General features: G+C 44.0%; 4 protein-coding genes across 8 annotated transcripts; 2 read left to right on the top strand and 2 right to left on the bottom strand.

Moving 5' to 3' along the window:
* Window positions 1-22,548: 22,548 nt before the first annotated feature.
* LOC114910560 (RNA polymerase II-associated protein 3-like) lies at window positions 22,549-31,002 on the bottom strand. The gene is made up of 16 exons (XM_029252201.1): window positions 30,828-31,002; window positions 30,005-30,145; window positions 28,887-29,003; window positions 28,533-28,660; window positions 28,240-28,361; window positions 27,861-27,931; window positions 27,634-27,768; window positions 27,202-27,329; window positions 26,998-27,119; window positions 26,481-26,563; window positions 26,280-26,375; window positions 24,957-25,174; window positions 24,492-24,678; window positions 24,284-24,381; window positions 22,796-22,896; window positions 22,549-22,706 (listed from the first exon to the last, which is right to left on the bottom strand). Exons 1-16 carry the CDS (start codon window positions 30,978-30,980, stop codon window positions 22,630-22,632), a joined length of 1,977 nt encoding a protein of 658 aa, XP_029108034.1. The 5' UTR covers window positions 30,981-31,002; the 3' UTR covers window positions 22,549-22,629.
* A 1,042-nt stretch (window positions 31,003-32,044) lies between these two features.
* LOC114910591 (mitochondrial inner membrane protease ATP23 homolog) lies at window positions 32,045-35,126 on the top strand. 2 transcript variants are annotated; one of them, XM_029252366.1, is made up of 6 exons: window positions 32,045-32,100; window positions 32,504-32,549; window positions 32,834-32,915; window positions 33,215-33,352; window positions 33,638-33,721; window positions 34,138-35,126. In XM_029252366.1, the coding sequence occupies exons 2-6, from the start codon at window positions 32,533-32,535 to the stop codon at window positions 34,339-34,341; spliced, it is 525 nt and encodes a 174-aa protein (XP_029108199.1). In that variant the 5' UTR covers window positions 32,045-32,100; window positions 32,504-32,532; the 3' UTR covers window positions 34,342-35,126. The 2 variants fall into 2 exon arrangements, with proteins under 2 accessions (XP_029108199.1, XP_029108197.1); XM_029252364.1 differs by lacking the exon at window positions 32,045-32,100 and adding an exon at window positions 32,149-32,308.
* Window positions 35,127-52,922: 17,796 nt separating this feature from the next.
* Window positions 52,923-75,226, bottom strand: LOC114910580 (leucine-rich repeats and immunoglobulin-like domains protein 3). 2 transcript variants are annotated; one of them, XM_029252253.1, is made up of 19 exons: window positions 74,814-75,226; window positions 70,974-71,045; window positions 70,798-70,872; window positions 63,830-63,964; window positions 63,564-63,707; window positions 63,338-63,481; window positions 62,698-62,841; window positions 60,460-60,603; window positions 59,091-59,171; window positions 58,822-58,893; window positions 58,044-58,115; window positions 57,770-57,933; window positions 56,665-56,985; window positions 56,291-56,572; window positions 55,315-55,764; window positions 54,409-54,567; window positions 54,146-54,286; window positions 53,711-53,884; window positions 52,923-53,376 (listed from the first exon to the last, which is right to left on the bottom strand). In XM_029252253.1, the coding sequence occupies exons 1-19, from the start codon at window positions 75,005-75,007 to the stop codon at window positions 53,126-53,128; spliced, it is 3,219 nt and encodes a 1,072-aa protein (XP_029108086.1). In that variant the 5' UTR covers window positions 75,008-75,226; the 3' UTR covers window positions 52,923-53,125. The 2 variants fall into 2 exon arrangements, with proteins under 2 accessions (XP_029108086.1, XP_029108087.1); XM_029252254.1 differs by lacking the exon at window positions 54,409-54,567.
* Window positions 75,227-88,875: 13,649 nt separating this feature from the next.
* Window positions 88,876-100,558, top strand: LOC108942551 (monocarboxylate transporter 2-like). 3 transcript variants are annotated; one of them, XM_018765969.2, is made up of 6 exons: window positions 88,876-89,341; window positions 90,708-90,835; window positions 91,675-91,919; window positions 96,015-96,158; window positions 96,322-97,113; window positions 97,735-100,558. In XM_018765969.2, exons 3-6 carry the CDS (start codon window positions 91,703-91,705, stop codon window positions 97,995-97,997), a joined length of 1,416 nt encoding a protein of 471 aa, XP_018621485.2. In that variant the 5' UTR covers window positions 88,876-89,341; window positions 90,708-90,835; window positions 91,675-91,702; the 3' UTR covers window positions 97,998-100,558. The 3 variants fall into 3 exon arrangements, with proteins under 3 accessions (XP_018621485.2, XP_018621484.2, XP_018621483.2); XM_018765968.2 differs by lacking the exon at window positions 90,708-90,835; XM_018765967.2 differs by lacking the exons at window positions 88,876-89,341; window positions 90,708-90,835 and having other exon boundaries at window positions 90,843-91,919.
* Window positions 100,559-144,179: the final 43,621 nt, after the last annotated feature.

The following is a 144,179-nucleotide window of genomic DNA, read 5'->3' as shown; positions in this document are numbered from 1 at the left end:
TTAGGGTAAGTACCTTCCTCAAGGGTACTGCAGCTGGAAGTGGGATTCAAACCTGCAACCTTTGGGTCCAAGGAAGAGACAAAATATTGAGAGGCAACTTGAGGTATCTGAGGGTTTTCATGAAAAAGGGGAAAGATGGTGTGTTCTTCCCATCGGCAGGAATCCGTTACACTTCATAACGTAACGTGCGGAGCACCATGTCGCTCATGTATCAGTGCGCTGCCTGTCGCTGCTTAATACCCTTTGCTGTGACTCCAGACGAGCTGCAAATCGGTGAAGAACTCAGCACACATTACAGCACAGACCAGCTCTGTGACGGAGCTCCGTTCAGCCTTTTGTGTGGCACCTTATCATGAACATCCTCTTGCTCCGTGTCACATTAGCGTGTTTATCTGTCCTCATCCTGACGCCTTTGCAGCGCCGCAGGTGTGTGCCCATCGTCGTGTGGTTTCTGAGCTCCCGTTGCACGTTTAGTGGAAAGAAAGTTATTTATAGTTGTAGCATTATTATTTTTTATTTGCAACTATGATCTCATAGTGAGATATGTGGCATGAACCCATAACTAACAAAAACTACATTGTTTTTTTGAAAATTAGCAGCACTTAAGCACCTGAACATGTTTACACTTAGGTCTTTATTAATTCATTTCAAAGACACTTTTCACCAAATTTTGATCCAGAGTGATATACAACTCAGTGAAATGAAAAAAAATTTGTTCATATTTAATGGACACATTGGAAAAAATACAAAATATATTTAAACAGATACCAAACAATAATGCAAAACTCAAGGTATTTAAATTTATTCATTTAGCAGACGCTTTTCTCCAAAGCGACGTACAGGTCATAAAAAATACAATGTGTTCATTACATTTGCAGAAAGGAAAGACTTAGATGCAGATGTGTGATTCTAAAGTACAGTTGTCACTTTCCACCATATGAATCAATGTACATCACAAGGGTAGCTGCATATAACTGAAAATAAGTGTCCACAAACTCACACACACATTTTCGGAACCGCTTGTCCACAAACTCCTATGACCAATTCTGAACATAAACATGTATCTTCGTTAAAGCTGCAGAAAATAAAAACACCCCCTCAGACTTCTTGTGTTAACATTTTTATTAACTTTGGCCTGCACTAAAATAAATGCAAAAGGAGTGAAAATAAGGATACATTCTCTTCACAAACCACTATCCAGTGAAAACTGCCATCCAATGCAGCATCTTGCAGCGTATTTTGGCACTGATATCGAGAACACCAGACAGGAGTAATAAACATGGTAAAACTGCAGGAGCCCACAGAGTAAAAGCCACTTTAACCTCCATTGTGTTCCTGCACCTTCTGTGTACATTTTTTTACCATCTAACTGCACAAAGCAGAAATGCAGATCATTATTGCTCAGAAATTTTAGAAAAAAGTGTGCAAAATGTCAGTAAAATACATATATAAGATGGGCAACACTTGCAACCTCAAAAAATGATCATTTCAGTGTTCATAACACACAGTAGCAGTGTATTGGGCATTTCTGCATGAATGTTAAGAATTCCCATTTGTGGCCTATGCTGTTAATTGTTCAAATGTCTTAGCACTCGGTAAATTTAACAGTCTTTTACATCTTATTAACTCTGCACGAAAATCACTTTCATATTTAATGAGAACTGGATAAATTTCATTGAAGGTATATGATACAAACTTGACTATATTAATTATCTCTCTACTGTAAAATTTTTGCCGTAAAAACTTTTTGGCTTATTTAATTTTAAATTACTGTCATTAAATTCTTAGTTAAAACCTTTAAATGTGTACAAGACACTAAAAGAATGAATAGACTCAGAACTGGTCCACTGTGGCTTTAATCTCAATATATACTTTGAAATGTGAACTAAAAAAAGCACACAGGAGTAAAAATAAAATTTGCATGTATATTACTACAATAGTTTGTGAAATTTTAATTTTATGAAAATATACTTTTAGAAGAATAAAAATTAAGCATCTAAAGTTACTTTGTTACCAGCTACTTCAGAAGCATCAGATCTTAATGAGCCTGTTGTTTCGAAGCTTTTGGTAGAATGACCTTCAGACTCAGACTGGACTGTGAGTTACACAGAGATTCCTGAAGTGCAGATGATCCTCCGTCTCCCACATCATCACAGTCAGTTTGGTCAGGTTCAGGGGGTCCCTCACCAGGGGGCAGAGTGGTCAACACCTTCGCTCCTGCAGGGACACAGCAGGAGACACAGTGACACGCATTCTTGTACACACAAGACGTAGCCTAGCACTCAAGTAAAAGCACTGGAATTGAAATTACTCAATTTAAAAAAAAAAAAATCCAGTAAAAAGTACCAGATAGAAAAATTTAAAGTACTAAAGTTAAATTGATTCAAATTATGTTTTTTCATGTTCTAAATGATTAGCTATGTTAACAGCTACAATGTAATTTTAACTAGTATTTTCAGTTAATTAAAATTGTTATTAATATAAAATTACATACTGCCAATTAAACTAAAGAAATAATCATAAAACTATAAAAAACAACAGTCTGTTATTCAGCTGATGCATCAAAAGCAACTTACAATGATCGGTTTGTACACAGAGCTACTTTCTATGATGGTTGACCAACTGATGATTACTGTGAAGTATTTAGCTGACAATAGTATTAAAAATGACTAACAATATTACTCAGGATAGCGGGTGCGGTGGCGCAGTGGGTTGAACCGGGTCCTGCTCTCTGGTGGGTCTGGGGTTCGAGTCCCGCCTGGGGTGCCTTGCGACGGACTGGCGTCCCGTCCTGGGTGTGTCCCCTCCCCCTCCGGCCTTACGCCCTGAGTTGCCGGGTAGGCTCCGGTTCCCTGCAACCCCGTATGGGACAAGCGGTTCTGAAAATGTGTGTGTGTGTATTACTCAGGACACAACTTACAATCATTCATCTATCTATCTATACTCCAGAGCAATGTAGAACATACACAGACACACACTTGTAGCCAGTTTAAAGGCACAATTTATTTGAAACAAATGTCTGGACTGTGGGAGGAAACCAGAGCACCTAGAGTAAACACATGAGATCATGCAAACTCCTCTCAGACTGAACATGGATCAAATCTCATCACCCAGGAATAGTGAGGAACCCACAGTACACACACTGCATGTCAATATTTTTCACAAACTCCACAGTATTTTAACTAGAAGAACTTTATACAGTTGCGTTCAAACACTTGCTGTTTCTATGCTAGTAAAATATAAAAAGCCATTTCTGTTCCCACAGTCCAGATGTTTAAGTTAAATTATTAAAATAAAGCGACCCAAATCATTCAGGAAGAATTTTAAACAAGCTCATAAAATTTTCCCATAAGAGAAGGAAAACATTTACATTTACTCATTCAGCAGATGCTTTTCTCCAAAAGAGACTTCCAACGAACACCATGTAGTACGTAGTGTTTTGCCCACACCTTATTCACCAAGGTCACTTACACTGCTAGATACACTACTTCCAATGAGTCACTCATCCACACAGCAGTGAAACACACTTTCTCTCAGTCACTCACACACACTATGGGTCACTTTTTAGCAGTCAATAGTCCACCTGAACAGCATGTCTTTGGACTGTGGGAGGAACCTGGAGAACCCAGAGGAAACCTACTCAGACATGAGGAGAACATTGAAACTCCACACAGACTGAGTCAGATGAGAATCTACGCCTGAACACCCAGCGATGTGAGGTGGCAGTGATACCCGCTGCACCAACATGTCACCCCATTTTTAACTTTTTAAATAAGATTTTTTTTAGTTGCTTCTACCACCACTTCTGAACTTGAGTGAACTGGTTTGTCAGTGAAGGTGGGACCAAAGTAGGGAATAAACTGGCTGGTCAAGAATAAACTAAACTGAAATCCACAGAGGAGAGCTGACAGTTAGGAGAAAATACTACAGTACTGGGTTTGTGCTTCAAAAGACAAATGGTTTTGAAAAGTTAATTCAGTATATATATAAAAAAAACTTAGAGTGATAGAACTAAAGCAAATTAAAATTGTTTTTTTTTCTTCAACTGTACTTGAGAAAAGGTACAAAACACACCAAATATTGTACTTAAAAGCTCAGTTTTTCTGATAGGAAGATGGTAGTGAGAGAAACTCGCATCTCTTGTGTGTAAAGAGAAACTCACCTGGTGAAAAATGTTGACTCTGTTCTGCACACACAGCATCATTATAGTCCTCTGCTGTGTCTTCTGTCCCCATCAGTCCTGAACGTGGAACAAAGGAGCAATTGATTCTTTAAGGACATTAAATGTAACAGATTTCTAATGTGGTGAAATAATCTTCCAGGGGCCTGGATAGCTAGTTGTGGCCCAGCGATGGATTGGCGTCCACACCTGCGTGTGCCCCTCCCACCCCTTCAGCCTTGCACCCAATGTCCCCGGGATAGGCTCCGGCTCACCGCGACCCCACTCAGGACAAGCGGTTATTGAAACTGGTTGGTTGGTTGGTTGCTGGCTGGTTGGTTGGTTGGTTGGTTGGTTGGTTGAACTGGAATTTTTTTACCCTCCCAACAAATGACACCAAAGGGGGAAGTTTGCTGATGTCATCAATAAATCATATATTCTGCTAAGGACATAAAGGATCAATTCAAATGCAGTCTGTCATGAGCAAGTTTCCAATGAGATAATTAATATATTTAATAAACTGCTAAGTCACTTTTCCATAATAACATCATCATCATCTGGTGTGTATCCTGTACACAGATCCTCCATAACAGAGAGAGAAAACTTGCTTCTAAGAGCAGTTTTAGTGTGACATCCACTCAAGTCTACTAACTTTTGCTCTCAACAGAATTAAGTTGAGACTGCATTAATACTTTGTTAATATTGTAATGACCCGCGTTACTGATTTAATGTAAATAGTTGCATTATGGGAAATCTGTAAATAATGTCTGTAACCGCTGGGGCCACTTCGGGGGGAAATGGTGGGTTGACTGTGTCTGCCACTGTGTAGAGGGAGAACCTAGGGATGCTAGGTAGGCTGATTGTAAGCGCAGGTCTTGGAAGAAATGGGGTCCTCGGACCGAGAGTATTGTTTTCCTTGTGCCGGTGTCCAAATAAATTGTTCATTATGAACACTGCCTCCGCGTCCTTCTTCGCCCCATCCAAACCCACGGCGCTGTGCGCAACAATATAAAACAAAATTTTTTTAATGTATAAAATACATTGCATATACTGAAATACACACACACACACACACACACGTTTTCAGAACCGCTTAAATATTTATCTTAAAAAAATTATAATGACTAATTATGTATGCAGATTATTCACTGACATTAGTGATACCCTGGAATGACCTGCAGCCCCCAACGGAAACCCACCAGCACTCCTCTCCAGAGGAAAAGCATCACCATAGTATTCTTTCTTCTCATGTGTCCCTGAGAGTAATAAAAAAAGGAAAATTTTGTATGTCTTTAATTATAATTAAAACATTCTGAAAGAAGAAGACACAAAAAGACTACATGAAAGCAACATGAAAACATAGAACATAATAGGAAATAATGTTCCTAGGTTGACTGTCACTAACAGTCCCAGTTGAACTACAACACACACACACACACACACACACACACACACACACACACAACAAGCCCCCTACCTGAGAAGGGGTCTCCCTCACTGTCCTCCACATCTTCATACCCAGAGGGCACATCCTCAGACAGGACACTTCCTGTGAAGGAGACACACACTCAGTCCTGTCCTCAGAGAGAAGATACATGAAGTTCTCTCTGCTGATGCCTCACACACTGAGAGAAGACAGGATGTGTGAGGTTCGAGCAGCTACCGCCCACACCCAGGAACGCTAACTGACACTCTTATCACCAACATCCTCTTCCTCCCTATTGGCTGCTGTCTCTCATCTGGACCGTTTACAGCAGTGCAGCTGCGAGCTCCTCGTGTGGTTTTTCAGCTCCCATGACATGGTTAGAGATGGCAGTTTTTCATACCTGCCAGACTAATTTTTATCTGCAGGAGGTATCATCTCATTTAGAGACATTTGAAATATGCACAGGGGGTACGGTGGTGCAGTGGGTTGGACCGCAGTCCTGCTCTCCGGTGGGTCTGGGGTTCGAGTCCCGCTTGGGGTGCCTCGCGACGGACTGGTGTCCCGTCCTGGGTGTGTCCCCTCCCCCTCCGGCCTTACGCCCTGTGTTACCGGGTAGGCTCCGGTTCCCCGTGACCCTGTATGGGACAAGCGGTTCTGAAAGTGTGTGTGTGTGTGTGTGTGTGTGAAATATGCACATGTAACTGTTGGAAAATTGTGGTTTTCTGCAGTTTTTTTATGAAAATGTCAAATGTGTTACCATGACCTTATGATATGGGTATTTTTTCACCAGTATCCCTTTATATATTTTACATTTTCAGATTTATAATGGTGAACTGACAACAGCTGAATTTCTAAACAGTGAAAGATTTCCAGCTACACTGCGTCCTCAACTTACAAACAGAATTCAGTCTGTTAGTCTGCTTGTAACTCAATTTGTTTGTAACTCCAAGGTCTCTGTTATGAATCCTGGTGAAGTTCGTTCAGAACAGAACACCTGAGGTCCCCCTTCCCTGAGCGCTGCTACTGCACTGCTGACATGTGCTCTGCAATCAAGTTTCAAGTTTATTGTCATAGATACAAGCACCATGTACATGTATCATGAAAATCTTCCTGAAGGATTACAGCTCAGCATTCAACACAGTAATACCTTCAAAGCTCATCAACAAGCTTCACAATCTTGGTGTGCCACCCACCCTCTGCAACTGGGTTCTGGACTTTCTGACGGGCAGACCCCAGTCCATTAGAATTGGGAACCACACATCCAGGTCAAAAACCATAAACACAGGAAGTCCGCAGGGCTGCGTGCTGAGTCCCATGCTCTACGCACTCTTCACCCATGATTGTGTGGCTGAGCCCCATGGATTCCGGATAAAAGAGGAAGTTGACTGTAGAACCACTTTGTAAATGTTGCTCATGTGGTACTACTCAAAGTGTTCGACGGTCAGTTCTAAACAGCAAAACTGCTCCCACATCGTTATTCTTTGTTGTGTCTTTTGTCTAAAGATCTGCATGTAAAAACTGGTTGAAGTCACTTTTACCAGTAAATCAGAATCAACCAGAGCTAAATAATATGGATGTCAAAACGGTCTGTAAATAAGCTGACTAGAACAGTGCTCCTGTGAAATTCTGTCTATATATTTGCTGTTCGCCAGAATCCTAAAGATCTGCTCATGTTATGACTTACCATCTGTTCTTAGTATCAGTTTCTCCAGTATTCTAATTTTTGTTTTGTCAGGAGTTTCATCATGTCTTAATGTTGCACCAAGCTCACTGTAAATAAACTCTGCATTTATATTAATTTTTGCTTTGTGTTTATGCTATTAAGGAGTTTCACCACACAACTGGATTCAGCTGAGTTAGGATCCATGAGAAGCGTCACTGCTGCTCAGGATGCACTCCTGAGAACCTTCAATGCAAAAGTCATTGTACTTTATGAGCTCAACTGAGGAAGTATGGCAGGTTTTCAAGGAGGACTTCCTTTCTGTACCAGTCCTGTCTCCATTCCTGACTCCAACCCTACTTTGCAATGGTGGACCACCAAACAAGCGCAAGGCATTTTTATTTTTCCCTCGTCATTCAAAGAAAAAGATGGAGGTCTTAGATCATGCACAGGTTATCTGGGACCATACATCAAAGTATTTCTACTCTCTACCTTTGATATTAGCAGCACTTGAACAGATTATCAGTATCACAGTGTTTACCAAACTGAATTTAAAGATAATACACTGCACAATCTAATCAGGTGGAAAAATCAAGCAGAAAACTGATTTTAGTACATACATAAAGCATTATGAGTATGTCTTTATGCCATTTGGCTTTATCAGTTTGCAGTATGTAGCTCAGGAAGTTGTCAAATGGGTTTTAAGAAATGAATATATCATATGTGAAAACTGAACAAAGCTCACTGTAGACTTTGCACTTGGATTAACCACCACAGGCATGTCATTAAAATAATACAGAGGTCCATCAATATATCTGTGTGTAAGGTTCTATGAAAATGTTGACTATAACTTCTTCTTATGCCTTCCACCCCTCCTGGGGCATAGGCTGCCAACAAGGGCTCTCCAGGCATCCCTAAGAGCTAAGATGACATGCAGTATCCTTGTTGGCATTTCTGTAGCTGGCAAGGTTTTTGCGGTGTGGAATATAACTCTTGGATATAACTATAGTAAATAAAAATACTTAACACAAAAATACTAGCTGTAAATCCAGTGGAAGGGAGTTGAAACAAGTCAGTCCCATAGTCATATTGCATTTTATGGCCATTAACAACTGGGTGCAGAAACTTACGTATTAAAAGAAAATAAATAACATGGGAGAATGATTTAAGAATTTTTAAAGACTAAACCAACATTCCTAAGCTCTTTTACCCAGTGTATGTTTTTGTCCTTTCACAGAAATTTTGTATGGGCCACAATTAATGTAGTAATATTCTATGTGAACTTTCTATCTTAATAATGAATTAATCATTTTTAATGTACAACATTTTGCTAAATAATATTAATACTGTATAATTTCTGTTAACTGTCTTCTTTCCAAATATGAAGAGGAGAATAAGATGTTCTCGCCTTTTTGGGGGCTTCTGTACATCTTTCCCCTAGTCAGGTTTTCTGTCTCTTCATAAATGGCCTCATGCAGAGGTGTGAGACCCCCCTGGTACAGAGCTATAGGGGTGGAAACATAGAGAGTAAAATAATTTCACTTTATCAGAAGCCCTTAAAAGTTCAAATCTGTCCATATGTACTATCCTGCTTGTGTATGAAAGATCATGTAATCAGCAGTGTCCTTCTGTACCTCTCTTCAGAACCCTGTTCTGGTACAACTGTCCAGCCAGAAACACCAGCAGTAGGAAGCGCAGAGTCCCCAGCACCAGGAACACCACAACAAGGTTGGACAGGCCTGTTTGGCGTGGTGGTTTGGGTACATCTGAAGGAGTAACATACAGAGAGCTGCATAATATCATCTTGATACAGAGCACAGAAACTATGCACTGTAAAATATTTGCCCACTGTATACATATAGAAAGAGTACAAGCAGTCTCCGGTCTACGAATGTCCAACTTACGTACAACCTGAAGTTACGAACCACCTCCCCGTAAAACATATAAATTAAAAATTCAAGTTACATACAATGATTCATAATAACAAACGAGCGCTACTTTGCGACATGCATTAAAATATTGCATGTCTACAGCGATTCGTCGGCTCACAGGCACGTGAGCCTGAAGTAGGACAAAGACTTCCTTCTTTTGAGTCACACCACTGTGTTGTTAACAGTGTCTCGTCTTACTGTATTCGGCTTTGTTTTTACCCTCCCGACAAACTATACCAAAGCATAAATGTGATGCAAGTGATGGTAATACATCAAAGACAAGGACAACGATCACAACTGAAATTAAAGTGAAAATAATACAGTGATCGGAAAATGGTGAAGTGTCAACAAACATTGGAAAAGCGAACATTAAAAAGTTTCTTTAATTTTTTTTCACACGCACACACAACTATGCCCATACCTCAACCAGCAGCACCTGGCTCCGATTAAGCACGTGGCTTCAGTCGGAGCATTCGGCTATAAAAGACACTTCTCAACCTCTTCCCAGTTGCAGAATCTCACTTGAGACAACGGTCTCCTCTGCGTTCTCAAACCTACCTGACTTTGCTCTTCCAAGTCCTGTCCCTCATCGTTCCCCAGTCCCGTTCCACATCTCTTTGATAACGACCACCTGCCTTTTCCCCCGACCACGATTTCAGATACTCGCCTCTGTCAGTTTGCCGATTGACAGAGCATTCGCCTATCCCCAACGACAAGAATACATCTAGCCCTTTGATTCTGAATAAACGATCTGCATTTGGGTCTAACCTCCTCTGTGTCCTCTGTTCATCATGACAGTAATATCATTTATCATCATCTCTTTCTATGTCTCTCCCTATTATAAATACTGTAGTTACATTTATAATTATTATTATTGTTACATTGTATTATTCTTTTTACTGTATTGTTATATTAAACATTTTTTTGGGTATCCGGAAGTGTTTCTTTAATGTTTTATATGCATAGAAAGATATACAATATACTAAGACAAACATTTGACAAACTAACAATAGATAGCCACCATACCTAACTGTTCCAACTTACATCAAACTCCGACTTGAAGACAAACTGAGGACACAGAACTCATTCGTAATCATTTTTTCATAACTTTACATTATTGACAGAGAGCACAAAAAACTATTCTTCAGATTATTCATTTAGCTGATGCTTTTCTTCAACACAACTGACAACATTAAGGTACTTACAGTTTTTTTACCCATTTACAGCTGGGTAATTTTACTGGAGCAATATTAGGGTAAATACCTTTCTCAAGGGTACTGGAGCTGGAGGTGAAAATCGAACCTGCGACTTTTGGGTCCAAAGGCAGTAGCTAAAACCATTACGCTAAATAATTTCCAAAATGCAAATTTTTAACATCAATAACAATGTAATATTTAATATAATAATGTAAAAGTTATGTAATATAAAAAACAAATTGGAATTTAACTAATGTATGCAATAAATATTAGTATACTATATTTAATTCACCTTGCGAGAAAGTGTCAAATACTGACTAAACACTGGAATGAATAAATTCATATGTAATGCTTTAATTACGGGGGGCACGGTGGTGCAGTGGGTTGGACCGGGTCCTGCTCTCCGGTGGGTCTGGGGTTCGAGTCCCGCTTGGGATGCCTTGCAGCGGACTGGCGTCCCGTCCTGGGTGTGTCCCCTCCCCCTCCGGCCTTATGCCCTGTGTGTTGCCGGGTAGGCTCCGGTTCCCTGCAACCCCGTATGGGACAAGCGGTTCCTAAAATGTGTGTGTGTGTGTGCGCGCGTGTGCGCGCTTTAATTACACTGTTTTCAGACACATTTAAAAATGTTGTTGATGATTTTAAATTAAGAAAAAAGCATTTATAAAAAGGGTAACTGCATTTAAAACTGGTTCATCAGACAAAATTACTTGGATGGAAGGTATGAAAATAAAAGGATCTGAAATAATAAACTGACTTACGTTCACAAGTAATGAGGGCCACTTCGTCCTCATCATCACATTTATTCTGTCCCCAGGGAGAGGATGGACACTGCCACAGTGCGGAGTCATGTGGGCGACATTTGAAATAATCCAGCCAGTTTGGAGCTCCTTTCAGTCGAGATTCTGTATTAGAAACAGTTCCACTCTTCCCACAGTTGAGTTGCTGACATATTAAACTCACAGTGTTTGTGTCCATCTGATTGAAACACACGTTTCCCCAGGTGTCATTGTAGTAAACCTCCAACTGGCCAGAACAACCTTCAGCCAGTCTCAGGTCTTTGAATTCTAACACAAATTAAGAAAAATGTTATAATGTAAGCAACAATCACTCTCTCGGACACACTATTACCCATTGCACAACCATGTTACGGTTATCAGTAGTATACTTATATATTGATGTGCCACCATACACATTTTATAAATGTCCTTTGAAATTAACCATTAATTTAATGGCCACTTTCCATACCTGAACACACAATGCCAACATCTTTCTTATGTCCACAGTCATGCTGTCCCCACTGTGCACTGGGACAATCCCACAAAGACAATTCGTTCCCCACACAGTCCACCTCATCCAGCCAGATGACTCCAACTCCTGGACCAAAAGAGGTGGAGCGGAGAGCCGTCCCACACTGGAGCTGCCTGCACACCACCTGAGCATCATTCAGGTCCCAGGAGTCACCACACACTGTCCCCCAGGAGCCCTGGTGGAACACCTCCAGCCTCCCTGCACAGCCGCCCTCATCACCCACTAGCCTCAGGGACCTGTGTTCTGGGAGAAGGTACACAGGGAAGAAGATGTAATGTTTTTGTAAAAGAGAATTACCATTAAATAACCAGTTGAATCCATCTGTATCAAACAATTTTCATTATGAATGCGATTTAGAAGTCATATGTACTCACTAGAACATGCTATGAACACATATCGGCTAGAACTACAGCTGAGTGTGTGTGGAGCACTGCAGTTGACCAGGTGAGACTCAGTCCCAGAGCACTGATACCCTGTGAGACACACATCAGTGTCCCCTGTCCCAGACATGGAGGAGCTGTAGATCCTCACTGCAGAACCACAGCCCAGCTGTCTGCAGACCACAGAGGTCTCCCTGATGCTCCAGGAGTCCAGGAGAACTCTGCTCCAGGTGTGCTGGTAGTGAACCTCCAACTGACCCTCACAGCCACTCTCTCCAGACAGTCGGACCATCCCATCGAGGCTGGAGAGAGATGATCCTGTAGAAACATCAGCATCTCTTACAGGGTATCTTACAGCACCAGCAATTCATTCTGTGTATAGTATATTTCTTTTTATGAATTTTAGTCAACGAAGCTGATCTACTGAACATTGTTTCTATACAGACATGTGACTGTGACCCCTCTCCTATAGTACAGTGTTGAGCACAGCACTCCTTACCATTACAGATGATTCCTGAAACGTGTTCATGAGAGCATGGAGCTCGGATCCATGAAGAAATGGCACACTGGGACAGGTGTGTCTCCTCCCCCTGGCATTCAAACACATCAGCCCAGATGGGGCCGCTGCACTCTCCAAACCAGGCCTGTCCTGGCACCGCCACAGCGCTCCCACAGCCCAGCTGCTGACAGAGGACATTGGCTGCTCTCAGATCCCAGGATGCATCACACACTGTGCCCCACTCAGTGAGGTACTGTAACTCCACCCTCCCGGAGCAGGAGTCTGGACCGTCCACCAGCCTGCCATTTGTGTACCCTGGATAAAGAGCAGGGGATTAGAGAACGTAAAATAAAAGAAATATCAAAAGACAACACACTTTCTAGAAGCTGACATTTAAATATCAATGTACAGAAATATTCCAGGGCATCATATTACTGATTACTCTTAGAAGACAAATTTTCAAAATAATTGTTAATCAATATTCATAAACATTTTCCATTTACACCATTACCTCTATTTACTGTTTATACTGGGAAGTAAAAAGATGTGAAGTTGTTGCTTTCGCTTCAAAATCAAGACACTTGAAAAAGACACTTACAAAAACACTCCAGTCCCACATCAGTGTCATGAGTGCACTTTGTCTCCTTTGTGGATGATCGTAAACACTGACCAAAGTCACGTTCATCACCTCCGCACTCAACCTTGTTCTTCCACACCCGGTCGTCCCCTTTACCAAAAACTGCTGCTCCCTGCACCTGTACAGGTGTCCCACAGCCCAGCTGTCGACACACAACCTTTGCGTCCTGGAGGTCAAAGTCGGGGTCACACACTGTGTACCATGAGTCTGCAAGGAATTCCAGTCTCCCAGAACACAGGTGAGGTCCGCTTGCCAGTCGAACTGTAAAGGTTCCTAAAAAACAATTTGTAGTATTTGGTGAAGCCTGTTTTAATTTTTTTAAAATAATATGTTAAAGAAAAGTGGAGAATATGTAAAGAAAAGTGGAGACGTTGAAAGATCCCTGTTCTCATCACACTGAGCGAGTAGCTAAACATGAACTGAAGAGCTCAGTTAGTAGAGGAACCTGCACTTGAACCTAACAAACACACACACTGTTCAAACACTGCTGGGGCTGATATTAAAAATTAATATGTTCCATGTACACTTTGAGAGGCCGCTAAACTCGTCCCTCAGTAACGATTCGTCCAATTTATTCAAGAGAAAAGAGTGAAACTGGAAAGAACAAAACTGGCAAAACTTACATTCCATCCAACTGCACAAACACTCATAAATCAACATACAAGATTAGATACATACATATAACACACAGTATTACATTAATTAATTAAACTTGAACACCTATTAAGTTGTAGGAAAACATCGACGAATCGAAACAACGGAGCGACAATTAGCGAGCGAGTTATTGACCAATAATCGATAAATTATCGAGAACATAAAGCAGAGACATCTACACACCGACAGTGTTTCAGAAAACTGAGGAAAAGAAAAGGGATAAATAATTGCCAAATTACAACAGAACAGAAACACTACATTAATCATCTTCGTGACTCAATGTGTAAAACTAACTTTATTGTCCTCATCAGGAGAATTCAGAAAAGTCAGGAAATGGGCAAATTACGACAAGTAAAAATAATAAGACAGGAGGAGTGAACGGGAACAAGAATAAATGATAAACTTCAACAAGACAGAGGAAAAGTCTCCTACCTGAGCAGATGACTCCAGCGTCTTCAGCATGTGTACAATAATGTTGACCCCATCCTCTGTGTCCGCAGTCCTTCAGTGTAGATTCTGACCCACTACATGGCACAGCAGCCAACCAGATCATCCCTTTTCCTTCTCCAAAGTGTCCTAATGGCGGTGCTGCTACAGCATCTCCACAGAACATCTGTCTACACACCACTGCCGCATCATTCATATCCCACTCATCATCACACACAGTTCCCCACTGTCCTTCATGACGAACCTCCACTCTTCCCTCACAAGGACTGTTTCCATTCACCAGCCTCACATCACTGTCTGGAAGAAGAGACACAGAGACTGAGACTCCAGTGGAGTCTTTTACATGTTTCAGCTTGAGCTTCAGCTGAGTTTCCAAAAAGCTCTGATATCATCAGAGTTGCAAGGAGATTTTCGAAACACAGTTAAATGTAAGAGGTGTAACAGCGTGTGAAAGAAACACAACAGAGATCAGCGTCATTTTTATACCTGTTGGTCTTTTACTGTTATTTCTCAGTTTTACACAGAGATTCTTTCACCTGAAAATTCCAGTATTCGGGAGGTGAAATTTCAGAAGTCAAAATATAAAGTTATATTGCAGACATTTAGATGTATATTTTATACTGTATGAAATGTGATGTTTTTTTATGTTTATTTGAGCAAATTTATGTTTTATTTATGCATAACTTTATTACTGATTATTCCCAATCCTGTTTTAGCTTCCTCAAATTACATTGAAAAATGTAAAAAAAAGCTATGAAAATAAATTTTGTGAACTATTACAAGCAATAAATATATTTTCATTAAATATGTAACATTTATTTATTAATCTATGTGTACAAGTATAAGCTCATAAAGACAGAAAACCATTTGTTTTTAAATAATAAAAAAAAAGTGGGAAAAAGTGCTACTTCATTGTTCAGCTCTTATATAAAGGTTTTTTATTATTATTATTTTAATTTCATTTCTTCTATGGGTATTTGACCCATGTATCCTGTAAATGACCTACAGTAATTTGAAGGAGTTGTACAGCACAGGGTGGTGTGGTCTAAATCCAACAGCCTTCTACGTAACAAGTTCATGTCCTTAATCACCACACTGCATCTTCACACTATTACACTCATTGCAGTTCTTTATATTTTATGAGTGTAATAGTGTGAAGAGGCAGTGTGGTGATTAAGGATATATAAAGAATTGCAATAAGTAAATATAAAACAAGAATTATCAAGAGCAAGAGTGAGAAAAGTTCTCAAAATCAAAACATCTAGCTTTTTCTGCTTTTCTCCTTTTTCCCCAAATAAAAGAAATAAACTGCTGATGCAGCTGTTCATATAAAACCAAACATATAAACAGAAATGTAAGTAATTAAACTATAACTGCAAGAACTTCGAAATTTCAGTGTCTTCATACCAATATTTTACTCCCATACAGCAATTTAAATACATCAGTGTTGCAGCAGGTTGTATTTCATATTTACTGCATAAACAGCCTCTACAAACTACCTCACCTCTCAGACCATCGTCCCCTGACCCCTAAAATCCCGACATGTGAGAGGAGCCCTTGAGCAGAAGTAAACCATGGTACTTACCGGCTGTGGTGGACATGAGCAGGGATGAGAGCATGAGGATGAGCAGGCAGCTCTCCATCTCCATGAGCACAAACCAACTGTCCTCAGAGCAAAGTTCAGAACCCAACCTTGAGCTGTGAGCTCTCAGGGCGAGCGAGTGCCTTTGTACCATCCTGGACCCCCATGGAGAACACGCCCCCAGCCACCAATCACACTCAGCATTGCCTTATGAGAGGAGTACAGGAACACATGAAAAGTGTGGAAACACCAATCAGAGGAATCTCTCTGTGTTTCCTCCATATATACAGATACTGTAGCGCTGAGGTCTGACTTGACTCCTCCTTCCAGAGTTAAACTACTTAGATAAAAAGAAATGGGTTTATCATATGAATTTTAAGTCTGCTACTAAAGGAGACATACACTGAGATTCAACATTCAAGTTTAGTCTAAACCCCTTATTAACCTATTGTTGTGTAGTGCAAAGTCCTAAGGAAAAAGAGGACAGTTGTGGTTCATTACACTACACGTGTCCTTAACTGACCTTTATTAATGGAGTTACTTGTTCATCAGAAACATACATTCATCCCAGTTAAAATGTGAGCCCTTCAGTAAAGGGCCTTAAAAGAATACACCAAAATTTGATTATTATGGTCCAAACCTTAATTAAACAGTAATTACATGGCAAAAACCTTCCAGTATGACTAAATAGCAGATTGTGAAAGTGGATACAAACCAATACAGACTGCAGGCTGGAAACAGCAACATGTCACAGTAACTGTGGTTTGCAGCGAATTGTGTCTTTCTTTTCAACAGCTGTGTTTAAATGTGTTTCTTGTGCTGATAATTACCTGCAATAAATAAAATGATTTATATGTGCACAAGAACTGAATTATTTATCCATTTATACAGCAGGGTATTTTTAATGTAGTCTAAGTACATACATTGGTCTAGTTTACCATTTCATAAGACAAAAATTAGTCTTTTTTGCACAAAATAATTATTAATTACATTTCATGTACATGAAGTCACTTAATGAATTTTAAAATACAGAAATTCATTATTTGTACTTTTGTGTCACAAAAAATTTCTATCATAATATCATAAATTCCATTAAGCCAAATAAATGACTGGGTCTGAATGAGTGATATATATATATATATATATATATATATATATATATATATATATATAATATTTACATTTATTCATTTAGCTGACACTTTTTTTTCAAAACAACATACATTGTTAAGATGCTAACAATTATTTACCCATTTATACAGCTGGGGAACTTTTTTTTTTTAAACAGAAATTATTTACTATTAGAATACCAGTAATTCCATGGAGTTAAATATGTGGTTGGGCCTGAGTGAGTGAGTAGGAGGGATGAGTTGTGACCTCCGCTTGCTGCGTAGAGAAGAAATGGACAAGAAAGACCTAATTAGGGTTAGACAGAAAACATGAAAGCAAATCAGTAATTAAGACAACACTTTGCTTTGTATCATTAAATTTCTTCCTGAAGCAGAGACAAAATGTTGAGAGTTGACTTGTGAGGGTTTTCATGCGAATAATGGCATGTTTCTCCCAACAGTAGGAATCTGTTACACTTCGTAACGTAACGTGCGGAGCGCCATGTCGCTCATGTATCACTTGTGCTGCCTGTCGCTGCTTAATACCCTTTGCTGTGACTCCAGACGAGCTGCGAATCGGTGAAGAACTCAGCACACATTACAGCACAGACCAGCTCTGTGACGGAGCTCCGTTCAGCCTTTTGTGTGGCACCTTATCATGAACATCCTCTTGCTCCGTGTCACATTAGCGTGTTTATCTGTCCTCATCCTGACGCCTTTGCAGCGCCGCAGCTGCGGGCCCCTCGTCGTGTGGTTTTTGAGCTCCCGTTGCACATTTAACCAAAACTTATTTATAGCAACCAGATTATTTTCCGTTTGCAGGTATAATCTCATAGCAAGATCTATAGTAACTAGTAACAAATGAAAAGTCACAATATTTTTATGAAAATTAGCATAACTTTGAAAACATTCTGACCAGAAAATGCTTGATGCAAAGAAATTTGACAAAATGTTTTCGCTAACACCCAAACAGTAACGCTGTCATGACCACAGAGAAACAGGAGGTGTCTTATTTATGAGTGCGCAGCATAAAAGGTGAAGACTGGAGACCCAGTGCGATGAAGATGTAGAGGTTTGTGAACAAGGAGACATGGGGACTTGGTAATGTCAAGGATATAGGAAAACATGGACATGGAGACCTGGGTGGTTGCTTGACTGCCTGATAAAATCCATTACATAGGATATGCAGGATCAGGTCAGGCAACCTCACCTCTGGTAGTATCACAATTCAGAAGGAATCAACTCTATTTTTGCACAAAATGGCACAGCCGGTAATGCTGACAACAGCGGGATTGGGTCTGAACTGGGAACTGTGTGAGACCAAGTTGCATGTTTTTCTCATGTTCATGTGGGTTCCTTCCCAGTGTCATACCCAAGCACCATGCCACCAGAGGATGTCCTCTACAGGAGGGATTCTATACACCTGGAATATATCTGCTCATCAATCAAGTCTTCAAAAACAAATGGACTTGAGTCACTCTATGAAGAGTCTTGCTTCCTGGTGAGTTAGTTCTTTGCAGTTTACCTCAGTTACTTGCCTTTACAGCTCAGGGTATTTGTTTCAGGTGAATTGGTGAAGTTAAGTTGCCCTTAGTGTTCTGAATGTGTGTGACATTGCCTTGCAATAGACTTATACCCCATCCACTCTGGGCCCTACGCTTCTAGGATAGGCTCCAAACCACTGCAATCAGAACTGACTAAGCAGATACTGAGAGCACCTGGAATTAATGGGTTAATTCATGTACAAATGTCAAAATTTTTCAACAGTCATGTGAACAAGAAAGTACACCCTCTTTGAATTCTGTGGTTTTAAGTATCAGGACATTATAATAAAAAAAAAAAATAAAAAATCTGGTCCTTAGGAGGTCTTAAAATTAGGTAAATACAACCTCAGATGAACAACACATGATATATTACACTATGTCAATTTATTTAACAAAAATAAAGCCAAAATGGAGAAGCCATGTGTTAAAAACTGGGTACACCTTGTGATTCAATAGCTTGTAGAACCACCTTTAGCAGCAATAACTTAAAGTAATCATTTTCTGTATAACTTTATCAGTCTCTCACATCATTCTTCTTTACAACGTTGCGTCAGTTCATCGACGTTTGCGGGCAGTTAGTTACGCACAGTTCTCTTAAGGTCCTGCCACAGCATTTCAGTCAGGCTGAGGTCTGGACTTCGACTGGGCCGTTGCAATACCTTCATTCTTTTCTTTTTCAGCCATTCTGTTGTATATTTGCTGGTGTGCCTGGGATCATTGTCCTGTTCCATGACCCAGTTTCGGCCAAGCTTTAGCTGTCAGCCAGATGGCCTCATACTTGACTCCAGAATACTTTGGTATACAGAGGAGTTCATGGTCGACTCAGTGACTGCAAGGTGCCCAGGTCCTTGGCTGCAAAACAAGCCCAAATCATCACCCCTCCCCCACCATGCTTGACAGCTGATATGAGGTGTTTATGCCAATATGCTGCGTTTGGTTTTTGCCAAACATCTCCCCTTTGGTCTCCTCTGTCCAAAGGCCATTGTTCCAGAAGTCCTGTGGTTTGTTCAGATGCAACTTTGCAAACTTAGGCTACACTGCCATGTTCTTTTTAGAGAAAAGAAGCTTTCTCCTGGCAACCCTTCCAAACAAACTATACATGTTCAATCTTTTTCTAATTGTGCCATCATGAACTTTAACATGACAGCTGAGGCCTGTAGAGTCTGAGGTGTAACTCCTGGGTTTTTTGCAGTTTCTCTCAACATTACACAGTCTGACCTCAGGGTGAATTTGCTGAGACATCCAGTCCTGGGAAGATTGGCAATTGTCTCAAATGTTTTCCACTTGGGAATAAATTTTCCTCACTGTAGAATGATGAATTTTAAATTGTTAAATTTTATAACCCTTCCCAGACTGATGAGCAGCAACAATTGCATTGCTAAGATCATTGCTGATGTCTTTCCTCCTTGGTATTACATTACCACACACCTGAATGCTCCAGACCAGCAAACTGCTGGAACTGCTGCTTTTATAGAGGTGGTCACACTTGCTGATGATCAATTAATCAAGGGCATTTGAATAGCAGCACCTGGCTGCTACTTACCCTCTTAATTCCTATGGAAGCAGTAAGGGTGTACTTAGTTTTTCCACACATGGCTTCTCCCTTTTGGCTTTATTTTTGTTAAATAAATCATGACACGGTGTAATATGTCATGTGTTGTTGTTCATCTGAGGTTGTATTTACCTAATTTTTAAGACCTGCTAAGGACCAGATGATTTTTTATTATGTCCTGATACGTAAAACCAGAGAATTCAAAGAGAATGTAGTTTCTATTTCACATGACTGTACGTTGCCATGTTTGCCATTGTAAAACTGCAAAAACATCACAATAGCAACCTGCCCAGGACAGTTGTTTTACTCTATTAGTTTAGCGACCCTCCATCCACAGGCTTGAAAATAACTGTTATAAAAATAGCAGAGAGTAATACTTATATCTAATACTGTGCCCTCCTTTGCACACTGACTTAATAGGAAGCATTAAAGAAATTTATATTCCTCTTAATTTTTAATACATTCCAATTACTTCTGACACTGCAAAATCTTCACATCCTGCAGCTTTCCCAGTGCTCACCCAGCCTGGGGCATTGCAGGTAGACTTTCTCTCTTCACTTATAATGTTTTGGGTTTCAGGATGCAAGAACCGTTTTGAAGAAGCACTACTTTCAGCTTGTCCAATCTACCTGAAATACAACTTTGTACTACAGGAGAAACTCCACACAAACACAAGGAGAAAATGTTTGGTTTTATTCACAATACATATTTTCAAACATGAGCTAGAACAGGCATGAGTAAATATAAATCAAAATTTGCACATGTATCATATTTATGAAGTTTCTTATGAAGTATTATTCCTTTGAGACTAAAAATTAACTTTTTCCAAGAGATAGCTCAGGAGGATTAGTTTATTAGGCTAACACTTGAGCCAACGTTTCTACAGCACTCAAAGGTGTTCATTAGCATGTTGAAAATGAGAAAAAGGCAAAAACAGGTTGGTAAATAGCATTTTTATATACAGCATCAGGTGAACCCGATAGGTGGACAGTCATGATTGACTGATCAGTTTGCCATTGATGCCTTGATCTTGTCTGCTCTCGCTGAGACCACTTACCCTTCATTGGCTCATGAACAGCATCTGAATGTCCACATGCCAGCTGATGAATTCCGGTCCAGAAAATGAGGCTTCCAGAAACCCCTTGCCTTGTTCACAGTTGGATTGGACCAGAACCTTCATGCTGTCCAAAATGAAGGTTTCCTGTGGTTTCTTCCTGAGCTGAGTGACAGTGGGTCACATCTCCTCACCAGCAGTTGATGTTCACATGCCAGTGTTGAGTTCCTGCCAACCCATCCCATGTAGTTATATTCCCAGCTCCCAGTCTTTTGTAGAGGACATTCCTCAAGTTCTCTGGTGGTTTGCAAGAGTTCAGTCTGCAATGTGTTGGCATTGGAGTCACCTGCTAGTGTTAAACATAATGTTGACACTACCACACCCATTTTTGCCATTCTGCAAATGATACCACCGCAACTGGTGGTGAAACATCTGCAAAAGCAATGCTGAGCATTCATCTAATAATCAAATTAATCCTGCTGAGTTACTGCTCTTCATCAGTATCTCTAACAGCGTATGTGTCAAAAACAGTTGAGCAGCTCCACAAACCAATGAGAAAAATATCACCATAGGGTCATTTTCAACAGGTGGGACTAGGGGAAGCCATAAGGAAAGACGTAAATATTTGGAGCTAAATAGAGGCAAACACTGTATTACACTGACTTTCCATCGTAAAGGTGTAAAATTAGTATGAGGATCCATCTTTACAAAGAAAAAGTGACTTTAAAGAGGCTTGAAATTAAATGTTCCTGCATGATTTGAACCAAATCTAATCCTAACCTTAAACCTAATCTTGTGACACTACTTTAAAAGTGCCATTGAAAATGTGCCCAAATAGACAGAGAATGAAATAGTTTGATGTTAACAAGAGACATTACAGGCCTGGTACAACAGTAAACTAATAATTAGCTTGTGGGTACATTCTAATAACATATGAGCATGAGCAGTAAAAGAAATTTGTTTATAAAAAGAGGGAGACTTTATAAGGCATAGCTGAAATTAGTTTTGTTATAACAGTCCAAGATGAACTGATCTGGTAAATAAGAAAGCAATTTTGTGAATGCAAACAAGCCTGAGAAACAAAGGTGAAGCAAGTTCTGCAGGGTAGATAGTGACATTCTCTATTGCAGGCTGGAGCACAGCCATCGTTCAATCTCTTGGGTCAAACAGGGTCACACATTTCTGTGTTCCAATTACCTAACTCATTTTAATGTAATATCAACTCTGGGTCTGTACAATACACAGGGAGGAGACAATAGAATCTCAGATATGTACTAATGTCAGTGAAAACATGCTCCTGGGGGAATTAAAAAGATGGTTTTGTGTAGTTTGTCAGTTTTTGGCTTTAAAACTAAATGCCTCATTCTGTTATAAAAATTGGAGTATGACAATATATCTCCAGCAGCATGCAGTATTTAACTTCAAAAGGTTTGCTCTTGACTGGAAGGCTTATTCAGTGAATGCCACCATCTTCAATGGTCAGGAAACAGATCAGATTCCATATGTTTTCTCCAAAGCAGCATCTTGGAAACCAGCTTGATGAAGATATTCAAATATTTCCTGTACAACTAAAGAAAAAATAAAAAGAGTTACTAAGGCTAGCCCATGAATTAAACGTTCAGCCATGAAAGCTAGAAATAAAACCAGCTAGCTATACCTTTCTTCTCAGCCTCAGACATGAACATGATGGCCATGTCAAACCGCCTTACATGTGAAAGGTTCTTCAGTATGTCCAATAAGACAGATGGATCCTCATACCTAGGGGAAGGAAGGGTAAAAATGTTTAAGAATTTGCAGAAAAATTATCCAACTTTACTATAATGTTTTAAGAGTCCATTCTGTTTAACAAACAGATGAATTACAGGCTTCCCTCACATAATGAGCATAATTAATTTGTGAAGATTCAGCTGAATTTATTTTTATAAAGCACTTCATTAATTTAAATTTAAAATGTTTTTGAACTAGAAGAGTTTCACTCACTTTTTGAGCACAATTTCCTGTCTTATCTTTTAAACTACTCTGGACACCTTTAAATCCAGGCTTAAGACCCACTTGAGCAAAGTCACTTAAATATGTTTGCTGCAATTTTTTTTAAATACAATTGTGATACTGGAAATTTTCTTTTGAGTTGTCAGACCTTACATAAAGGAAATATACATAAGTTACAAGCTGTTTCTCAAGGCACTGCACAAATGATTACTGGTACATTATGTAAAAAGGCAATTCTTACAAATATGTTCACCTATAGCGCCTTGCTGTTGAACTATTTGTATTATTAATTATAAAGACGTGTCACTTAACGTCGGGGATACGTTCTGCGAAATGTGTCGTTAGACAATTTCGCCGTTGTGCAAACATCATAGAGTGTACTTATACAAATCTAGATGCAGTCAAGAGATGTGGTAAACACGAGATTTATGATGCTGCTGCCGGCATAACACAGCATACTGTTTTACAGTGAATTTTATAAGCAGAAAGAGTACACTAAAATAACAATAAAAGGTACAGTATAGTAAATACATAAACCAGTAGCAGCTTTTTATCATTATCAAGTATGTACTGTACATATGAATGTACTATACTTTTATACCACTAGTAGCGCAGTTGGTTTGTTTACAGCAGTACCACCACGAACATGTGAGTAACACGTTGCACTACGACGGCTATGATGTCACTAGTCGATAAGATTTTAATGGAGCTGAATAATTCTTATGGGACCACTGTCGTATATGCAGTCAGTCATTGCCCGAAATGTCGTTAAGGGGCGCATGACTGCATAAATATATGTTCTATCAAACCACAATAATTTTTATTACCTTTTCAAAGAATTCTATTTTAATCACTTCAAGGTTTTAAAGTGATGGGTAAGACTCTCTCTTTTCAAAATATTTTATCATGTTCTTTAAAACTTTGCTTTAGAGTGCATTACTATGACAGATGTTGGTTGGATTTGAGGGATGCACACATGGCTATAAAGTGCAAACATTGCTGCAAAACAAGTGAGGTCTGGAAGAAGCCATAACAACACACTCGCTTTGTAATGTGCTCAATGTGTTACTGTGTTGGAAATTTTACGGTAGAAATTGCATGCACTTACAACAGCGAGTTCTCAAAATGTGATTATGTGATTAACAACTGTTCTTACTTGATGTAGAAACTCTGAAATATTCTTAGAAGTTGGTTGAGAATCTCAGGTTCCAGTGAATTCTGGAAAATCTTTAGGTACAAGTTTGGTTCCATTTGCTGGTGGAATAAACATGTGTCAGACCAGCCTCAACAAGAATTGCTCACTCAAAAAGTTATCATTGTTGTGCTCTTCAGCGTCAGCATTCTTAAGAACCAGTGTGGTTTACCTTTAGGTACTTGTACATAGTATCTGGGTGGTTCTTTAGTTTCCTTAAATCTGCTTCAAGCTGAAAGCTGTTTGATGGAAGAGGAGGAACAGACACCATTTGTAGTAATGAGGATGCTTTCTGATCATCACCAGTGTTCTCCTTCTGCCTCAACAGTTCCATTTTCACATGGTCCCCTTCATGGCCTCTGCAATGAAAAGGTTTTACTCAATATACCAACACAGTGTTTGGTCTTAGTTTAGGGATGGTGGCTTTAACATGTTGTACACTATAATTTTCAAAAATGAAAAAATTTGTAAAAAAATGCTTTCTACTGCAAAGTAAGTGTACTATAAGAATACACCACATTTTCATGCAACTAAGTACAAGACTATACATAAACAGGGGAATGATACAGACTAATACAAATTTTCAATCAATGAAAGTAGAGTCATGTCAAGATACAACAGCTGAAACATTCCTTACTCTTCTGAAACCTGTGCGGGATTGTCAGCGATCTCCTCTATTTTTGGAATCTTAGCAGAAGGAGAACATGCTGAAGATGGGATCCAGTTCTTGGTGCCTCCCATGTCCACAGTGGAAGAATCTACTCCACTGAATGTAGAAGACTTCACCATTTCTGACTTTTCTGAGGTACAAAGCTGGCCTCCAACTTCCTCAATGTCCATTCTCCTCATTGGCCTCTGAAGACCAACGGAGAAAGAAAAAAGTTAAATAAAATAAAGTAAAATGTGTTATTATAATTTGTATCTCAAAAAAATACTAGGAAGGTGATTAGGAATTGACAATAAGTTTTATGCAGCTACTTGTGTGATGAACATTGGTGCATATGGTGAAGGAAACTAACTGCACTTAAGAATCACATCTGCAGCTATGTCTCTTTCTCCTAAGGTAATGCACAAATTTTCTGAGATGTACGTCGCTTTGGAGAAAAGTGTCTGCTAAACGAATAAATGTAAATGTATTTTATCAACTGCAAGATGGCTGCCACACTAGTTTGCTCTGTGTATATACACATTTATTTTTTTGTGTTTGTACTACATCTAGACCACTGGACATACCATCAGTGGACTTCTGTTGTTCTGTTCACAGTGAATGTGGTGTGGTTTGAGCAATTGGTTCTGTTGTTGTTTCACTGGATGCTCGATCCTGCCAAGAATGTGACAGCAGTACGGTTTTTATATGTACAGTGGACCAGCTGCTGATCCTGAAGAGGCTGCTAGTGCTTGCCTGGTGGAAGTTTGGCTTTGTGGATGGGCTACAGCAACATGCTAGGGCTGCACAGACATAAATGAACAGGCTTTGGACTGTGTGAGCAGATGGAGGCCACCAGCAGAGCAGTAGGAAGTGAGGTGGAAAGGCTTGCCATGCTTGCACATAGTGGGTCGTGTACCACTGGGCATTGCACGGTTACGGAGCACATCAGAAGCCCAGACACTGAGCTGATTACAGTGCATTGCCACATGGGTTTTCATGCTAGCACGGAATAAGCATGTCACGTTACCCACAGTGCAGATGTAGGACTTCAGACAAGGTACCACAGTGACACTCATTCTGGTCTCAGAAAAATTTTTTCACTAGTAGCCTAAACCAGTCGTGCTGTCAGTGTTTCTTTCCATTCATTTAAATACCCTCTTTCACAACTTTATTTAATGTTTACTGTTGTAGTCTTGTCCAATTGCCTTTGTAATCAGAAAGTTTTTAAATTTATTAAAATATTACATTGGAAATACCACTTCTTATTAATTTGTTATGTATATAATCTCCAAAAAATATTAGTTCACTTACAGTGGATCTCAAGTGTAGAGGCTTATCAATCGGCTGCACTGTTCTTCTTTGGCTCTGAGAATCCACCTTTAATGTCACCCCACTATCAACCAAGCCCTTGGAAGTGAGATCAAAAGTATTTCAGAGATATGGCATTCAAGGCATTTGTTTGCAAAATAGTACAGAGCTGCTGCTCAGTCAACTTAGTTCACTGGTAATCACCATGCTGCCTGAAGATGTGATTTTCTTCAGCTCATTCATCGCCTGCTTGTTCCCCAGATCTAGCTTCAAAACCTGCTCAAAATCTGCAACAAACAGAAAAAAATATATTCACTGACTCCTTATCTTATAAATTATCTAGTTCAAAATCTACACGCAAACATACTGCATTTAAATTTTAAACACATTCCGTCTTATTTTCAATTGTATTTTTGTAATATTTTCTAGAATTTCAGTTAGCAACAGAGTAGATGCAACCTGTTTTTACATATTCCGCCAATAGGTGTAGAAGACACCCAAACTGGATAAGAGTGTGGGATGAATTAAACACAGTATTTCCACACTGGCAATGAGCAGAGTTAAGTGTTGGTAAGCAATAAATATGGAGGAACACTTATAAAATTTATGGCCCCCCCCCAAAAAAACTGCATTGAATTCTGTACCCTACTTTTTATACTCAATGCACCAAATTCTAAGAGTTCAAGTATATTTCCAATACATTCAAATTCTGATTGCTCACCTTCTTTCGCTTCCCTGAGTTTTCCCAGCGATATTCTGGCTGTCCCTCTTCTGGCAAAGGCCTTGGAGTAGCTGCTGTCAAGAGCTATGGCCTTGCTGCAGTCCTCCTCTGCCTCCTTGTACCTGCTCATCAGACCACTGAGAGTAAACCAACTACCAAGTTCTGACTACGGGTTTCCACTGGTCAGTGAAACAAAATGCTAACCTCTCTAGCTTTAAGTAGGCCATGGCCCTGTTAGCAGGTAATAGCACATTGCTTCGGTCCGCCTCCATCCCCTTAGTGTAGCACTCTATTGCAGCCTCGTACTTTCCCTCCTTGAAGTAAGCATTTCCCTGAAATACAGTGACAGGCAACCAGTAATGCAAACAATAAGCTTGCACCCTGACATGCAAATTATCATCAGCACAGTGTCACCGCTAGGCTGTCTGGAGAAAGTACAGACTCTTTAGCTCTGAATATCCAGAATGTTACGACTAACGCATCCAGCTACCACCGTATCAAAAATGCAGAAGTGTACCGTAATTGCTGACAGCCAAGCTTTATTTAAACATTTACTTTGGCATTTTATGTCTGATTTCAAGTTAAGCACCTAAAAAAAAAAAAAATCTTTATATAAAACTTGTGAATGACACACACCAGATCTTTCTGCACAGCAGCCTGTTGCCTTCTCTGCTGTTCTTCTAGCTGTTGCTGCTCATGATCGTTCAAAAGCCGTGGCTCTTTTTTAGCCACGTCTTCTGTGTTTGTGTTCAGTGTCTGTGCAGGCATGGCCTATCAGGAGATGTATTAAACAGCATTATGTGAACACATAAATGTAGGATTAAAAAGAGAAGCACTGCAAATACATGGGAATGAAGCCATACCATGTTTATGTTCTTCACTTCATTTTGTGCTTCACAGTTGTCAGGATCCAATTTAAGAACCATTTCATAATCTGATCAATAAGAAAACAAACAAATTAACCTGGTTTTATAATTTCACATGAACAATAAATGCATACAATAACAGAACCTATGGTTTTCTGGTGATAAACATCGATATTAAAATAGAAATGTTTATTGCAACAGAGGGAAAAGTCCTATTTCAGAAATGCATTTGACATAAGTTTCAAAAATTAAATGTACATGAATTTAAGTAAAAATGTAAATCCCTAGACATTGTCTCTCTGTAATCTGGGGTGGTAGTCAGAAAATAATATTGTTCTTAGATGATACATGTTTAAAAATGTATGTAGCCACTCACCTTCAAGAGCACTCTCAAACTTTTTAAGGGCAAAACGGGCTGCTCCTCTTCTGGCGTAAGCTTTGGTGTAATTTCTGTCCAAAGCGATAGCCAGATTACAATCAGATTCCGCTACGGCATACCTACAGGAACAGAAAGGGTTGTTTGAGGTAAAACACAAACAGTAGTTGTCAGGCAATGTACGAACATGTTCACCTTGTCAATGTAAAAATATTAGTGAAGGATCTTAGAATTCTGAATTATAGTCAAATGTAATGAAAAGTAGGTTCTCTCACTGTTAAAGCTGCACTGACTTTTTGAGTTTGAAGAAACACGTGGCTCGGTTTGTTGGCAGAACTGGATTGTAAGGGTCAGCGTTCATTCCTGTTGTGTAACATTCAATGGCATCATCGTATTTTCCCTCTTTGAACAGATGGTTGCCCTAAAAATAAATTAACAGACATCTGTATATATTACTGACCTCCAACAAACACCATTACATATACATATAACAAATATTTTCAGTTAAGTTCATTTTTACACAATTCTCCACTCAACAGAAAGCTTAGGAAAGCAACCAAAAATGCCAAAAGCAAGTAGTAATACAAGTAATAACTTAACAATACACATAACTGTTGAAACAAAAAAATTCGGAATTCAAAACGCACTTTCTCCTTTTCAGCTAGGGCTCGGTCTCTGTCAACAGGGATGCCAGAGTCTTCAGAGTCTGAGTCATTGGAATCTGGTGGGCTACACTCTTTGTCCATCATTTCTAAAGCCTTATCCTGCAGTGGGAAAATTGCTGACTTAGTTTGTAACATCATACGGTTTACATTTATTCACTTAGCAGATGCTTTTCTCCAAAGCAAAATACACCTCAGAAAACAACAGTGTATTACTGCAAAACAAGCAGAGATCTAGATGCAGACATGATGTGTCTTGTGTACAGTCAGTTTGTGACACACCACCAAATAAAACAGTATGAATATGAGCAACTGCATATAGATTTTAATACAGATAACATAAGCACACATCTCTCAAGCATGTAGGTCATTTGGGCAGAAGTGAATCCAAAAGAGATGGGTTTTGAGACCCTTCCTGAATGAGGTTCAGTTGTAACCTCAGAGCTCTGCTTGACCTCATCAATGCACAGGGAAACCCTAAAGAATAATCTGAAACTTCAAGATATATTAAAAAATAAGATTAATAACAAATACTAAAGATACAAAAGATTAAATTAACAAGTCTTAATAGTAAACACAGCCACTTATTTTTAAAACTAACACATACATCTTCGCATTGTACAGGTAACAGGTGGCATAGTGGTTGGGGTCGTTGCATTGGACTCAAAGGTTGAAGGCTCAAATCCCACCATCTGCTGTTGTCCCTTTCAGTATAGAACTTTAACTTTCCATTAGATATTTACATTATATGTCTGTCATTATACTGGAATAATGAGTGTTCAATACAACACACAGAATTTTATTCAATCTACACTGTTGGCATTTGCATTCATGCTACATTTTTATTCATATTTTCAGCATATACCTTTGCCCATGGTGAAAAGCACACATTTTAGAATCATATACTCAGTTATACAACAGGGTCATTTTTACTGCACAAATTCAAGATGAGTACCTTGATTAAAGGTACTACAGCAAGACTGGGATTCAATTGAGAACCTTCTGCCTGCCAGGCTACAGCCCGAACCAGTACACCTCTTGCTACTGTATCCAAACACTGTTTTATAGAACAGCTGTAACACAGTGATGTAGGCAAACCATACCACATCAAATTTTTCCCATGACTGGTAATCATACGATTTTATTCGTGACTCTTTCTTCGGTTTGCTCTTTGCAGCAGTGGTAACGTTGCTTTTCACCTTCTTTTTTCTGTACTCCTTGTTTCTAACCGGTGGCAAATTTTGCTAAACAAAAACAAGAGAGAAACATGCTGGTTAAACAGAGGGGACAGAAACTTCCATTACAGTTTACATAAAGAAAAATAAAGCAGAAGACCTGCCCACCTAGAGAGCAGGATTGTACACCACCTGCCAAGAAGGAAAAGGGGCAAAGTGGTAGCATCATGTGTGTGAGAGAGAGAGAGAGAGAGAGAGAGAGAGAGAGAGAGGAGTAGAGGTTTTAAAGCAGTGACATGTGACCTTTTAGTAACTAATTAAAAATTAATGAATGAAAAAACTTAATTCTAGGGAAATTTATAACCAAAAGTACAAAAATTCTTGTAAATAAGTGTACACATATGATATGTTTGGCCAATTCAATTCAGGTAAACCGTTCTATTATAAACTAAACTATTATTTAGTTATCTCCCAACATTTTTGAGCTCCTGAAATATATACGTCACTCACTCAGGGATTATTTTTTTCCACTGTTAAAAATAACCTTCCATTTTACTGCCAGCGCGGTGTGAATATATTTTAAACATCCTCACGTTTTAAAAATTATGACTGAAGGAGGGGAAAGGATTTAAAAAGAGAGTGAGCCTACCTCTCGGTGGGGAACGAACGACGCACAACCACGCCGGCGCGTAATAATAACTAACACCACGTGGCTCGTAACTATCCAGAATGTGGAAGAAGATGGACCTACCGACAGATTCTGTCCATCGCCCGCCGCCCGCAGTTGCTCGTCCCTCCTCCGCATGTCGTCCTCCCAGCTCTCCAGCTCCCGCATGAAGTCGTGCAACTCCTCCGCGTTCTGGCGCATCTGCAGCTGCAGCTCGGCGGCTTTACTGACAGACATCGGCGTCACTCGACCGACTGTCACTGAGAGAACAAGCTTCACCACGCTACTCAACGCCGGGCTGTTTTACCAACTGGCTAAAACGTAATGAACAAATACAAAACTGGTACAAAAAAAAAATCTATGAATTACGTTTAAAACTGCTGTAACAGTACAACTCTCTTTCCAGCGCACAGCACTCGTTTTTAACGACCAGTGGTCGTTGCGGACGCCCGACGTCGCTTGCAAAATACGTCAAATACGCAGTGCACGGCATTATCACCCCATTGGGCCATTTCATTCGCTCCTTGCACACGTAGTAAGTTTTAGCGCCACGCTTGGCACGCGCAGTCTTCTTAAAGGCATAGCGCTTGTTGTGAGATAACACAGAGTTGAATTAATTAGAAACTAGGGTTGTGCAGTGAAAATGGGTCTCATAAATTGCTCCTATTTACATTTACTCACTCTTTTTTTTCCCTCGGGCCATCACCCTGATGAACAGCTACACTATACGTCTCCTACCGTATCCCATCACTTTTGTTTACTTGTTTTTTTTTGTAGTTATTCTATTTACTCTGTAAATATGCTATTTATTTATATTCTGTGTCAGCTGTGCTGTGTCTTGTCTGTTGTCAGTAATACTGAAAGTACCAAGCGCCAAAGTAAATTCCTGTGTGCGTCAGCACACTTTGGTAAATAAAGCTGATTCTGATTTAGCTGACGCTTTTCTCATAAGCGACTAATGTTAAGTTACAGTTATTTAACCTTTTATAAAACTGGGTAACTTTCCTGAAGCAATTAAGAGCAAGTATTACAGCCGGCATCATGGAATGCAAAAAGTTTTGACCAAAACTTACACCGGGGCCTACGCGGGTATGAAATTTTCCAGGTAGCACAAGATAAATCATAGTACTCATGTGCTCTCTAGGTTATAACAATCAAGCAGTTAAAGAACTAAGAAAAAAATAATCTACAAAGAGAAGTTTTTCTAAATATTTTTAAGATGGTTTCAGTTGCGTAAGTGTTGGATTTTTAAGGGTTAACGGAAGTCACCTTTGACCTCTTCGTCATCCCATGGTGCTGAAGCGGAACAGGAAGTAGTCGGACAGGCGTTAAAGAGGACACAGTGAGCCATCGGCCGGTATGCTCTTCAATATGCACGGGTTTATGCTTTAACCTCGCGGTGGAGATGGAGCAGAGTGGGGAACAGCAGCGGAGCGACGAGGACTACGGCTACGGGCTGTTTCCCAAGCGGAAGGAGGCGAAGTACAAGAAGGGCTCAGTTGGGGAGAGCCTCTTCACCTTCCACAACAAGTGTCAGCTCATGCTGCACTTCGCCCTAGAGACGAGTACGGTTCAGTAAAGGCCTGCGCTCACTTCCCTGCTTATCCTTGATGTGGGATAAACATTAAAACGGGGTCTTTGTGGAAGCAGCTAGTCAGCTAGTGGGAGTTCACCTTGCAAAATATTCTCCACTCCAGCTGGTGGCAGTAGTGCTTCTATATCTGAAATTAACGTGTGTATATAATCTCTGCTTTCCTTAGGTCCTTATGCAAAATTCCTGCTTGGGGTCATGAAGCAGTCTGGATGGTATGTTACTGCTGTTCAAGGTCATGTCTTACCTTTGCCTTAAAAAAGGAAAAAAAAAAATCACCTTTCTAGGTTGTTTCTGAAATTGGCAGCATTGCCTTAGAAACAAATTTTTAAACCCCTTCCCTCCATTTCTCTGTTGAGGTATATGTTTAAAACGGGACTACTTATTCCCACTATCAATTTAAATGTGTTTTTGTGGGTTGGTAATACTGGTTTTAAGGGGTGTGCCCTGCCCGGTGTGTGACTCACTGGCAGTGCGCTGTTTGTATGCCTCCCCTCAGCACCGCATACCAAGATCGCCACTTTTCTTGTGAGGACTGCGACGGCACTGTCAGCGGCGGCTTTGACGCAGCCACATCTCAGGTAAAAACGGCCACCTTTCTACTCGCCTCCTTGGTTTCACATGTTGAACTACAGTCATCTGTTGTAATGACATCAGACAGTTGTCTAATAAATGCTATAATCCAGATTACACCCTTAAGTGCAGTATTTGAACTGTTTTATTTCCAGTAATTTTAATTTTTCATGTGTTTCATTTGAATGACTGTTGAAACATGTACCAACTGAAACAGATGTATTTGATGGAACTTGAAAGTAGACATTCAACAAAGTGGGGTTTTTTTTTTTTTTTTTCCCCCCCTCTTCCCTTCTTCTTCCAACAGATTGTCTTGTGCCAGAATAATGTTCATCGACAGTCTCACATGAACAGAGTGGTCACGCATGAACTTATTCATGCCTTTGACCACTGCAGAGCACACGTTGATTGGTTCAACAATCTCAAGCATTTGGCGTGCTCCGAGGTGAGAAGTGTACCACTGTATGTCTTCTTGCTGACTGTGTCTTTAGTTATTGACTCAAAAGCAAAGTCTCAAACCAAGAATTATATATAACCTTAGTGCTATATTGTTGTATAAGGAAGATTGATACTAATTATACAGTTCTGATTTCACTGTTTGTTTTGGCACTTTACTTCTGCATGAAAATATCAAGTATGTAGCATAATGTTTCACCTTCACAGTTTTTGAAAATTAGAGCTTAATGTCTTTGACAGTCTGTGATGATTTTGTATACATCGTACATTTCAGATTCGAGCTGCCAACCTCAGTGGAGACTGCTCCTTTGGCAACGAACTCTCCAGATTCAACTTTGGCTTCAAACGGCATCATCAAGTAATGTGGAGCTAATAATGTCACGTGACAGGACTTTTCAAACATTTCTGAATGATACCATTTTAAGGGTTTAAACCTTTCATTGGCATTCCATTTATTTTTCTTTGTCAACTCTCCTCAGTTTGCTAAGTCTTAATTGGTAACGGGAGTAAGAAATATTGTTTTAAATATTTGTATTGATACAAGAATGCTTTCAATAACCAGCATTTTTTGAAGCTGTTAAGTGAGTTTAGTAGCAAGTATTTAGCTCAAAGTCTTATTTTTATCTTCAGTGAAATTATGCAGAATATGTAAAAGTGTTTTACATGTGGGACAGTCCTGCCAAACGTAGTGTATATATGTTTTCAAAGTTGCACATTGTCCTGTTCGCTTCATGCTTTAGACGTAACGGCCATCTCTCTGTAACGCTTTGTCAGGAGTGTGTGCGGGACCGTGCCCTGCGTTCCGTCTTGGCCGTCCGCAAAGTGACTCCAGAGGAGGCTAAGAAGGTGGTGGATGAAGTGTTTGACAGCTGCTTCAATGACCTTGCGCCCTTCGGCCGAATCCCACACAGCAAGAACGATGTTAAGTTCGCCTCCAGGGATTTCCAAAACCGAGACCGCTACTATGGTAACTTATAAATGTCCCACCCAGATGGGCAGCCACCCGTATTTCAAAAGGTGCTTGTGTAAAACATGACAATGTATGCAGTACACTGTGTGGGCAGCTGAAACCACCCATGTAACTTGAGTGGAAAGGGATCAAGGATGTGACAAACCTTGCCATGCAGTTCATGTAGAATATTTTAATGATGCATTTTTTTGAACATCTTTTCTTGGTTGTAACTTCTCATCATGTTTTAAAGATAGCTACGAATCATTTACTATGATGGAGTGTTGTGACTTTTCTGTAATGGAAGACAAAGCTGAAGGCCTGTTTGAAATCCATCCATTGTCAGCAACCACTCATCCCGAGCAGTGAGTCGGAGCCTTACCTGGCAGCATAAGACCGAAAGGGGAAGGGACACATCCAGGATGGGGTGCCAGTCCCTATTTGAAATGAAGAGGTTAACTGAAAGTTATCTGCCATTTGCCTTTGAATTAAAAACTGAAGATTAAAGTTTTTATGTAAAATGACTAACCTCATTGCATAATCAGCGTTTCTAATTTCCATTCAAGAAATGTGCCAATACTACAAATACAACATACTTTCCAATGACCTGATAAAGGGTTTGCCAAGAAGGTGATCTTAGAAATGGCTAAAGTCAGTTTCTGTATGTGAATGTGTCAGAGTGCGCCACTTTTCGGGTAACACAGAACCAAAGGGTAATAACTGTAATAGTTCTAGCTCGTTTGTGTTGATTTAAGTTAGTTTGTTGTTACTGCAGAAGGAACAACATGCGTGAGCTTGCCTTTTTTTTTAAAAATACATGTGACTTGGAAGGGGCACAGTGGTTTGGCCTGTGCCTACTTTCTGATGGGTCTGGGGTTCAAGTCCTGCTTGGGGTGCCTTGCGATAGATTGGAGTCCCCTCTTGGGTGTGTCCCCTCCCCTTCCAGCCTCATGCCTTGTGTTGCCAGGTTAGGCTCCGGTTCGCTGCGATCCTGCTCAGGATAAGCGGTTTCAGATAGTATACGTGACTTTACAGAGCATAAGCAGAAATACCTAGTGCAGTATTTATCTGTAGTTCTACTGTGGCTCCACAGCCCATATCATGGGTCTGACCACCACATCCTTGCCATGCTGGAGGTGCCTATGTGCACAAGGGATGCTGACATACATTATTTGAAGTCTTCAGTTCTCAGTGGGGTCCTTACTGACAAATTGGTGTTGGGGTCATGGACAATCGCTTAGACCAATGCCATGGAACCTGGCCCTTATGAAATAGTGATGTGCTGTTTTGAATACATAGAGTTAAGAGATTGTTGAAAGATTTTCCCCTTCCTGAATCTATTAATGCAGAACATTTAAAGTTATTTGCCATTTAATATTTTAAAGGGGATAAAAAGCTCACTGGCTTGTGGTGGACACACATTCAACAGCAGGTGGCGATGTCTGACTAGATTATAATCACATTTCTTCATTCCTTGCACTGTAGCACAGGGTTACTAAAATATTTTGAGCTCCAAAATGACATACTCCAGAACACAAATGAGGGCTCACACTCAAGGATTTCTAAATAAACATTTTGAGTACATTTTTTTTTCCAGTCTTAAAATGGAAAAAACATCATCTGATGTATGTCCATCTGTCTCAGGAACCACTGATCTGTATATTATCATCCAACTGTAACTGTTGAATATCTTTGGAAGTCAGTGTGCACAAAGGCATCATTGAAATAAAGGTTTAAAAGCTACTTGTGTTCTGTGAAAGTGAATTGAATATGATATTTTACATCTCCTCTGTCATGATAAAATGGTCGCATTTGGTCTTCAAGTTTGCACTCATATTGTCTGATGTCAGAAGTGATCATACTTTTATCGTACCTGAGGGCATGGGGTGGTGGATGGTGGATATCTGTGGCTCTCGCATCCAGAGCTGCTGCATGATGAGAGATGCGAGTCAGTGCAGCTGGGCAAGGACGATACCACCAGGGTTCCTGTGTGGATAAAGCCTCACAATCAGCTGGTTGCTTTTGATTTTGATCACAATTTTACAGATCTACGGTATTTAATTTTTAAAAGCAATTTAAGAGCTCTGCCAAGTTGTATTGTGGAGGTTAAATACTTCCACAAATAGCATTTTTACTTTTTGTATTTCCATAAAACAATGTCATCACAATAATTTTAAGTTTCAATGTTTTGAAATAAAACAGCAGAGAAAATTGGTTAGTGGTGAGAATAATTTATTAAGGCTCTGAAAACAGGCACTGTAATGAAAAATTGGGATTAATAACACTATAAAAGATACAATGCATCTTGTCAGGGTTTTATTATTATAGGTTTTTCAAACTTTTTAATGTTGGGTGGATTTAAATTTTAAATGAATGGCTGAGCTTTCTCTTGCTTGTAAATGTAGCTCAGGTAAAGTTGAGAATATCCCATTCGATCATATGTTCTACTGGTTCTGTGTTTGGAAGTGGTGTACCTGGAGAACTTGATCACGGTATTGCATTAAGGTACTTTTATCAAAACTGAGGTGCTTTTTTATTCTTGTAATAATGCTGATGTTATTGCATATTTTTAGTTATTCCAATAATTCCATCACATTGAATAAGATCCTACATGCATGTCTTCTGCATTTTTGTCATGCAAATTAATATTTTAATTTTTGAAAATTGACTGACCGTCCAGCAGCAATACCACTCACCACATTTCAGATAATGACAATATGTACATAGGCATGCGTATATTTTCCAGATTCCCATAGCTGAGGTTTCACTGCAAAGAGTGACAGATTACAGTAACTGGAAATTGATGTGATGCTTTGTCCTCAATAAAACTTTACACCCTTCATAACTTTTTCAGCATACTAAAATTCATAATTAATGTGTGATACATGCTTGTTCAGTTCTATAATGCTGCTTGGGTCAGTTCTGGACTACAAATCTTACCCTCATTTCATTGCTTCTGTAGAAGATCGAAAGGGATAAGAACTTATTAACATCATACAAGGCAGCATCTTTTTAGTGTTTCCTCTAAAAGGAAGTTATTTGTCACACGTTCAGTTATTTTCCTGGAAGACTTGTAGGATTAAAAAGTGATGAAATTCTGCGACTGGGTAAAAAGTCACAGAGTAGGCGTTTCACGTTTTAAAACTTTTGTATTACATGTCATTTGTGGCATTTTTTAGAATTAGTTATTCATCTGCGGGGATTAATAAAACAAAGTTAGGCTGAAAGTGGCCCAATAATAGTCATTATCACTCAAAAGGAGAATATCTTTGCTTTCGGGGGACTATCACAAAGCTACAATTTTAATGAGAAAATATGGCGGCGGGTCTCCTTTCTGCGTTAGTGTTTCATGCACATAATTCTTATTGGCAGCAGAGCACTGCGAAAGGTGATTTGGGACGAGACAACAAAAGTGGACGAGGGAAAGCGGATTACATTAATTTAGAAACGCTTAGTGGAGCTGCATCTTCACAAGCACCGGATTGCTCTTACATATTGCTTAAGAGAACTAACACAAGATATACATTCTCACAAGCCAACACAAATCATGCTTGTTCACTTCTGTGTAATGCATTGTCTTCCCTAAATTAAATATTTCACACTGTAAAGCATTGATAAAATGTTCCTCTTATTTACTTGCTCAGATGGTGCTTTCGTCCAAAATTATCTGCACGGTGTCTTAGTAACCGAGCCTCTTATTAAACACAGCCAGAGTACACTAATTCTAGCAAAGTGGTAGCATAAAAAAATAATAATAATAAAAATCAATGAGTGCAGTATTAATCCAGAGGAATGATATGTGAGAATGTTATAGACAATCACTAGAAAGATGCTTGCATTTATTATTTTGTCATGAGAAATATTTGTCTGTCTTGTTTTTCTTAACTGATGCTTGAATAATAGAGGTTTGTAAATTTGAAATACGTACTTAGCAGCCTAAATGACAGTGGTTAGTCGGCACTACAGCATACTGTGTTCCGCACTGCGACAGGACACTGCGTTTAGCGGAAATTACCCATCATTCCTCTCTTGTACAGGTACAGCATCAACGCTACACAGTGCAGTACTGAATGAAACATGGCAATGTATAGCAGTCAGCATGAAGAAGAGCTGTCTTCATTATATGTATTTATTTGCCTAATTGTTTTTACGTTTATTCATTTGGCTGACACTTTTCTCCAAAGCAACTTAGAATGTTAAGGTCATAATTATTACATGCTTATAATCATTTAGCCATTGATACAGCTGGGTGATTTTACTGGAGCAATTCTAGGGTAAGTACCTCGCTCAAGGGTAGTAGAGCCAGAGGTGGGGCTCAAGCCTGCAACCGTTGGGTCCAAAGGCCGTAGCTCTGGCCACTATGCTACCAGCTGTCCCCAGTATGTCCCCTCTTTTTATGGCAATTAAGTAAACGGTGCTGCGCACGGCACAAGTCATTTAACCCAACGATTAGATTCACAGCAGGGCGCCGCCGTAATGGACCCTCAACCGGCTGCTTCCGAGCGCATTACAGCATTACACGTATAAAGAAATGCATTTAATCCCAGGTTAAAGGTTGCCAGTGTACATTTCAAAACTGAACTTTATCTTTCAATAATATGAAAGGGCTCAAACACAGTTTAATACTTTATTTGTAGGCCTAATTTTTCTTTAAAACTTTTCTGTACTCTAACTGAATAATGTGAATTCTTTTAATCGACAGTTACCAAAGCCTGCCGTAATTAGTGAATGAAAACCCTTAAAAGTCATGCGTTTGAAATTTTAATTGCACGGTCTCTTTAATAGAAATAATGCAGTTAATTACTTAGTGCTGATCCTGCATCTCCTGCTGGTGGAGGCTGATGATGAGAGGGTGATGTGAGGAGCGGAAGCCGTGTGAAGGGCACGCGGCCCGACTGCGACAGCGGCTAATTTACACACGAGAGGAGCCACTGCCGCTCTGTGTTCTCCCTGCAATTAGTTTGCCCACATTCAAGTTGTTTGCTTCGTTTGCTGATGAGACGTGCGCTATTAATTAGACCAGCATAATGACCATTGTGTCCAGTCCCGATGTGGGGTGGAGGCTCGGCTCACCTCTTTCCTTTTTGCGCTCATTAGTAAACCATCGTCATCATCGTCTTCAGTGTCTGTGGAACGAGCTTTTTCCCCTAATATTATTTTGCAGGAAATTTTGTTATTTAATATCGAAAATAAATGACCAAAGGAGGTGGCATCCCCTTGAAATACAGTGACATATGACTATAATCTAAGAAGACAACCTTTACTGACTGTAACTGTGAAGCAAAGTGAAAATCAGTGCAGCACTGAATGTTTTATTCGGGAAAGGAATGTGGGGATGTAAGGAAACATCTGAAAGAGTATTGTCGACTGATAGGATCAGCAACCAGGGGCCCGGATGCCGATCTTACCGTCCACAGAGTATTGCTGAGCCTTACAGAGACGCCAGCCTGTTGTCCCAGACATATCCACACAGAATGTCAAGGAGAGATGGAAATCCAGTGGATTTTGGACCCCCAGAGGTATATTTTTCCCTCCTTTACAGTTGAGGAGAGGAAAACAAAAAAACTCCCATCTGCTAATTCACCTAATAATTTATTATAACTGCTGCTTTAACTTTGTTCAGCCTTGTCACCTTGGTAGAAAAAGGCATCCCTATAAAAATAAAATGAATTGCATTAAACATGTGTATTGGCCCCCAAACATGAGGGTGACAAAATTTGAGAAAACTGAATGCAAATTGTATCAAGTCACATTATGTTCCACAATAGTAACAGGTAAATATTTACAGCAATTATAAAAGATTTTACTCAGTGAAATACTGTTAGCTGCCCCTCCTACATTCACCAAACAGAAGAGCCGTAGATTTGACATCAGAAAACAACACTGAAGAACTGCTGACCATGTCCGGAACCTCTCTGCGTTTATTAATTTAGCTGACACTTTCCTCCACATCAACTTACAATATTAGGGTTACAATTACTTACCATTTATACAGCTGGGTAATTTTACTGGAACAATTTAGAATGGGTACCTTACTCAAGGGTAGTACAGCTGGAGGTGGGGACTGAACCTGTAACCTTCGGATCTAAAGGCAGTAACTGTAATCACTACACTACCAGCTGTCAATAAAGCAACTAACAGGAGTGAGAGACACCGCTGCTTAAATCTCTCCAAATGCACAGTCAGACAAGACCATTAAAGCTCTGCAACGTGAGACAGGAGCACGTTTAATCTGTTCCCAAACAATTTAACCAGAACTTTTGATCAGCAAGATATACTTTTAAATTAATCCAGCATCAATATAACACTGATTAAAAAACAAGGTGCAAAGTATGAAGACAAGCAGTTCTTATACTTATTCTTTAAAACCATTTTCCAATCCAGTGCAGTTTTCTTCACAGATCTTACAAATCCTTTCAGGCGGAAGTTTGAAACAAGAAGTTGTTCCTACCTCCCTGGGTAAATGTGGCCCTCTAATTGCGATCTGCGTCTTCATTAACCTCAGCTGCCCTCAAACCCACGGGGGGTTCATTATGCAGGAGGCGCTGGGAAGGAGGCGGGTCCGAGGGACCGTTGACTGACCATATCTGGGCCTCATTAGCCAAGCAGTAGACGGCAAAGCCCACTCCCGCTTTTATCAGCCTTCACACATTATTATTTTATTTATTTACTTCACCAGAAACTGCGAGTAATTAAAAAGCATAACCATAAAGTGGCCTCGCATAATGAATGCCTCTAAATGACGCACACACAAATGTTTGAGGCTCCATCAAAGCACTCGTGTGTTTGGGATGGAGAGAATGTGCAAGCCTGGGTTCGAGAGGACACTGCGCACAAAGGAGTCTGATTAAACAACAATGTCTGCAAAACAGCACCTTCCTCCATTTACGCACAAACTGCATGAAAGTTCATTTGTAGCACGCAGTTCAAGCTGGTTTTAGTCCGTTACTCAGTTTAAATGGGGTACAGATTCGCTGAAATGGAAAAAGTGCATTTAAAAAACAAAAAAGGCTGAAATTGTAAAATCTGAAAGAACCTGTTTAAATAATCGATGGTAAAAGTGTAATTCCAGCTGTAGATTAATTGTACAGTATTTCTGTTGTATTTTAATGTAATAAACTGCAGCGCCATTCAGGAAATTTATTCACATTACAAAAACCCATTTGCACTAAGTAGACTTTTCATCACAGCTGAAACTCAAAAGAGAAAAATATCCTACAATAGCATATTTCATTATAGCTTGTTTCTTACCTTCAGTTTTATTCTGCACATCTGAAACGCTGTAAGTTGTTAGGATTTTTGTGTTTCAGATGTACATACAATGAACATGTAAGGTGGTTTCCTCCTTACGATAAAGGTGACCCACAGTGAGGTCGTTGGAATGAAACCCTGTCACGAGTTACGAACTAATATGAATACGAACATAAATGTACAGCTGCACACAAGCTGAACAATGGGGCAGTCTGAAATATATATTTTACTCTGCCGTAAATATAGAACAGACATGACTGTTCCCTCCACTGAGAACAGTCAACGTGTGGAGGAAAAATATTTTTTTTAGGTTCCGACATTCACCCTGGGTTCATTAAACATGATCGTATGTTAGAATTACATATTAATACATGGGGAAAATTGAACACTTTTGCTCCCTCTGCTGGTGAGGTGGGGGAGTTGCAGCTCCCTGTGAACCACAAGGCAAACCTGCGCATCTCCACCTGTAAGCAGGGTGAGAAGCACTTCCAGTCCGGATAGGAAAAGCAAACCTCTGGGTTTCACTGACGCTAACAGCACTTGGCGGAACTATGAGAAGAGTTCAGAGTCACTGTCGCCGTTCTGGGGACACAAAGCAAGCAGCGCAAGTTAAGGAGCACAGGACCATTCCATCAACATGTTCACTTTGCAGCCAGCAGGGGGCACCAGTCACCTGCCTACACAGAAGCCCATGCACCTGTGCAGGTGTGGCACAGACCCCAGACTCTACCGACAGCCCACAGGTGAGACAGTGGTCCAAAGACAAATCGGCTGCAGTCGGGATTTATCGCAATGAAAATATCAAATCCGAACCCTGAACCCCCCTGAAAGGTCTCGGCAATGTCCCGTTACTGCATTGTCAACATGTTCACTGTAAACAACAGCACAGCACTAAGGCCTCCTGGGAAGCTGCACCTCAACTGTACCGTGGTTCCTGGGGGGACAGAAACACAAGCATTTAACTTGATCTTAAAACGGAACGTGCTCAACAGCTCTGAAGTGCTATTCCTCTGTGGTACTAAAGCTGGAGATTTAGCTCATTAACGGTAGTTTCGGGGCCAATAGGGGGTGTAGCGGTTGGAGCTGTGACTTTCCTCTCAAGGGCCCAGATCTGAATCTCATATCCTGCTGTAGTACCCTTGATCAAGGTACTTACCCTGAATTGATACAGTAATAATTACCCAGCTGTATAAATGGGTAAATCAGTACAAGCTGCCCTGGAGAAAAGTGTAGGATGAATGGATTCGGAACCAAACACTGAGACGTAAATGGGCTCTAATGAAGACGGTGGCTCGGTGGCTCGGTGGCTCACGCTGCCCGACCACCTGCCTGCCAGGCAATAGGAGGAAGATGTGTGTGCGCGATGATCGCCATGTGTTCTGCCCTTTCATGTTCCGATGCGTCACAAAACACTTCCAGCACTTTTTTACTGCTGCTTCATGTTCTTATGATCGGACCAAATGTTGCCGCAGCGACAAGCTATTTCAGCTCTTTTGGCTCGTAGGAAAGTGCCGATGCAGCGGAGTGGCGCACGCATTAACCCCTCACCCCACCCCCATCCCCCAAACACATAAATTGCTTCTCTCTTTATTTTTAAATGGAAACCACTTCTCATAGGAGGCACGGCAGCAGCTGGCAGGATTGTCCGGCATACACAGGACATGTCCTCCGGGGGGCGCTCTCACTCTATTTCGGCTATTAATTTACTTTGACACTGTTCTCAAAAGTGACTTACAGCACTTTACAGCGCTAAAAGTGACTTAGAGCAAGGTACAGCAGGGTCATTTTTACCATATTTGCACTGGGTGAAGACCATGGTCAAGGGTACTAGTACAAGAGGTGCGATTTTGTGCAACACTCAGTTTTCGTTGCCTCCTTATTAAATGTCTGAATCACAATGTGGGTGTCACAGCTGTCATTGTGACTGTGCGTAAGGGATGAAAATGCACATTCCGGTGTGATTGATGCCGTATGGCCTGCATGTGTGTTTTCCAGAACTGTGACACTTTGAAAGTCCGGGAATACGTGTCTGATGTGCGCCCAGGCCGACTTGAAAAGAATGACTGCTGAAGCCACACGGAGTTCAAAATCTTTGCGACTCCAGGACCTTTACTCCATTCGCACGCCATGCAACTGCAAAATCGCCCCTAGACATATTCAGGATTCCTTCTCTTCGCATTGATCTCTAACTCTCAGGAACACCAGACACGAGGCATAAACGCTGAAGCGAGTTGAATCAATTCGTTCCCCAACGCTCTTGCCCTGTTTCTGTGCGTTTTAGTGCCAACTAATGGCTGGACATGGAAACGCAGGTGACCGATTAACAACAAAAAATTCTCTAAGTGGATCAGTGAAGAATAAAAAAAATAAAGGGAAAATTCCAGAGATCTTTAAATATTCATAGCTTCAACATTCGTAGCATGGGGAGCCACCGTACTATGTCAGCCAGTCCATTTTCCCAAAAACTATGAAGGAGCTACATAACATTAAAGAGTTAATTATTTTAATGCAAAGGAACACACGGGTATGTCTTGAAGTTGTCGTTACTGCCTTTGGATCACAGCACACATAACCAGACCTACAGTGGTCTCTGTTTCTGAATTTGTTTCTTCATGATTTACTGTTACTGATATTTCCAGCTTTATGAATAGAAAAAGTTTAAAATTCTACATGCTTTTGAATTGTAAGATCTTAAGAAGACAGAGGCTGCACTATATGTTAGATTCCTGTGGCTACAATCTGTTTTTCAACTACATATTAATTCCTTTTCAGTATATTATTTCAGGAGAAAACAACACAGATTTTACGTAATTGTACACGTACAAGTGTAAACTTTTTAGTGTTTTTAGCTGTTTAAGTAAAAAGCGGTCTTCTTTTGTAGCTGAACTCTTCCACCAGAGGAGCCTGAAAATGCCTCGTGGAAGATTCACAAACAATTGTGCCCAATTTACACTAATCATATTCATGTGTCTGAAAAGGAGACGCAGCGCCAGGACATTATCTAACGCGCTGCTGGAGCCGTGCGCTTCGTCTCGCAGTCTGTTCAACACCAGACGTCTCTGTTATGACAGGACCATAACACCCACTAACACCCAAATTTACTGCAACTTTGCTTTAACTCTTCCCAGATGACCGTTACAATTATTTGCATATGTACTAGGGCACTTACTGTAATAAAACCACATACATTTGATACCATAATTTATAAGAAGTGAAACTGGTGACATGAGGGAAACATGGCAGAAAGTGCAGCACAACACATTTAGGCTGCCTTTGAAATCTTAGTGGTGCTTTGCTTTTGTGCATTTTCTCCAGTTAATTTATCTAAGATGTTCCAGTAATAAATGCACATATGTTCATTTTTCTTAACCTATATTTAGGTGTGACATCATAAAGTAAATAAGCAATACAATAAACAGTTCTGTATTGAAGAACTTGTACATCTTACCCAAGAGTATCTGGGTAGCATAAGATCATTAGCGTTAATAGAATACAATGCAATATGCATATAACAAATATACAGTTCATCAAAAGTTTGAGTTCAGGTGCTGAAAAGTTCTCCCCCCCAATTCCACCAGAAGACACCAGTAACTAAGAAACGAGTGTAACATCCACCTCACTCTTCTACAGAGGCTCCCACAGACGAAGGACATGCATGCGTTGCTTCACTTCACTCTTCTGTCCAATACATTTACATTTATGCATTTAGCAGATGCTTTTGTCCAAAGCGATGTACATCTCAACAAAAGTACAATTTATGCATTACATTAAGAGAAAGAGACATAGCTGCAGGCATGTGACTCAAGTAAACCTAGTTTGTTACCTACCACTTGCTGCACCGAGGGTCATCGTTCAAGTAGGTGCATAAAACACAGGATAGACAAATCCTGACACCCTCCTACCAATTTTTTTTTTTTTTGTCTATTATAAGACACAGAAACAAGCAAATACAGTGCCGGAGTAGTGGCTGAATAAAGGCTTTATCTGGTGATGCTCATGAAGTTACGGTGAATGAACTTTTACACCGTACATGAGTTGGAGAGATCTTGGGCGAAATGAGTTTGGTGAGTTTTCAGACCCTTCTTGAATGTAGACAGAGTTTCCGCAGTTCTGAGTGACAGGGGAAGGTCATTCCACCACAACGGAGCCAGACCGGAGAACCTCCGAGCTTTACCTTTCGTGCGCGGGACCTCCAAGCGAGCAGAAGTAAACGAGCGAAGGGGTCTAGCTGGGGTGTAGCGGTTGATCAAGTCCTGTAAATAACCGGGAGCAGTTCTATTGATGCATTTGTAGACAATAACCAGGGTCTTGAATTTGATTTGGGCAGCTATAGGAAGCCAGTGGAAAGAAATGAGAAGAGGAGATAACGTGGCAACGCTTTGGCAAATCAAACACAACTCGTGCAGCAGCATTCTGTATTGGCTGCAGAGGTTTGATGGCAGTAGCAGGAAGGCCACACAGGAGAGGGTTGCAGTAGTCCAGATGGGAGGTCACCATGGCCTGGATAAGTAGTTGGGCAGAGTTAATTGCGAGGTAGGGACAGGCGTTGCCCAGGTATAGTCACACTTTACACTGGTAATGTATAAAAAGACTTTAAATCTGGTCATCCATCTCATTATTTTCTTCACCCTCTACAATGTTAGATGGCACAAAGACAGCCATTCAAATTCTAACCCGGACAGTCATCCTAAATTTTTACTCTCCCAGTGTTTGCGAAAGAAAGACGTGTGAAGAAGAAGTTGATTGTAACCATGTGAGTAGCTGCTGTGATTGGAATTTGATGGCTCTCACCTTATTTTAACTTTCACATTCGAAATATATTAAAGTTATTTGTAGACAAAACTAAAAATACACACCTCAGAATTCTGTTAAATAGTATACTTAGTGTTAGAACAAACCACAAAAATTAAACATCCTGTCAACATGAACTTCTTTTAACAAACCAATGTATTAATGAGCTATGAAAACCAAACACTCCCAAAACACTTTGATAAGTCAATCCCAATCTCCAAAACTGTATATCAATATTCTGGGTAAATTTTCTAGTTAAGTAACAAACAATTAATGCTATGTTTTCTAAGTCTTTTAGTTTTAGAGTAAAATCTCTTTTAATCGCTCTTTAAAGTCCTTAAAGGAATTTCTTGACAAAGTAAAGGTTACCTGCTGTTTTCAGAGTATTCAGGGTAAAACCACTAAAAGTGGCACACAGAGGTAAGACTTTACTTGGTCAGATCTGTGGAGTAAATGTATTTGCCTTTGCAATCAGTCACTGAGATGACCTGGTCAGCTGTGGACAATGAGACAATGAGGGGCTCACAGTGGGGTACACTTATCTCGCTATTCAACCGTGGTATCTTCGAAAAAACAATAGGGCAGAGGGTGACTTCTAATTCCACACAGTTTTTACATACAAGTGATTTAGCCAGGTGTTAAACTTTAATTTGCTGAATTGAGTGCTTAATAGACACACATTTCATTTCAGTGCCAATGTTGATTCACAGTGCTGAGATTTACACAACTTTTTCACTTGATACAGCTTCGTCAACACAAATCCAAATAGGGAAGGATTTAATTCATGGGAAAATACGGTCTCAGTCCAGCGTCACAGTGTCAAATGAAACATTGAGAATGACATAAGATTTAGTTGCTCTCTCTAGAATTGCCCATGGACCGACAATGCTTTGTGATAAGCAGCAAACCATCAGGACAAAACCATAACCATGTTATTTCCCCGTTGGCATTTAAAAAGATAAAGTTTTTTTTTCTCTAAATACAAAATCAATCACACAATGCAATACAGTAATCTTTCAGGTTAGAGCTTGTCAAATGGAAACAAAGGAAACACTGAGTGCTGAGGGTCTTGGAATTCTTTTCGCTCGGGTGCTGTGGGCCTTACCCTCACACAGTCCAGCTGCGTTGCTTGAGCTGTTTTGTCTGCTCCGCTCAAATTACGACAGCCCTTCCTGTGTCAACACAACGGGAACATGCTGCTGCAAATCTCTCCCACACACTCTGTTCACCGCAGCAAACGCACCTTTTCAAAACACACCCCTTCAGCACGTCACCTGGCTCTGCAAAGTGACTGGCTCCTGCCGGTGCACTTGAAAGTCCAAACGGTATGAAAATAATTGAAAGTGGTGGTTCTTGTTAAACTGCAGGACAACGATGTATGAGAAAAGCATCACGTGTTTTAGGAAATTACTTCTACAGCACGGCACTTAAGTCATATGATCCTTCATTTCTGCAGATTTATCAATGAAATGTTTCCCTTTGGTGTTGAATTTAAGCCGTGACTGGGCTGAAAGCTGTAAAATACACTATAAAGGTCACAGAACTGGTAAAATGTGTAACTTCAGAATTTTCAAAGCTCCCTGTCCATCCCTCACGTTGGTCCCTGCAGCACACCGTGAGGACTGTTTACAAACCTCCGTACACACCGAGCTCCCTCTAAGGGCAGCACGTGGCTCTCGTGTCCCATGGGTCAAACATGACGTTAGTAACTCCTAGTTCGGCGGCTCTCCTGTCCGCATGAAAACAGAGCAGAGCCAATGCCTGGGGGGACAAGGCAGCGGGACCTTCTCCAGATGCACATTGCCGGAGGCAGGTCATCTTGTCCAGCAGGGAGACCCAGTTGTTGGCCATCCCCCTCCCTTCTGCAAGGTGGGGGCTGCACCACAACAAAGAGCCCTCTGGGGCATCAGCGAGGACTTTCAGGTCATCCAGAAGTTTAAAAGCTCTTCAGAGACCCTTTGTGCTTTTCAAGAGGGTTCTTCAAAAAAGGCCCTATGAAGTGTTTGTACATGGTATCAACTTTAGGTGCCCTTGAAGGATCCCTGCAGCTTGTCAGTTGTGATGGTACAGAAATTAGTTACACCATATATGTAAATAGATACAGTATGTTGTTCCCTTTACACAAATGGAACATAATAATCATTGTGGGAATTGACCACTGCCTTTAAATATTATGCAAATTAGTACTCTTACTGAAAATTCCTTTATTTGAGTGTCTACACACACACACACACACACGAAAGAGAAAGCATATTCGCACAGCCCCAAAGTAGATTCTGTATAAAGCAAGAGAATGCAAAGCTGAAATGGTAATTTTGGTGACAAAGAGCAGAAAACAGCCTGCAGGGTAAACCAAACTCACAAGGTCACCTTTACCTCCATTATTCCTGTGCTTTAAAAAGCCCCAGCAAAATTTACTGTGTTACAATACAAATCTGCACCTAACTTGAAGTTTTCCAATTTTTGTATATTTAAAAAGTCTGATATTCCCAGTATCTAGGATTCCTTTAAAAAACACCTACTGATTAATGGATTAAATATTCCAGTGTTAAGATTTTTTTTAAGGCAATTTGATAAATTAGCTTCATGTGACTTGACTTATTTTGGGCAATTTTTTTTTTTTTTTTTTTTTAAATGAAGCTTTTGAAAAGAAATGAATCAAGTCATTGCAAGCATGTGTGTTGTAAGCCTGACAGAGCCAGATTAACTCAGAACAATGGAGAGGCCCTTTTAATACCTTCTCACACCTGTCAGCATAATGTGTGTGTGATCTGAAGCAACCTCAGTGCTGCCTTTACTTAAGCCTTCAGCAAACTAGTACCACTTTTGTTTCAGAAATGTTCAAGCACTCCAGCCCATTTCAACAATTTTATTTCTACCACACTCCTGCCAGTTACCAGATTAATAATACAACGCCAGAAATGCCTACGAAAAGCTAAAACACAAAGCGTACCACTATGTCAATACTAAAATCCTGGTAGAAGTTTTATCAAGAAACATCTTCACAACTCCGATTTCCGGGTTTCTCCGACCCCCGAGGATTTCGGTGGACTGTCACACCGTGGCTGAAAACACTGATTTGTTCTTAGTGAGACAAAGGCAGAGACTAGCGTAATGGAAAAAAAGAGCATCAGGGTTCTTTGGTCAATGAAGTGCAGGGCATCTTTGAAAATAATTTTACTAAAAGTCAGAAACAAAATAAAACATTATTAAGCGACTACTATCTCGGACACAGCTCTGCGTGAAGGTCAAGCATCGGTGCAACATTTTCTCAATGTATTTATGGACACCAAGCAGGGTCTATAAGCACTGGGATGAAGGCAGTCCCACAGTCCCATAGATACTGAGCAAGGTACTAACCCTAGAAATGGCTAGAGTAAAAAACTACCCAGCTGCATAAATGGGTAAATAATTGTAAGAATCTTAACACTAAGTCGCTTTGGAGAAAAGCGTCACCTAAATGAATCAGTGTAATTCACTCTTCTTCATTCAACCTGCTGCCAGTTAATGGCTGGATGCAGAAATGCGGGTGGTTTGCACACCGGCATTTTAATCTGAAATTTTATAAACAAAGAATTGCCAAGAAAACGCGATTAAGAATATATATCATGGAAACATCTGAAAGTCAAACGTTCGTAGTAAGAAGTCAGCGTAACGCGACCCATCAGCACTACGACGTAGGGACATCGCACATTAAGGCTGCTGAACATATAATGCGTGGTTCACACGTGGAACTGAAAGGCTTCAAAATTCCTCTTATGGGATATCAAGAAAACCCAGCAAAAAGAAAAAAAAAAAAAAAAAAAAAATGGCTTGCTCCTTCTAGAAGTTTCATCCAAGCATTTTTTACAATTTAAGTCATGGCTCAGTTGTGATAAAGAGGCCAGTCTCTGCAGTTTGGTGAGGCAACGTCTTGAATTAATCCCCCGACTAGCTGGCCGTCCCAGTCACCCGTGTGACTAATTGGGGTCGTCTCCACTGTCTTGAACCTCAAGGCTTAGGCAGCGTAGCGATTTTCTCATGCAAAGTGACTCACGGCTCTGGAGAGCCAAGGCGACGAAGGGTGCGCGCGCGCGTTCGTGCGTTATTTACGGCCCCCGGCCGCCCCACCTGCGCCGACACGGCCGGGAGTTTACGGCAGTCCCCGAAAGGGTTACGCTCAGCGCCTCCGAGATTCCGCGTTTTACGGGCCTCGCGTTACTGTGGGCCGCCTGTCAGAGAGCCAGCGGCCGAGGCACGCCGGGCCCCCGTTTACTGCACCATCTGCAAGCTGGAAAACGCCTGTCTGCTTGTAACCGTCCGGCCTCTGCGGCTCGTCGGGAAGAGAGAAAAACGAGAAGCGACTTTAAAAAATAATAAATGCAGCCCAAGTTTGAACACATCTGAAAAGAATTGCAAGGTCATCACGAGTTTCCAGCAAGTGGACTCTCGGTTTTCACTGCTTCTCCGTGTGTGTGTGTGTGTGTGTGTGTGTGTGTGTGTGTGTGTGGAACTAGAACGGAGATGGAATGCTCTTTCACTTTCTCAGTTTTTAGGCTGTAAAAAAAAAACATTTAAAAGGCTCCACATAACTGGATCCCATTTACCCGACGGGAAAGCGACAAGCAGCGTGATCCGTCGCCCAGAGACTTTCCGTTCTATGTAAATTACACGCAAAGTCATGCAAAGGAGGCGGAGGCAATGGAAACGGGAACGGCGAGGATGCTGTACTCGTTTCCCTTTCAAGTCTTGCGAGCCCGGTGACCGAGGAGGGGCTGCGGCGCCCTGCATCGCGCACATCTGACTCCCGCTCCGCACATCTGGCAACAATGAGGGCAAATCAGCTCTGAAATTCACAGTATCTGGCAGCAAGATAAGGCCTCGCATGCTAAATTCATTTTCTGCGCTTAGTCACTGGTGGTCTGAGGAATGATCGGCTTCCTGTCTCGTTCTCCGGTGCCCAAATCAAAGAGGGGAAATTACACCGCAATCTGGGCCAGTTCTCCAGCCACGGGCCGGGTCGAGGCGAGAGGGCCTCCTCTCCGCGCCGTTTGATGCCGACCGATTTTCTCCCGCATCTCCTTTTCCAACAAATTGCTTCAAGACTGTAGCTGTTTGGACAAACTGGCCCAGAGCAAGAAATACACAAAATGTTCAAAAGTAAAATCACAGCCACATGCATAACTGTAAAACACAGACTTTAATGCGAAGCGACTTTTGCAGGGCCAAGTAACCTGTCCTGCAGCAGAAAATCGGAGCTGGAGAATGAAACGCCTGGGGACATTTTTTTGCATTGGTGCAACATCACTAAAAGAGGAGCAGCACTTTATACTGGAGCTACATTTACTGGAGCACTTGGGAAACCAGAGCAGGGTTTGCAAAAAACAAAACGCAGGCGACACGAATGCGAGCCGAAATATTCCGGAAGATTCCGAGGTCGTATTCGATTACGTTCGACTGCCGCCGTCTCGCTGTCGTTTACGGTACGGTTCAAAGGACAGCCCTTCTCAACCGGCTGCACGTCGCCGTGAGGTCACGCGACCACCACCCGATCGGTTGCGTAGCTTCGTCGTCTCCGCAGGGTCCTCCGCTCCGTTCGGTCTGAAGGACCTCCGCCTCGTTGGTTCACTTTTCTCTGACTGGAGGCTAAATTTATCGGTACGGACATGCAGAAGGGTGAAAATGCACAAATCACATTTATTTATGAGCAAGGGAAGCACACTTTTGGAACTGTTTTAACTGGAATACGCTGCAAATTAAGAGATACCAAAACAGGTGCGTTTGCATATTGTTACCATAACTCACAAGTTATCGAGCATTATAACGAAAATGCATTTCGCGAAACAAAACGCACAGTGCTACTTCACAGAATCATTGCTGTAAGGCATCAGTCCGGGGGAAAAAAAAAAAAAAAAAAACGATTAAGGGGGAGAGATTTTCCAGCGTCGACTTGAGTGTGCGCGCACAGCGCACGTCTCCGAACATCCAGGGAGGCCCGGGAAAATAAACGGAGAGACGAAGACGGGGGCTGGCGGGAGTGACTCATCCAGGAGGCCCGCTAGTCAGGGTCCAGGAGGTGGTGTGGGCCAGCTGAGCGCTAGTACCACCTCTTCCTCCTCCTCAGAGCAACCAGGCCCCTGTGTTTGGACTGGCAGCCACAGGACTAAAGGCCAAACCCCAGGCTGCAGGAGCTCAAGGCCCCCCGGCCCCTCCCCGCGGCGGCAACGTGGGGGGTCGCTGGCACACACACCTTGTCGTAGGTGGCCCGCTGTGTGCCTGGGCCCGCGGATGGGGGGGAACGCAGCACCTACGGCCGACGGCCGGCGGCCAGGCACTCCACAAAGACCTTTCCATGCGTGCATCCAAGAATATACAGTAATAAAAGTCACGGCAATTTCATATAAAGCAGCAGCACATGGACATGTACTTTTATTGCATTTACTTATGTGCAAAGGGTGCATAACGTATGAAAAGCTTAAGAGTGAAAACATAATTCCATTAAAATGCATATTTGGGGGAAGAAAGCAAAAAATAATAGATTCTATTTACACTATTAATTTACAAAATATACTTTTGTATAAAAATGTACATTTAGCATCTTCTTCCTCTGAATTCGCCGCCCGTCCTTACAATCGACGTCGAGAATAGTTTCACGTTCCCGGCGCTATTCCGCGTTCCTTCCGAGTCCCACGTTTCCCTTACATTCAAACGTTGCACAGCCAAGCGTGTCCAGTACTGAGGTAGTTTGCGCTCCTCTGCCGGAGGAGACTCGGCCGCAGGGCCGCAGGGCCGCTACGTGCTCACGGCGCCGCAGCGATACGCGCCTGTCCTCTCGCCGTCGAACGGCTGCTCGTATACGTCGCAGCCGAGCTCCGCCTCGGAGTCCCGCGCCAAAGAGCGGACGCCGTCGCCCTCGTGCTCCGAGTCGGCGTCCACCGCCGTGTACGGGTTCTCCAGCAGCGTCACGGCTCTGAGCGCACCGGCCGGGCCCGGAGCCGGGTAAGCGTCGGCCTGGGGCCGCCAAGCCGCTTTCCCAAAAGTCCCTGGGAAAAACGAGGAGGGAAAAGGAAAGAAAAAAACAAATGTAAAAGGCAACCGCAGGCAGTGTCCGGAACCTCTGATCTTCCTAAACATGCCGAAATGAAAGCTGTGTTTTCGCGGTCTGACCGAACAGGAGCCCGAGGGGGTCGAGCCGCAGAGAGTCAATCAAAAACAAATCTGGATAACAATAACATCCGCGGGACTCCTCCCGAGCTCTGACCTCACGCCGCGCCGGGCGCGCGAGCCGCGGCTGACGTCACGGCGAGGGCCGTGCCCGAGCCGCCGGCGAACCCTTCAATTAGGGCAGCGAGGACAGGCGTTCGCGTTCCAGCTCACCCATGAAAGCGGTCCCTGGCGGGCAGTCCGCATCCGCGGGACACCCTTCGCAGCTGCGAAGTTCCGCCGGGCCCTGCAGCGAGCTCCGCCGGGGACGGTGGCCCTCTTTCCTGGGGTGGGTCAGGCTGCCGCCGTACGAGTCGAGGCACGCGGGCCCGGGCTCCGCCACGCAGCCTGGGGGACGCGGGGAGGAACGCGGCGTGAGCGATCCGGGAGGAACTCGGCCATCGTAAATCCTGCGCGCGCATCTCGGACGGGGAAATTCGAACAAACGGGAAGAGTCGCGCAACCGCAGACAAAAGGAAGGATCCCGACGAAGAGCAACGGCGCTGCTCTCCTCCCGAGAGTCTATCTACAGAGCGGCTGGAACCTGGAGCCCATCGCGCGCCGCGTTTCCGTCGGAAGAAGCGGGAAAGGGGGCGGCGGAGCACCTACTTCGGAAGGCTTCCGACGAGTCGGCGCTGTACACGTTCCCTCTCCTCAGCAGAGACCCGAAGGCTCCTTGGTAGTGGTAGAGCAGGGGATCGATGGCGGCTTCCATGTCCACCTCGCTTCCGGTGTCCAGGTGGCACAAGCCTGCGTGCAGAAGTCACGATTAACACGCTCCGCTCTCTTCGTCCTCGCTTCCGCCGCATCGACATTCCCGCAAGCAACCGGTCGCATTTCTGCCGCTTTATTAGCGTTCGTCGAGCGCGCACCATTCATATCTTTCTGCGTCGAGTAAAACCCGCCGACGGAGGAGGCCATGAACTGGTGGCTGCTGCCGTTCTCGGAGGGAACGTATGCGTCCTGGCGCTCGGCCAGCGTCCCCTGGGAGGACAGGTAGCTCGGGATGTCCGCGGGCAGGTTCGTCTCATCTGCGGGCGCAAACGGCACGAGCGTCACGCTGGCGGCTCGTTTCCCCACACGGGACCGTCATGCCAAGTCTCACACGTAGAACAAAGCGGTCTCGTCTCTCTTATTGAAGGAAAAAACCGTGTCGATTCCGAAAAGGCAGCAATTTTTTTTTTTTTTTTTTTTTTAAAACACAAACTTCCATAAGACAACAGACTGTATTACATCAAAGTAACCGATTACTTTTAACTTTTAGCATTTCTAGCTACCTACGTAGCCGATATTCCTAATTTTCAGAAATCCTAGCTATTATTTTTGTTGACCACATTTCTAGCTATCCAGGTAACATTACTTTTAATTTTCAGCATTTCTTACTGCCTATCTAAATGAGGATTATTTTTAATTTGCACAATTTCTAGCCACCTACGCAGGTAATTGATGATGATGATGATGATGATACTTTATTATTATTATAGCATTTCTAGATAACTAGGTAAGAAAATTACTTTCCAAACTTTTCAGAATTTCTTCATAGCTAAGTAAACCTAGTTTTTACCATTTGCAGCTAGCTAGATAAGATTTTTTTTTATTGATTCCTGATAATATACTTAAAATCGATACAATAAAGGGCTCGTACTTTAAATAGACTATTAATAAAACAGGTGCTCACATTCACAGCTGTACTTACTTCTCCGTGGCCCTACTCGGAGACATGCTGAATATCACAGGCACTGTCCAGACAAGCACTCTGGTACTTTCCGGAGCCTCACCCGTGTTGGTGACGCTGCAGTCCTCGTTTCGCCGCCGTGTGTGGTAGATGATGACCACCCAGACCAGCGAGGTGCCCACCACACAGCACACCACGGCGATGATAACGATGCCAACCGTGGTCCAGCCGTCCTCCTCGACGGCTGCGCCGTTTGGCCCCGACTCGCAGTTGGGGCCTGGCAGCACGCCGAGGCGCACGTTCCCGCGCTCCGTGCCCAGCGGGTTCGACATCTCGCAGGTGTACTTCCCCGCGTCGGCCTCCGCGCTGTCCACGATGATGAGCAGCTGGTTGCCCGCAGCAAAGAAGTGCCGCTCTGTCAGCAGCAGCGGGCCGCCGTCCTTGGTCCAGTTGAGCCTGGGGGGCGGGCTGCCGCCCGCGATGCACTGCAGCACGGCCGTCTCCCCCCGAGCGACCGTCCGGTCCACCAGCGGCCGCAGGAACGACGGCGTTTCTGAGTAACGCGAAACGCACCGGTTACCGCAGGGAAACGAGCACAGCCTCCTATTTTTAAAGAGGTGCTTGTTCATCTTGATGTTTCAGCAGAGTACTGAGGTTTAATGGCAGTTTTATTAGCGTGTTCGACATGCTTAATGTCATACGATGACAGTTCGTATTTTAAAAAGAAAGGCGAATCGCTGAGATGCCGACGTGCAACGCTAGAACCAGGGGGAGGAGCCTCACGACACTTTCCTTACCCTGTGTACCACCTGCGAAAGGTCAAGCGTAAACGAGCAATTTCTCATGCATTTGCCAATTAAATCAATAACAATCTGTACCTCACAACATATTGCATTACATTATTACTTTGTGTTGTGATGTTTAACGGAAATGGTTATGGGAATATTTTACGCTGTGCATTGTCCGGCGTTTTCTCTTATTTATTATGTATGAATTAATAAAGGAGGCAACTCATCTGTACCATGTCAATACCCTACGCGGTGGAATAAAGACTATATCTCGATGCAGTCCCTCCTCACCCAGGACGGTGAGCGTGGCATTGGCCGATATGGCCCCGGCAACATTCTGGGCCGTGCAGCTGTACACGCCGATATCCTCCGGGGTCACGTCCACGATGAAGAAGACGTCGTCCTCGGGCATGACGTGCATGCGGCGCTCGCGAGCGGCCGGGAAGTCCGTGCCACCGTCCTTCTGCCAGGCGATCTGGGGGGCGGGATGCCCTGTGGCGGCGCACTCGAGCCGGGCCGTGGCGCCGGCCCGAATCGTCAGGTCCATGGGCATCTTTGTGAACGTGGGCAGCACTGGAGGATCGCACACAAAGGGTGTGAGCCATGCTTCAGACACACACTCCCGGCCCGCACACACGCACACACACGATGGCAGTAGCACTTACTGTTCACTGTGAGCTTGGCCTTGTTAGAGTAAGAGGAGCCAAAGTGGTTCGAGATCACACACTGGTACTTTCCCTCGCTGGCAAAATCGACTTGGCGCAGGTGCAGCACCGTCGTATACTCGGTGACGTCGGCACCGCGCGCACGTAGGTGCGCTTCGTTGTGGACTTCGGCATCGCTCAGCCCCTCGTTGTCCTTCTTCCAGGCGAAGGTCATTGGGGAGTCACTAGAGCTTGCCGCCGAACACACGAAGGTCACGTTGGAGCCTCTGAGGGCCGACTGGGTCTCGGGTTGCACCGTGATCTGGGGCTTCGGGAAGTCATCTGCGTGCAAACATTGAGCCAAGCACTTGGTATTTCGGCCATCAACAATCAGCCTTAAGCAAAAATGTACATATGCAGGTGGTCCCGGATTTACAATGGTTCGACTTCGTGATGGTGAGCTGGCGATAGACATTCAGTAGAAACCGTACTTTTTTTTCCTGGGAAAGCGACAAGCAGTACGATACACTCTGGTGATGCTGGGCAGCGGCAGCGATTCGCATCTCCCAGTCTACGACTTGGTCGCTAGCGTATACAACCGATACTCTACAGTGTTCTGTGTTGCCAGCATTTTTTGGATACCCTCCCAGTATGCACGTTGTGTTTTATGCATCCATCATGTCAACGAAACACCCGTCTACTGGTGGGAAGAAGGAGACACTGTCCGTGCGCAATAGTCCATTTGATTCCCTGGTAATTAAGGCATTTTTAATGTAGACTAACATATTCATCTTTCCAATATGTTTAAACAGGAAAAAAAATTCAGAGGTAATATTGGAGAGGGAAAAAAAAAAAAAAAAAAAAAAAAAAAAAAAAGTGAAAAATCTGATGGGACAGGAAGGTGTAAAGTGCACCTGTCCTGCGGGTGACACACCAAGAGAGCCATGATTTCATCCCCCAACTGATACAACATGGTCTGGGGTTGCGCAGGCTGAAGAGAACTAACTTTTTTTTGCTGTTCTGTTCCACAAATAATTTCCATACATGTATATTTAATAAAAAAAAAACACACACACACACACACACACACACACACGCCATGATGGTGTCAAGCAGGGAAACCCACCACACACAAAGTCGTCAAGGTCCACGGCGAACACGCTTCTCCCCTTGAGCACTTGCGGATGGGCACAGCTGGCATTGATGAAGGGCGCAAAGCGGCGCTCGGCCACCCATGGCGGCAGCCACTTCAGCTGGCAGTCGCACAGCAGGCTCGATGTGTTCAAATGCCTGCGCCGGTGCGGCCACGAGGGTAGGGTTTCGGGTCACGTCAGTCCACGCTTCACAGGCATAATGAGGACAAACACCACAGTATGTACCACGGGATAACTTGTACTTACAGCTCCTCCAGCTGCTTCATCTGCGAGAAGGCGTTCACCTGAATGGACATGATGGCGTTGTTGCTCAAGTCACTGCGGAACAGAGGAGGGACAATTGCCGTGGAGACGGTTAGCGCGACTTCCGAACCAAAATTCAACCGCGAACCAGTCACCAAGCAGCATTAAATAGAAATCTATGGACGGTGCATTTTCAAAAGCGCTAGAAGAAGTCTTACAGCGTATTTTATTTAGTTTGGCTATATCCGAGACTGTTACAGAACCTACCCAGGGAATGCATCGAGCTATACTTATATTACATTTTTATTGGTTGTACAGGTAGAGCAAACTGAAAGTGGCCAGATGCTGATGAATGTTGCATGTGTTTCAAGTTCATAAAAACTAGTAAAAGCAGAAGCTCTGTGATATTGTAATATAACGGTCGGACTTTCTAACAAATTGAGTTACAAACAGAATTCTGGTCTCAACTGCATTTGCAAGTTGAGGACCCAGTGCTCTTGGGTGATCAAAATAGGGCCCGAGATGCATTTCAAAGCACGACGGACGAACTTTAGATTGAAATCAAACGTTTCACCCAGAATCCCACCTCCTTCATGTTGTCGCGACTCACAGATGAGCAGTGACTAATATAGAAATATCCGCTCCAAATTCAACTCCCCGGCGGAGTCGACGAGATAAACCGTCAGCAGAAAGGCGGTTAAGAGGAATCGAAACTTTGTGGTTTCCCGATCTACGTCTGTATTCTGGTAACTCACATTTCCACCGTCAAAATGCCACTTACAGGTGCATGAGCGTGTCGAGTCCTGAGAACGACTTCTTGGTAATGGACCGGATCTGATTTCCCTGAAGAAACCTAGCATGTGAAGCACAAGTATCGGAAGAGCAAACAGAATGAAAAACAAAAAGCTACAGCGACTCGTTCAAGACGCAACAAACGATTACGTAACTCCCTGGCAGAAAAACCCAAACATTTGGCCGTCTGAAATGAAAGGAGCGTGGGGACGTCCGCAAATCACCGCCTCTGGAATACTGTACAACAGCGCAACTCACAACTGGCGAAGGTGGTCCAGCGCCGAGAAGGGCCCGTTCATGTCCTCGATGGTCCACGATATGTCGTTGTTTCTCAGATCCCTGAAGGACGCAACACAGCCGCGTTCAAACCCGCACGAGAACATTCGATAACGCTCGTCCCTAGGCTGCGCGTGCGTGTAAAGGGAGAAAGCTTGACGCGTTTGAGGCTCCCTCTCTTTACGGAGCCGCGGCCGTGCTGCTTCTACGGACCGTTATCCCACAAGTCCCGCGCAATCACAGCACGCACCGATTCGCTTAAAGAAAACACACCGGACACACTTCGTACTCGCATCGCAAAGGCTTCGGTTTCGAAATTTATGACAAACATTCTCCTGTTTATTTCAAACTGCATTTTCCTGTATATCTATTCAGAAAAATCTGTGGTGAAACAAACATCACCTGCATTTCCATGTCCAGCCTTTACTTGCCAGTATAACACACAATATGATGAATATTGCACTCATTTATGGGATACGTGGCTCAAAAATGAACATTAAACAGGAATTTGGTATTTTTGTCATAAATCATTTTAAATTAGTTTTCTTTAATAAAGGACAAAATTAAAAACTACTCAAGTATTACATCATATTTTATTAATAACCTACCCTGCAAATAACTATTCTTACGTTTTATTCGCTGTACAAATAAGCAAGCTGAAAGCAGCCACAGTTAATAAAAGACAATAAAAACATACAATGAGTGCTTGACGGAAATGAAATCACATTCTCACAGGTAATTTAATTCATTATAGCGTCACCTGGAGTTTTTGAAAGTACTCAACTTGTGAATAAAACGAGGGACATCGGCAATACCCTTAAACTGATTGTGACGTAGTGGCTGAATTTACAATCAAATCTAGTTACAAACAGAAATCCAACCAGATGTATCCACACGCTGAAGATGCTGCGTGCACAATATTCATGGGTAAAACAGACGGCGATGATGCTGACGAAGCATTAAGGAGAGCGGGTGACCTCCCACGCTGTGTGGAATTCCACCCGGACAGAAAGCCCCCTTTCGCACGGCTGGCTGGAGGTGGGGTCGCCCACGTGCCCCCCGGTGACCTTCACGCACGGCGTACATGTGGTTCCACTTAAAGAGGGAAAACTCCGGCTTCGGGAAGCACGCGGTCCTCCAAGTCGGCCTCACGCTACCGCGTTTCACGTTTATTTAAAAATCCCACAAACATTAGCGTGTCCGCTTTAAATGCGCCGAAACATGTTCGCAGGAGAGAAACGCAGAACTCAAGTTTGATTAAGACGCCCGACACCAACGTGCACGAGACTTTCCCGTATACGTGACGCGTGTCACGCGTTACGGGAAGAGCGGGACAGGGCTTCGGACTCACAGCGTCTGCAGGTGCGAGAGGCCCCGGAAGGCTCCGTCGGCAATGAAGCTCACACGGTTGTCACTGATGTCCAGTCTGTCCAGAACGCTGAGGCCAGAGAAACTGGACTCCTCGAGCCGAGTCAAGTGGTTGGACGCCAGGTCACTGCGGGCAGCATAAGGAGCGGCTGAGTGCAGAACCAAAAAACTGCTCATATTGCTCAGACTCTTCCAGGGTTCGACATTAATATGCACTTAATACAATGGTATGAGCTGTCACCATGCTGTCTGGGTTTGAACCCAACCTCCTACTGTAGTGCCCTTGATCAAGGTACTTACCCTGAAGCGATACAGTAAATATTACCCAGCTGTACAAATGGGTAAATCAGTACAGTAGTCCCCCCCCTTATCGGCGGGTTCACTTTCAGTTACCTGCGGTCAACTGGGGTCAGAAAACACACACAGAGTCTGAAACCGCTTGTCCTGAGCGGGGTCACGGCAAACCGGAGCCTAACCCGGCAACTCAGGACGCAAGGCTGGAGGGGGAGGGGACACGCCCAGGACAGGTTGCCGGTCCGCCGCAAGGCACCCCGAGCAGGACCCACCAGAGAGCAGGACCTGGTCAAACCCGCTGCGCCACCGCACCCACCGGTCCGAAAATAATTTCTGGAATATTCCATTTAATAACAATTTATAAGTTTTAAATTGCGCGCCGTTCTCAGTGGTGTGACGAGATCTCGCACCGTCCCGCCCAGGACATGAATCATCCCTTCGTCCAGCATATCCACGCTGTATACGCTACCCGCCCGTTAGTCACTTAGTAGCATCTTGGTTATCAGATCGACTGTCAGTATCGCAGTGCTTGTGTTCAAGTAACCCTTTTTTATATAGAAAGCTTTACGGGGGGGGAAGAAAAAAAAAAAAAAAAAAAAAAATCTATGTTTATGAGGACCTGGGCATTGGTCCTTAGCTTTTTCTTCTTCTTCTTCTGTATAGGAAAAAATACAGTATATATAAGGGTTCGGTACTATCGGCGCTTTCAGGCATCCGTTGGGGGGTCTTGGTACATATCCCCCGCAGATAAAGGGTACTACTGTATGCGGAGTTTAACGGTGTGAGACACTTTGGAGAAAAGTGTAAAATACAAATGTCGATATAAAAAGTGAGAAATCGATACGGTTTGGAAAGCGGAGTTGGCAAACATTACAGGGAAACAACATTCCAGTCAAAAAATATTTTTACCGTAACTAATTACACAGCGGGGGGTGCGGTGGTGCGGCGGGTTTGGCCGGGTCCTGTTCTCTGGTGGGTCTGGGGTTCGAGTTATGCTTGGGGTGCCTTGCGACGGACTGGCGTCCCGTCCTGGGTGCGTCCCCTCCCCCTCCAGCCTTACGTCCTGTGTTGCCGGGTTAGGCTCCGGCTCGCCGCGACCCCATATGGGATGAGCGGTTTCAGCCAGTGTGTGTGTGTGTGTGTGATTACACAGAAAAACAAGTTTTCCATTATGTAAATGAAAAATTAACCCTCGCAGCCAGTTTAATGCTATAACATTCAGAGATACTGTGATGCAACTGGTTCCATCTGATATCCTCCACTCTGTCAAACGTGTAAACATGTAAAGGTCTCGTCACCTGTCCCTTTGCATTAGATGATGCGTCTATTGAGACAGAAGTGTTGGCACTTCAGTTGATCTCACTCACTCACACACTCTCACACTCTCACACACACACACTCTCACACACACACACACACACACACACCAGTATCTGCTCATCACAGCACAGCGGTCTGCTAAGCATCCTGGATGCGTGCAACAGAGGCCTTCTGGTAATGAATAAATATTCTTTTTTATTGCCCCGTAATGTTTACCATGTCCCCTCGGCCGAAATTTTCCACTCCCATCGAGGCCGCTTGTCATGCAAATCACACGGACAGAACGCATCAAAGCGAAATGTTCCAAAAATAAATAAGTCAACAAATAAATCTGCCGCGGCCGTTTTTTCCCCTCTTTGTGTTGCGGATTCGTTTTCAGGGTGTGCGGAGCGAAATACTACGGTACGCCCCATTCAGGCCTCCGCTACGAACAACAAAAAAGTTGTTGCTGCCAAGCAAGCTGTCGCCTAGGAGACCATGTTATGAAAAGCCCCCAGACAGACGGCGAGGGGGCCGTGTTTTGGCAGGCAGGCAGGCACTGTGTGTGTGTGTGTGTGTGTGTGTGTGTGTGTGTGTGTGTGTGTGTGTGTGTGTGTGGCGCACTCACAGCTCGCTGAGCTTCTGGCAGAACTCCCAGGCGTCGGGCCGGATCCTTGCGATGGCGTTGTGGCTCAGCTGCAGCTGCTGCAGCATGAGGAGCCCATAGAGCCAGCCTTTGCTCACCTCCGTCAGGTTGTTGTGCTCCAGCTGCCTGCGAGGGCGACGGCAGGGCCCGACACGCAACACGTCAGCCGAGCGCGCAGCTGTTTTTCGACACAATTACGTTTCATTTACACGCCGTCATCTGGACTAGAGGTTCTTAACCGTTTCCAGGGTCCCTTTAAGAGTCTCCCGAAAGCCGAGGACCTCCCTCCTGGATAAATGACCATAAATAAATTTGCGGAAAAATCTGCATTCGGCTTATTGCGCCGAAATCTGATCGCGGAGCATTATAGCACAGAGAGTAACAACGTTTCTGCTATACTTTTAAACTTTTGTTCGGTTATACGGTGAAATTTTCGAAGCACCCCGGGCTTTTGGAGATCCGCCCGCGGAGAACCGTAGAACCCCGACCGAAATACTCACCAGGGCACGATACGGTAAAAATTACCCTTCTATATAGAAGCTTTGGAGAAAAGAGTCAGATAAATGAAAACAAAGACATAGTACAGGTTCCTCTCCGAGCGAGCTGGTACTGCGGTACATACAGGGTCTCCATGTTGCTGAGGCCCCAGAAGGCGCCGTCCATCAACTTGCCGATGCCATTCCTCTGCATCTTGAGTGACTTGAGCGAGTGCAGCCCGTGGAAGGCCAGGCCGTCGACCCGCTTCACCCGGTTCCGGTTCAGCTCCCTGAAAATGCACACGGATCAGCAACGGCAGGCCGAGCGCACATCTCCCACGCGCCGCGCCGCCCGACGGCTCGGTCGCTCACAGGTGCTGGAGGTTGGGCAGCTGGAAGATCTTGGCTGGGATCGAGGACAGTCGGTTCCGGTTCAGCTTCAGCACCTGCAGCGTCGCGGACAGGTTGCTGAAGCAGCCCGGCTCCAGGGAGGAGATGCGGTTGCTGTTCATGAACCTGCGGCGGAATAACGGCAAAGACGTGCAGCACACGAGATGGACACGGGGATGTAAAGGTGATGTCATTATTAATAATGACAACAGTAATAATAAAAATGTTAAGGTAATGAGAGCACTTACAGGAACTTGAGGGGCAGCGCAGGGAAGGAGGTGGCCCTCAGCTCCGCCACATTGTTGTTGCTCAGATCCAGGATCTCCAGCGACTGAAACGGCTGCAGCTGCTCCAGAAGCACCTTCGATATCCTGTTGTTGGCTCTGAAAGCACATCACAACCACATTAATTAACAGACGCACGTGTCCAAAATCAGAGCTCCACAAGCGCCGAGGTTTGGCCCCGATACGACTGAATGGGCGCCCCCTGCCCCTCAGAGCTGCTGAATCCCTCTCCACGTTCAAGAAGGGTTCCAAACCCATCCTTTTCAGTCCCACTTCTGCCTTGATCTCCTAACTACTCCATAAAGATCCGTGACAACATTCTCACCGTCATGTCTATTTCCTATCAATTCTATCTGCAGCTACTCCTGTAACGGAACTTATTGGACACAGCGTGAAGTTCTCAATCTGCTCTTCACGCAGTCCTTTGCCATTCTGGAGAAAAGCATGACAAATGATTAAATGTACATAGTACCTTCTAAGAAATGTATATTGCACTGATTTACGGAAGCAGTACAATTCAAAACGGCCCAAGGCGCTTGACTGGTCAACAGGCAACGTAGCCGTCAGTTTTTACCACGTTATTTTGTTTATCAGGTAATTACTAACAAGGTATTAAGGAGTGCCAATTAGTCGGCTGATGAATGCCGTTCCCTCAGTGAAAGCAAGCCGCAGCAAAAGCTGGCAATTTCCTGAGCCACCCGCCTCCTAAATTGCAGCGCAGCGGCGGCTGGCCGTAAACACAGCTGTACAGTGCGCCTTTGTGGGACGGGAGGGGCGCTTCGACCCCCGCCCCCAAAACCATCAATGCCCCCCTTATTTCTTCTGCCTAACAGAGCTTCAAGCAAACGTTATGTTCACATTCCGTCCAAATTGAGCGCTAGCTAATTTAATGAAGAAAAAATAATAATTAAAAAGTACTTGATAATTAAGACTCTCTTTAAATAGCAGTTGAGATGCAAGGGCTGTAATTAATTTAAATCAACAGGGAATCAGTCCTCTGTCTCATACCACCCATTCTTTTGTTTGTTTTTTTTTTTCCCCCCCAAAACTTACATTTTGCCAGCAAAATTTTCCCATACATATTGCCAGTTAACCTGTGTTTGCATGTCGGGCTATTATTTTTACTCCGGGTCCTCAACTACCAACAAAACTGGGACCTGAAAGTGCAATCAACTTGTTTAAAATGAGTGAAAATAAAAACATGTTCTCTCCACAACACTTCATTCAATGATGACTGGTGACCGATTCACCCCATAAACATGCGCTGCGTTCCTCGTCTCGTAACTGATCACGGACACTCGGGAACACCAGGCACGAGCCGGAAACACGGTTGAAGAGAGCTGAACGAAGGCGGTCTCGCACTCCTACGCCGAGTGAGTTTTACTGCTAACGCACAGCTGGATGCTGAACCGCAGGTGGCTGTCAGTGCCCAAGTCAGAAATTTTAGAAAACAGGACAGTGGAGAAAATGCAATTGGAAAGAAATGAATGAATTGGAAAATGTTTGTATCTTCGAATGTTTGTAACTCAAACGTTCATAACACGGAGCCAGTGTATGCTGATGCACGGCGACTGACGCACTCTCCATGTTAATGTAGACCAGCTGCACCAATCTACATATTTACCATATGGATTCATAACTTTCTCCAAAGATGGTCAAATGGCAAAATTGCTGAAAGGCAACAAAACAGGGATTCTGGCTTTGGCCTCATCAGTGGAGGACTCGGATAAGTCACTTTGACACTTAAATTTGTTCAATTATATGACAATTTTCTCCAAAGTGACTTAGGCTGTTAACCTATGTCGACTAATTTACTCATTTATACAGCTGGGTAATTTTTACTCTATTGAGTGTAATTACCTTGATCGTTGGTACTGGGGTAGGATTTGAATCTGGGTCCACGGAGTGCAAACTGACAACTTTAACCACTGCTCCATCTGCTGGCCTTTATTGTCTGCCAGGCTTTTTTTTTTTATCTGCCAGGCAACCCCAGAAGCGAAAAATCGGGACGTCAGTAGGCGGAGAGCAGCTGGCCCATCACCATGAAAAATGTGGTGCAGTTCCAGTATTCCAACACATTTTGTGCATTTTCCCCGGTGGCTGCAAGGCCCAGCCGCGGTCAGACAGCGGTGCCGGAGCCATGTCCCTCCTGGCCCATTTCTTCGTTTTTTCCAGGTATGAGACGCTGATGAAACTCAGGTGTCTGTCTGTGCCCCCTGGCTCTTTGCGGTCACGCCCCCGCAAGCAGTCACGGCGTGCGGCGAACCGGAATTTCCACTTTCCCAGAAGGCACTGCATGTGTGGAGCGGAGTGAGGGAGGGGCTGAAACTAAGCCCCAGGCCCTTCAGCTGCGAGCGGGCTCGCCGTGGTCCCCGCACACCCAGCCGCTTCCTGCCACAAACGCACCTGGTGGGCCGCGAAGCGTGGCGGAAGGGGGTGGGGTGGGGGGGGGGGGGGCTCATCATGAGAAGAACAAACACTGCCGCTCTCTCACTACGGTGTCAGCTGAGCTCCCGGTGTCCCTCGCAGCTGCTGAATCGCCCCCAGCACCGCAGAAGCGTCTCATACCCATCTCTTTCAGACCAAATTCTCTTCTAATCTCCTGACAGCTACATAAATGGGTCCAACACCACATGCTATGACTATCTATTCATCTGATAACTATTCTCTATGCAAAGATCACATTTTGTGAAAAAGGTACATTTATTGTAAATAATTTAAAATTAGTTTTCACACATAGTTAAATTTATTTCCTGTCTTGCAGCATTTTTATGTAGCATTCAAGATCGGTCTCAAACCTATTTCTTTCAGACCCCCCTTGTCTCCTCCGTATAGTATCTCCATCACACCATCTGTCACCTTCACCTGTATTTCCCATCAATTCTAGATGCAGTGTAATGTGCAACAGCAAAAATGGTGGTTTTGAACACGTTGACTGTGCTTTAAGGATCGCGTGTCTAAGTCCATTAACGTCTCACCGGTATCGATGCATTTTGTTTACTCGAAGCTGTACGTCACTTTGAAGAAAATCGTCCGCTGAATGAATTAACGTGAATGCGATGTAAATACCGCGCCCCGCATGTGCCGCAGAGCCGAGAGGGAGGTAAAACTGAGGTGCAGCGTGGAACTTGTGACGTTTGTGCCCCCAGCAGTTTCGCACCTGGTGCAGATGGCAGGAACGCAAGAAGCGCCCCCTTCTGTCACACGGGGAAACAGCGGGGGAAGGGAAACGAGAGAGACCACACAGAGCGGCACATTCCTCGGCACGTCTCAGGACGGCTCTTTGAAAGCGTAGAGTCAACGCCAACAAAACACAAAGAAATACTTAAAACATCAGGTATCTGCAGCAGTTTGCACCAATGCCTTTTTGTTAAAGGGTTTGATTTTACTGAGCATTAACTGAGCTCTGTACTCTAAAGTACTCAAATGGCACCAGAACCGTGTTCATAACTCAATCTGTTTGCAAATCCAACCACTTTGTTACATTCCCGAGAAATTTATAAGAATTTGTATATTATTTAGCATAGTATATTAGTGGTATATACATATATAGTATATTTACTATAGCATATACTGTATACTATATTATATTAGTAGTATATATACGTACATATACATAGTATTTTATTTAACATTTATTTAGCAGAATAAATTATTAGTCTGCTAAATAAATATAAAATGTAAATATAAGACAAAGTATTCAAAGGTTAGGTTCCGTAAAAAACCTCTGATAAAACTTTGACTTTAAAAAAAAAAAAAAAAAAAAAAAAAAAAAAAAAAAAAGGAAAACTTGTTATAAACCCACACTAAATGCCGACTGTTGCCGATTCATCCCATAAATGTGTAATTCCCTCTTCTATTACGATTATTAATCACTGACGCTCAGGAACATCAGACCCTGTAACTACTGCAGTAGTCCAATTAATGCACTGCAACAGTCCTCGTCTCAGTGCATTTTACTGCCCACTAATGGCTGGACATGGAAATTCAGGTGGCTTTTGTCCCACAACTTTTTTTTTTTTTTTAATAGAGTACAATTAAAAATAAAAGAAAAAATTATGTTTACACCTTCAAAGGTTCCTGATTCAAGTGTTCACAACACAAACATCCAGTGTACAGTGTAACACATCGCAACACTATTCGGCCACCTTTAGCACATCGGTCCAGTAACTGGCATTCGGCAGACGATACGAAGCAGTGCAGTCAAAACCTGTGACAATATGGTGCTGATCTCTATGTGTCCAGCTCGTCCAGGCCAGTTTCTGCCCGCATGCCTCACATTTACTCAAGCAATATTCTTCCAGATAAAGTTATTCCAGACCATTACGGATTAATTTGGGATCCCACCGTGATCCCTGCGAATTAAGTCACCATGGAAACTAATTTAACCCATTTACAAAAATAACCCAATAACAATTTATCCCAGAATCACATTAAACATGGATGAAAACAGACTGCATGATTTATGGTGGACTCCGCGAACAAAAAAAAAAAAAAAAAAAAAAAAAAAATCAACTTTTTCTCAACTTTTTTTGTGCTTTTGCAGAGGAATTTTAAAAACGGGCCAGTGTGATGCAAAGGACGGTTTGGATTTGCAATCACATTTGGAAGCAGTTTATGCCGAACAGAATTCCAACACGAGCGGCGTGGGCCGTTTACGAATAACAGGGCTGCGCAGAGACTCGACACCGAGAATGATGAGCCCCTCAAAGCCAACTCAATTTCTGCATATTTGTGCGATGCAGTAAGCTTCCCGCTCTGCTAGAAATTAATAAATCGACAACAACAATGGAGCCTGCCTAAACCCCTCCAACATCTTGAACCGTCTGAAATTTTTCCATTTCTCCGCACTCCAGTTCCCCCCCCCCTTCCCTTCTCCCCGTGCGAGGCGAAGGGGGGGAGCAGAGCGAGGGATCGAATGCCACCTCGGCCTTGTTTAAACAGGCCGGCAGACAGAGCGGCAGCGCCCGCGACTCCTGAGCTGAGGAAAAACAAACGGCCGAAAGCCTCCAGCTGGTACTCATTGCCTCCCGATCATTTTAATTAATTGAACAATTTCCCAGGAATTTATGGGCTTTAACTATTCAAGGTTCCCAGTAAGGGGGAGGGGAGGAAAGTATGTTTTCCTGCCTTTTCTGCTCTCTGCAATTTGCCCAGCGATCCCAGGTATAATTACAAATTTAAGAAAATAAAGTCTGGCCTTGGAACCCATCAGAGGGGGGTTGGGGGGGTGGGGGGTTCCCTCATATTAGCACAAACATTATTCACTAAGGTACACATTTTGAACAAATTCCCTTTTGCTATAGTACCTCATTGTTTTTGACTGAAATTTATTTCTGCTCACGGACCGCATAACTCAAAGCTAGAATAACTTCATATAAAGTTAGACGTAGAACTAATTCTATATACCGTATCCGCATGCGTTTAGTCGGCGTGTGCCAATAACTGACAGCGTAATAAAGAACTACTTCTGAAATTGTGCGTACTCCTCAAAGTTGCTCAGTGTACTAGCCTGTTAAGCAAAGCGAGACCTGGTTTTGATTAAAGGCGCCACACCATAAAATGGACTCATACGATGGTTTTGCAAAACTCTGTTCTTTTTCCAGAAGGAAATACCACACACGCTGGCTCTGCCAAAAAAGTACAGTGATTTTCAACTTAGCGTTTGAATTCAGCTAGCCAAAGTTCTAGAAGACACGCAGACGATAACGGCGAAAGAGGACGATGTTTCACGCGTACGGTTCTTCGAAGAAATAACGAGAACGGGAGGAGCTTGACCAACAAACCAATCAAGCGGAAGAAAGCAAAACGAGGAGGAGGAGCTTAAGGAATAAACCAATCAAGCCATACGAGCTCGCAAAAACATTAACGCGTTGAAACGCAAGGGTATCGCTTGCTTTATAAAGTGTATAATAACTTTTGGTATTGATTATAGTTATTCACGTGGAATAACTTCTTTAGAAAGACTTAAGGTAATGGTAGCATTCAAATTAACCCCAACCTCTACAGCTAGATCTCTCCACGGTCAAAGGAAGGGACTACATATTCAACATCTGGTTACCATGGAGATAAAGCTAAAGACAACACAAATTGACACATTCATAAAATAAAATCATAATCAACGTAATGACTACTACTGCACCCAGTCGTGAAAAGAGTCTGACTTGGAAGGGTCCAATGTCGCCACAAAACTAGAACTAGAAAACGTTCTTCCAAGTTTTTACATTGTGAGTTTCATAGCCAGACATACTGGAGCCACTGTAATATATCCCTGACTTATAGTCAGATTTATATACGTTTTATACGAAACGTAATAAAATAAGTGCATTCACCTTAATACACTTCGACAAAATTTAAACGTTATCTCGTGTGCGGCACTGAACAAACTGCTGCTACAGTTGCACATTCAAGCACAAACACAGCTGTGTTTTTTCATGTCACAACTTGTAAATACTAAACTGTTTCTAGCTCATACGTTGAAGCAAAACTAGTATTAATTAACTTTTTCTATATAGAATGGGAGGCTGAGATTGGCCGTCCGTCCTGACAATTGCAACCTCGCGCTCAAAATAAATATTTGGAGAGCTAAAGTCCTTTAGATTAAACTTGAAAGTCAAGTCCAAAAAAGTGCTCTTCAGCGCTGAGGTTTAAGAAGTTTAAATGCATTTAAGCAGAATAATGCACCAGGAAACTACCAAATATATGGTGAGCACCTTTGATCCTATAAATATAAGGACAATACTTTTTGTTCAAAGAAAAAAGCTCAGTTCTTCCTGAAGGTAACAATAAGCTCAGTATGAAATGTTCAGCGTATTACCTATAATACTCAAACTTAAATGTCACTTCCACTATTTTTTATCTTATTATCTTGTGCAAACACATTTGAAGAATTTCACACAAAACTGGCACAAAAGAAAGAAAACATTACTTACAAGTTAAGAACTGTGATGTTTGATGAACAAGGTCCCAGGTCTGGCACTGAATCCAGTTCGTTGTTATTTAATTTCCTATGAGACACAGAACGCATCATATAGCTTAGAGTTTGGCTTAGAGCATCCAAATGTTGTTGTGTACTTATGAGCGAGTTTATGGTTAAATGTATACTTACAATTCATTGAGGTGGCGCAACTTGGCAAACACGATGGCATCAATCAGCTGCAACTTATTACGGCTCAAATCTCTGTAAATGAAATATATACGGTATATTTAATTACATATTACGCATATTAATCCCTTTAATGTAGAAAATTTGGAAGGGAAAGTGCTAAATAAGAGATTCAAATGTTCAACATCGCAAACATTGTTTTGTGACTACGAATGAGCTCCTCCTGCCCCTCAGAGCTGCTGAATCCCAACATTGAAAGGTCTCAAACCCATCTATTTCAGAGCCACTTCTCTCCTGGTCTCCCGACAGCTCCATAAACATCCATCACGCCATCTGTCACCTTCACCCGCAAAAACAGTGACACCGGACTAAGTGACTGTACTCGGAAAATCACGTGTCTGTGTCTAAAGCTTTTCATATGTTGGCGAAATGCTCTTTTTTTACACTGCTTTCAGTGTCAGCTAAAGGAGTAAATGCCAACGTAAGATCATTGGTAACTTACAATAAATAACATTGGTTTTATTTTAAAAAAAAAAAAAAAAAAAAAGCACAGGCCAAAAACGAGAAGAGTGTGGAGCTGCGAGACCTGTAGCCAAACGGGCTGGCAGATAAGTTACTGGAAAGGCACGGCTTGGCGGCACCAGCGCCCCCCGACTACAAAGTGGTGGAGGGAGCGAGGCTGCCGCGCTCCATCGGCACGCAGGAGCCAGGCGCCCATCTGGAGTCTATCAGGGAGGCAGGAGAAAACAACAGGGCGTCTATTGAGAGCGCGGCAGCGAGGCGCGATCCCGCCGCACGCCGAGCCCTTCGGAACAAGCCCCCGCTCTAGGGTACAACGGCAGGTGTGTTTTCCCAAACCGCGACGCTAGCGCCACTACACCGGTAAAGTGCGTTTAAAGGCCCGTCGCTCTCACTGTTGCTGTTTTTGACCAGATAATTGAAACCAGGGGCTGTTTTCTCATGCCTCGAGGCATGTCACAGGCGTGCGCGCAGAACTACGGTACACGGAGCGCATTGCTTTTCCACTCGGCTCCAAAACCGTTTGAGCCCAAGAGGAGGGCATGGCTTAAGATCACATGTTCCATCTGGAAAAAAAGTTTAGGGGGGAAAAAAAAGAAAAAAGAAAAAAAAAAAGAAAGTCACAGCTGAAAAAAGTGTGAGGCTTTGATTCATTCCTCACCTCCATCATGACCAAACAGGCTCAGATTTGTGATCCAAGGCAGCACTGACAAAAGGGTTCAAGACTGAACAAGCCCATGGATATCAAACAGCCGGCGTGATTCCCCCCCACATTCTAATGTGAAAAGTCAGCAGCTTGCAGAGGTGTGTGATAATACACTGGCACCTGCCTGCACCACACTTTGCACCCTCTGTGGAGTACAGCAGCATATCCAAAGACAATTACTCTCACCCTCCTTATGGCATACAATAATAATTATAATAATAATAATAATAATAATAATAATCATTAAGTGGCACAATGGCCCACATGTGCTCATGCACCTGATCTTATTCCTGCCAGTTGTCATTAGTCTCTGTAAGGAGTTCTCTCTTCATCGGGGGGTACTGACCTCTTACCGTTACTGCGCTTCTCAGCTGGCACTACTACGTTTTACCTTTTTTACTAATGTGCACACAGTGTCTGTTTCTGCACTATTTATTTATTCCAGCGGTGTTCCTGTGTCTTATATGAGCTGCTGTAGCCTTGCAAAATAATTCCTTCTCTATCAATCAAGCTTTTTTCTGTCCATCTACACATCAGCTATCTATCCATACATCCATCCTTCAACGCATCACGTCTTCCTCGTGGATATGTGACAGGAGCAGGATGGGGCAGCGCAGCCCCCTGTGTGACACTCCACATCGCAGGCTATGTGCCATCTCCTCTCGTAGAGCCCCTCATGTCCTCCCTCCAGTTTAGTGCAGAAAGGATGGGGGGGTTCTGCCAAACAGCCTCAGGCTCCTGCTTCCTCCTCCTCCTCCTCCTCCTTCTAAGGAGCGAAAGTGGACCCCCTTTCCAGACCCAATTATCATCTCCATTTTTCCTGGCACTAGGAAACTGGAGGCTCCAAAGTTTCAGATGCAAATCCAGCGACGTCTCCTTAATCAGTTCCATGAGGAGCGCCGCAGCTGCGGATTCAGCAGAAATGAGGAGGGAGGGGGGAAGCTGGAAAACAAAGCCTGAGAGCGGTTAGGGGTTCAGGACATGCTGGAGAGCAGCTCATAAATTACCATGTTGGAGTGCAAGATGTTCGGTGTGGAAAATTTGCGAGGGGCCGCTGGGGCCGAGGCTCGGCCGCGTTCCGCGCGGCACAAGAGCTCAGACCCACTCTTACAGCACGAACACGAGAGCGGGAGAGAAATCACAGCCGTTTACAGCCTTTGGCGAAACCGATGGCGCGCTATAAAGTTCACTTACTGCGCCATGACAGCTCACACACTATGATGACCTGGTTCTGGATCTGCTCTCATTTCCTTCCCCCCCCTTAGTCAGTCTATATGCAGCTTTATTTAATCTGATAAAGTGCATTGTGATCGTCGACCAAAAGCCACTAGGGACTGAAGAACAATAATAATGCAGGAGGAAATAATAATCCTAAATAAAAAGGCTTTGACATTATTATCCCCTGCACAAAGTGTGTCACCGAACACACAGCCAGCACTTCGGTGCCTCCCTGTAACTGTGCAGCGGTATATTCATTATGTCAATTACAACAAAGTGGAGCTGAATGGAAACAACCTGAGAAAGCAGTCTTTAACTTCACATTAAGTTTATTTTTTTCTTTTAATAAAAGTTAATTAGCTGACAAAGGTGGGTAAACACAGTACTCAAAGTACTCATATTTAAGTAAAAAAAAAAAAAGTACTGCCCCAAAATGTACTTGAGTAAAACGGATAATTTTAAAAAAAAAAAATAAAAAAGCTCAAGTTACTTGTTACAAATTAGTCTTTTTAATATCCCCAACTACTGGCAACATTAAGATGTACAATATTCACTTTTACTTAACAGAAAAGTGTCACTCAGTATCTGGCACTAATTCTGGGCCGAAAAAATGTATATTATGAGGGTAATCTACATAATAAAAGTAAAACCTAAGAAGTGCCGAGGGCAGCTGGCAACAGTCAGGTCTAAAAACTGGGTAACTTACCATGATTCACCTAGGAGCTATACTAAAGGAGTCTAGTAAAAATTACCAGGGAAACAGGTAGGGTAAAAACAGGTAAATCGTGTACGTCTCTTTAGAGAAAAGAAAAAACAAAGAATGAAATAAAAAGCACAGGTCCTGAGCAGTGACGCTCTGTCCCCGGGTTCGGACCCCCCGCACATGGCGGAGACGCGCGTTCCCGATCCTAGCGGCGCGGCCCCGACGCCAACCCCTTCAACTACGAACAACAAGCAGCTCCGAACGCAGCGGTGTTTAGTAAACAATAAACACACATCTAGATACTAATTACCATAACGTAACGTGTACAAACAACTAGTCGGAGCAGGTCAGACATGGCAATTTAATAAACAAGAAGCAAAATTCGGAGCTCGAATTTAAGAGAAGAATAAAAATGAAAAAAAAAAAATCGTCTGAATTCTTCTGAACTGAACATCATCATCCTGATCACTAATGATCACACACGCAGGCAAATCCGGCAAACCTTGGACTTGACAACCCTTATGTTCAACACACAGACACGTTTGTTTGCGAGTAAAATTTAAAAGAAAAATAAAGTTAAAAAAAGTTCAGTGTAACCGAGAGGGGAGAAAAAAGACAGGAGGACAGCGAGAAAGGTGCTTCAAAGGCGCTAAGAGTTTTTATTATTATTATTATCATTATTATTATTACTACTCACAGATGGGCGACCCACGCGGGGATCTCTCCTCGCACCCTCTTCCACCTGAGCGCGCTGCAGTCCAGCAGGTCCCCGGCGCACGTGCAGGCAGAGAGACACGCGCCCCCGTCCCCGGTGCGTCCCGCAGCGATCGGGAGCGCCCACAGCAGCGAGAAGAAGAAGGAGAAGAGCGGCGGCGGCAGTAGCGCGCACATCTCGGAGTCGGAGAGACTCGGGTCGGGAACGCGCTCCTCTTTTCCACTCTAAAACACCACGTTCGGAACGAGCATCCAACCGCGCCAAACACGTCCAGCTGTTTGTAACTTGTGTTTTATCCCCGAATCGCAGTTAGTCCGCGGGACGGCAGGCAGCGGACTCCACTCGCTTCCATGACTCCGAAAACTTTCCACGGAACTGCGTCTCCCTGCGGCTTCGGCGGCAGCTACAGGTCTGGCTGCGCGTTCCCGCACTTCCCATTGGATCGCCGAGACCAGCGAATGACTGAGGCGCTGCCTGGAGGCTTCTGGGAATTGTAGTTCTCCAGACGAAGCCGTTTACCAGGACAGTACGGTGCAATCAGTTCTGCTATGGCACGTGTTTTACTTGCGCGATTTGCATATAGGGTGGTGAATACATGGAGGTACACTCAGTTTACACTGTTGCCCAGTGATTTCAACACAGTAGGAGCAGCAGAAAATAACCAACACATTCTTCTCGTTGCTACACAGAGAGCATTACAGCAGTTTGCTGTAAAAAAATGGGCACTGGTGGCACCGTGGTGCAGTATTTTCCTCAAACACTTTCTGTAATTTCAAAGGACAATAATTTCTAAATAAAAGGCACATTTTATTCCTGGTAAATTTTCATTCTGAGTTAAACAAAGAAAAAAAAAAAGACACCAAATTTGAAGCAACATGTCTGTGAAACATTGTAACAGGACACGGTATAGAAGAAACCACCTGTATTGCTTGCTTTATTTCATTCAGTTTTCAATTAATCATTTCACTTTTTCCACCATTCACTAATGCAAGGCACCAGACTTTGATCCTACAGAACAATTAACCTACTTATTGACATGCAACAACCCGCATGCAGCAAAATCAAAAATTGCCTTGTGAACTGTCAATGAAAGTAAACTAGAGCAAAAGGAAATCAATTCATCAGCGGGTAACTCAGCAGCAGCAGCAGCAGCGACGGCAGCTTCATTAATTCTCTGTGTTCTATGGAAATTCTGATATCGAGCACATTGAGCATGCAGACAACTGGGAAGGCGAAACCCAAAATAAGTAGGGATTTTTTTTTTTTGATGGTGGGCCTTATTACTCTTTGTATTAAATAAGATGGATCAAATGGAGGAAAATAAATTACATTACTTTTAATGAAATACATCTAGTGGCTAGGAGGCTTTCATGCAGATTAGATTCAGTGAATATTTTGAATATTGTTTTGCATTTTACCTCTTTTAAAATGCAAGAGGATCGCTTCTGAGCTTAAAAGTGTGTGTGTTCTTTCTCACCGATGTCTCAGCATCCATTTACTATAGTACACAATCTGAACACAATGACGGGTGGCCAGTTGCCAATTAAAATATCAAAATAGTTTGTGCTACAATTGTACGAGCTGCATTAACATGGACTGTTCGCCTCTACAGTACAGAATCTTGAAACTTTACTGGCAGATACCGTATGTACTATGTCAATTAACACAGTAGCTGGACACATTATTATTAGTGCTTAACTATCTCTCCCAGCCCAGTATTATTAGTCCCTAATTAATAGGGCCCCTAGAGGCCGGTGTATCTTTACTGTACACCCCGTACTAGTCCTGGCACTTTCCGACTTGGGTGCAAAGTGTGTGGTTCAGCTTGATTTGAATCTTGCTCCAGGGATGTCTCTTCAAAACTTTAAAATGACTTTCAAAACTCCAGCACTAAAACTTGTAGAACTTGCTCCTTGTTATGCTCAGTTAAAATTCATGGCCTTTGCAAGCTGTCAATAAATTATTATGGAATTGGCTGTTTATTATAGTGAATCATTCCTTTTTCCCCCCAGATTTTTCTTTTCAGATGTCTCATGCGGTGACTTGTTTACCTTTGCTCATTCAGCCGCACACCGCCTCTGTGAAATGTACTTTTTGGCCTTCTGCGCATTTGTGTTTGAAAGGCTATGATGATGGATTAATTTTTCCAGCACACGGAGCGTGCAGATTAAACAGGCGAAACTCGGAGGCTGCGGCTCACGGCTGCATCGTCACAGAAGGCAGAAACACACGAGTTCGATCGGGGAACATCCTGCCCAACGTGGTACTCAGATTAGCTGCTCACCCCACTTTCCAAGGTAATCCTCGCGGTGGCCGAGTGCCAGTCATTATACTGAGAATAGCAACAGCAATAAAAAGTCCTCCCAGCATGCCTTGCTGCAGGTATTTCTCTGCCAGTATAAACACGGGCGCTCTGCAAGCAATGGCAGGCACCGGCCGAGCGTATGAAATATGCATGTGACGGGTGGGTGGGGGGCAGTTCTCTGCAGCACCGCTGCATTCGTTCATGCACACGGGAATAGTACGAAGGCCATTTCCCCGTTTCCACATTTCCGCATTTCTACACTCACAAAACGTGTCGATCTTTGAAACTTCATGCACAGGTGTGTGCAAATCCATACACCGATATTTAGGGATCAGTGCCGTTTCTTTCACAGACACACAGCTCGGGCGCTCTGCACCATTTGTTACATGGGAAGAAGCAGCACCGGCAGCAACACCATTACTCATGTGTTTATTTACCTACAAATAAACCCTCTCGCATAATTGTATGTAATTTTTTAGCTGGATGAGTTGCTGGATGAGATGCCTTGTCCCATGTGATTCTGACTTCATTAAACCCATGCCTAACCAAGAGGTTTCATAAAGTTGAATCAGAAGCATCGTATTGCTACGAAATATTATATTGCTATGAATTCCACGAATGACAGTAGTTATTTAATTATTTGCTATGTTCATTTGTTCATGAGTTAATTCAGGCGGGGGGCACGGTGGTGCAGTGGGTTGGGCCGGGTCCTGCTCTCCGGTGGGTCTGGGGTTCAAGTCCTGCTTGGGGTGCCTTGCAATGGACTGGCGTCCCATCCTGGGTGTGTCCCCTCCCCCTCCAGCGTTATGCCCCGTGTTGCCGGGTTAGGCTCCGGCTCCCCGTGACCCCGTATGGTATAAGCGGTTCAGAAAGTATGTGTGTGTAGTTAATTTAGCTCTACATCAGTTATTAGGTTGTGAATAAACTTATTATCCAAAATTGTAAATGGTCTCTCAGGAGCTGCAACATTCAACACTTTTGCACATTATTGCACATTTTTCATCATTGTCTTTTAAAAACGTTTTCAAAAAATTTTCCACGATTTCCATATAACCGCGAGAATGTGCCGTACGGTGGAGCTTTACATGGGAAACAGTTGGAAAGTCAGACTGCGTGTTTGACTGAGGCCACTCCCTCCCAGATACCCCCGCGCTTTGGCACAAACACAAGGAGCCGAACAGAGTCCCGTTGTCAAGGTAACACACGGGCCCCTGTGCATGTGTGCGGCAGCTGTCCACGGGTGGCTCGGAGGCTCGGAAAGTGGTGCGCGCTCAAGGTTGAGCCATGTGGCCGAAGCCAGGTATAGGCTCCAGACCCGCAAACAAACAAACGGTGCGCGTGCTACACAAGACGCTTCTGTTCCGATAGTTTCTTATACACATAATATTTGCATCTCGTCATAATGACATGACAAACACAAGCATTTAATGCGTTCTTGAGCCTACTGTGAACCAGGTTTTTAACAGACCCTGCTTTCCCATGCTGCCATAATCCAACATAGACCTTCCCAGATCCCTCCACTCCCATTATGTTGTGAGTGCATTTAAGTGTCATATTCAAAGAAAGAAATGTGTTTCTCAGTGCTCTGCTTTTGTTTCACCTCATTTTACAAGCGATCGCTTTTGTTTCAGCTTTTCGGATGCAAGAACTGAACTGCGCAGCCACGCAGTCTTTTTCGTTTGTAAACTCCGAAATCTGTAATCTCAGATTTAGATAAGGATTTAGATTGAGGAACATGTTTTCTCATAACCCAGATGATTAAATATCAGATTCAAAAGTGTGAGTTTCAATTCCTGCCTCTTTATCCGAATACACATTTTCAAAGATACAAACACACGCATTTACTGAACCGCTTGTCCCATACGGGGTCGCGGGGAGCCGGAGCCTAACCCGGCAACACAGGGCGGAAGGGGAGGGGACACACCCAGGACGGGACGCCAGTCCATCACAAGGCACCCCAAGCGGGACTCGAACCCCAGACCTACCGGAGAGCAGGACCCGGTCCAACCCACTGCGTCACCACGCCCCCCCTAAATAAATAAATAAATAAATAAATAAATACACAGAAAATGTTTGTATCTTGGTGGGGTGTGGTGGCGCAGTGGGTTGGACCGGGTCCTGCTCTTCAGTGGGTCTGGGGTTTGAGTCCCGCTTGGGGTGCCTTGCGACGGACTGGTGTCCCATCCTGGGTGTGTCCCCTCCCCCTCTGGCTTTACGCCCTGTGTTGCCGGGTTAGGCACCGGCTCCCCGCGACCCTGTATGGGACAGGCGGTTCAGATGGTGTGATGTGATTTATTTACTTATCATTGTGCATTAATTATATGCCAATTTTCAAAAAGTTTTTTTTTTTTCACAGCAAACACAGCCTTTGTTCCTGTGTCCAGCCCTTAATCAGCAGTAAAATGTGATAAAACAGTGTAGCAGTGTTCACTGTGCTCCCTGCCTCGCGCCCTGTGTTTCCAGGATGGACTTTGACACAGCGACCCTGCACAGTACAAATGACTGAGGGAAGTGGAATTAATAAAGTCATGCGGCAAATGTCTACTTCGCCGCTGCTTTGCGCGACGTTTTTTTTACAGAGCGGAACCCATGAAAAAATTGGGGTACTTCGATATTATTCACCTTTTATTGATTGTCAAGCTGTAGTTGCATTGATGAAGAAACTAAGTTGCGTTTCTAAACTGCGAATATTGTGCTTGAGTAATAAAAAGAAAAAATACCATGTGAAAAATTGAAATAGAAGCGTGTTCACATCTTGAGTGACCTTGTTAGCTTAGTATAGCTTAGTAAACCCACTAGTGAATATCAGGAAGTTTGATTGATCAGTTTGATCAAGCAGCAGCGGAAACCAGTATTCTCCTGGGAAGTACAGTATTCCTGTCAACTCATATTAAATACATTCAAAGTTTCCCTCAGGCATATTGAAATGTTCATGGCAGTTCTATACATCTTCTGCTTTTATGTTCCCAAACAAGGTTCTTGGTTTTTATCATTTCAAACGCTTACATTGGTCAAGATTATGTTTGAAAACCTTTAATAGCCAAAAGAAAAAAAAAAACTGCTACTAAACCAACCGTCATGTAGTTCAGGATTTTTGACCTACTTTTGTTTTCATTATTGACTTATTGGGGGGGGGCGGTGGTGCAGTGGTGCAGTGGGTTGGACCGCAGTCTTGCTCTCCGGTGGGTCTGGGGTTCGAGTCCCGCTTGGGGTACCTTGCGGCGGACTGGCATCCCATCCTGGGTGTGTCCCCTCCCCCTCCGGCCTTACGCCCTGTGTTACCAGGTAGGCTCCGGTTCCCCACGACCCCGTCTGGGACAAGCGGTTCTGAAAATGTGTGTGTGTGTGTATTGACTTATTATGGGGAAACATCACAATACAAACCAGAGCATTTTGCTCGAGTATGACACCGGTATGTGCATTTGACCATGAAAAGATTGCAATATCCCAAAAAAAAAAAAAACTCCAATATCTGAAAAAAGATCTGCAGATTAGATTGTTACAGTAATTCTAAATTATAATTTTTAATTAATTTCCATTTTAACTGAACAACAACATATTATTATTATTATTATCTGTAGTATTATTATTATTATGTATTTCTTCTGATATTTATGGGTTTTGTTTATATGGATTTCTGGGATATAAAGTGTTTTTGAAATAGTTTTCTTTTATATCGCATCTTTTATATCGCAGCCACATATCACAAAGGTGGGGGATTGTGGCCCCTTTCACTGTTATATCTGAAGCTAATTAAACAAGACTGTTGGCTTTTTTAAGTTTTTTTTTTTTGATGACACAAGGACTTCCACATCAAGAGTTTACCTCGGTTCATGGTGGGGAGGAGAGGAGCCACAAGACACTGAGACGTTACCGGTTCATCGCGAGGAGGCTGGAGGCAAAACGGCCGATGGCACAAACACACACACACAAACACACACACACACACACATACACACCTGTATGAGTCATGCGGAAAACTCGCTGTGTGATTTAACAGATTAGGAAGAAGACAGAGCAGTGCATCTATTCGCATGAAACAAACTGCCCCAGACTGCCTGTCTGTCTGTCTGTCTCTCTGTCTGTCTGTCAGTTTTCCTGGCAGGCTCCTTTTAGCAATGACTCTGCTGACACACAGGTGCCAAGACACATCTTCTACTAAAAGCAACTGACATCATCTTCCACCATCACACTAGTCCTACATGCAGCATGAGCCTCGTGACTTAGGGTTCCATACAGCTTTACTTACCACGTTGCTATGGTCACCCATCACGATGAACCCAACAGTGCTGAGGAGCTAAAGAACCGCTCAACACCATTCGAGCACCAGGCGGCATAGCGGTTAGAGCCACCGCCTTGCATTCAAACCCGAAAGACGGACGTTTGAACCCCACCTTCTGCTGTGGTACCCTTCATCAGGCTACGTACCCTGAACTGATACAGTAAAAAATCGCCCTTCTGTTTAAACGGGTCTTTCGGCATACGTTGATCTGGAGTAAAGCATCAAAAAAATACGCTGAGCAAAGGAAGGCAGATCACTCAGCTGGCGGAGAGCTCTGAAAGGAAAGACACTTCGGCCCCCGCAAAGGCTTTGAGACATGGGAAGAGTCACGCGGGGGAGTCGGCGGCGCTGATAGAGGAGCTACAGCTGTTCAAACACTTTGCGCAGATTAGCCCACGAAGCTGATAGCACCCGGTGGACGTGCGGGACAGGCTGGAAAAACAGGCCCCGGTTTCTCCCAGACTCCTAACAGCTGTAAATATACGTCAAGGCATCGGTCTTTGCGTTGCCGGATTCGGGAAATCGGAGCGCCGGAGCGGTGAAGGCACTCTAGAGTTGGGCCCGTGCGTGCGATCGCAGTCCAGCGTCAACGGGACACAGCGTCCTAGAGCCCGGGAATGAGCCGCTGGACAACTAAGTGAGATACATCACCTTTGTAGTGATTTTGCCCTTTTCCCCCTAATACTCCTGAAAGACACACCTTTCAGGATTGTTTTTTTTCTGCTTTTTAATTGAGCAACTGCAACCATGGAGACACACGCAGGGAACCGAGGAGACACTGAAAACGCACCCACGCGCATAACGCGGTACAAGGCCGAAAGGTGAAAGCGTTCATCTCTCGCAGGGCTGCGCGCGAAGGCCCGAAGGGGAGGGCGGATATTGCAGAATTCAGATTAATATTCACGCAGTTCAGATGTTAGCTTTTCTAGCAAAAGAAAGACACTTCACCGCATATTTGTGGAGGGAGCTTCAGGCGTGGCTCATAGCGGTAAAACACATCTCCTTGCCGGGTACGTAAGAGTGGCGAGCCAACGTTCCAGAACTTTCAGCTTTTCGGTTTCAACTGTGACGTGTATTGGCCGTTTTCTGTCAGTTTGCTCTGCGCTCGTTTTTTTGAAGAACAGATATCGCTGTTTTACCGCATTTCCGACCCACCGCACTTCCTTCCGCGGAGCTCGAGTCAGGCGGCACGGAGAGGGAATTCTGCAACGGGCGAGAGATCTCCCGCACCGAGGAAAGCTGCGAAAGGCGAGCGCGGAGGCCCCGGAAAAGGCGACGGATCCGCTGTCCCCTGCTGGGCCCGAGAAGGAAAGAGGGAGAGGTGGAGAGAGAAAGAAAAGGAGCGAGAAAGAGAGAGGGCATCCATTCGTCCCCAAAAGAAGCCACTGCAGCTCCACTCCCTGCTCCCAGCTGCTTTTCCACTGTTGATCTGCTGATCGTACCACGGTGCCACTGAAATTAACTCCAGCAGTCTGCAAACACACACACACACACACACACTCACACACATATGGAAAAGGAATTTCAAAACACTGACCATGAATTAAAAGCAAGAGCTCGGTTAGAAGCTGATTTATGGTGTCATAGGGCTCATCTGAGCTTAGCGCATCCTGGGGGGGCGATTCCATCACTTTGCATTGATCATACGGTCGGCCCAGCAGCCCCAAGTCCACGTGTTCTCGCTGGCATGTCGTTAAGGGGATCCCTCCTGCTGCTCTCTGGTCCAGGCTGGTCACCCACAGCTCTTCTGCTGGTCTTCAGCCAGCTTCTTCCTGACCTTCTGCTTCCAGCGACAGCGTTTCAGCAGACGCCGGAGGTCGTAACCCTCCTTGCACTGCTTCACCCTTTGAATTTGCTTCATGTTTAAGCTAAAAATGAGCCTCCGGTCGCTTGATCGGTTCATGGGATCCTTAGCGGTGTCTGGATGGGCTTCAGGAGGTCCACGAAGCACAGGCTTGCTTTGAAAACAATACAGGTTAACGGAATTAAATATTTAGATGAAATAGAAATATTACAAATATATTTAGTATGTTACTCTCAGTGTGAATGAAAGTTATCAAGTTTAATAAAATTATACATATTAAGAGTTTCTAAGAATTTGTTCATGAACATTGTTCTAGAAGGGGTCCCGTAGTGTTCATCTGGTTCTAGAGAGGTTTCGGAAAAGGTTAAGGACCAGAACATCTTTTCCTGGACTTGATTTTGTCGCTATTGATTGTGCACAAGCTCACACTGTTGAGGTATGATATGAAATGAGAGAGAGAAAATTGTACTAACCCAGGCAATTATTTCAGACTAAATATAATTTCATATAATTGTTGAACAGACATTTTTTACATTAAAACTATAAATCTTCTTTTAGATGTTACTGTACCAATGTGTTTTGTGATGGTTCAGTTCCCCGAGTGGCTGCGCAATGGAAACCACTTCTTATAATCTGTTTTTTCACTTGTATGAAGTGAAGTTTGAAGTTCGTCCCTCACAGCAGAAAAAAAGCAGACAAGTTTATTAATCTTTCAAAGCAGCTTTTTTTTTACCAAAGTAAAATCTGTTCCAGGCAATTCCGTTGTCCATCTTTTCCCAATTAACAGTTTATTTACATGCATTATTTGCATAAGTGAGGCAAGTTGATCACATTTGTACTTGTGGAAATAGATGTTAAAACTGATAATAGGTAACAAATGATATGTAACGAGGAGGCAATTGATGCGTTTAGATAAAGGACTGTTTTTGTCTGAGCGTGAAATAAAGCTGTTTTCACGAGAGCTCGGGGGAAACCCATGGGAAGATGCAGCTGCTCTCTGTGCAAGAGACAAACCCTCCTTTTACCGCGGTGCGCTCACGGCGAGAGAGCGGCAGCTCCCGAGGAATGCGCGCTGCTCCGGGTCTGAGCCGCTCACGCGAATGGTGTCGCCCCCAGTGAGGGTGGGAAACAAAAGGCCCGCCGCTGCCGCCCTTCCCCCACAGCGCGTGACCCTTAGAGCACCTGAAGAAGGGTGAAAGAACTCATTTCACAGCGAGGGCCTGTGAAAACACCCCCCCAGAGAACTGCTGAGGCCCCCCACCGTCCTTCACGCAGCCTTTTGTTTCTGTTCTTCCCCCCAAGGAGGAGGCCGCCGTTTACCCTGCCCCTCCCGAGGGGTCGACCCCCTCCCCCCACAGATGGCCACTCCAAACAAGGCCATTATCTGTCCTTTGTGTGAGGTGTGCCGGTGTGAAGAACTCAAAGGACCTCTCAGCCAGGTGTGTAGGAAACAAGAGGTGTGTGTGTGTGTGTGTGTGTGTGTGTGAGAGGTGGTAGGAGCGCATTGTAAGGGACTGTAAAAGGGAGCTGTGGGGGTTTCACCACCTCTAATGTAAATTTAGAGCCAGGGGCTCAACAAGCACCCCCAGTTTCAGCCTGTCAAAGGTCCCACAGCCCCGAATCCACAGCTATGAATAAATGATGTTTATTAAGGAATTTCAGCAGCAAATTGGATTCTGCAACAGGAACTTTTTTTTTTTTTTTTTAATTATCAGGATCTGCCTAACATCCATGCCTATTTACATCCCATAAGGGCTTGGGCGACACTGGTGAAATCTTAGAGCAAACCTGTGCAGCAGAACGACCGGAGTGGGGCCGCGTTCAACACGCTGGCGCTGCGGAGCTGCGGAGGCGCACTAGAGACACCTAGAGGTGAAAGTGTCGCATTGCACCTATTCAATTCATGGGCCTCTGGTTACAAGGCAAGGCGGGTGGTAACATCGCTATGACGTTTTTTGCAAATTACAGGAAGATTATCATTATTTTTGGGTTCATTTACACGTCCCTATTTGTCCCGTTAGAACAAAACAAATAAAAACTTAAGAGAGAAAAATGGCAATGCTTGGATCTTGATTTAATTTTTTCCCTCTCAGCACTGCAATACTCGTATCATTTTAAACTTAATTTAATAACAATACGCGTTTAGATCTAATAGATGTGCCGGTGAAAATGTCAAAAACTACTGATCACCGTAGTTAATAAATGCAAGCGTTTAACTATTTATACATGCTTTGTGGAGTTCACAATCATGTGTAATACAATCACGTGGCCGAATAGCTAACGCGTTCTTTTTAAGAAAAAAGATTAAATTAAAGTGCAAAACGAAACAGGTTCATTCATTGTGGTGCGCGCTACTTAGGGAACCCAGTCGACCTGCGAAAGCAACTGCATCCATCATCACATGATACTTGAGTCCTTTCTTCATGCTTTTCACCTATTTCAATTCGCAACACATAACCTGTTTTTGCTCATGTATTTTTCTATTGCCGCATTGCTCGTACAATGATAATTACACCAACAGTAAAAGTTTTAAACAGATCAAAGGAGTAACACATATTCATTCACATTGCAGCGCAGACTTTGCAATAAACTACAGCTGAAAGTCGTCGATGTTGTTTTTTCCTCAAACGAAAGGGGGCAGCAAAGACGCGCTTATTGCACCACCACACCGCACGGAGAGGAATAATTATAACTGGCAAAGGCACTAATTAGGCATTAAATGAAATTGCATAAAACAAATAAGCAAATGTAATGACGGCTTTTAACAAGGAGAAAATAAAATGTCTTTGCAGCTCTAAGTCTATTAATTGAGCAGTAGTTGCATGGTGCTCAAGGACAGTTTGGTGTTCAAATTAAATAAAGCCATTTTTCAGAGTTATGCACACACACACATTTTCAGAACCGCTTGTCCTATACGGGGTCACGGGGAACCGGAGCCTACCCGGTAACACAGGGCATAAGGCCAGAGGGGGACACACCCAGGACGGGACGCCAGTCCATCGTAAGGCACCCCCAGCGGGACTCAAACCCTAGACCCACCGGACAGCAGGACCGTGGTCCAACCCACTGCGCCACCACACCCCCTCTCTCAGAGTTATGCAATAATAATAAATGTAATAAATATGTAGGCATCAAGAGCGTCATGATAAACAATTCAGGTGTTACAAGACAGGTTTCCTGCTTTGCCCCAAGTGCTGCCAGAGAGTGTGGGATGAAGAAAGGCAATGCTGATGGGAGTGTCAGTGAGGTGTTTCTGCCCCAGACTCAAAGTATGTGTGGGAGCTGCCGCCCTTGATCAAAGATCTGTCTCGCATGTATGATCCAGTGCCACACATCAGCCAAGACCACATCCTCAGTGCAGTCTGGCATAGAACTGAGCCAGCAACACAGGACACAATGTGAACAGAAAAAAAATAATTAATTAATTAATCAATTTTTTATTATTATTATTATTATTAACAAACCACACCTCAGAAATGTGGAGCTATCCAACTCAACATCGGTATTTGTCAGAATCACCATGTGCTGAATCACATCTTGCATATAAACAAAAGACACACAAGAATTTTAAATTACTAAAGCTTTCAGCTTTCAAAATATCTGATGGAAAAGAGGGCATATTTTTACCAACAATTACTTTTATGTGAGCATTCTCTGCTGTAAAGGAATTGTGTTATATTATTATTATTATAACCGGGGGTGCAGTGGCGCAGTGGGTTGGACCAGGTCCTGCTCTCCGGTGGGTCTGGGGTTCGAGTCCTACTTGGGGTGCCTTGCAACAGACTGGCGTCCCGTCCTGGGTGTGTCATCCCCCCCTCTGGCCTTATGCCCTGTGTTACTGGGTTGGCTCCGGTTCCCCGCAACCCCGTATGGGACAAGTGGTTCTGAAAGTGTGTGTGTATGTATATTATTATTATTTGTTGTTGTTGTTATGATCACAGACCTGCGACAATTGCAACATCAGAAGTCCAGTGCTACGGGTGCTTATATCAGGGGGTTTGGAAAAGTCCAACCATTTCTAGAATAAGAATTTAAAATATGTAAAATATTGTGAAATTACAGGGGGCGCGGTGGCACAGTGGGTTGGGCCGCAGTCCTGCTCTCCGGTGGCTCTGGGGTTTGAGTCCCGCTTGGGGTGCCTTGTGGCAGACTGGCGTCCCGTCCTGGGTGTGTCCCCTCCCCCTCTGGCCTTACGCCCTGTGTTGCCGGGTTGGCTCCATGACCCCATATGGGACAAGCGGTTCTGAAAATGTGTGTGTGTGTGTGTGTTGTGAAATTTCCAAAAGCTCTCAGAAAAGTCAGAACAATGGTAAGAGGGAAAGGGGTTACAAAAATGAGCACACAAATGTGTTTGGCATCAGCACTTTCGAACATGTGGGTCGTGAGGTGTCCAGAGCAGTCCTGATATTTTGGACTGGGTTCTGAAAGATTTTCATTATCTTTGACACATAAAGCAGCAGTTTTACACGTTTGGTGAAAAACGGGACGAACCTCTGTGGCTATGGAATGAACTGTGTTTGTTATGCGAGGGAAACCAGTATTAACGTAAAAATAAAGTAATTAAATATAAACAGAAATTATTAATTTTCAACATTTGAATTTGAAAGGCCAAAGTATGAAATTCATAAAACAACTCTCCTTATCTTTCGGCTGCTTTCATCTTAGTTTATGATGTTGATTGGTCTCCATGGCAGCAGTTTGACTCTTCTTATTGGCACTATTGGAATGGAGAGCACTCACGTACACCTGACAAGAACTGTAAACACAGCAGAAGTGAGTTGGACTAAAGAGAACCAAGACTCCTCTTCTGCTTGAGTGTGTTTTACTGACATCTGCTGGCTCAGCAGGTAAACACAGGTCACACTTCCTCCACCGCTAAAAATGTCAGTGAAGAGAAAGGATAAGAAAATATGAACATTTCTGGAAAAAAAATGTCTGGACCTTCAAAAACTCATGACTTAAGTGTTTGTCATAGGAGGAGGAGCTGTACAATGTATTAGTCTAAAGTTCAGGTTCCCTCATAGTGTGTGAGGGACAGAGTGTTTTCCACTGGTGTATGGATGAATGACCCATTGTAAGTAGTGTATCTAGCAGTGTAAGTCACCACGGTGAATAAGGTGTGCGGGCTGATAACACTACAGAGTGCATTGGAAGTCGCTTTGGAGAAAAGTGTCTGATAAATAAATACATGTAAATGTAACTGTATTACATTGTCCAGTTTAGTGTACATAGACTGCGTGTTTGGGGGTTAGGGTTCAAATGTGGCTCAGTTCTGCGTGTTCCCCTTGTGTTCATAAGGGCTTCATCCCACAATCCAAAGACATGTTTAAGATGGATGGATGACTGAATTGTGTGTGTGTGTGTGTGTGTGTGTGTGTAGTTAGTTGTAAGCATTTTAATCTGGCCGTTGGAATTGCTACCTTCTACTCAGAGAACCTGCGTTGAAGTCCCACCTTTTCCTGCAATACCCTTAATAAAGGTACTTACCCTTATCTGAAATAGTGAAACTTACCCTGCTGTATACGTTGACAAAGGGGTAAATCAGTGTAAGTCACTTTGGCGAAAAATATCAGATAAATGAATATAGAAACGTATATAATTGACCTTGAACAAAGGCATCAGATAAAGATGAATTATTACTGTGGGTGTCGGCATAACTGGTTTTGTCTAACCGCAGCGTGTGTGTGTGTGTGGGGGTGTGTGTGTGGGTGTGTCGCGAGGCCCGCGGTCCCAGCACCGTCACCAAGCGGCGGCACGTGACTCTTCACATTAATCCGCGACCCATTTGAGCGCGAGCTCCGTTAACACTCCGTATGTGCGTCTGAACCGTTCCATCCCACTGGGTGCGCAGCGCGTGTTTGAGTGTGTGTGCGCGCGCGTGTGTGTGTGTGTGCGTGTGTATGTGTGTTTGCGGACGTGACACGCTGTCACCCGAGACGACGCGCGCACCGGGTGTGTAAGCGTTCGCTGCGCGGTGCGGGAGCGCGGACACCGCCTCTCGCGGGCGCGCATCAGTGCGGCTCCCGGCGGCGCGACACTCGCACACACTGGGCGGATACAGAGAAACGCGCGGGCGAGTCGAGCGACAGAGGGCCGCGGTCGGGAGCGCGCTTTCCAAGGTAACGTGCGTCTCGCTCGCTGTCCGGTAGCGGGTTCAGGATCTTACCGAACGAACCTCCTCTCATTACACACACATACACACACACACGTCGTCGGCTCTGCTTAGTGAGAAATGGCTGTTTTTATGGAGCGGGGTCGCGTCTCACTGAAAAGACACCCCCAGATAGGCCATCTCTGCACATGGCTATAATAATAACAACAACAATAATAATGATAATAAGTGACAGACGGCGTGGAGTGGGGACGCATCAGTCGCTCTCCGTCACTGCAGGCTGAGGCTCTTTGCTATTTTTCATTATTAATTACAGGGAATAAGGGGACGGGGGGGTACTGGGGGGGCACGTTCGCCCTGCGGAGATGGATGCTCTAACGAAGCGCGGGTCGCTTTAACGGGCTGGCGCCACGAGCGCGTGTCCGGCTGACGGACGCGCTCGTGCCCTGGGTTGCGTCATTGTGGGCTCTTCTGCTTTTCCAAATTCGGGCGCGTCGTCGTGTAGCCGCAGATGCTGGAGAAAACAAAGAACGAAGAAGGAGGGAAGAAGAAGCGAAGGGGAAGGAGAAGGGAGGAGGGCCGAGTGCCGCCTCTCTGCGTGATGGGCTTTAAAGCCGAACGGCTCTGACAGTCGACCCGGATTAGAGCCCCGGCGCGCAGGGGTCACGTGACCATCATCATCACCATCATCATCATCTTCTTCGCAGCATCTCTCAGCGGTTATAACTGGTGCAAAGCATGCGAGGCCATCGGTGTATCAGTGTGTGCGCTGCGTAGCCCAGCTGCACCGGAAACACACTGCACTTACTCCTTATCTGAGATGAGCAGAAGCTCCTACTATTACTTTTTTTGCTCTTTATTAACCGACAGCTTTGTCCAAGGTGACCTGCAGTGTTAGATTACCGTAAAATCCGTATTTAACGCCCCCGCTCATTTTGAAAAATCATGAGTATATTTTTTCGAGTAATCAGAAAAGAATGGGGAAAAAGAAAAACTTACCGGTACCATCATGTTTTCAATCCCATTCTCTTCCGTAACATGAAACAATGCACAAACACATTAATAACTATGTGAACACATCAAACTTCCGTCCTGGGGGAAATACCCGATGTACTTGTGGTATTTGCATAAACTTTTTAGGGAGAGAAATGATGATCGATCCCACTACCATATGACCTCTAATAAACGCTCCCATTTTGGAAAATGTAACGCCCCCGTGGGCGTTAAATAGGGATTTTACGGTATTTCACATTGATTTTCCCAGTTATGCAAGAGGGTGATTTTTTTACAATATCACCATCAGTTCAGGCCGAGTACCTTGATCATCCCCTTTGTCCAGATGTACAGTTGACTTTATGGATTTTCATTAACAGGCTTCTTATCGGGCGCTGCTTTCACATGAGTGTGTCTGACGGTGTCCTGGGGGTTTCGGCTCCAGCGCTCCGGGGTCATGCGATGCTCCGTGGCTCCCCGCACAATAAACGAGGACAGCTGACCACAAGTGCGTCGTCCTTTGAAAAAGGGCTCTTCTGTGTCTTCTACTTACACAACATGAACAGTATTTGGGAATCACTGGTTCCTAACATCACGATGTTGACTTCCGGAAGAAAAGGACAATATATAAGAAGTGCAGCAGCCAGCTGTGTGACGCATGCTGACATTTAACCGATGGCTGAACTCAGATATTGAAAGAGAGCATTTTTTTTCTTCGAAGTCTCCATTACTGACACTGCCTGAAGGCAATTTCCTTGTGTTCATTACTGTACGTGTCCAGCTCACTGCTGTGTTATTACTGTTAGTTCTTATGTCCGTTCAGTGATTTGGAAAAACAGTGTCTGAGCAGAAAGGCTCCCGTTTTCTTTTAGATGCATAAATGTCGCGGAAGCTGTTGTAAATAATGAAAGCTGCGCAAAAGATGGTATCACGTGTTTGAATCACCTATGTGGAAAATGAACGTCATGCCTGTCGGGGGCAGAAATGACATAAGCCATGAGAAATACTATGTCACACTATGCTCTTTAGGGTAATTACCAAGCTAAACATACTCGTAAGTGTCCTGACAGCCCACCTAGAGTGTATAATGGGAACACTGTGCTCCTAAAATATCCCGAAAGGTGGTTGGTTTTTTATTTTTTCACCACAAGGAGCAAAAAGTGATCATGGTCTCAGTAACCCGTGGGCCTTCTAAGGTGATGTGTTGCTTAGTTCTCACCTACCCGCAGTGGGAGAAGAATGGAGCTGCTGCTGGTCATGTTGATCATCAGTTATGTTCCCAGCAAATCAGGTTCCTGCGGGTCATTTTATTGCGTTCTCGTTTCTTTCCGTCTTCCCGTATTCCAGTGAGGATTTCTTGCGCGGTCGCGTAGAGATGCCACCCCCAGCCAGAGGCCCGCCGGCGGTGGAGCCCCCCGATGGAGGCTGGGGCTGGGCCGTGGTCCTGGGGGCCTTCATCTCCATTGGGTTTTCCTACGCCTTCCCCAAAGCCATCACCGTCTTCTTCAAGGAGATCCAGAAGATCTTTGATGCCTCGTACAGCCAGATCGCGTGGATCTCGTCCATCATGCTAGCAGTCATGTACGCTGGAGGTACGGAAGACTGATCATCTCTCAAAGTCACGTGTCGTGTTTATATTTTTTTTTAAATGCATTTATTCCTTTTTAACAGTGCTTTACGAGGGTTCACCGCCTCGGTCGTATCAGCGTGATTAAAACCAGCCCTGCTTCCGGAGTAATTTGCTCAGGTGTCACTGTAAATCTGGGCATTTGGGTGAAGTTTATAAGAATAGTTATAATTAATTCTCGCTCCTCGAGGTCACAGGATGAGGGCAAAATAATATTCCAATACATACAGTTTGTTGCTGTTGCTATGAAACCGGAACAATGGCGGTAAGGGGACCCAAGGTTGTGAGCGGTGAACAGGTGCGACACGTCACACAGCAGCAGAGCTGACGCACACTGGAGGCAAGCAAAACTCAGCAGCGGGGGAATGCAACCGCAGTCCTTTTAAACACACCAGCGTGTGCTCGAGAGATGTGCTCAGGGCAGCCAGTCAGGAGGAAGCATGTGGTGGGGTGACACACGGGGGAGTGGCAGCACGCGACTGCAGCTTCACCTTTACACGTAAGGGTGAGCAGGGGAATGTGCTACACATTGCCAAGATACTCAGGACAGACAGGTCTCGTTTGGCTCGAGGGGGTGATCAAGGTCTTTGCAGCCTGATTTGCTAACCTGTCGTGCAGGTTCTCAGGGCGCTCATGGAAATCCGGTTCGGTACACTTGAAAATCGTCACAGGTGTGGGTGGAGCGTGTGCTCTTAACAACATGGTCATTGTGCCAGCAAGCAGCAAGCTACGTGGCATTTGTGAAAAAAAATATGCTAATTAATTCGTTGGTAGTATCCTGCCCACGGAATTCAGACGGAAATAGTGTAGTAACCTGTTGTGCAGCTTCATTCCCCAGCATTGTTATAGTCTAGTGAAGACGTACAGAGAAATTTACATTTTACATTTACATTTATTTATTTAGAAATAATAGAAAGAGAGTTATAGATATATCTATGCTATATAGATAGACTATAGATATATTTGTGTCATATAGATATACATTTATTCACTTAGCAGACATTTTTCCTCCAGAGCAACTTCCCATGGACTTTATGTAGTGTTATGAGCCCACGCACCTTATTTCCCAAGGTGACTTACACTGCTAGATACACTACTTACACTGGGTCACTCATCCATACTTCAGTGGAACACATGCACACTCGCTCTGTTACTCACACACTAGACACAGGGAGAACATACAAACTCCACACAGCCTGAGCGGGGATCGAACCCATGTTCTCTCACACCACACGGGTGCCGTGAGACAGCAGCACTACTTGCTGTGCCACTGTGCCAACCAGATATAGATATAAATAGAATTTGTAGATTGTGTACTTGGTTTTCGGGCAGAGGCAGCGACCTGGGCAGCATTGAGGCCCCAGAAAGCAGGGTTCACCCTCAAAACGAGACAGTTTGACACCAAATATGAGACAGCGCCCCTTTAACAGATACTCTGTGAACCAGAGACGATACAAAAAGGACCAAAACTGGGCCAGCATATCAGTTGCAAGTCCAGCCTTTTCCCTCAAATTCCCATCATGACTTCCCCCAAAGTCCTCAGAACAGCTGCCAAAAAAGTTGTCCATAATTGGTAGCAGCTGGTCTACATTAGGCCATGAGGGGATTAGGGCGGGACAGGACACGGCTCATAGGAACTGTCCATCGGTAAGATCCCACCTCCTGCCCTGTGCAGCACCGTGTCCCCGCACATAATAAACACATAGACAGACATAGACTTGTCATTTTCCAAAACGCCTGCGTATGACACTTGATGTCTATCTGAGCTCTACTTTTCATTTTCACAGTAAAAACAGAGTATAACCATGAGGAGTATGAACATTAAGCACTCTTTTGCCTCCAGGCACCAATGCAGTCTGGGGGGGAATCAGCAGGCTGCTGGTGAGCTTTCATAAACTTGATCCGATATGTTCTGCATGTCATGTGGAGGCACCTGACTCCCCTACCTCACACACACACACACACACACACACACACACACACACACACACACACAGACACAGACACACACACACAGATTGTCCGCTGGCTCGGCTCAATGTGAGAGGTGACAGAAACGCTACTGACAGTGAGACCCAACCCTCATGGGGCAAGTAGGGCAGAACCAGTTGCCAGGTGCTGGCTGGACCATCAGAGAGCAGTGCGGGGGGGTGGGGGGTGTCCAAGGGAGGGCCCAAGATAGTTCGCAGCAGAGCCCATCGGGCTGAATCGGGCTGCGTGTAATGTGTGCACGCTTTGCTCTGCTGTTCCGCCGTATGTCTTTGAGGACCTTAATCGGCACTACGTCCTTCATGACTACGTGGCACGGTAAACAGTGTGTGTTCGCTATTACATCAGCTGATCCCTTGTGGAACATTTTCTTGCTCCAGTGGACGGTGGACATTGTCCGCGAACGTGGCCTCTTTGTCCCTGGTGTCCCGTTTCAGTCCCGTGATTCTGACCGATTGTGATATGAAGGTGACTCTCGGAGCGGTCAGTGCTCGGTCAGCGCTGCCAAACCACCACGAGACCACGGGAATGCGGCCCCTCCCTTCAGCCCGGCGTTGTCCTTGACGAGGAGCGCACGGGGGTTACGGTGCTGCCTGCTCGCTTTTAACATTCATTTCTTATTCGTTCATTTAGCTGCCATGACCTATATTGTGAGGTGTGTACACTAAGCTACTTAAACACGATTTACCCATGTATACAACAGGGTCATTTTTCCCGGATCGGCTCAGGGTTAGTACGTTCACCGAGGGTACGGCACCAGGATGCGTGATTCGAACCTGGGTCCTTTGAGCGGAAGACACCGTCTCTAAGCGCTACGCCCCCTGCTGGTGTTAAGACTGTTCTGCTGCTTGTCTTCTGAGCCACGTGGGAATTTGCTTCGTAAGTGTGGAAGGTCCTCTGTCTGCCGAGGGAGAAGACAGACGGGTGATTTACCAGCTGCAGAGTTTACTACACAGTACACTGTTTTACTGTAAGACACATGAGGAGCACATGACGAACCAGTTACTTCCGCAATGACTTCTAGATACTGTAAATATTGACATTAAACATTGAATATTGGTTTACTCAAGTGGTGCTAAAGCTGGAGGATTTTTTTTTCCCCTTATTATAAAGAGTACCTTGTGCTGTGCTTGACCTCCTGTGGAATGAAACCCCTCAAAGTCCCTGTAACGAAGTTTTTGCAGTGTTTTATTAGGAAACAGAGTAAATTAAAGAGTAGGTTAAAGGGAGAAGAGTAAATTATAAGCCCAAAGCAATAGTGTTGCCCTTTCCGGAAGGAGTATTGGTGCCGTGGCAAGCGACCGCAAAGGCATCAACTTTCGTATTTACGATAGAAACAGCAGAGAGCAGAGAGATAAGAACTGTCCTTACAAACCCGTGCGAGTGTCTCATTCATTCATTTGCTTACAAAATAATTAAACCGCTCGTGCATCTAAATGTGACTTCGGAAAATGTGCGTTTATTATTGTTTCATCATTTACTGTATGCAGTAATCAGCATTGTCCAAAAATACCACCCTCCTTTTCCTTGTTCAGGAGGGAAGGGATGGAGGAAAAAATAACTCGCAATGTGTCTATTATCCCGTCCTGGGTGTGTCCCCTCCCCCTCCGGCTTTACGCCCTGTGTTGCCGGGTTAGGCTCCGGTTCTCCGCGACCCCGTATGGGACAAGGGGTTCAGAAAATGTGTGTGTGTCTATTATTTAGCAGTTTTACGTCTGTCCATCCATCATCGTTGTGTCCGTCATCTAGTTCTGGGTCGCGGGGATCCAGAGCGTATCCCAGAGGCACAGGGCGCGAGGCAGGGTACTCCCTGGACGGGATGCTTTAAAAATATACTATAATTAGAAATCGACTTGTCTGTGCTTATTACAGACAATAGGGCAGCTGGCTTACTTATTCACGAGGGACACTAATCATCTGTACGCTGTCCGGAAGGTGATCCCTACCAAAACACCTTCTTTACCTCCTAAATGACCTTTATACCTTCCCGTCCAAGAGTTTCAGAGGCTGATTTGTGACTACGGGTTGTTTCCCCCACGAGCGAAGTGTGGTGCGTCTCCCTGTTTTCCAGGTCCCATCAGCAGCATACTGGTGAACACGTATGGCTGCAGGCCCATCATGATGGCGGGCGGCTTACTGTGTGCCGTGGGCATGGTCTCCGCCTCCTTCTGCAACAACGTGCTGCAGCTCTACATCTGCATAGGAGTTATTGGAGGTGAGCGAATCGCTCGTTGACGTCGAGCATCTGATGGGGTGGCACGGGTTCGAGCCCCAGGAGGCCGGGCCTCTAGAGCAGCACTCCCCCTGCCGGTTACTGGGTATATTTATAGCGTATTTATTGGATGTATTTCTAGCATCTTTGGTTTTTTTTTCTCTAGGTCTGGGACTCGCCTTTAACCTGCAGCCGGCCCTGACCATGATCGGAAAGTACTTCTTCCGGAAGCGTCCGCTGGCCAACGGGCTGGCCATGGCCGGGAGCCCCGTCTTCCTGAGCACGCTGGCTCCGCTCAACCAGTACTTGTTCAACTCCTTCGGCTGGAGGGGCAGCTTCCTCATCCTGGGAGCTCTGCTGCTCAACTGCTGCGTGGCTGGATCCCTCATGAGGCCCCTGGGGCCGCCTCCGGGCAGGACGGGCGGCGGGGTCGCCCCGGGCCACAAAGCCGGTAAAACCGGCGCCTGGCAGATGGTGAATAAGTACCTGGACCTGTCGCTTTTCAAGCACCGTGGGTTCCTCATCTACCTGTCGGGCAACGTCATCATGTTCCTGGGTTTCTTTGCGCCCATCGTGTTCCTGGCTGCGTATGCCAAGGACATGGGCGTCGACGAGTACTCAGCCGCCTTCCTGCTCTCCATCCTCGCCTTCGTCGACATGGTTGCCAGGCCCTCCATGGGGCTGCTGGCCAACTCGCGGTGGATCCGCCCCAAGATCCAGTACTTCTTCAGCTTCGCCGTGCTCTACAACGGCGTGTGCCACATCCTGTGTCCGCTGGCGGAGGGATACACGGGCCTCGTCGTCTACTCCGTGTTCTTCGGCTTCGCCTTCGGCATGGTCAGCTCGGTGCTCTTCGAGACGCTCATGGACCTCGTCGGCGCCCAGCGGTTCTCCAGTGCCGTAGGCCTCGTCACTATCGTGGAGTGCTGCCCCGTCCTCATCGGTCCACCGCTAGCAGGTTCTGGAACAACCCTCCTCACGCTCCGTTCCGACCCGTTTGCATTTATTTATTTACCTGACACTTTTCTCCAAAGCAAATTACACTGATTTCCCCTCTTTTATAACAGGGTAGTTTTTACTATATCAGTTCAGGGAAAGTAACTTGTTCAAGGGTTCCGCAACAAGAAGTGGGATTCAAACCCGGGTCCTTGGAGAGATTTTTGAAGCTTTTCCCCTTTAATTCATGACAGTACAAAGCTGCAATCCAAAATTATGGTCCTTGCTATGTGGACTGGGCATTAAAAATGGATCATTGTGTTGTTACTCCAGAAGTACCTCATTTCCCGCTGTGTCACCACTTTTTATTGTTACAGAAAGGAGACGTTTCGAACAAGATTTTATTTAATTAAGATCGTATGTTATATGATGACCTGACTATGTTTAACTTAATGTAAAGAAAAAGGTTCCTGGGCAAAGTAATCAATACGAATAAAATGAAAATTCAAGAGAGACAGTTTACCCCGAAGCAACTTACAATGTGTGTAAAAAAGCACTCGATCAACGTTAGAAGTAGAAAGAGTCGATTTTTTGACACGTTTTAAAAGTCTGAGGTGATTCACGTTTCGTACTCTTTCCGCAGGCAAGCTGGTCGACGTCACTAAGAACTACAAGTACATGTACTTCTGCTGCGGCGCCGTCGTGATCCTTTCCAGCATCTGGCTCTTCATAGGCAACGCCATCAACTACCGGCTGCTGGAGCGCGAGCGAAGTGAGAAGGAAACGCACGAGGGTGCCATGGCGGCCGAGCGCAACCAGGCCGAGCCAGAGCCCGAGGCCCCGGACCCCGAGGACGTGCAGGACGAGAAGGAGGAGCCGCTCACTCAGCGGGAAACAAACATCTGAGAGTCGCTCGAGGTGAAACGGCAGTGAGAAAGCGAAGACGACGAGCTCCGCCCTTTTTTAAGCTCCGCCCACAAACGGTACCGTTGCAAACCTTGCAGTGCTGCCAAAGTACGAGCTGCGTGCGCGGCATCGGAACACAAACCCGATAAAGAGGGTCTGGGGTCAGGAAGGATCAGGTTCAATGCGAGAAACAACACCCAACAGGAGCTTTCTAGGCCTTCAAAAATTCAAACAGGGTCATATTTTAATCTCATCAGGAGCGTCAGTTTGCATATGACATCATCGTATTTAACCACGCGTCAAACACTATACAGTGTTTCTTTCTGTACACGTTCCATAGCATTGATTTCTTCTGTTACTCAGTTTCATGGTAAAAAGGGTAAGAACACTGCTGCTGCAGGGCTCATCACAGAAAGGGTTTATAAGTCATCAGTCATAATGTCATCTGTTGCCATCTGATTTGTGCGTATTCAGCACGCGTGTTGTTTTTCACTAAGCGTTTGGGAATTAGTCAATTCTGAAAGTATGTTTCCATTAACCTTTCACCAAAGATACACTGCCTTAAATATGATGGTAGTGGGTCTTTTCGAAAAATAGCAGTATTATGCAGATTAATACACGCTTCCCTTTTATAACGAACAGCTCTTTTACGAGGATCCTGACTTGTGAGCAGATGCAGTTTTTGTAGTGCCCAAAAATGAACATAACAAGCTGTGAGCTCTCACTCAGGAGAAACGCCCTGTGAACAGATACAGCAGTTCAGTGTGCTCTCTGGAGACGTGGAAGAGAACCGCCCCCCCCCCCGCTCCAAGAGGGGCGTGGCTTCCTCTGTTTCTGCCAAATTGTCAGCATCTGGGAAATCTTGTGACTCCTTATCTATGTTAACAATGAGCCAAACATAGTTTTAAAGGAAGATAAAAGTTGAAAAGGCAAAGGGATAAAATACACAAAATTCTCTTGAAGGGCAACGTCATTACGAATGTCAGTGATTTATCGTTATCACAAATGGTACGTTAATAATTGCTCAGTAGAGAGGATTATGTGCGTTACTAGTAGTTACTAGTAATTACAGTAGTTATGGGAATTTCCTGGTCACGCACTATAACAATAATAATACTACTACAGTGAAACGCCAACATTCAGATATAATGCGATTGGATCCCGTCTTCCGCCTGAAAAGGGTTGTTTTAGCATTGTTATCCTATCACTTTTAATAGTACTTCTATTTGTCACGTGAATCTTTTATCTGTAAAAACTGATCTATTTCCTGCACGTCTAATAATTGAAAGTATATGATTTTTTTTCCTCACACAGTAACAAAGACTGACTAAAAAATACTGTTTGTCATATACCATGCAGTAAACCGACCCCACTTTATTTTTTTACAAGTTATTTTTTGGATGCCACTTGCCACTTTATGGCAGAGTTTCATGATTATTATTGTTATTAGTAGTAGTATTAGTAGTAATAATAATATTTAATACAGATTATTTAAAGGCAGCTTTTAAATGTGCATCACAATAAAAACATGAGTGTCAGCTCTAAAGAAAATTGTAGCAAATCCCAGCATTTAGAAACTGTAACACCAGAATCCATTCAAGCACAGTGCAGGAGGTGGCATACACCCTTGTAGACAGGACAGCCCTCTGTTGCAGACACACACTCATCCGTTTCATTCATTCACAACACTTTAAAGTCACCAATAACACGTGAACTCCACGCAGGATCGAACCCACGTCTGAAGAATAGAGGAGCACTCAGGTACCCGCTGTACCACCATGCTGCCCGAGAACAGTACAAAAATCAGAGTTTTTGTTATACAAGGGAAGCCTGCGCACGCATTTGACGAGGCTTTTGTGCGAATTGTATAACCTGCTGTCTGTATGTATTTTATTTATTGCGATTTGATGGTGTACGCACCACTGATTTCAATTACTTTTTTCTGTGAAAGCACTCAGGTTACAAAACCCCTCGCGGACACTGTTTGTTGATGTTGCCACAGTACACAGAAAATCACGATGGTTTTTACCATGCATATGCACACAGGATTATGCATATATATGCATTTAAAAAAAAAATACTTGAGAATGCTAAACACATCATGCAATACCTCAGAAAAGTCTCTTGTTGCTGCCAGCAGTTAATTGTTTTTTACGTTAATAAGTCGCCAGTTACTTTTCTGATGGAGACCTCTGACTTTACCAAGATTTTTCTTCTTCTTCCATCATACAGGACAAATGATTGACAAGTTAATTTCCTAATTGCAGCGCTTGCTATCGAATGTACAGTACAAAGGACAACACTGCCCTCTACAGGTTATACGAGCAATTGCAATAAGACCAAACTGACGCCTCCCGCCCACAAACTACTCATGCATCTGCATATAGGAATTATTAGCAATGATGTTTTTCAGACATTTTTCTTTATTCGTCATTTTCACTATATATCATTTCACTGTTGCTTCTTAAGTCTGCCGAATGATTTTTGCCATGTAGCTGCGTAGAGGAGGACAGCATTGTCGCATCAATTACGATTTGCCTGAATAATAATAGAACTTACTGCTTTTTTTAATGAGTCAAACTTATGTAGTTCTGTCATTTACAATTACAATATGGTATTTTTGTTGTGTTTTCCTGACTGTATCAAAATGATTACTTCTAAACTAGAAACGATGAAGCACACACGAAGGTCAACGTGACACTTGACATTTTACTATCATATTGTGTGTGCGCGTCAGAGGAATTCCAGGCTTTCCTGTGCGAATTAAGCTGTGATTGATTATTTGCGTGTACAGATGAAGTGTAGCTCCCGGTACCCGTATCTTTACGGCTGTTTTAATTATGACGGAATTGTTTTCCATTTGTTTAAACAGTATTTTACTGTAACGTGTTCCATATTTAAAGTGTAAAATTCATTTCAGAAATAACACTCGGACCTTGTAAGGGAAAACCTAATTCCCAGAGTTTGTCTCACCAGCATGTGCTTCCACAGTATCATGTACATATTCCAGCTGTTGACAAACCGTGTGTTTAACTTGTTTAAAATGATTTGCTTGTTACAAATACTAACCACGAGAACACGGTTAGTATTTGACATAACTTGATTTTGTTGAGATGTATTTTTTAAATTATGATGTGTGTTCTCCGGTTTCAGCTGAAAGGGACGGTTCAGCGCAGACATCGAATTGCTTTAAGTATTTCAGTATATTCAGATTCCGGACAGCGCGACACCAAACACCTGACGTTACCAGAAAGGACAATATTATATTTTACACACGATGCTGTATTGTAAATTATAGTCTATTCAAAGTCTCGTCTTTCACGTTGTGGACAAAGTGTATAACAGACATTGTAGATATATGTAAAAAGGAGGCCTAGTTGAATAGTAATAATAATTCAGACCATTCGCCTTATTACTATATAATATGTTAAACACTAGCTTCGGGTGTTTACGTTTTATCAGGAAAACCTAACGCCACTATCGATATTTATATCTTAATTATAAGACAGTTAAAAGCTCCTTTTTAATAACTTTGTAAATACAATACTATGATCAGCTGAAGGGGTAACGCAGCAGACCTTAATAATTAAAACAAATACCCAATTTGTGCAACACTGTATTCCTCTCTACTCATCCATGTATTAACCGTTAGCGAAGGACAGCTGTGTGATTTCGGCTCGTTTGTGTGCGCAATCGTGTACTTGTGCATTATTACTTTATATTTTAACGAAAAGAGAAGTGCGAAATATTCCTGTGACAATATTAGCACAGATGTATTGATGAATGCTTCCGTCTTTAAAGCATTAATATTTTAGAGAGCAATATATTATTGAATAAGCATGTAGCCGTGCCTTATTAAACCTCATCTATATTTAATTGCCGCTTCTTCTTTGAACATGTAAATTATACCACGCTGTGGAACTGCAGCCCCTCCCCTCCGCCACTTGTTCGGCTCGATTCTTAAACTGTTTAACTGCCAGCCGCTCCATTACCGTAGTACCTAGACTAGAGTGACACTCGCTGAGCATTTCGTTAACCGCAGAATGTGTGAGAATCACATTTAAAGCGTGCAGTAAAAAAATGACAATTTGGCATAAAAAGTATGCTAGTATTCACGTAAAATAAAATGCCTCCGATTGCTCCAAACAGATGTAGTGTTATAAATATTATTGTAACATGTTGTACGGTCCAAGTGTGTTCTGTCTGTGTACCGACCACCTCTGCAAAGGCACTTTACACACACGCCGCAGACAGGCTCACTGCAGAGAGATTTTAACACATGTGAATAAAAAAAAATATATATATATATACATAAACTCATCCTTTGGCTCTGCAATTTCTTCTTGTGTGAAGCGAAACGTGAAAGGCCACACCTGTCAATCACAGGACCCTTGTGGAGTTCGCCCCCCCCGCCGCGGCCGGAGCGCGGGATTCCCTTCTGCTTTCAAATAAAAATATATCATATGCAATTTTAAAATCACTTGTTTGCGGGACGCCCAGCTGGTACAGCGTAAGATATGGAAATGAGCTGTGCTTTTCTCCAAGTCGCTCGTGTTTGCAGAAGGGGGCCACTTCTATTTGTAAATGGAGCAACTCGTATTAACGTGGTGTCGAGTAGATGGGTTCCGTACCCTGGTAAACGGGCGCTCGGCGCCCTGGGGCAGCGTCTCCAGCTATGTTTTAATGGGCTGAGACCTGCAGGCTCGGTCCGCCGCCCGCTCTGCTCCGGCTCGTAATTCATGTATAATTTATACGGAAGCACAGAAAACATTTCAAGACTTCATTTTTAATACCTGGACTGAACCTTTGGACCTTATCCATCTAAACCGTTTCTAAAATGCTCCTTTCTGACGTTCATCCCTAGTAAACTGTTATCATTAAGCAAGTACACGCAAGAATATATTCATATTTTAAGGGTGGCGTACACAGGCTCTTTCTAGAACATTCTGTGTTCCACTTTAAGAATTCCCGCAACGCAAATATTCCCTGAATGGTGGATTTTGCCTTTTAAAGTGAGAACGACTTGTGTGCGACGCGGACAGAGCAGTGCAAACACACAGGAGCTGATTTCTGTGGCAAAGGGGAAAATAATAATTGGAAGGGAAGAAATAACAAAAATTCACATTTTCGCCAACAAGTTGTTATGTGGAACCTAATATGGAAAATATGGATTCCTGCGAGATGTGGATCTTCCGGCAGGCGAGCGCACCGGAGGCCCCGAGAACCAGGATGGTTAAAGGAACACCTGTTCACTGCCCAGCTCTGCCCCCCTCAAACACACCTGTCCACCTGTCGCTGAAATGCTTTTGAATATTCAAATATCGGTGACCTGTTAAATTATTACACTTGCCTATCTGTAAATTCAGCAAATGAGTGACTTCTTACTTTTCGCAAGTTGTCCAGCTAAATATTAACTGATGCAGCAGGTGTGCTGCAACGGTTAGAGCTACACACACACACACTGTCTGAAACCACTTGTAAAGGGGGCAGTTGCGGTGAACCGGAGCCTAGCCTGGCAACGCAGGAGGAGACACACTCAGGACAGGACGGCAGTCCATTGCAAAGCGCCCCGAGCAGGACTCGAACCCTAAACCCGCCAGAGAGCACAACCCAGCCAAACCCAGCCAAACCACCTGCACCACCGCACCCCTGGTCAGCACTACTGCCTCTGAATTGAGTGACCTGGGTTTGAATCCTACTCCTTGCTGTAGTGCCCTTGATCAGGGTGCTTATCCTGAACTGTAAGAGTTACCCTGCTGAATGAGTAAATCGATGTATGTAGTTTAACACTAAGTCAGTTTGGAGAAAAGCGTAAGATGTATTATGTTGAATAAACAAAAACTTTCATCTGAGGGGGGAAATCGCACGAGGCTAAGGCAATATACAGCATATGTACTGTGACAAGGGGATGCGGTGGCGCAGTGGGTTGGACCGCAGTCCTGCTCTTTGGTGGGTCTGGGGTTCGAGTCCCGCTTGGGGTGCCTTGCGACGGACTGGCGTCCCGTCCTGGGTGTGTCCCCTTCCCCCTCCGGCCTTACGCCCTGTGTTGCCGGGTAGGCTCCGGTTTCCCGTGACCCCGTGAGGGACAAGCGGTTCTGAAAATGTGTGTGTGTGTGTGTGTGTGTACTGTGACAAAACATTTTTTTTCCATCTGATGCTTTTCTCCAAGGTTCAAAGGCAGGAGTCCTCGAGAGTGAGACAAAATAAACATATGTAGACCTATTTCTCAAGGGTACGAGAGCAGCGTTCCTCATACAATGACCCATCTGAGCGCCTGTGTCTGATCCCCGGGCCACCCAACCTCTCAGCAGAGGGTATCGGTTGTGTCCAGTGGGGAGGCGACACAAACACCAAGGCTCAGCCTGTCCCCATGCCCCCCCAGAGCACCCTCCAGGGGTGGCTCCACCCAGTGCTTAAATGTCACTGTCAGATAGCTCCATCTCACCCTCCCGTGCCTCGGCTTATGTCTCCACGTGCTCCGGTGTGACGGCACAGCCCTCAGAAGCGGGAAAGGCCTCGGGGCAATCCGTCGCACATTCCACTGCACATCTGTGTCAACTGTCAGGCTCCAGCTGTGATGTACCGCGGTACAGCGTGTTACTCCACGCATGTTTCCCATCCGGTCGCTGTGGCACTTTGCTATGGACTGCTGGTAGGCCTCCTGAGTGAGAGAGAGAGAGAGAGAGAGAGAGAAAGAGAGAAAGAAAGAGTGAACACGTGTGTGTGTGTGTGTGTGTGTGTGTGTGTGTGTGTGTGTGTGTGTGTGTGTGTCTTTCCCACATACCGCTTCCCAGCACTACCCTTTCAACACAGGCAAAGCGATTTATATTTCCCGTAATCTCATGTCAAAACACTGTCACAGTCAGTGCACACAGTGGCCATATAAATATTCATAATCTCAGTTTTACCGTTTAGATGTGTTTTTCTCTTCTGCATCTCAACTGCTTGTGTCATCTGCTACAATTTTAGCTTATGTGACCTATTAATAGCTTAATATAATTAATTTATAATTACACCTACTAATCACCTACTGGTAGGTAATTGTTAAAATTGTGCTTCTTTTTATGTATTTAACATTTTTCACCCTGAACTGTGAAAATGTAATTGGGCTTTGTCTTTATATTGTGTATTGTAATACATGTTTATATTTATGATTTTGGTCTCACCTGAACCTGCATAAATCATATTTCATTTGTGCTGTACACCCATGAATAGCAACATGACAATAAACCTTAAACGTGTTTTGGCCTTTACACAGTTTGACGTGTTGTGGGCTAAATACATGAGCGGGTGATAAATATGTTTACTGTGAATTATGTGTTTGGAAATACATTAAGGGCCTTGGGATTGGGAGCCTGAGACAAAATGAGAAGCTGCAGAGCAAAGGATCTCATCTCAGGTGACTTGAGCATGACAGTAAAGTCATATAGTTGGCAGATGGATATATTGATGTATAACACATAATTTGCGTTCCAGTGCGTTAGTGTTTACAGTGTTGCGAGCAGCAGCTCAAATTACGTGCCGCTCTTCTTCTTTTAATACTCTTTGCTTCATATGGTACGGCTGATTGCCTGGGCTCCTGTGTGGGGGTGGGCTAACCTTTCTAGAATATTCTTTTACCGTATGTCCAGCAGGAACTGAGCTTTTAATTCTGTCTTGATGGTGGGAGGACCGCCACACAACACAGGAGCTTGGTCCCAACTGCGGCACATTCAAACCATCAACCCAGCGCCTATGAGTGCCCCCCACTGGACCACTGACACATTTGAACCATGTAGTGCAGTCACTAAGTTGTAAGACTGGCCACTGTGTGACACTTTTTGCTACATGTTACATTTACTGACAGCCAAGAACCCCAGCAGCAGTGCCACACAGCATCTTGTCTTATAATTTAATGACTGTACTACATAGGAAACTGTGTGATGGAGAGAAATAATCATCTCCTTTTCTGCTAAGACTGCAATGAGAAAGTTTTTCAATGGTTTGTTACACTTCACTGATTATATATATGAGGGGGCGTCGTGGTGCAGTGGGCTTGACCAAGTCCTGCTCTCTGGTGGGTCTGGGGTTCGAGTCCCGGTTGGGGTGCCTTGTGACGGACTGGCATACCATCCTGGGTGTGTCCCTTCTAGCCCTGCACCCTGTGTTGGTGGGTTAAACTCTGGTTCTCCACAACCCCACTTGGGACAAGCAGTTTCAGACAGTGTGTGTGTGCATGTATATATTGTGTATATATATATATATATATATAAGCTCACGCACAGAGTCCCCTGTTGATCTCAGATATATATATGTATGTATATATAGCTATAGATTGACTGCACCCCCTCCATCTCAACTATGGTTCAGTATGGTGTGCCACAGGGCTCTGTGCTGGGGCCATTACTGTTCTCACTCTATATGTTGCCATTGGATGACATTATTCACAAACACAATGTGAATTTCCATTCATATGCCGATGACACACAGCTATATGGATCGTTTAAGCCTGATGATCCATCACATGTGGTGTCATTAGCTAATTGCTTTACCAGTATAAAATTATGGATGAGTAAAAATTTTTTATCTCTAAATGCCAGTAAAACAGAGGTGCTTGTGGTGGGTGGTGATGCCAAACCTCTCGACACAATCACGCCAGTCTTTACCACAAATGGTATTAGCTTCAAGCGTACGGATTGTGTCAAGGATTTGGGTGCCCTGCTGTATGGAAAGCTGTCATTTATATTGCATGTAAATGCTTTGACTAAGTCATGCTTCCTTTACCGGGGAGTGCGGTGGCGCAGTGGGTTGGACCACAGTCCTACTCTCCGGTGGGTCTGGGGTTTGAGTCCTACTTGGGGTGCCTTGCAACGGACGGGCGTCCTGTCCTGGGTGTGTCCCCTCCCCCTCTGGCCTTACGCGCTGTGTTACCTGGTTGGCTCTGATTCCCCACGACCCTGTATGGGACAAGTGGTTCTGGAAGTGTGTGTGTGTGTGCTTCCTTCAGTTAAGAAGCATAGCTAAAATGCAGCAATTCCTTTTGTAAACGGGATGCTGAGAAACTGGTTTATATTTTTGTTCAAGCAGGCTGGACTATTGTAATGCGTTACTATCAAGTTGTTCATACCAGACAGTATCCAGGCTACAGTTGGTACAAAATGCTGCTGCGAGAATTGTCACTAGAACTAGGAAGTTTGACCATATAACACCGGTACTTAAATTGTTACACTGGCTCCGGGTCACATTTAGAGTTGACTATAAAATCCTTCTTTTGACCTGTAAGACAGTACATGGCATTGCTCCGGCTTACCTTTGTGAGATTATTGATTCTTATTTCCCAGGACGATATCTTCGTTCATTGAATGCAGGTTACCTTAAAGTACCTGTGATCAATAAGACCGCAGTAGGAGGTCGTGCCTTTAGTTATAGAGCACCTAAACTGCGGAATAGTCTACCAGTTACTGTTAGAAATGCCCCATCCGTTTCTGTTCACTCAGGCATTCCACCTCGAAATGTAATTTCACCTGCCTTGGTTGTTTATCACCTTTATAAAAATGCATATTAAATTTAAGTAACATATTACTAGTTCTGTTTTACATGCATTCATTTAGTTAATGCTTTTCTCCAAAGCAACTTACATTATTAAGGTCACACTTATTACATGCTTCCAATCATTTACACAGTAGGGTAATTTTACTGAAGCAATTTAGGGTAAGTACCTTACTCAAGGGTACTACAACCAGAGAAAGGGATCAAACCTGCAACCTTTGGGTGTAAAGGTAGTAGTACCAACCACTATGCTACCAGTTATCTTCTTGTTGAGTACTATCTCATTACATAAGACCTGCGGAGGCCGGCTGTTGGTGACAGACGAATCCCGTGCTGATTGCAGATGATGTTCATCTGCTGAGCTGGGGATGCCATTTAGCAACATAATCATTATTACTTGTTACACACTGGCTTACAATTGTTGCTTTCTAGAATGCCCAGGAGGAGTGGGAAACTACTGGCCCATGGACCCCCAGAGGTTTTTTCTCCCTCAACTTTCAGTTGGGAGTTTTTGTTCCTTTCTCCGGTGGCCAGTGGGCATACTTATAATTGTATAAAAGTACTTTATTATGGTAGCCATTAGTCGACTGTCTTCTTTGTTTGTATCTTTTTCTTGCCTTATGTCTGTGTTAAAGCCCTCTGTGTCACTGCATGAGAAGAGCGCTCTATAAAAATAAATTGAATTGAATATATATATCTGAGATCAACAGGGGACTCTGTACCATGGCAAAAGGGTATTCCTTTATCCTGGCCCACAGTTATGCCCCTTTGGCATCTCCTGCCTGTAAGAGTTCCAGTGTATACCTAATAAAGAATAAAACATGTTGTGCCTTCTGCTTGACTGCCTTTGTGAGCTGCTTACCAGGAAATATTATTTATTATGTCATTTGTGTAAACTATCCTTGTATATGCAGAGTGTAATGAAGATTTATATCCTTCTGCATCTATTTCTCCTGCTTTAGTCTTTTATTTGAATGGGACCTGCTGTGGGAAATTACTTTATTAACACTATACAGTCTCCAGCTCAAACCCGGGACACATATTCTCGAGTCGCTCCGATTGGTCACCGGAGAGGCGAGGAACACTTCTCCACACGCGACGTTTGGTTACAGTGTAGCTGTACAGGATGAAAGCGGCAAATGTTGTTTTTCGACCTTTAACTGTTTGCATGGGGCATCTGCTGCAGGGATTCCACACCCACTGACAGGGAAGGGTTTCCAGCACCTCTCAGCAGCTTGTTAGTCATCGCCGTTAGTCATCGCCTCTATTCAAATGTCATCTGGACATGCCGGACAAGTAAAAACACTATTTATGGCATTCATTCAGCACTAAAATGCTGAATTAGCATAACGTTCGCTCGCAAAAGGTGATGAACAGCTCCTGCAGGCCACAATTTCCCACAATGCACCACACCTGATGCGTTCCCGCTTCGCGCCGCTGAAAGTTCCATTCGACCAAATTACAGCAACACCCTCATTACCTGAAACCATCCACTGCAGTCCAGCCAAGTCATGTTATAACTCATCAGATATGCGTCGACACAATTTCAGATTTGCTTTTCGTTGTTATCTACGAAGGCTCACAAATGCTCTGAGTGTACGGAACCATTAAGTACGACCAAGTTCATTTCTGTAAGTTTTCTGGGTTTAATGAGGAAGAAGATAAGCGCTGAGACGGAAATACATCAGCCTGTGTCTCTATTCTCAGCTTTAGCTCAGATTCCTCCCTGCAAATTATCCTTTCAAATTTAAAGTTTGCGCTTGTGCATTAAATTCAATAATCTATGTGGAAGCTGATGCAAGATGAGGACAGAGCTGGCGGAGCCCTGCTAAGTGGCCTACAGGGGGCACTCTTCCCCTCCTGGTTTCCAGCACAAAGTCACACTTCCCATGTCCCTCCCTTTCAGCCGAACGTCCCACATATCTCATTGCTTCCGAGAGAAAATCTGCATGTTCTAATTGAAATACAGCGCGTGGAATGATTTGAGGACATGTCGAACGCACTGTGCCTGTAAGCTTAGCCACGGTTCCTCTGAGTCGGTCGTCAGTGATCTCAAAGCTGAGACACATTGATATTCCGAGCCTCAGTATTATCCTCTTTGTCCCCACAGACTTTCACGCTGATCTCTGAGTAAACACTCAAACACACGGGTGTTCGTGATGTGCAGCTGATCACCGTTGGTCACGTTCTCATGTGCACCTGTGCAGGGCAGGAGAACGGCAGGTGTGGAAAGCAGATCTCTGCGGAAGCCTGAGATCAGTCCTGTTGCTCTGTGACCCGTATGCGAACAAGTCTGTGTTCAATGTTGCGCTCAGGTGGTGGACTCACTATCGCGAGGTGTGATCACCACAGAGCTGTGATCATCACAGGTGTGAGCCGGTCTCCCCATGCTGTAGGTAGATAAGGTCACCTCTAATCTCATTTGTAATGTATGTCATCGCTTGACAGCAGAAATTTCTTTCTTTAGTAGTTGTTACTAATTTTGCATCAATAATTGAAAAGATCTGTTTATTCTCTTCTTGCGTGTGAGTAAGACCACCATTAAATGAGTAAATTATGAATGTATTTTAGAACTGACAACCGCTTATTTCTTAATTGTTTAATGCATTAATACATATACAGTGCAGTTAAACATGTCTATACAAGGGCATGATACTAAATTTTCGTGTATTTAAGAAATACAGTGTATGAAAACAGCAAGGTATTTGAATATTGACTTTGCACCATGCTTTACCCTATGTGGGGGGCACAGTGGGTTTGACCAGGTTCTGCTCTCCGCTGGGTCTAGGCTTTGAGTCCCGCTTGGGGTGCCTTGCGATGGACTGGCGTCCCGTCCTGGGTGTGTCCCCTCCCCCTCCAGCCTTATGCCCTGTGTTGCCGTGTTAGGCTCCGGTTTCCTGCGACCCCGCATGGGACGAGCAGTTTCAGACAATGTATGGGTGTGTGTGTGCGCTTTACCCTACCAAATTAAAATCGTGTCACACTCAACAGCAACATGTCATGTGTGCCACCCAACAACAGGGGGCAGTGCAGGTTTCTGGAGCCAGACAACTGCTGTCGAAAGTCCCCATGGCCTGCTATGAACAATGAAGCCTGTGCATCACAGTTGATGTCAGGAGCATCGAGCACAGCTTCATTAACCAGCAGTAAGTGGCATTCGTCTCTCAGTTTCAGCTCCCTACTCATCTATCAAATCCATGCTTTTTCTTCAGTGGTCTCAAGATTTCCTACTTCTCTAAATTGTTATCCTGGTCTTTGTGTCCTGTCATGCCCTTTGGTTCCTAGTTGTGGTTGTCCATCTCTGAGCACTGGCTTTCTCATTTAATCCTTCAGATCCTCCTTGCCATTTCCATCCTTGCCTTTGATCCTTGACTCATCCCTTGTCCTCAGTTCATCAGTTTCAGATCTGGTCTCTATGTGCAGATGAAGGACCGGGCTGACTCAAAGATATCTTCCATCAGTATTGTTTCTGTTTACAAACGAGAGGAGCCAGTTGCCTTGAACATCAATAATACCCCTCTGAGCACATTCATGGACTTGCTCCTGTTCAGTAGGACCCTTGGGTGCCTGCTAGGTATTCTTTGAAAAATTCCCAAGTTCTGGTGTTCCTGCAGTGGAAAAGCACAAAATATGTGTGACCATGGTGTCAGAACGTTACATCAATCCTATGTGCTCAAGTTAGGTAGGCAGCGCAGCATATCTCATTCTCCATGTGGGACTTGTACCTTAAAGGTACTTTTCAGAAAGGTGGCCTCCAAATTGTCCATAATACAGCACAGAGAAATCACACATTAACTTGTTCTTCTGAAGAACTTCTGCAGTTCTCTTAATTTCTATGTCTCCTTTCATCAGCCTTGGGAATGCATCCCGTTTTCCATGACTGACACTTGTCACCTTCTAGATGTGGATGGATCCTACATATACTATGTCGTACCTCTTGGATTAGTGTGAGTTGTGCAATGGTCTTAACTATTTAAACTGCAAGAATTATGTCCCAGAAGAGAGTTTGTGGCTTCAAATTTTTATTTTTCACACTGGATGTTGTCACAATATGCTATGAACCTGGATGTGCAAAATAATTTGGGTGGTAAGCTTAGAGGACTGTACATAAGAGAGTAGTAAATTATACTCATCGTTCAGTGTCAGAAGATTTTCACTCTGCTGGAGCTGCTTTCCTGTTCTGTGCTCATTCTTCATCTCTCTGCTGCATTTGACACAATCAACCACTGCCCCCCCCCCCCCACCTTGCAAGAATGATGTCCTGTCAAAGGACAATCATTAAAATGGTTTGAATGCTACCTGTGAGCTAGATATTATGAGCTAGGATGGTGTGGCTCTTTCTTTGTCCCTCAACCTCACTCATCAGATGTTCCACAGGACTCAGTGCTTGGTCCCATCTCTATTTATGTCGTTTGTCTTGGCTCAGTTGTTACCTGTCAAAACCTGTCATCACAACTATGCAAGCAGTATCACAACTATCCTTTCCCCAGACAAACACATTTCCACACACATCACAGCATGTCTCTGTGATGACCATCTACAGCTCAGTTTCTCCTAGTTCAAAATCTGCTACTGGAGTCTAAATTAAAGGGAACTGGTAACTACTATACTATAAAAAAAAATAAATAATAAAAAATTAAAAATAACAGACTGTGAAGCTTTTGGTGGGTCTCTGAAGGGCTAGAGGTAATTGTAGGACACACACCTGTTTCTCTTTCTGCTTCTCCTGCATCAGCAAAATACTCCTAGACAAGTTGTCATTAACACTTCCTCCCACAGAGCTTCCCAACGGGTCAGTACAAAAATGCTCAAGTCTCAGAATAGGAGGTTCCACAAAAGGAGCTACAGAAAGTTACTGAGTACACACAGGAGACACATTAGACCCTCATTTATGATTACTTATTATTTTTGGTTGATTCTTTATAAGGGGGGTGCGGTGGCGCAGTAGTGCAGTAGGTTGGACCGGGTCCTGCTCTCCAGGGGGTCTGGGGTCCGAGTCCTACTTGGGGTGCCTTGTGACGGACTGGTGTCCCGTCCTGGGTGTGTCATCTCCCCCTCCAGCCTTCCGCCCTGGGTTGCCGGGTTAGGCTCCGGTTCCCCACGACCTCGTATGGGACAAGCAGTTCAGAAAGTGTGTGTGTGTGTGTGTGTGTGTGTGTGAGAGAGATTCTTTACAAAGTGCAACAAAGTGACTCATATTGTGACCCATTTCAGAATGTAGCATCAGTTTTTACCTGAAACCTGGTGACATCCTCAACAAAGGTATTTCAACAAAAACAGAATATATATACAATCTGTTAAATTTCTTTTCTATGCAAAGATATTGTCAGCGGTTGTGAAAGATCACTGTGAATGCTATGCAGTGCAGGGAAAGTGCAAAAGGCCTCAGATTTGTGCTTACAGTGTGACGCTTTGCATATGCAAATGTGCATACGAACTTCCCCACAAATTCTCAGAGGAGAAGCAGACACTTCACACCTGAAAATGTACGCTTTTTCCTCATGGGAACGTATTGTCTTTCTGCCTATGAGAGAGCAGTCATGACTGTGCGTCTACAAGGGTTGTGACATCACAGAACGCGGGCCTTTAGTTAACACTTCTGCATGTTCTCTGTTCTCCATGATATCCTCAGAGTCGACATGCCATTTAAATCAGCTGATGCTAAATTGCCTGTTGGTGTGTCTCAACGGACCTTGAGACAGCCTGGTTTCAGATTCAGAGCTGGTTCCCATGACCATATGTTCAATACAGGAGATCAGAACATGAATGAGTGATCAAACGATGGCTGATCCAGACTATTCTCTATCGTGGTGATAAACCTGTGTATAGAAGGTCTTTCAGTGCAGGAGCCAATTCATGCTTCACTCTGAATCCACCTCTGTTCAAACACAAGTAAGCGGTTCACTGTCCATGGAGCTACTCAGATATTTCGTGACGATATTGAAAGAGACAAAGAATTGTTGGAATGTAAGTGGGATATTAAATACAGTGCTGGGCATGATGAGTTCTCTGAGGAATAAGGTCTTGATTTGCATGCACAAATTGAAGATCTGATATCAAAGAATGTAAATGCAACATCCTGATCTTCCCATGTGTGCATGGCTACTATACAGTCTCTCAATATTAATATTAGTTTCAGGAAAGCACATATCACTTTTGTGGTTAGTCTGGGGTGGACTTTGAAAAGTTTTGCCTTGCCAGTCCCCAATACGAGCCAATATCAGTCAAGTGCACAAATGAAATTTTTCTTCTAACTCAATTTATAGCCAAAATAATAGAATATTGGTTTAGTAATGAAAACAGTGTATCAGAATATAAATTTAGTACTCAGGAATTATGAACTGCAAACTGCAGTTTCTACTCTAAATTATCTGAATGCTTGTAAATTAGGTAACATACAATTCCGATGGTCGTAAAATCATTTCTGCGAAGTTATTCTGCCAACTGGTCAAAACTGATCCAGAAATACAGTAAGTCTGACTCACTTTTGAATATAGCTCTAGGTTTAAAAGGGTTGAGATGTCATTAGGTCTACAAAAGCAGCACTGGAATCAGCAGCCTTCAAGCAAGCTGATCCCAGGGACTGATGGCTGCAGAGGCTCAGTAATGAGACTTAAGAGTAAAAAGACTTAGAGAATCATGGAGGGCAGGGTGGTTTTGATTATTCTGAGCTTTTCTGCCAGAGATCTGAGAAGTACAGGAGTTATGCTATCCGTGCTGGAGGTGTGAGAGTGGAGATGTATGGTTGTACTCTGGAATGTCTGTATTGCTGGAACACCAGGACAGCATCACTTGTTAGAGAAGACTGCTACAAAGAACCGTCCTCATTTTCCGGGATCAGCGAATAAGAAAGATGACCCCATACCAGCAATTTTCCACACAGATGCTTGATGTGTGGCTCAAATGGAAAATTTCAGTAAAAATCCAGCATTTCTGGCAATGCAAGAATTGTGTCATCTTTTTAGGACACAGAAAATGTGCCTGGAAGCTCATAAACACTGTTGCAGTTGGGTCTCATAAAATGTGCATCCAGCTATTGAGTTTTGTTTAAAGACAAAAGGTTTGTCACTGCAATAATTTTTTCACTTAGTAACATTTTGTTTATCAAGTCAGTAAATATGCAGCAAGCTCAAAATTTCTCAGCAATCATGTTATGGCATATGCCATAACAATCAGTGTGGCTATGTTTAAAATGGGTCCAAAAAGAGAGCCTTGAGGAACACCTTCTGACAGACCCACAGGTAAATTATAGCAAATTCGTGTTCGAGCCACTTAAGATTTAAATCAATGACATGCAATGCCCGAGAAACCAGTGATGTCCTCCTCTTCACAGTATAAAATATTTATTATTGTTTATCACATAGTGGTACACTTCTGTTCAATATTAAAATTTTTCAAATGAAGCCACCGTCAGCTGCCAGCCATAAATCTTTAACAGTTCTCACCAGAGCTGCCATATTCATGCATCAAGTTTTAAAAAAAACTGATGGAAATGGCTAATAATATTCAGTGGAAGATGAGTTGTTTTGACCTTCCAGCAGAGCAACACATTTCAGAATTTTCACTAAAGAAGCAGATCTGAAATCACACTCAAGTTACTGAGGACATACAGTAAGGGTTTAGTTAAACTTTCTTCAGATTCAGTTCTAACAAGTTTTTTTAGGACTAGTATGACAGCTGGTTTTCCAGCCAAAAGATTTTAAAAAAAAAACTGGTTAACGCCATAGAAAAAGAATTAAAACAGAATGTAACTGTAATGGGGGGTGCGGTGGTGCGGCAAGTTGGACCGGGTCCTGCTCTCTGGTGGGTCTGGGGTTCGAGTCCCGCTTGGGGTGCCTTGCGGCGGACTGGCGTCCCGTCCTGGGTGTGTCCCCTCCCCCTCCGGCCTTACGCCCTGAGTTGCCGGGTTAGGCTCCGGTTCCCCGCGACCCCGTATGGGACAAGTGGTTCAGAAAGTGTGTGTGTGTGTGTAAAACTGTAATTTTGATGGGGCTGGGGGGAGGATAAAATAGGCAGGTTGGGGGCATTTTCTAATTTCTGAAACCCCATTTCTGCAGTTTGTAAACGCGTTTCTGACATAATGATTACAGTAAAGGCCAGGAGAGAATATTTTCGATACTCTGAATAATTTGCTAAAAAACAAAAAAAAAGAAAAAAATGTGAATTTTTCAATAACTCAAGTTTGAAAGGTCAACCTCAAAGCTAACTCGGATCAAAGAGAGTCAAAGCCCTGTCACCACAGTTATGAACACGTTCGTGTTGGACACTTTAGGTGCCACATATCTGCAAGGCCACATTCACGTCTCCTGGCGGACACTTCAGGACTCGCTCTGGTGGCCATGTCCACCAGCGCAACGCCCTGCCTGCCATCCCTGTGTCCCGCTGGCTGCACTGAGCTCACTCCCAATTGTCTCAAAGGCCTTCCTTCTGTGAATCTATCTGAAATTTCATACATTTAGAGGATGATATCATTATTGCGTTTTTCTTTTCCACCAAAGACGACTATGGATTCGGGTCCTGACACCTTCCTGCAACATTAATCAAGCAGAGACACAGCGGCAATCGATAAGCCTTGAAATACAGCCCTGTGGCGAGACGCACGACAGAGCTGGTTATGACAGGACTTTAGTGTATTAATAGTTCTGTGGGACGAGACACGCTCTGAAACATGGGGTACCAAGGTGACACGTACCTCACCCGTGATCTGCACGACTCCTTATCAACTCCAACTTACAATAACGGTTTCATCCGTTCATTCTCTACCGAACTGGGGAGAAACAGCCAGACAACATGTTGCTTGAATGGCAACGCACAGATTCATGTTTGTGGTAGTTATAATAATTCAGGGAAGCCCAAATGAAATACTGGCAAAATTCAAAATAAAGTAGTTTTAGATACAGCGACAATAAAATTCCAGAAATACTCCGGTATTAAGACTAACATTTTACATTTTTTTACTTTGTCTCATGCCTTTGTCCAAAGTGACTCACAACCTGAAGCTACTTATACTGATTTACCCGTTCGTTTCAGTTCAGGGTAAGCACCTCGATCAAGGGTACTGCAGCAGGAGGTCGGATCCAAGCCCAGTCCCCCAATGTAACTACAACACCTGCTGCTTTGTTTTTCAAACATTTAAAGTTTGATTTTAAATTTTGTTACTCCAGTGAAAACCTGGCAGACTGTGCCAAAAAAAAGAGTGTGTCAAGTCAGCCAGTTAAGAGTAAAGCATCCAGATACCAGATAATTCACATATTTGAGCAACAAACCGCAGCCACACACCTGTAGGGAAAGGCGGAGGCTACACATGGCGTGCCAAAGGGGCTCACGGGTTGCCGACGACATTGAAACGGCTCTTGACTATGAGTTTGTTTTTACTTCATTAAGTGGCTGAAAGCAGAGCTGCGTCCCCAAAGGCAGCGGGACACTAAAGGAGAGCACCGTGGCCACCACACGCATCACGGGCGATGTTTTCGGCCCACCTTCAGACTGCAGGGGACCCATAGCTCCGTCTGTATAATTAGGGCCTCCTCCAAGGAGACACAGCCACCCGCGCTTTAACCGCTCTGTCTGCACCTTGGTGGCCCCCAAGCAGCACGGAAACGAAGGGCACTTTAACTTAGATCCACCTTCACCTGCCGCGCAGCGGGAGGGTAGCGGGGTCTACGTGTGCTCCGGTAGGACCTCCGGGCAAACGCTCATCAGAGCACATGGGTAGTGGTGCTTGTGCAAATGAAAAACCGGAGCAAAAATGTGCAACGCACACTGTATAAACCCCTTAAAACTGTATCACGGTTGAACACAAAACACCTTGTAATGTCTGAAATTGACCGCAGAACAAAGGTAAACATACAGCGCATCTAAGTTTTTCCTTCTGTTATTTTCCGCTCAGTAACTGCTTGTGCGCGGTGGTTCAGAACCTACCCTGAAAGCAGGCAGGTGCACCCTGGGCAGGATTCAAGTCCATCGCAGGGCAATCACACACACTTGGTCGCTCACGCACAAACACTGTGGGCAATTTAGAGTCAGCATTGAATCTGAACATGTCTTTGGAATGTGTGAGGAAACCAGAGCACCAAACACACTCAGCTAGATTCAAACCCACATCGAAAAGCACAACTGCTGCAATACAGTTTCACCCTTAGTTACTTCTTCATTAGTTTTAATTTACAACTTATTTCCATATTAAAAATATACATGTTGAGTTGTTTTGTACATCTATATTTATTTTCTTTCGATAGTGTTACAGTTATTATACAGCTAAAATGTATAAATTAAGTAGATTCTGTTAAAAAAAAAAAAAAAAAAAAAGAGTGCTTATTTTTGCACATGATAATTATTCATCTTGTTCCCAAAACAAGTGAAAAGTCAGTTTCAGTTTTCTGTCCGAAACCACAGATACCCGACGGTCTGAACGGAATACTGACGAGGAATGAATCTTAAATGTGACTCGTTTAATTATGAATAAGGATTCAAAACTGTTAAATCTAAATTTACTCAAGTCAAAACAGGTTTGCGCGAGTCACATATAAATATGTAAATCATACTGACATATTCAATTCAGCGCTGGCCTGAAACACCTGTATGCCCAAGCTCGGCTGGCACGGAGAAAATATCAAATTTGGTTTTAAAAGCTCACGCCATGAGTTCCGCACACTTGTACGCTGGGCCCCTGCCGTTTTGAGCCACTGAGGAACCAGCAGATGCGGTAAAAAGGTCACCGTGGGCCCTCTCAGGTTGCGTTCAGCGCGGCTGAAAGCACACGGGGGGTCCCTGGAGACGCCACACAGACCGCAGCCTGCGGGACACGGAGATGACAAGGGCAGATAGGTTCATTTGTTTAAAATGCAGTATGATACTCATATCCGCTGCTGGCCCAAACTGTAACGTCTCCACACGCTGGCATACGCAATAAGATTTCTGCATTTTCAGCGTTGTCTGAAATAAATCCCATTCCAAATATACGTTTAACATTAAAATAAGCAAATGCCCCATCACATCAGTAGTGCAAATACTACTTATGCTGTCAATATTTCTCATTTATGTTAAACCATGTCGTAAAATACAAGTTAGGCCAATGCAGAGGAATGCTTGCTTCATTATTTTAAATTACGATCAATAATAATGAGCGAAATAAAATGAATAGTTAAATACACACGTTTTATCCTAATTCCGTGTATAACTATAATTTTAATATTGTTGCAGCATTCGCATTCTGTTAATCTGGTGCAAATTTGTCTCTTTCAGTAGCAGATTTGTTCACGCCATGGAGCCCTGGTCTCCATACAATATAATAACTACGGTACAGTCGGATAATCATTGTGTCACAATACGGATATATTAAACAATATCAATTATTGAAGCATAATCGTGTGCAGCATTGTTTCAGCAGAACCGTTTTGAGCTTTACGAACTGTTGTTATACTGAGTCCATTTTGAAAATGTCCTCTTATTCTCAGTAGATATTAATGGCATACGTGTTTCCATTACATTGCTGACAGCAGGCAGTTTTTCTAAACATACTAAGTACATCCTGTTTTTAAAAAGACCGATAAACTCCATAAAAAATACACCTCAGATAATGTGTTCATATCTTTAAAATGTTTTTTCCCTCCCTTCCACCGCCACTGGCCACTTCCTCATCATAAAGGACATCTTCAATACTACTGTATTTATTGAATTTTATAATCACCTATTTGTTTGCTTCTGTTTCTATTATTCCAGCAGTTCCTATTTTTTACTGTATGACATCTTATGCTAATGTGTTGCATGCTATGGTTTGTCTTTTTGCTTTATGTGTTAGTGCGAAAGCACTTGGCCTGCCTTCACAATAGAGCGCTACATAAGAATAAATTGCATTGCATTGTATTGCTGTACTGTATTCAGATTTTTCCGAGTGCATTACTTGGAACAGAAGAACAAAGAATCTGTTAAAGCATCCTTTCCCTTGCAGAGTATGACTCTTGCCCAGAAAGCCGATATTTCATCTGCAAAGTGCCAATCTTCACTTCCGTTTAGCCATAGTGGTCTTTATCCCTCTTGATAATTAATTTAAATTTTTGTGAATTAACGACATGGGAGCACTGGGGTTCTACATTTTCAGCTGATCGTTCTTCCCGTAACAGTAAGCGACCGGTATGGAACAATAAAGAAAGCGATAAACAATCACGATTAGTCTGTTTCATTGGGAAAAATCGGACCGTGCATTAAACGATATTTGGGAGACACTCGGTTTCTATTTTCAAAGGGCCGTTTGGTTTTTAAAGAGTATCGCTCTACTACTATGGTAAAACACATTATTGCCTCCATATCCTGCCTCCAGTCCAATTCATCTATGTCATAAATGATTAAGAACTTTTCAGATTCTGCCTTTATTAAAATAGATTAATCTAAAAGACACCCTGAAAGGGTCCACTTTGCATGCATATACTGCATATTGATTGCGGGAATATTGGATAACACAAGTTCAGCACAATGCGCACGACCTACAAACTGCATGAGCTACAGAAAGCAGCGGCCGCTGCTTAACCCCGGGATTATGACCCAAGCAGGTTCATTTGCATGTCTTGACACGCCATTTAATTCATAAAAGGGATTTCCGTTGTATACTTTTCATATGAGAGAGAAATAATAGACACTAGAAAAACAGAGGATACATGTGATATAAATGATATAAATCATATCCTATATTGACTACGTTTTGTTACCTTTCTTCCCTCCCACATGCGCACCGCACGCGCTTTATGAATGCAGGAGCGCTGGGGCCCGGATGAGGCTTGTTCCACGTCAAATTTGACAACAACGGTACGCCAGCGCCCAGCGCCTGTAGAGGAGGTACCGCAGTCTGTCTGCTCCTTGTACAAATAGCCACGTGTTATAATAATGTATTTTCCCCATTTCTCAGTATGGGGCTGCACTGGGTATCTTCTGAGAAACAGGGAGCCGCTTTCTGACCCACAAGTGCCTGTGAAGTACAAGCAGTGTCAAGAAGTAACCTGTCTAATGCACACTTAGTAAATATTAGATGAGCCTGAGGCTTTAATGGATGTTAAAAGCAAGGAAGGCCGCGCTGAGGAGCGCCGCGATATTTTAGACGTACTTCTTTTTACGGCAGGACTTTCCGCCTTTAAGGGTTTTAACGTTTATTTCTTATTTTAGATGTCTCCCAAACATTACCCATTGTTACAGAAGACGAAACGTGCCGACGAATCGACGCAATCTTTTATTCAGCTCAGACGTCTTATAAATATTTATTTTGCGTCTTCCGAGCGTGGATTTTCAAAGGAGACGGCGCTTGTGATTCTTCTCGAGAGCTACACGTGTAACAAGTCACACGCATGCAGTTTTCATGCGAGACGTGTCAAAAGGATGTTCCATTATTAATGCGAGACCCCATCTGTGCCAAAACGCGCTGTTTTTCTAATCCAGTCGTCTGTATTTAATGCATTATGGCAAAACGTTAGAGAATGTTAATAATTCAGTGTACATGGCAGAATAAAGCGCTCTTCTATAACAAGAGCTCTGAGTGAAAAGGAAAGCCAAATACTTGGCGTACTCTGTGTGTGTGTGTGTGTGTGTGTGTGTGTGTGTGTGTGTGTGTGTGTGTGTGTGTGTGTGTCAGAGGCACTGCGTTAACTTGCAGACCCATTGAATTGTGTCCTTCCATTGCATTAGGTGACATTATGAAACAAAATGAAAATTACACAGCTGCACGGAAATAACTTTCTGAAATGATGTGATATAAACCCAAAAAGCCAGCGGAACTGAACTCCCATGCATTCACTCAGTCTGATGATTAATTTAAACACGCATTTAAAATAAATTCCACCTTTCAACTGAACTTCAAGGCTATTAACAAGCACTTGACATATTGTAGTATTTTACCCAATTGCGTATAATTGAGAGTTAATGAAGTCATCCACATCAGAGGGAAAAGTCGAATGAGCTCTTCGAACCAAAGGCCGGGCTTGGACACATGGATCGCTCTCCTATTAAAAGATTCCACACAGTCGCAAGTTCTTATTAAAACGCTTCATGCCTTAGAAATTCTATGGACATTTAATCTAATATAGTGCAAGTCCATTAGAGGGCTGTAATAGACCTGGGGCTGCATTACAGTGTAAATTGGAATGTTCCGGTCAACCTGCCAACTCGCCACATACGTGCGTGGCATTCCTGTCATCATCATCATCATCATCATCGTCATCGTTGGATATACCCATGTCACGTATGCATACACAAACAAGCCCTGCTGCTTTGTCAACTCATTCATGTTGATAATAATGTGTTTTCACTACTTAGATATGGGGAAAATTACCCTTGAGTGGCTTGGATGTATTCCTCCGGAAGCGGCCACACTGTGGTCATAAAAATATTAGGAATTTATTTTATCATCAGTTTTTCAATCTTAGTGATCTTGATAATGCTGCTTGGAGCAGCGCGTTAAACACTATGGAAGTTGAGGTTGGTACATTAAGTGAGAGATGATTTTTCCATATATTGTGTTTATGTGAAACTCTCAGAGTAACAAGTGCTCTAATATGTTGTGTGTGTATATATGTGTGTGTGTGTTTGCACAGACACATTGCCTTGATATGAATCCAAAATATATAACAACAGAGATACTGTAAATATATGACTGATGCCAGTGACTGATGTTACTTTGCCCACCAAGTCAGTGGTATTTAGTTGTGTCTTGATGAAGCTTTAACCATTTTAAATACACACACACACACCATCTGAACCGCTTGTCCTATATGGGGTTGCAGTGAGCTGGAGCCTAACCCAGCAATGCAGGGCGTAGGGCTGGAGGGGGAGGGGACACATCCAGGACAGGACACTAGTCCATCACAAGGCACCCCAAGCGGGACTCGAACCCCAGACCCACTGGAGAGCAGGACTGTGGTCCAACCCCCTGCGCCGCCGTGCCCCCCCCCCCCCTTTTAAATAAAATGGGTAATTTAGCTAAATTAAAGCTCTCTCCAGGTTTACCATAAGCCCTGGGGAAATTAATATTTATGTCATCATTATGATATGCATTAGGCTTGGAGGAGCAGCACAAGTGCAGAGAAGGTGTTTGTCGTGAGGTGCCCTGCCCATTCGGTGAGTGACCCTCGAAGCATCGTTTTCCCCGCATTTACACCAATTGTGCTCATTAGAGAATTGCTAATTACTAGAGAATTAGTCCAACGCTGGAGCTGCGCACGGCTCAAGTGAATCTTCCCAGCGTCGGTCGCCAAGCTGCTCTAGTGGGGGGAGCTCGGCTAGAGAAGAGGCCCCCACTAGAGCAGCTTAGATCCAAAGGCCCATTTCAACGGCACAGCGAATTATCGTCTGTCATCTCACAAACGCCTGGTGACAGAGACAGAACACACGTGACATCAGAAATGAATAACAGGGTAAATGTGACACAATGGTAAATAACCGTGACTGCAGCAACAGTAATTATGACTTATTAAATCTGGCCATCACAGTGCTTGTCAGTACTATTGAATTAAAAAAAATGTTTAATAAAGCCTTTATCGCAAAAGCAAAGATGTCAGAAAGACGCCTGCGTTATGGAAAGGAAATAACAGTAATAAAATGGTAAGAAGTTAAGATGCCTCTCTGAGGCCAGAAGGCGGAATGCAGTAAAGATGGAACCACAAGCGAAAATGAAAACTTTCCGCATTTTACGCAGTATAAAAAATTCTTTTGTGCCCGGAGCAACGCTGAGGCTCGCGCGATGCACTGTTGTTGCATCCCGTGTGCTGCACCTACTATCAGCACCATTCGGGAAAGTTCTTCAGAAAGACTCCAGCTGCATGGGCGCGCGCGCAGAGCGGCGAACACGGTAACAGCTCTGAGACGTGTGGTAAAATTGTGCCAAGGTCACAGATCGCCCGAGCGGTGGCTCTCCGGGCCTTTGCTGTCACACTCGCACCCGGGCAACTTCATTTCATCCGCCCCCCCCGCGCCAGCCCTGCCGTAGTGTCCATTTTTCACATGATTGCTAAATCGGGTATCAATCAATGCGAGCTGACTTGGTGTTACACGGAGAAGCTCTCTTAATTAACGGATGGAAGTGAAACCCAGGAAATTGATTTTTATAGCGGCGTACAAAGCAATCGCACTAAGAAGGTGACTCCTTTTCTGTAATCACTCTAATGAGCTTTGTTGCTCAGCCATAATTTAATATTTACCTTGGAGAAAAGGCGCTTTTTGTCTCCATTCCTCTTGTATTATCACTGCATCTGTAGTATTTTTTTCCTTTTTTTGCTTGTCTACATACAGTTTTTCAGTTCTTTTTATTTTTGTTTTTTCAATATAATGCACGGTGTTATTTGTTGGTTGTTACTTCAACGAACGATAACTCGATGGATTTTTTTTAAGGCATTCATTTGGCATTCAAGGCATTAAACTGACCAATATTTTTCTTTCTCTGTGTATATGGTACACATTAAACTGACTCTGCCAAACTAATTGTCCATGCCATGGTAACATCCCATCTGGACTACTGCAAGTATCTCCTGTCTGGCCTTCCGGCTACTGCCATCAAACCTCTACAGAAGATACAGAATGCTGTTGCCTGAATTGTGTTGACTTGCCGAAGCGTTCCCATGTATCTCCTCTACTCGTTTCTCTGCACTGGCTTCCTATAGCTGCCTGGATCAAATTCAAGACCTTTGTTATTGCCTACAAATGCATCAATGGAACTGCTCCCAGCTATTTAAAAGAATTGATCAACCGCTACACCCCAGCCGGACCCCTTTGCTTATCTACTTCTGCTTGCTTGGTGGTCCGGCGCACAAAATGTAAAGCACGGAGGTTCTCGGTTCTGGCTCCTTTGTGGTGGAACGACCTTCCCCTCTCACTCAGAACTGCTGAAACTCTGTCCACATTTAAAAAGGGTCTGACAACTCATCTCTTCCAGACACACTTCTCCCATCATCTCTTAAGTTCATGTAAGGTGTAGATGTTCATGCACGATAACTTTACGATCATGCCCCAGATAACCCTTTATACAGCGGGTACTCCTGTACTGTACTTAAATGTTTGTGTACCTCATTATAAAACAAAAAAAAAAAAATTGTAGGAAAATGATCAGGATTCATGTATTGAGTGTTATGCAGCTACTCGTGTGATGAATATCGTTGCATGTAGTGGAAAGAAACTAACTTTACTTAAGAGTCATAAGTCTGCAACTATGTCTCTTTCTCCTAATGTAATGTACAAATTGTATTTTCTGTGAGATGTACAAGTGCGTCGCTTTGGAGAAAAGCGTCTGCTAAATGAATAAATGTAAACTTTCCTTTCCAGTAAACAGAGCAGGGCAACGTTCACCTCTTCCCAAACACTCAGACACACAGGAATACCGCGGTACACACACACACACACACACACACACACATTTTCAGAACCGCTTGTCCCATACGGGGTCACGGGGAACCGGCGCCCAACCCGGCAACACAGGGCGTAAGGCTGGAGGGGGAGGGGACACACCCAGGACGGGACGCCAGTCCATCGCAAGGCACCCCAAGCGGGACTCGAATCCCAGACCCACCAGAGAGCAGGACCGTGGTCCAACCCACTGCGCCACCGCACCCCCTACCGTGGTACATATTTAGGAAACACTTTACACACATTATGTGTTTAAAAAAAGCTTTTTTAATACAGACTAATATTCATGTGAAGCTGTGCCAGAAAACATGGTCTTAAAGGCAAATATGTGACAGAAGTGGGAGGGGCTTTACACAAACACCTGGAGTGCCTGTACCTGCAGCTCATCATAATCATCATAAGACATGCTTAACACTAATAGCTATAATCCAAATTTTTTTCAGGTAGGAAAATGATTTCTAGGAGTTATATCTTTTCAGCTGAACTCCAAAGCCCGACATTTACCTTAATGATGCTCATATGAATAACCAGAAAAGAGTGATGTACAAGTTATTTTTACAAAGGAGATCGAGAGCGAAAAACAGAAGCTGGGAATCTGTGTGTGTGTGTGTGTGTGTGTTTGTGTGTGTAAGTCAGATACACCTGGTCTGTCCTCAGGTACCTGCATTAATAAGGTGGCTCCACATTCTTGCTCATTCACTTTGAGCAAAGAACTGATACAGTATCACGGCAACGGGCGTCAACAAGGCAACGGCCGACCTTGTCCGCTGTGACATCACATAGGGAATTACAGCCCGACGGCAACTCACTGCAGCCATAAGATCTGTTGGCCCGTTTAACAAATATCCTCTTTCGAAAACATAAAGTATCACATTTTGGACATGACGCTGACGCCACTGTCTGACACCGACCATAAGTCCTTAGCAGTGCAACACACCGCTGAAGCGTATTCAGACGAAGTAAAGGGCTCCATAAAACTAAAAAATGAAGGGTTTCATAAAAACGCCCAAGTCCATAAATACAAAAAAGCCAAAAGGGATCAAAAGGCAATAACTGTGATGCACAGACATGGGGATTTAACAGGCAAAAAAGCTCGGGATTAATGGGGTAACTGGACTGCAAGACCATAAAGTGATGGGACTGGGACGGCAGGGGGCGCAGCGGTTAGAGCTCGAAGGACACGGGGTTGAATCCCCTCTCCTGTGGTAGGAACCCTTGATCAAGATACTTACCCTGAATTGATGCAGTAAAAACTGCCCATCTCCAGAGTACTTCCTCCGCACATAAACTCACGGTCAAGCGATACACAGACCCCTCATAAACAAAGACATCTTTCAGTTTTCATTTCACCGTATGTGGCTGAGATGCCTGCCCCAGTTCTTGGTGTTAACAATTGTAGTTTCCCTTCCACGATGCACAGGTGAAGGAGCTGGTTCGCGATAAACTCTGAAAAAAAAATTCCCGTTTGAAATGTTAACGTTTTCTGACACCTAACAGCCTATTTGGTTATTACGCGTAATAAAAACATCACGATGCTTTGACATTTTACTTACACTAAATTTTTTTAGACATGGGATCGAATCCAGCTTGTTCTCTGCAGAGTCTGTATATCTCTCCGTGTTCGTGCAGGTTTCCTCCCTAAGACACGTTTCATGTGAACAGGTGACTAAACAGAACCGTGTGTGTGTGTGTGTGTGTGTGTGTGTGTGTGTGTGTGTGACTGCACTGTGATGACTGCTGTCCTGTCCAGGGTATGCCCTGCCTCACACCCCCCCGTTTCTGGGATGGACTCTGGACAACTCCAACCCTGAAAATGGAAATCCACATTCATACCCTAAAATGAGTCCAGAATCCATAAAGACGAAGAGACGTATACGTTTACGATAATCCAGCACCTCTCATCTTTCTGATGGAGCCGGTCGGTCGACTCCAAATCCGTCGATGAAGCCTTGACACATGCGGTGCGAATGCGAATGGCAGCGCGTGTTCTCGTAATGATTACCGAGCGCATCGGGTGAGCGCTTTGTTCACGCTAATTCCTGTCTTGAGGAATTTGTTACTGATCTCCATGTACCAAGCAGCACAAAATAATCAGCACAAGCCCTAATGAACAAGTAAGAGGAGGAGAAGCCAGACGGGGCGCGTGACCTCTCCGCTGTTGTGACACGTTCTCCCGGTTGGGGAAATCGAGTTGGACTTGGGCTGTATGTGCCCATAATCCTCAGGGGCTGCATTAGAAACGCACTGTACCAGTGTTGACAGAAATACATTTATTGGAATCGTCTCCCGTTTCAGTCGCACCCGGGACACGCTGTCGCCGGCCTCGGGAAAGGCCCCCTCTCACGCAGGTGACCGCGCGGCTGCTGTGCCGAAGCCTCCCTCGAGTCGAGTCTGCGGGGGAACGTGGTCGAGTCTGGTGCCCAGAGTATGGAAGAATTATCAGAAGCAGACGAAAAAAATGCACATCCACTTATGAATTTTAGGTATTTATTCATCTGACCCTTTGATTTGATCGTTTATACAGCAAGATTATTTTTTACTGTATGACTGCAGGGTAAATACCTTCTTCAACATTACTACAGTGTGGCTCAGATTCTAGCCTGGGTTGTTTGTGAGCTAAAGCTCTAACTTCTACGCCACCTGTTGCCAATTCTTAATGCATGATAAATAATTAATAATAATTATCAAAAATAAAAAAATGTATTTTCAGCTGTTTTTATAAAGTTTCAGGACTTGAGGATAAAAGTAAATTGTTACAAAGCTTACTTCTATTTACTGGGTATATTTTCTAAAACAAGTGTTTTAAGGAAGGGGGGGGCGTAGTGGGTTGGCCCACAGTCCTACTCTCCGGTGGGTCTGGGGTTCGAGTCCCGCTTGGGGTGCCTTGCGACAGACTGGCGTCCCGTCTTGGGTGTGTCCCCTCCACCTCCAGCCCTACACCCTGAATTGCCAGGTTAGGCTCCGGCTCCCCACGACCCCATATGGGACAAGCGGTTTCAGATGCCCTGTGTGTTTAAAGGAACTGACAATCAGATGGAAAAGTGGTCATTTTACACACATCTAAGATATGCAGTAATTTGTCATTTTTCGTTTACGTGGGAAAGTTCCACAGATGACAAGATGCAATTTAACACTGGATTTTCCCAGCAGTCGTGGTACATAACTCCTCAAACGGCAAGCAGCATCAAAATACCTCGAGTTTGGTCATAACTGTCCAAAAACCAGGTTTTCCCACGCGCACCTCATTCTTATTATCTTTGTCTCTCAGAACATACAGGGAAACATTTTCGGAAAACAAAGTACATTTACTGTGTACATGCAGTACATATATAATTTATAATGATGTTTCGAACAAAGCCTGGAAATTCTGCAGCTTTGTGTTATTAGTGTTATAGTGGCAGCAAAGGTGCAACTGGCAGATTCTTCCACGGAATCCAATAACGAACGAAAGCACGCGGATCGGCTGTCCAAACCAAGAGAAGAATTCCAGAGCTTTCCGCGAGTCCGGCGCGATGAGTTATTGTTCCAGTAAGCGGAATGAGCCGCACACACAGGTGAAACGCTGCCTGCGGCGCCAATCGATTTACACTCTGACACCACCAACAGCTAGTGAACTAGGTGAAGGTGGAAGTTTTACCCCGGTACGCCAATTTGGCTGGGTGTACGCCATTCTCGTCAAGGGCGTTTCGCTTATGGAAAGACACACTGACCTCAGTGTTACTGTAATGCATTTGAGTTAAATTACATTAAAACTGTATTCATGTATAATGATGTATGGATGAGTGAGCCAATGTAAGTAGTGTATCTAGCAGTGTAAGTCACCCTGGTGAATAAGGTGTGTGAGCTGGTAACACTACATAGAGTTCATTGGAAGTCGCTTTGGAGAAAAGCATCCGCAAAATAAATAAATAAATGTAAATGTATGATGACACTGGAGAACTCGGTCCGATCCGCGTCGCTTTAAATATGTAAATATTGGTTCAATCATATTGCAACAAGTGTGAACACAAGAGACTTTTATACCACGATTACGCATTAGGGAAAATATGCAAAGAAACTTCTTTTTTTGCTGTTATGAAAGTATTCTCTGGTTATATATGGCGGGTACAATATGTTCTCCAGCCTCTCTAATTAAACACCCGTCTGGACTCTTTCCAAGTGGCCACACTGAGTGAGAACAGCCAGCCCTCGGTAGGCACCTTTTTTTAGCCTCCTTCATTCCTTACGCGTTGTCCCAAAAGTTTCATGCGAGGAGTTCTCGCCCGTGTCCTGAATTTTCACCGAAAGCGCTGTAACGTACCGACGTACGCGGCCTTCCTGAAGCGACCAGGCGAGGAGCGCAGTTAAGAGCTCAGATTCCGTAATTCACTTCAATTCCCTCCTACGAGCGCAAGCCTTAAAAACGTAGACTTTGATTTACGGTGTTCTGTTCTCCAGAAGACTAGGAAAAATAAGATGATGCGAAGTAAAACCAGTGCGCAACCGTCGGTGTGTCTAGAAAGTTCTCGCTCAGAATTGACCACACCTGGTACTCATGATTTCCCAGCCCTGTTAGTCCAAGCAGGGAGTGTTTGTGGGAGTGGGCAGTCTCCTGTATGAAGTCATGAATATGGGCTCCAAAATTCATACGCATATTTTCAGAACCGCTTGTCCCATACAGGGTCACGGGGAACCAGAACCTACCTGGCAACACAGGGCGTAAGGCCGGAGGTGGAGGGGATACACCCAGGACGGGACGCCAGTCTATGGCAAGGCACCCCAAGCGGGACTCGAACCCCAAACCCACCGGACAGCAGGACCATGGTCCAACCCACTGCGCCACTGCGCCACCGCACCCTCTACATTTTCCTATATATTGTATGAAATGGAGTCATTTGCTAATTATTTCAGAAAAATTAAATGCAGCAGGAGACTTTTACACATTTACTAAAACCAGGTGGAGGTGTGTCCCTGGCTTTGGTCCACTGCTGAAAAGTTCATTTCTGAAAGATTTACGTTTTTTCCCCCAAATAAATGCAGAATGAGAGAGAAAAAGGAGTCGGCAGCGCTTTTGGCAGACAGTGAGCTCTGTTTGTCCTTTTCTCTGCAATGTGTTTTTCATTGTCACTTTTTCAAAACTTTTTTCCAAATGTCCAAAAGTACAGGTCGGCTTTATCAAAGAGCGCAACTAGTCATGAAACAAGATTTTACACACACACACATCACTTGTCCCAATCGGGTTCATGGCAAGCCAGAGCCTAACCCAGCAACACGAGGCATAAGGGGACACACCCAGGACAGGACGCCAGTCCACCACAAGGCACCCCAAACAGAACTCGAACCCCAGACCCACCAGAGAGCAGGCACAGGCCAAACCCACTGCGCCACCACACCCCCGAAACAAGACGATCAGTATTTTTTGTAAGGAAAAAAAAAATCACATTTAATTGCTGCAGTGCCTAATTATCACACACACACCTTCAGAACCACTTGTCCCATGGAGCCAACCCAGTAACACAGGGTGTAAGGCCAGAGGGGGAGGGGACACACCCAGAACAAGACACTAGTCCATCACAAGGCACCCCAAACAGGACTCGAACCCCAGACCCACCCGAGAGCAAGACTGTGGTCCAACCCACTGTGCCACCGCACCCCCTACCTAATTTTCAGCTAATCCTTATTAATAAGTATACTAAACATAAGAATAATACCGCAAACAGAGCTGTCTGAGGATGAGCAGCTTAGAAAGACCTGGTTTCTGATCCATCGAGGTCCAAATGACACCCACAGCACACAGCGCCAAGTGTGGAAAGCAGCCGACAGAATAATCTGGTATCCTTCCTTTATTTTTACTGCGTTATTATACAAACCAGAGGAGCTGCTCTGAAGGAGCATCTTGCATCAAACATCCAGTTTAGTGAGCTGGAGCTCCGCGGGGTAGCGAGGTTCACTGCTGGAGAATTTATGCACATTTCATAAATATTCCTATGAGGATATGAGAGAGGAAGCAAACAGGAGCACCTTTGAAAAGAAAAGTGTCCCGTGTTATTATTAAATATTATGAAAAGACCCCATGATGTACAGGAGGCCCCTGTCGGGTACATTCCTGCACTGGACAACGGCCACAGGAACACGTGCTGTCAGGTGTGCTGTGTACGTAAAAATAATGCCACTGATGAGCTCTATGCTGTGCTCTCCGTTACATAAAGAATTACTGCTTTAAAACGTGGGGCTAACCAATATATACGGTGAGGAGTACAATTAAGAGCAGGATTAATAGTGCTCAATGACAACTTATTCACCATGTCCATGAAATGGTTGAAAAAACTCCAGAATAAACCTTCAATACTTGTGCATATTATATGATATTATATTATATTACATTATATTACATTATATTGGGGGCGGTGCGATGGTGCAGCAGGTTTGGCCAGGGCCTGCATTCTGGTGGGTCTGGGGTTCGAGTCCCGCTTGGGGTGCCTTGTGATGGACTGGTGTCCTGTCCTGGGTGCGTCCCCTCCCCCTCCAGCCTTATGCCCTGTGTTGCTGGGTTAGGGTCTGGTTTGCCGCGACCCCGTTTGGGCCAAGCAGTGTGTGTGTGTATATATATATTATATTAATTTCCTGAGCAGCACAGAGTCACTGCAACACAGACACAATCAGCACGCAGAAATTTTGAACGTGTCCACAAGTCGTGGTCAAAAGGTCACACTGTCTCACAGGTACGATGACGTGGTGCTGTTCAATAAGTACTTTCGCACTCTGGAATTCCTCCGAGTTATCGTGCAGATCAAACACTCATTTCGGCCGCGTGTGTGTGGTTTCCTCGAGGTGGGGCGAAGGCCCTCACCACTGCGTATAACACTAATTCTGACGGGGAACTCATTAGTGCGCGATTATGAATGAGACCGGATGTTGGAAGTCACGCTACGAGATGGATGTCCGTCACGCGGCTCTTTAGCATTTAAATCGTCTTTCCTTGTGCCCTCGGACACACTAATAGCTCACGGTTCGCAGCAGCCCTCCGATTGGTCCAAATGTCTCACCTGTTCACAGCCCTTCTCCTGTTCCTCAGGACCACCAGGTAATTCCACGAGGTTTCAGAGCCTCGGAGACCGGAGAGGATGGCGTTAAAATGAGAAAAGCGGAAAGTTCGCAACGCCCGCCCTCTCAGAACATCGCACTCGTCGCATCCTTCGCATTTCGGATTCGTTGCTGTTTTCCCTGCTTTCCTCACATTCATCCAGATGAGATAATGACGAGTTCTGTCACCCGCAGATCTTCTCACGGCACTTTCTCACAGCACCCAGTGCAGCGGGGGGTATAGCAGTTAGAGCTGTTGCTTTAGCTCTCGCAGGCCCCGGGGCTCAAATCCCACCTCCTGTGGCAGTACCCTCGAGCAAGGTACTTACCCTGAACTGATGCAGTGAAAACAACCCTCCTGTACAAATGGGTACATCAGTGTAAGTAACTTCGGCGAAAAGCGTGAGCCAGATGAATGATTGGTAACGTTAACGAGAGGCAACCCAACACGCGGCCTGTTTCTGCTCACAGGTGCTGATGTCTCAGTGTCCTGAATACCCTGGTAAAGACTGTTGGCGTTTGTGCGCATGTTCTGCTGGGATGCTGCAGACGCCGACCGGCTGCACCGGCTCCGCGGTGTGTGTCGGTCGCTGCCTTTCTGCTGCTCGTCGCTCCTCTAAGAACAACCTTCTTCATCGGCTGCGCAAGACTCTGCGGCGCATTATAATCCCGAAATAGGGTGATGCAGGTCCTCGCTTCTTCATCATCCTCATGGCTCTTCACTGAGGACACAGCTGTGCAGCCCCTCATGTTCTTACACTGGCAGGGGGTCCTAACAGCATCTGTTTTAGGGGAACATCATTATTGAATGTTCTCACACTCACACACATCCCAAGTGGGGTCGTTGCAAACCGGAGCCTAACCCGACAACACAGGGTGCAAGGCTGGAGAGGGAGGGGACGCACCCAGGACAGGACACCAGTCTGGCGCAAGACACCCCGAGTGGGACTTGAACCCCAGACCCACCAGAGAGCAGGCACAGGCCAAACCTGCTGCACCGCCATGCCCCCTTCTTCATCGTTGAACTCTAGATCTCATTTCCTAACCGCCTTTACTCATCATGCACGAACACATTGCCACTAAACATGAATACATACACTTGACGATATAATGAAATATCTTATTTGACAAGCCTGCTGATAAATGCTAAGAATCACTTAACACCAGGTAATAAACATTGTCATGAAAAAGGTCTGCATTAAGGAGGGAATTACAGTACAGTTCAGCGTTTCTTCATGTTTTTACCACACTTTAACAGGTTTTTGCCAGCCCTGCAGCACTTTGTGACCTTTTATTGGTTGTGCAGTGTTGTTACAGGGGATTCGGACGCATGTGGTTGTGTGAAGAACTGATGATATTATGTCAGAAATGATATTGTGCCTTGTCGGCTTGATGGCTCTATGTTTTCACTGTATCCCCTTAAACGTGCGGGGGCCCCATGTGGGGGTGGGGGGGAGCAATTCCCTTGTCTTCCCTCCCACTCGAATGGGGATATCCTAATATTTATATACAAATATTAACACAATAACATGTTGAAGGCATGGCTTTCTCTTTTACTTTTATTACGATGCTATTATTGAAGATGAGTTTTAAAATGAATTTTTTATACTTTGTTTCAATATGAGAAGCTTTCCCTCCTACATTCTTAAATAAATGTCGACATAAATGAGCAGCAGCCTTAAAGCCAGCGGCTGAAAATATTAAAAATGTTTCCTTGCATCTTTTGTTATGCACTTTGAATTAAAATATACCGTACAATATTATCTGTATGTATTATATTTCCATAAAATTAAGTTTTTTGTGTGTGCGCGCGTGCAGTGTGGACATGGGTAAGGTAACATGTCTCATTACACGTGTATGAAAGCAGCATGTCAGCGGAGCGTGACGACTTCGTGTCACCCGTGCCACCGGTTCGAAGCGCCAACAGCACCGTGCACAGGGGGCAAGGGTAGCTCGCGCAGGCAGCAGGAGACGATGGACACACTACCCAAGGCAGAAGACACGCGGCTCCGGTTATTGTCTGCTGCAGCAGTTTTATTTTTAATAACTGGCACGTTGCAATGTAACCTTAAACTTAAAGCCATTAAACTGCTGATCAATGAAGCACATTATAAAACGAGCAGAAATGCGTCTCGTGTTGTGTTTGCTATTCATAATTGATTGCGTGCATATTGAGCTCATGTCCAGAAGCAGATCCATAATTCTATATTTTTAATTTCTGAGACATGATTAAAATGAAAGCAGCAGACATGGTGATCCACGGGGAGGGAGTTTGGAAATGATGCTCTGGGAGCTTTCAAAGTGCAAACTTCAGCTTCGCGGAGTCTTGCTCTGCTTTGGCTCAAAGGGTCACGAGCTCCTCTCCTACTGTACCACCTTCCACTGTACCTCCTACTGGATCTTCATCTCCTACTGTCCACTTCCTACTGTGCCATCTTCTACTGTCCACTTCCTAATGTACCATCTTCTACTGTACCACCTACTGTACTACCTACTATACCACCTTCTACTGTACCTCCTAATGTACCACCTTCTTCCATACCCCCTACTCAGTCTTCATCTCCTACTGTCCACTTCCTACTGTGCCATCTTCTACTGTCCACTTCCTAATGTACCATCTTCTACTGTACCACCTACTATACCACCTTCTACTGTACCACCTTCTACTGTACCTCCTAATGTACCACCTTCTTCGATACCCCCTACTCAATCTTCATCTCCTACTGTCCACTTCCTACTGTGCCATCTTCTACTGTACCACCTACTGTACTACCTACTATACCACCTTCTACTGTACCACCTACTGTACCACCTTCTACTGTACCTCCTAATGTACCACCTTCTTCCATACCCCCTACTCGATCTTCATCTCCTACTGTCCACTTCCTACTGTGCCATCTTCTACTGTACCACCTACTGTACCACCTTCTACTGTACCTCCTAATGTACCACCTTCTTCGATACCCCCTACTCAATCTTCATCTCCTACTGTCCACTTCCTACTGTGCCATCTTCTACTGTACCACCTACTGTACTACCTACTATACCACCTTCTACTGTACCACCTACTGTACCACCTTCTACTGTACCTCCTAATGTACCACTTTCTTCCATACCCCCTACTCGATCTTCATCTCCTACTGTACCACCTTCTACTGTACCTCCTAATGTACCACCTTCTTCCATACCCCCTACTCAATCTTCATCTCCTACTGTCCACTTCCTACTGTGCCATCTTCTACTGTACCACCTACTGTACCACCTTCTACTGTACCTCCTAATGTACCACTTTCTTCCATACCCCCTACTCGATCTTCATCTCCTACTGTACCACCTTCTATTGTACCTCCTAATGTACCACCTTCTTCCATACCCCCTACTCGATCTTCATCTCCTACTGTCCACTTCCTACTGTGCCATCTTCTACTGTACCACCTACTGTACCACCTTCTACTGTACCTCCTAATGTACCACCTTCTTCGATACCCCCTACTCAATCTTCATCTCCTACTGTCCACTTCCTACTGTGCCATCTTCTACTGTACCACCTACTGTACTACCTACTATACCACCTTCTACTGTACCACCTTCTACTGTACCTCCTAATGTACCACTTTCTTCCATACCCCCTACTCGATCTTCATCTCCTACTGTACCACCTTCTACTGTACCTCCTAATGTACCACCTTCTTCCATACCCCCTACTCAGTCTTCATCTCCTACTGTCCACTTCCTACTGTGCCATCTTCTACTGTCCACTTCCTAATGTACCATCTTCTACTGTACCACCTACTATACCACCTTCTACTGTACCACCTTCTACTGTACCTCCTAATGTACCACCTTCTTCGATACCCCCTACTCAATCTTCATCTCCTACTGTCCACTTCCTACTGTGCCATCTTCTACTGTACCACCTACTGTACTACCTACTATACCACCTTCTACTGTACCACCTACTGTACCACCTTCTACTGTACCTCCTAATGTACCACTTTCTTCCATACCCCCTACTCGATCTTCATCTCCTACTGTACCACCTTCTACTGTACCTCCTAATGTACCACCTTCTTCCATACCCCCTACTCGATCTTCATCTCCTACTGTCCACTTCCTACTGTGCCATCTTCTACTGTACCACCTACTGTACCACCTTCTACTGTACCTCCTAATGTACCACTTTCTTCCATACCCCCTACTCGATCTTCATCTCCTACTGTGCCATCTTCTACTGTACCACCTACTGTACTACCTACTATACCACCTTCTACTGTACCACCTACTGTACCACCTTCTACTGTACCTCCTAATGTACCACTTTCTTCCATACCCCCTACTCGATCTTCATCTCCTACTGTACCACCTTCTACTGTACCTCCTAATGTACCACCTTCTTCCATACCCCCTACTCAATCTTCATCTCCTACTGTCCACTTCCTACTGTACCACCTTCTACTGTACCTCCTAATGTACCACCTTCTTCCGTACCCCCTAATGTACCACCTTCTTCCATACCCCCTGCTCGATCTTCATCTCCTACTGTCCACTTCCTACTGTGCCATCTTCTACTGTACCACCTACTGTACCACCTTCTACTGTACCTCCTACTGTACCACCTTCTGCCATACCCCCTACTGGATCATCTCCTACTGTCCATTTCCTACTGTACCACCACCTTTCACACACACGTAAACACATGTCAACAAATTCCTTTCCCTCTCTGTGTTACTCATGTTGGTGATGAGCTCAGGATGGAGCTCTACAGGGTGCTACAGCTGACACTGACCACAGTGCACAGGTAAACTGAAGGGCCCCATTTTAAGGCACTCTGGGTAAGGCACATCCGCATTGGTTAAGTCTTTCATCTTTACATCTAGTTTTCGAGGCATCTCATTACATGCTTGAGTCCAGTGGATCCCAAAAACTTACAGGTAGGTGGTGCGGTGGCTACAAATCAAAGAACTTGGGTTCACATCCCACCTCTTGCTATAGTACCCCTGGTCAAGGTACTTACTGTGAATAGATCTAGTGAAAATTGCTGTATAAATGGGTAAATCTGCATTTACGTCTTCATTTAGAGCTGAAAGTTATAAGGTTTTTGAATAGACGCTGTTTTTATTATTGCTAAGAAAAATAAAACACATTTTACTTTATTGAAGTGTCATCTGCTGCTAGTGTTCTCTCCCCACAAATCCCATGCTCCATTTCAATTATATATTATATATGCATTATATATGTCTTTGAGGATGACAGGCCTCCACCTTGTGCCCACTATTGAACTATGTCTGAGCTACAAAACGGAGAGAATTTCTGCTTCTGCACATAGGAGATGCTGAACGCTGAACAATCTGTCTCTGTACAGTCCCTTCCCCCGGGTCTGAGGTGTGAGTCTGACCTGGCGACACATTTCGGCGTGACAAGGGTGTGCGTGTGGGAGAATGATGTTGTCCCAAGGATCAGGCTGAGCCACACAGGAAGGGGTGCCAAAGGGTCAGGGGTTTGCATCCCGTCATCTACATGCTCCGCCTGAATGGCAGCCAGATCTGACAACAGAGCTCCTGCAAGCTCCCCAAGGAGTGATCTCCTGCAGTCCGTGGCTCCCGTTGCCATGAGAACCACACGACCAGGCAATACGCGGAAGACACCGGGGGCTTGGAAAGCATCACATCAGCTGTTCACACCTGTCAGACCCTCCAAAACATTGGCAGCAACTCATCACTTACACACTAGTGAAGACATGTAGGAGTGGACAGTGTCGCTGTGTATCATACGAGTGGTCCTCTGACAGGGCGAAAACCCTACAGGGTAGCAGCAAGGCATACTGGTCAGAACTGCTGCCTGGTATGCCAAGGTCCTGGGTTCAAATCTCACCTCCTGAACCTTTGGTCCTGATACTTAACTTTAACTGGTAAAAATTACCCAGCTGTACAAAAGGGTAAACCTATAAATCACTACGTGTAGCCTAAAGCTCTAAATTGCTATGGAGAAAAATGTCTGCTAAATAAATCTTAATGTAATGAATATTCATGGGTTTTTAATAATGGTATATGAGTGTATGATCACACACACTGCGGTTGGACACGGAACACTTGTGACAGCTGAGTGAAATGCAGCCGTATGAATCTTCCTCCTTAAGGTCTGAGTTCCAGTGGCTGCCGAGTCCTCCGTTATGAGAATTTATATGTGGTGAAAAGGACACGGCGTGTAATAAAAGCCTCTTTATTATCTGCCCAAATCCATTGAGGCGTCTGGCTTTTTTCAGCTTGCAAATCAAAGAGACATTAGTTCTATTATATACATTTATCTGTATCAAAACTTTCCCATCCCGTTCAATTACCTCTGTTGCACAACAGGGTAATTATATCGGTGTTTTATTCAATAAGTCATCAAGATGTCTGGGGCCCAAAAACCAAAAGACTGTCCACTACACTCCCCTACACACTCCTTGGGGTAATTTCTCCCCCACGTGGAGCTTTCATTACCACAGGTCCCGTCTACCGTTATCATTATTTTAAAATGACACTGACGTGTGGGCTGGAGGTGAATCCTGGTGTGAAGTTTATTTACGGTGAAGAATCTTCTCAATCAGTTCAATCAGTCGTTCGATGTTATGTCAGCACAGGACCGTGAGCAAATAGAAGAGGTCACTTTGTTGGCGAAGGAAGTGTCCGCTGAGTCCCTTGTGCAGGTGGCCCACGTGGGGATGGTGGCCAGGGGATCAGGGAGCTGGTCGCAACTCACCAGAGGGCATCTCAGTTGGGTTCCCGAGGTGGCAGCACTGGGCTTTCGGGACATTTTGTTTCAGATCAGTTCATCCCAGTCTTCTCATAGCACTCAACTTAAAACATACAGTATGTCTGTACAAAGCTCTGGTTTTCTATGGGTTCCTGTTTCATGTTCATAGCTCATATCATTCATATATCACATTACTGAGATACATTTTTTCTCTGTAAATAACTGTGCTCGTTTGTATTTTATGCATTTTTTCAGACTGCATCGCTCTGTTACCGGCGTGTCCGAAATGAGCACCACATCAAGTGAAGCGTGTGTGCCAACGTACTTGGCCAGCAAAGTGTCACCTTATCCTTTCTTCTCAATTAATTATGTTAATGTTGTCAGTTAATTATGGTAATTCCACGCCACTAAACCCAACGGGCGCGGCGTGTGTCCGTGTCAGTGGCTATGTTTCGGGAAACGAGGCCAAACGGACGGGAGAAGCGGTGGCCTGCGTGTAGGTCAAGCTTCCGTTCCGTCCCGTGTTTAAAAAAGCGGCAAAGGGCGGCTGGCAGCTTTCACCCACTAGGGGGCAGTCTCTCGGCCAGCCCTGCGGCCGCACACCTGTCACGGCAACTTTGGGGGAGCAGCCGAGACGGAGGGTCACCCCCAGACCCCCACGAGCCGAGTTTGACACGTGCGAGGCCCTCACGTGTGAGGTGACCAGGACAGGTGGCTACTCATGTTGGCTACTCCAATGGGCGGACGCTCGCAGGTAATTAATCCCCCGCGCGCGGCACGGCCGAGAGCTCCTTGCAGGCGCTTGAGGTGAAATGGAGCAAATCGATGCGAAGATATTCCGGGATGGAGGCAAACAACACGTCGAGGGCAGCGAGAGTGGCTCCTGTCTCCATGGACACGGCGTGGCGTTCCGCGCGTCCCTCCGATGCCGGATACCCGCAGCTGCCATTCATTGACACGCGAGCGCGAGTCCTCCTCGACATCACAGGAAACCACGACTGACGAACGTCGTAAACACAACACGCGCTGTATTTATAAAATCGGTAATAAGTAACTGGACGCGTTTATCCGTATACTGGACACTTTGTTTTGACAGATTTTGTGGAAGACATTATACCCTGTTTTTTACCTGTCTGCGTTCCTGACTCCCGCACACGCTCCAACTGTCTGCTCTTACTTCACTACATTTTGCACCTAATGGGAATATCAGCTGACTACTAATGAATTCCTAACATTATGTTAAACCCAGCAAACTGCAGCACCTCCAGTCCAGAGACCGGAGGCTTGCATTAAATTTTCATGAGAGCTTCAGCACTGTAAAGATCTGACCTATCCAAATTTGCGCATGCATTTTTAATTCGTGCACTTTATGTACGTTTAGAAGAGGCGGTTCGAGAGTGAAGGGCCCATACATCTGCGCCCTCAGCGTGACTGGGCGCTCCGTGGGAACATCTGGAGCGCACGCAGCTGTTTGCGTCCCCAGCGCAGCCAGGCCGAGTCCTTCAGCCGACCTTCGGCAGCCCAAGGCTCCCTCCCGTTTCACCTCCACGCGTGATCCTTCTGCTCGAATCCGTGTTTCAGAACATTCGCCGAGACCTCCTCTAGGGACATGTTTTATTTATTCATTATATGTATTTATTCATTCGATCACCCTTTTATGTGTTTAGTTGTTTATGTGTGAACATACTTGGCAATAAAGCTCGTTCTGATTCTGATTTACAGGGAGTTCATTTTTTGCACGGGCATTTCTCTTTAACCATTCAGTCCATTGACAGTTGACTGATGAGCTCACTAGTACTCCACCTGGTTAACGCTCTTGTGCTCAGTCCGTACGACATGGCAAAGCTCACTTGACTCTGTTCTACTCATACGAATCACTTGTCCAGTGCAGGGTCATAGCGGTCTACCGCCATTCATGAGGAACAATTTATTAGAATAACAGCACCAGGAAAACCATGCTCTTGGTCAGAGAACCTATTTCCTTTAGGACCTGGACTTACACCAAGCCAGTCTTCCTAGCCTACTTAGCACCACCAGGGCTATCTCCCCACCATACCAGCAGCCACAGTCAACCCTCCATTTCCCCCCGACGTGTCCCCAGTGGTTACACACGTTATTTACAGATTTCCCAGAATGCAACTATTTACACAAAACAAGTAACACGGGTCATTACAATACAGAGTGAGGACAGGACACACACACACACACACACACACACACAGAAAGAAATCCACATGCAAGCGGAAAGTAAAAGTGTAAAAAAACCCAAAAAACCTGACTTTTATTACAGTGTTTCACATTTGCACTTAATCTCTCCAAATTTTCTCCAAGAAAAAGGCAGCAGATCCTGAGACAAAAGTGTTTGCTTCTCACTCCAGGAAAGCGGAGAAGGGCTGGGCTTCGCCTGCCATATAAAAGCGCCCTCAGATGCCGCAGAAGCGTTTCCTGCAGCAAAAGAGCTCGCGCAATCTGTCCTTGAACGTTCTCACCCTTCGCACCTTGTATCGCCCACAAACATCGTTCGTTTTATGACTTATTTTTCATTTACAATAAAAAGACAATTGCAGGAGCTTTGCTCATAGCCTCTCTATTGCTCCAGGAACAAACTGCCAATACTGTATATACGGCATAGTGCCGGAACATTCCTAAAGGATCTCAAACCTGGGTTTCGGGGAGGTGGGGGGTGGGGGATGGTGCAGTTAATGGCACACGATACACGTCACAAATCATTAACTGTTTCACTTTATATTTTTCTCGGTGTGGTCTGGACCAGATCCGACTTTCTGCTCTTTTCTATTCCACCATCACATATTAAACATGTTGTGTTGCTTATTGTGGAGAAAGATCCCTTGCTATGACATCGCTCATCCGAGGAAAGGTGTGCCCACCTTTTGCGGCTTGTTGACATTTATAGCAGTATTGTAATCTGTAATATTCACCTCTGCTTTCACCCCAAGTCCCACCTGTTTTTCCAGATTGTTCTTCACTGTCCTCTGCCGTGGTACCTTCTTTAAGGAGGTTTTGGTTCGTCTGTCAAACCTGCGAATAACCTGCTGTGACACCTGGTCCCACCTGTACGCCCCCCACAAGGCCACCGTGCGCCGGCTCACACTCGCTCAGGTGTTACTCTAATTGCTTCCATGGCCACGTTCCGCAGCACCTAGAGACAGTGAGCAATACGCCTCAGTGTTTTAGCGTACATCAAAATAACATTTTCATTCCTATTGTTATTTTTCATGAGTGAAAAAGAAAGAGATGAAGGGATCCTCTGTATAAGCAGTGCAGGGTTTCGTTTTTTCCGTTCTGTTCTGTACCAGATACATTGTTCCACCACACTAACTTGCATGCATTTTACTAATTCATTTGTATTAGAAATTTCATTCATTCATTCATAAATCTTACTCATTCATTCATTTGGGTGACTTCTCAATTTTTCCGACCGGATTCTGGTTTTTTTTTTTTTGCATTTCATCAAAATCCTGAAACTAAACGGGACAACCTGTTGTGTTCGAAACCACAACAAGTTGATTTTATTTTATTTTATTTTTAAGTATTAGCATTAAAGCGCAGTTCATTTAAGGAAACTGTCCATCCCTTTGCTGAGATGAATATCTGTTTTCAAGCCTACTTTTGCAAAAAAAAAAAAAAAAAATAGAAGCTGCTTTAGCTTCTGTCCTGTAAGTTAGCTGGACGTGCGCCAGACATATAAGGTTCAATATGTTTGTGATTTTTTTCCTTCCCAGCAGGTTTTTCGGCTCGCTGCCTCTCTGAGATCAACATAATGAGACAGCACACGCAAGGAGGGAGACGCAGGGCGGAAAGAGGCACAGAAGAGCCGGCTAATATCGCACAGAGCCGAAGTAAACAAAGGCAACTGCCCGCACTTAATTGTCCACAATCCATCAAAGCAAACTCGAACCCAGGCCCGACAACGCGGGATTACTCCTATCGATTGTGTACTTCCTATGACCAGTCCTTCAGAGGCAGTGTAACTCCGCATAACCGCCAGCAATCCGCGAGCACTATGTCTCTGGAGTGCGTGCGGTGTCGAGCGCTGGAAGGCGGGAGCCGGCAAACGGAGGCGCGGCGTCCTGCCGAGCGCAGGTGAGCTCGGGCGTAACAGCGGAAAGGTGTGAAGGCTTCCTTCTTCGGGCCTCCTTCCCTTCTGAGGACCCAGAAGGTGGTGCGCAGCTTTGCCCCGTCTTCTTTCCGCTCCTTGCACGCAAATGATGAAATAAGGCCAGGTGATGGAGCGGACTAATTACGGGAGAGAGGCGATCGCACTTTGGAGGGAAACGCTGAAATCCCCTGGACCTGTGACTCTGCATGTGCGCTTAATCAAGTGGCAGCGATCCGCCTGTAAACACTTCAGCGGGAGCCTCGATATTAATGCAGTCGCTCTATTAGGCCTCCGGTCTCAGCCGGGGTTATTAAATATCCATACGGCGCCAGGTTTCTCGCTGCAATAGGAGGACTTGCGGGGAAAATTCATAATCCCGTAATTTGCGATGATCTCATCAGGCTGTCAGCATATTACCTTTTAAAATATCAAAGCTGTGAAGGATCTCAGATGATGTGTATGTATTAAATTTGCTCGCTGGCAGAACAACAAATGCTTGAAGCAAGTTATACATAGCATGTGCAGCTTTACACACAATAAATCTATAGCAGAGGAGCATGAACATACTGTACATGCACTGCATTTCATGTTAATTACAAACTGTTTTACATATTTCTGTCACATCTTTCCATATGCAATATTACACATATGTACTGTGTCGGAAAGCATGGTGACCATGAACACCTTGGCCGCCTTATTTACTGTATCTTTGTAGGACGTAAGAAATTATGCATAATTTCCAAAAAAAAAAAAAGGTCTTGGAAAACTAAACTTTTTCTTACTGGAGACAGAAAATATGAAAAAAAAAACCCAATCTGAAAACCCCTTTATGTATGAGCAAGTATGGACCACATAGAGCGAAGCTGCTTGTTTGAAACTATGCAAAGCTTTGAAGTTTACATTTCTGAAAGTGGCATTTTTATCATTACACAAATTATACTCTTATCACTTACTTCATGCTTCTGTCTGATGTTTTAAATACTGCTCAAATGAGCTCCGCTGAACGTATGCAGACTGTAAACTGCCTCCGAGTAAAATCAGTCCTTGAAAAGTGTTCCAATGTATTTATTTCCATAATTCCGAGAAAAGTTATGTATGACCCTGCATGCAGCTGTACTGGTTTCAGTTTGGACAAAAATATATGGAACAAAGCTGAAACCAATTCATTATGTCTTTGCAAGGAGGAAAGTGATAAATACCAAATCCAAAAAAACCCCGGCCAGTACCATCCCAGAATGCACAGTGACTTTCTTCCCCGTGCTGTAATTTAAACCATTAATATGCAGCATTATATTTAGACTACTGTATAAGTATCGTCAGACTATTAGTCGGGAAAAGCCAGCAGAGCCAACCTCCACCGC

This window comes from Scleropages formosus, chromosome 5 (assembly GCF_900964775.1).
Source record: "Scleropages formosus chromosome 5, fSclFor1.1, whole genome shotgun sequence".
Lineage (NCBI taxonomy): Eukaryota > Metazoa > Chordata > Actinopteri > Osteoglossiformes > Osteoglossidae > Scleropages > Scleropages formosus.
The sequence above is the reverse complement of the archived record's forward strand: the minus strand, read 5'-3'. Positions and strand labels throughout refer to the sequence as shown.

Excerpts from the sequence above, each read along its gene's own strand:
- LOC114910560 (XM_029252201.1), bottom strand. The coding sequence starts at position 30,980 with ATGTCTGTCAGTAAAGCCGCCGAGCTGCAGCTGCAGATGCGCCAGAAC. Across the intron at positions 28,661-28,886 it reads CCCTAGCTGAAAAGGAGAAA|GGCAACCATCTGTTCAAAGA; the intron begins GTGCGTTTTGAA and ends ATTTATTTTTAG. Across the intron at positions 22,897-24,283 it reads TTTCAGAGTTTCTACATCAA|GTATGAGGATCCATCTGTCT; the intron begins GTAAGAACAGTT and ends TCCTTCCCCTAG.
- LOC114910591 (XM_029252364.1), top strand. The coding sequence starts at position 32,149 with ATGGAGCAGAGTGGGGAACAGCAGCGGAGCGACGAGGACTACGGCTAC. Across the intron at positions 32,309-32,503 it reads GCACTTCGCCCTAGAGACGA|GTCCTTATGCAAAATTCCTG; the intron begins GTACGGTTCAGT and ends TGCTTTCCTTAG. Across the intron at positions 32,550-32,833 it reads GTCATGAAGCAGTCTGGATG|CACCGCATACCAAGATCGCC; the intron begins GTATGTTACTGC and ends GCCTCCCCTCAG.
- LOC108942551 (XM_018765967.2), top strand. The coding sequence starts at position 91,601 with ATGTTCCCAGCAAATCAGGTTCCTGCGGGTCATTTTATTGCGTTCTCG. Across the intron at positions 91,920-96,014 it reads AGCAGTCATGTACGCTGGAG|GTCCCATCAGCAGCATACTG; the intron begins GTACGGAAGACT and ends CCTGTTTTCCAG. Across the intron at positions 97,114-97,734 it reads CATCGGTCCACCGCTAGCAG|GCAAGCTGGTCGACGTCACT; the intron begins GTTCTGGAACAA and ends CTCTTTCCGCAG.
- LOC114910580 (XM_029252253.1), bottom strand. The coding sequence starts at position 75,007 with ATGTGCGCGCTACTGCCGCCGCCGCTCTTCTCCTTCTTCTTCTCGCTG. Across the intron at positions 58,116-58,821 it reads CTCGACACGCTCATGCACCT|TGACTTGAGCAACAACGCCA; the intron begins GTAAGTGGCATT and ends TCTGTTCCGCAG. Across the intron at positions 53,377-53,710 it reads GCCAGGGACCGCTTTCATGG|GGACTTTTGGGAAAGCGGCT; the intron begins GTGAGCTGGAAC and ends CGTTTTTCCCAG.